A 144,179-nucleotide genomic window follows, 5' to 3' on the forward strand; every position below is an offset into this window, starting at 1 on the left:
ACCTGATTCTCATTTACAGGAAGACCTCTTTAAACTCCTGTGGAACAGTTCACTCCCACTTTAAGGCTCTTTTACACTTCCAGTGTACTGGAGAATCATGTCCTAATAATCTACTGTCCTTGTGACAGGGACCACCTCATCAGCTTTTGCTTTTGCAGTGCTAATCACATTTGGCACTTGATACTGAGCAAGTATTAGAATATGGCTGGGAATACTGATTACCAAAGCTGCATGATGACCTTTTTGATTATATCACAGCCATGCCCAACTCTCAGTTGTGCACAGCTGGGACCCCATCACTTAAACAAACAGAGAAAATCTCTACACCAATTATGTTCAATGGGGAAAAATTAACAGGTTGGACAATGTTAATGTTCCTTATAGGAAAGCAACTGCTGGAGGGGAGGAAGAGAGTGAGGACCTTAAGGAGAATAAAATGAGTTTCAGCTGCTCCCTCCTCAAAAGTGCCCAAGCTTCTTTTATAGCTGCAGTTTATCAATGGGTTCCCTGTAGCATAGGGGTCTGACTGCTCAGAGCTCATAGCAGAATCAGAATCTTAGTTTGTATTTAGGAACTTTTATTTAAAACATAAACAAAACTGGTTCAGTCTAAATTACTTTGACCAATTGGTTGGTCATTGGTTGGCACAGCACACTACAAAATGCGTAACAGAGACCAAAGGCTGTGGATGAACAAAAGTAGACATAGCAATACGTCTTTTCCATCTCTAACTTCTATGATTTCACAGTAATTTAATAATGAGTGCTCTGCCAGACAAGACATTTTTTGGTATGCAATGCAATATAAAATGTACACCACCAAAAAGTAGACACAGCAAGTTTATTTACAAGCATTACCTGCTATAAATAACAATTACCTCCACTTCTCATAAGAGGACTGTACCTGGTTCAAACAAAATTGGGAAAGTCTGGGACAGTGCTAAATTACTGCAGTTTAGCTACTCTTTACATAGGTAAAGTATCCGACACAGCAAAATGACTTTGTCATGGTACAAGGCAGCTGTTCTGGAAGAAAAATGATATTTTAATAAAGTCACTGTTTAAAAGTATAATTGGATTAACGTGAAGCGAAGCATCCTAAATAGCCATGATATAGTTAACTATGTGTCTTACAGCTTGAAGCAATAAAAACAACTTTTATTGACCACATGTTAGTTAACCATGTTTTTTTACCATACCCATGTCAGTAAAAATGTAATTGACTACCAGCTGGTATTTTCATGAGTTAGAGGAAAGCAGAAAATAGCGAGTAGATTGTGTTATATCTACCTTTACCAATTTGAATGAAAAAACAGAGGATCAAGCTTTTTCCCCAGCACTATATTCTGACATGTTGATGAGTAACAAGATGTGAAATTTTAATTTTCAGGACACAACACACACATCTTTCAGTACAAGGACTCTCTAACAAAGCATTCTGTGCTGCTAGAAGAGAATGCTTTTTTCCTCTTGATGACCCAAAAGCCTTATCACTATAAATGACCCCCACAAGCTCATTCAGAAGGATCTCAAGGCCAGTTCTATAAAATGAAGCATCTTTCTTAGCAAAAAATCAAAACATCCAAGGTTTCCATATCATTTTCAATGAGTTTGTGATGTTAATTCCTATTCCGCTCACTCCACATGGAAAATTTAAGTTAAATAAATTTTCAACATTTATTGTAGGGTTTATTTCTACAAAACAGCAAGAAGCTGAATTTAACCATCTCCCAAAGATCAAACATCTTCAAATATTTGCTGGGAGTGAGAGGGAGGAATTGGAAAGCTCTCACACCAGCTATAAAGCCGATAGAGGTTATATGGGATTGAATACATGTTGTGTAGCCTTATAGAAAACCTAGGGTTGTTTAGTCAACATGTCACAGATGCTATAAACATTCAGACAATCCTAAAGGATGTAACGATTGCCTTGTGGGGTATGTCTACACTTAAACTGCTGCAGCTGTGCTGCCGGAGCACTTCAGTGTAGACACTGCTGATGCAGATAGGAGGGGTTCTTTCATCAGCATGGGTGATCCATTTCCCCAAGAGGCAGTGGCTAAATTGGTGGAAAAATTATTTCATTGATCTAGCACTGTCTACACCAGGGATTAGGTCAGCATAGCTAAATCTCTCATGTGTATGGAGATTTCACACCCCTAAGAGATGTAGCTATGCTTATGTAAATTCCCAGTGTGGACCAGCCCACGGTTAAGCACTGGATTGGACTGCCGAAGATCTGGGTTTTGCTCATGATTCAGTTAGACTCCTTGTACATCTTTAATGAAGCCACTTAATCTCTTTGTCCCTCAGTTTGCTATCTGTAAAACAGGGATAATCCTTCTTCAGAGGGGTGTTGTCAGTGAGTTATTTGCATATTACAGTGGTGGGTGTGTGACTCTAGGCATCCCTATATTCATACCCTACACACTACTGCAATGATATTTGTTCAAAATATGTCTTATGAGGTATCATATGAAAGCTAATAACTCACAGATTATTAATATAATTGTAAAGTGCATGTGTTAACATTATTTGTGAAGTTATGAATTGCCTCTGTATGATGTTACTAGAACATGTTTAAGTCAAGACAGCCCAGCCTAGGTAATGGTGTTGAACAGGTCTGTCCTAGACAAAGGAATGTGGAATTTTACATATTAGCAGTTAATGAACCTATTAAGTTAAACCAGCAGGGGTTATCCTGTTTCTAAACTGGAGAGACAGAGAATTAAAATGGCTCCTGAACCCCAGAGAGACACAGGAGGCCCTCCTGACTTTTATGACACAGCCATCCCTAGGGACATAAGAAACAGAGACTCCATCTTTATCCTTCACCTTTGGAGACAAAGCAACCAAGCGATTTGAACTCTGTGATGGATCCTGGCCAGGCTGGTCAGTAAACAGCTGGCAAGGAGACTGGGGATAAAAGAAACCATCTTGAACAAATACTGTATCTTGCTAGATTTAGACTTTTAGATGTGTTTTCACTTTTATTTTCCTGTATCCATCTCTACCTTTATCTCTCTCTCTCTTTTTTTTTTTTTTTTTTTAATTTTTGGTATCACTTAATCCATACTCTTTTGTTAATAAACTTGTTTTACTTTTACTATATACCAATTCAGGGCTATATTTGAACGGACTGGTTTATTTATCCCCAATTAAATTAATAAGATGTGATGTACTGACTCTTTAACAGAGAAGTGAACTTAATATCTTCTGTGAATGCATAGTGGTAAGATCTGTGAATTGCAAAGAAACATCTCTGAGGAGCTTGGGGACTGGAGTCCACTGATTGTTACCTGCTAGGCAAGGGAGAGACTTGAAGATTTTGCTAGTGAGGAAGACAGACTGGCATGGCAGATTGCTGATAGTCTCATAGCCAGCAAAACTCACTTTTGCTGAGGAAGAGAGGTAACACAGGTGGCTCACAGCTCTGGGTACCCCCAGCATCATGTTACAGGGTGGCATCTTAGTAGATAATTAAAAATGTGGGTATAATATAGACCCCCACCTCAAGTTACCCTTCATAATTTTGATGCATTGGTTCATACTGGGAGTGGCTAGCAACAGCTGTTATGTGTTAAGTGTACCATTACAAAATACTGGAAAAATCAATTCAACATTTTGCATATGAACAAGACCCACCACATTTTTTCTAGACCCATGAATGCCCTGCCAAGCAATTCATGAATGAACTATTAAAAGAGGGAGTATGGGAGGGATATAGGCATCTCTTATAAGGAAGGGGAAAAATCAAATTGTGAGCTTTACAAAGTTGCTCAGGAAATTCTTAGCATCAAATTCCTAGATCTTTTTAAGAACAGTTTAGCAATGAAATTCTTCAGAAAACTACAATAGTCAGTGGTACAGCTGGAGGAAGGGTTTGTGGATGAGAACTCATTAATAGGGCTCTACCAAATTCACGGCCATGAAAAACACATCACAGACTGTGAAATCTGGTCTCCTCCAGTGAAATCTGGTCTTTTGTGTGCTTTTATCCTATATTATACAGATTTCACCGGGGAAGACAAGCATTTCTCAAATTGGGAGACCTGACCCAAAAAGGAGTTGCAGAGGGGTCACAAGGTTATTTTAGGGGGTCACAGTATTGCCACCCTTACTTCTATGCTGACTTCAGAGCTGGGTGGCAATACCATACCATGCTACCCTCACTTCTGCGCTGCTGCTTGCAGCGGCTCTGCTTTCAGAGCTTGGTTCCCAGTCGCAGCAACCACTCTCCAGCTGCTCAGCTCTGAAGGCACCGTTGCCGCCAGCAGCAGTGCAGAAGTAAGAGTAGCAGTACCGCAACCCCCCCTACAATAACCTTGTGACCCTCCCACAACTCCTTTTTGGGTCAGGATCCCTACAATTACAACACTGAGATTTCAGATTTAAATCATGAAATTTACTATTTTTAAAGTCCTATGACCATGAAATTGACCAAAATGGTCACTGAATTTGGTAGGGGCCTGTACATTAGTGATCAACTGCCACATGAAGAAATTGATCAAGAGATAATATCTTTTTGTGAAGAGATATAATCTGATAACACGTCTTTGCCCTAGACTCTTCTGTGCACATGCATGAGGCTGATATTGGAATGGAGGTCCTTAATGCAGATTTACTGGAGGAAAAAAAGACCTACGTGAAGCTGACATAGTTGAGAAGTCTGATGTGCCACAGCAGCAAACTGATGTGCCACTTGGCAAAGGATAGCTCTCAATTTTAGTTGACCCATTTCCATTTTAGGAAAGGAAGGTAGAACAATACTTAAGAGACCTACAAAAATCTACACCTTGGGAAATCTTAACTCCACTTAAATTAGTGGCAAAACTCCCATATTTTCTTGAAAAGAAAGCCATTTCATGGTTAACTGAAGGGTAGGAACTGGAGTCATTTTTTCCCATCTGCTTTCTAACATCTTTAGCGTAGAACAGCTGCAAAATCAAGCATCACTAATTAGTGATTCAACTGTAGAGTGCTGTAGTGTCCTCTGACCCCATATTGCTACTATCATTATCACTTCTGAAAGGGTGTCATTTTTCTTTATAACTTTTAGGTTTAATGTCTTTGGTTCGTGCAATTTCCCAAAAAATGAGAGCGAAGTCATGCCAAACACCTCTATGGGTGTTTCTGTATGATTAGGTGATGGTGTCATTTACAGTCTTTTCACAACACATTTGCCACCTTTACCTTCTGAGGGGAATTGGTATCAGTTTAAAACTCTCAGTGATCAAACTTAAAATTCACAGGTGATAACTGTAAAGCTAAAGCATGAGCATTCTGCTTGAGTTATCATATCAGCTTCTTGTTTGCTGTCTCACAGAAAGTTAGTACCGTGGTGATATCGATAGATTACTTTATAAAATGCAGATGTCCAAAAGGCTGCCCAGCACTGGGAGGTGTTACTTTACTTTCTATCCAGAGGCTGGACTGGCCACTCACACAGCTCTGGCTCTTTGCAGACAGTCCACCAGCCTTGCTCAGCAGCAAAAGTAGCAATTTTCCTTTCAAATATCTGCTGCGTGCTTCATCAGCACACCTTGATATGGAATCTGTACTCGTGCCATACACACAACCACTTTCATGTCCCTAGTATATCCCTGTTCTACTCTGTACATAAGCAGCTGGGTGAAGCTGGAGTTCCCAACTCACCAATCTGAGTGTGGTATGGAATTCTATGCATCATACGGATGCAATGCTAATGCACTTGGGGCCTGATCTGAAGTCAATGGAAAGATTTCCATTGACTTCAAATGGCTTGCTGAGCGTGTAAGTGTATATGAATACACCTCAGCAGATACACTATTTCCCTTCCTCACCATGCAATGGCTCCTAGGAACAAGTTCTTGTTTACTAAACTAGATCACACTCTTCTATGACACTGGATTCACTAACTTTGTGCTTTAGTGGTGTGGCAATACACAAATCAAGATGTACAGATAGTGACATACTTACTATTTTAAGATAGAATCATAGAATATCAGGGTTAGAAGGGACCTCAGGAGGTCATCTAGTCCAACCCCCTGCTCAAAGCAGGACCAATCCCCAACTATATCATCCCAGCCAGGGCTTTGTCAAGCCTGACCTTAAAAATATCTAAGGAAGGAGATTCCTCCACCTCCCTAGGTAACGCATTCCAGTGTTTCACCACCCTCCTAGTGAAAAAGTTTTTCCTAATATCCAACCTAAACCTCCCCCACTGCAACTTGAGACCATTACTCCTTGTTCTGTCATCAGCTACCACTGAGAACAGTCTAGATCCATCCTCTTTGGAACCCCCTTTCAGGTAGTTGAAAGCAGCTATCAAATCCCCCCTCATTCTTCTCTTCCGCAGATTAAACAATCCCAGTTCCCTCAGCCTCTCCTCATAACTCATGTGTTCCAATCCCCTAATCATTTTTCTTGCCCTCCACTGGACTCTTTCCAATTTTTCTACATCCTTCTTGTAGTGTGGGGCCCAAAACTGGACACAGTACTCCAGATGAGGCCTCACCAATGTCGAATAGAGGGGAACGATCACGTCCCTCGATCTGCTGGCAATGCCCCTAAGTATACATCCCAAAATGCCATTGGCCTTCTTGACAACAAGGGCACACTGTTGACTCATATCCAGCTTCCTGTCCACTGTAACCCCAAGGTCCTTTTCTGCGGAACTGTTGCCGAGCCATTCGGTCCGTAGTCTGTAGCGGTGCATTGGGTTCTTCCGTCCTAAGTGCAGGTCTCTGCACTTGTCCTTGTTGAACCTCATCAGATTTCTTTTGGCCCAATCCTCTAATTTGTCTACGATAGCTGTTGGGAATAATAACCTCTGCTTATGTTTCACAAATACTTTACCAGCTACGCTGATATGGCATAATTAAAATTTAATCATAAAAATCCAAATATAACCACTAAAATTTCAGCATCCTATTTTCAAGTTAGATAGTTTCTTTGAATTCCAAAAGTATCTAATTTAAATCTGTTATGGCAAATGTTTGTGTTACAAACTTTAAGTAGACATGATGAACCACCAGCTGCTGATTTGAGTATCGTCATCTACATCATCTGCATGCAGTACAGCATTTTACAGTACAGTACAGTACAGCTACCTTTAATAGTGTGTATCTATTTTCTTACCCACAAGGCTTTTTGTGAATTTGTGAAATTTGTACACCCAGGCAACTATTTTGGGTTATGTGACATCGGCGTATGCTGTGTCACACGATGAACTGACTAACCTGACATAATCCAGGACAGCACACTTTTACACATTAAGGAAACTAGACTAGGTATTTATAATTCATCAAGACTTATCTCCAAAATTGGCCTGCATGCTGAACTGTTATTTCCCAGTATTAGCTACAAGAAAGAAGTACTTTGGCAAATGATTATTCAGTTCAAAAGCTGAAAGCAAGCAAATAGTGGAGTAATTCAAAAATAAGATCCGGATATATTAAAATGCACTCAAACTGAGGCCCAATCCTACTGCTATTTAATGGTCAAACTCACATTGACTTCAAATGGACAGATGCTAGTCATGTCACTTAATGCAGAACTGGAAGACATTCAGATACTGTGATGATGAGGTTGGTACAAGAGCCTATAAAGAACAGAAAAGGATCAGGACTTTGATTAATACCTAAGGTGAAATCCAGGCCCATTGAAGTCATTGGGAGTTTTCCACTGACTACAGTGGAGTCAGGATATCACCCCTAGTGTATAGTAAAGTGTTTTTCTAAATGATCTACTTCCCAGGGATGTGGTGAGTTTTAATTAACTAACGCTCTCAAGATGTTAAAGAGTTAAATATTACTATTTCCAGCCACTGCAAATAATTCTGAAGAACATTTTGATACTGCATTCCATTTTTAAAAATAGTGTCACCTAAATTCAAAAGGCATGTTGCAATCGATATTCTATATTTGAGTTTTTTACATTATTGTAAACCTTAATTTGAATACAACACAATAAAAGAAGACCAAGTATTTTTTTCCCTGCAGGATGAGTCATCATGTCATCTTCTCAGAGTCTCTTTTAATATATTTGGAGTTCAGCACATTTCAGTTTCATCTTTTTAACTGCATTTAAATACACTGACTTGTTCCAAGCCATCAAGCAATCAAAATAAAGGTGTTTACAGAAAAAGGAGGGGAGGTTCATTTACATAAACATGGCATAGAAAGATATAAAAACTCTTTCTAAACACATGTAAATTTGCATCCAACCAAAACTTCCCTTGAAATTGCACATAAATTTAATTAAAGCACTATCTACTTAATGTAAATTTGTTTATTTCTGTGGTTATCATTGGAAGTGTCAGAAGCTCCTGTCTTTCAAAACTACAGGTGAAAAATATGAGTTGGTTGAAAAAATTAAAATAATATTTTTACAGTTTAAGGAACCTAAAATTAGTCCACTTGAGCTTTCTATAGCACCATTTCTAGATAGGCACTGTACTATGGAAAACAAAATAGGTGACATATTCATATGAAATCAAACATAGCATGGTATAACACATATGCGAGAAACATTTAATCTTGGTATTGTTATAATTAGAGTATTCAAATTCTCCAGCCTACAACATTTCAGGGATTTTATAGATGACAGTCAATGGCTCTTGAGCTCTATATACAATTGTGTTTGGTTATACTCAAGAATAATCATACTTTTAACTTGTACAAGTCAGAGGTCAATACACACTGGATTTTTATCTTTTCCTCAAAATGAACCCTAACAAAACTCCTGAGTTTAAGTAAAATAATAAGACAACTAGGGCCAAATTCATCCCTTTATAACCCCACTGAAGTCACTAGCATCCCTATTACAAATTTAGTCCTGAGTTCTCCTCATAATATATGCTGTGAAGCTCTTGGGGTTATACCAATTTTGTCTGGGAAAAAAAAAATCTAGCAGTCTGAACAGTTCTATTCCTCTTTAATTTTAAAAATTAGTCATATCTTGATAGTTTAATATGATAAAAACTGTAGGAATTTTATATTAACAAATAGCCTGTATAAAACAAATAGCCTGTACAAAAATTAAACTAAACAATATGTGCAATGTGTTACAGAAAATAAACCTAAACTATATATTTTTCTACCTAAAAACTACCTAGGAAGTTCGGGGACCCTGTTATCAAAACCTCTGTCAGATGGCATGATGCTGATAATATTCTAATTAAATGCTAATCTCTCTATAATACAAATGGCTGCTTCCCATCATTTCAAAGACCTCATATCACTTGAGGGCACTTTTGCAAAGAATTCTCTTTGCACAGAAGGTCAGTCTTCTGAGAAGTTCACAAAACTGAGAGATGCAGCTATTATTTATGTTTGGCATTCAGCTTTCTATGAAAACATAATGATTCTAGCTCTTTGGGCTTCTCATTTTAAAGCTTTTAGAAACTTCATTCTGTATAACTAAAAAGTTTAATAACTAGGCCCCAATTCATCAAAGCATTTTAGCATATGCCTAAAGTCAAATATGAAGCACTTGGAGGAGAGGAAGGTGATCAGGAACAGTCAACATGTATTCACCAAGGGCAAGTCATGCCTGACCAACCTGATTCCCTTTTCTGATGAGATAACTGGCTCTGTGGATGTGGGGGAAGCGGTGGACATGATATATCTTGACTTTACCAAAGCTTTTGATACGGTCTCCCACAGTATTTTTGCCAGCAAGTTAAAAAAGTATGGATTGGATGAACGGATTATCAGGTGGATAGAAAGCTGGCTAGATTGGCAGGTTCAACAGGTAGTGATCAACGGCTCAATGTCTAGTTGGCAGCCGGTATCAAGCAGAATGCCCCAGCAGTCAATCCTGGGGCCGGTTTTGTTCAATATCTTCATTAATGATCTGGATGATGGGATGGATTGCACACTCAGCAAGTTTGTGGCTGACACTAAGCTGGGGGAAGAGATAGATACGCTGGAGGGTAGGGATAGGGTCCAGAGCGACCTAAACAAATTGGAGGATCGGGCCAAAAGAAATCTGATGAGGTTCAACAAGGACAAGTGCAGAGTCCTGCACTTAAGATGGAAGAATCCCATGCACTCATACAGGCTTCAGAGTAGCAGCCCTGTTAGTCTGTATTCGCAAAAAGAAAAGGAGTACTAGTGGCACCTTAGAGACTAACCAATTTATTTGAGCATAAGCTTTCGTGAGCTACAGCTCACTTCATCGGATGCATTCAGTGAAAAATACAGTGAGGAGATTTATATACATTCTGTTAACTGGATGGAAATCGCCCATCTTGATTATCACTACAAAAGGTTTTCTCCCCCACGCCCCCGCTGGTAATAGCTCATCTTAAGTGATCACTCTCCTTACAGTGTGTATGATCACACCCATTTTTTCATGTTCTGTGTGTATATAAATCTCCTCACTGTATTTTCCACAGAATGCATCCGATGAAGTGAGCTGTAGCTCATGAAAGCTTATGTTCAAATAAATGTGTTAGTCTCTAAAGTGGAACTAGTACTCCTTTTCTTCGTACAGGCTGGGGATTGACTGGCTAAGTGGCAGTTCTGCAGAAAAGGGCCTGGGGATTACAGTGGATGAGAAGCTGAATATGAGTCAACAGTGTGCCTTTGTTGCCAATAAGGCTAATGGCAGATTGGGCTGCATTAGTAGGAGCACTGGTAGCAGATCGAGGGAAGTGATTATTCCCCTCTATTCGACATTGGTGAGGCCACAGCTGGAGTACTGTGTCCTGTTTTGGGCCCCCCACTACAGAAAGGATGTGGACAAATTAGAGAGAATCCAGTGGAGGGCAACAAAAATGATTAGGAGGCTGGAGCACATGACTTATGAGGAGAGGCTGAGGGAACTGGGCTTATTTAGTCTGCAGAAGAGAAGAGTGTGTGGGGGGATTTGATAGCAGCCTTCAACTACCTGAAGGTGGTGGATGGAGGATGGAGCTAGGCTGTTCTCAGTGGTGGCAGATGACAGAACAAGAGTAATGGTCTCAAGTTGCAGTGGGGAAAGTTTAGGTTGGATATTAAGAAAAACTATGTCACTAGGAGGATGGTGAAGCACTGGAATGGATTACCTAGGGAAGTGGTGGAATCTCCATTCTTAGAGGTTTTTAAGGCTCGGCTTAACAAAGCCCTGGCTGGGATGATTTAGTTGGGGTTGGTCCTGCTTTGAGCAGGGGGTTGAACTAAATGACCTCCTGAGGTCCCTTCCAACCCTAATCTTCTATGATTCTATGTGCTTAAATGCTTTGCTAAATAGAGACAGATTTCTGAATCAGAATCTAGATGCAAAGGAAGCATTTGGCAGAAGTGGCTGTATCTGTTTGCCTTATTATACCACATTGAAAATATATTAATCTGCCTATATATACTAAGACCTTCAAAGACCTTTCTTATAAAGTCCAAGCAAACATCTTAAAATCATCACTCTTCAAATTTGACAAGACACCAGAGAAGGCTGATAATAGCTGGTCGGGAATTTTCCACTGGCATGAGTTTCCTGTGGAAAAATGCATTTTCCTATTGAAGCACATTGCCTCACAGTGTTGTACTGCAGGTTGGTTGGTTGGTTGATGGCCCATTCTCTCCATGGGCTGGGCATCCTGGCTGCAGTACATCTCTTATAATGCAACACATCTGACAAAGTGACATGGGGCATTGTAAAAGTCACAATGATTATTCCTGCTATTTACCTTAGCAATGAATCTCTGAATACCAGAATACATAATAATAACACCCTGCCCCTCCACCTTCTGACATAGGCCTGGGATTTTCAAAGGAGCCTAAGGGAGTTAGGCATTCAACTCCCATTCAGGAGTCTTTGAAATAATGGCCTTCCATTGAGACTAGAATGATCAAAACAAACTTTCAAAGCAATATATCTGTATATTTATACCTCATTCAAAAGAATGGGGGAGAAATCCTAGCCCCATTGAAGTCAATTGTAAAATTCCCTTTGATTTCACTGGGGCCAGGGTTTCAACATGTGACTTTATTTTCACTTTCCCCCCCTCTCTTATTCCACTTCTAGTTCCTGCAAAAGAAAAGATCAAGTGTGCCTCAATCACAGATAAAGTCTCTCAATCAGATTCTGGTGGCTCTCACTAATAAGAAAAGGAAAAGATCTACAAAAATCTTTCCTTCAGAAGTTCAGTCTGTATTAAAATAACTTGCTTTTAAGATAATGGAAAGATTTGTTTGGGAAGAGATGGGAGCAAAGGACCAAGAACATGAAATAGTTCCACTTCTGGAGCATCCTTTAAATCCTGCTTCAAAGTAGCTATCTATTTATTTCACCTTTCAGTCCTCATTCAGCAAAGCACTTAAGACCCATTGAAGTAAAAATTCTTAAGCACCTGCTGTGCTGAACTGTTGCCTAAGTCTCCATTTATCCTGGAGACAATAATAGATACAAGGTAATAATATATACATAAGAGAGATTCCATCTAAGAGCTCTATCTACAACTTCACAAAATCACTTAAGTTGCATGAGTTTCAAAGAAGATCTGAAAATCTCTTGAAAATCATTGTCTCACTTGGGAGAGAGAATCAACATGGCTGTCTCAAAGATATAGCTAATTGAAACAGATTTGGCAAAAGATAAGAGATAAAGAATATTTTCTTCTATTTTAGGAATGTCAGATATCAAGATTTATCTAGTCACAATGCAGTATAATGTTCTTGGTAAAGACATCTTATAGGACACATTTTAGCACATTCTTATTGATAATCAGAAACCTAAATCATGAAAAGAAGTACTTGTGGCACCTTAGAGACTAACCAATTTATTTGAGCATGAGCTTTCGTGAGCTACAGCTCACTTCATCGGATGCATACCGTGGAAACTGCAGCAGACTTTATATACACACAGAGAATAAGAAACAATACCTCCTCCCACCCCACTGTCCTGCTGGTAATAGCTTATCTAAAGTGATCATCAAGTTGGGCCATTTCCAGCACAAATCCAGGTTTTCTCACCCTCCACCCCCCCACACAAATTCACTCTCCTGCTGGTGATAGCCCATCCAAAGTGACAACTCTCTACACAATGTGCATGATAATCAAGTTGGGCCATTTCCTGCACAAATCCAGGTTCTCTCACCCCCTCACCCCCCTCCCAAAAACCACACACACAAACTCACTCTCCTGCTGGTAATAGCTCATCCAAAGTGACCACTCTCCCTACAATGTGCATGATAATCAAGGTGGGCCATTTCCAGCACAAATCCAGGTTTTCTCACCCCCCCCCACCCCCATACACACACAAACTCACTCTCCTGCTGGTAATAGCTCATCCAAACTGACCACTCTCCAAGTTTAAATCCAAGTTAAACCAGAACATCTTGGGGGGGGGGGTAGGAAAAAACAAGGGGAAATAGGCTACCTTGCATAATGACTTAGCCACTCCCAGTCTCTATTTAAGCCTAAATTAATAGTATCCAATTTGCAAATGAATTCCAATTCAGCAGTTTCTCGCTGGAGTCTGGATTTGAAGTTTTTTTGTTTTAAGATAGCGACCTTCATGTCTGTGATTGCGTGACCAGAGAGATTGAAGTGTTCTACGACTGGTTTATGAATGTTATAATTCTTGACATCTGATTTGTGTCCATTTATTTGTGTCATTTATTCGACGTCTCCGACTCAAGGAATATTTCCAAAATACCTCTGAACAACATACTAATCCACAGAGGTCTCCCTACCAACACTACAGAAAGAGGGATTCTAGGTGGACTCCTCCTGAAGGTCGAAACAGCAGACTGGACTTCTACATAGAGTGCTTCCGCCGACGTGCACGGGCTGAAATTGTGGAAAAGCAGCATCACTTGCCCCATAACCTCAGCCATGCGGAACGCAATGCCATCCACAGCCTCAGAAACAACTCTGACATCATAATCAAAAAGGCTGACAAAGGAGGTGCTGTTGTCATCATGAATAGGTCGGAATATGAACAAGAGGCTGCTCGGCAGCTCTCCAACACGAGTTTCTACAAGCCATTACCCTATGATCCCACTGAGAGTTACCAAAAGCAACTACAGCATTTGCTCAAGAAACTTCCTGAAAAAGCACAAGATCAAATCCGCACAGACACACCCCTGGAACCCCGACCTGGGATATTCTATCTACTACCCAAGATCCATAAACCTGGAAATCCTGGGCGCCCCATCATCTCAGGCATTGGCACCCTGACAGCAGGATTGTCTGGCTATGTAGACTCCCTCCTCAGGCCCTACGCTGCCAGCACTCCCAGCTACCTTCGAGACACCACTGACTTCCTGGGGAAACTTCAATCCATCGGTGATCTTCCTGATAACACCATCCTGGCCACTATGGATGTAGAAGCCCTCTACACCAATATTCCACACAAAGATGGACTACAAGCCGTCAAAAACACTATCCCCGATAATGTCACGGCTAACCTGGTGGCTGAACTTTGTGACTTTGTCCTTACCCATAACTATTTTACATTTGGGGACAATGTATACCTTCAGATCAGCGGCACTGCTATGGGTACCCGCATGGCCCCACAGTATGCCAGCATTTTTATGGCTGATTTAGAACAACGCTTCCTCAGCTCTCGTCCCCTAAAGCCCCTACTCTACTTGCGCTATATTGATGACATCTTCATCATCTGGACCCATGGTAAAGAAGCCCTTGAGGAATTCCACCATGATTTCAACAATTTCCATCCCACCATCAACTTCAGCCTGGTCCAGTCCACACAAGAGATCCACTTCCTGGACACTACAGTGCTCATAAACAATGGTCACATAAACACCACCCTATACCGGAAACCTACTGACCGCTATTCCTACCTGCATGCCTCCAGCTTTCACCCTGACCACACCACACGATCCATCATCTACAGCCAAGCTCTGCGATACAACCGCATTTGCTCCAACCCCTCAGACAGAGACAAACACCTACAAGATCTCTGTCAAGCTTTCTTACAACTACAATACCCACCTGCGGAAGTAAAGAAACAGATTGATAGAGCCAGAAGAGTTCCCAGAAGTTACCTACTACAGGACAGGCCTAACAAAGAAAATAACAGAACGCCACTAGCCGTCACCTTCAGCCCCCAACTAAAACCCCTCCAACGCATTATCAAGGATCTACAACCTATCCTAAAGGACGACCCAACACTCTCACAAATCTTGGGAGATAGGCCAGTCCTTGCCTACAGACAGCCCCGCAACCTGAAGCAAATACTCACCAACAACCACATACCACACAACAGAACCACTAACCCAGGAACTTATCCTTGCAACAAAGCCCGTTGCCAACTGTGCCCACATATCTATTCAGGGGACACCATCACAGGGCCTAGTAACATCAGCCACACTATCAGAGGCTCGTTCACCTGCACATCCACCAATGTGATATATGCCATCATGTGCCAGCAATGCCCCTCTGCCATGTACATTGGTCAAACTGGACAGTCTCTACGTAAAAGAATAAATGGACACAAATCAGATGTCAAGAATTATAACATTCATAAACCAGTCGGAGAACACTTCAATCTCTCTGGTCACGCAATCACAGACATGAAGGTCGCTATCTTAAAACAAAAAAACTTCAAATCCAGACTCCAGCGAGAAACTGCTGAATTGGAATTCATTTGCAAATTGGATACTATTAATTTAGGCTTAAATAGAGACTGGGAGTGGCTAAGTCATTATGCAAGGTAGCCTATTTCCCCTTGTTTTTTCCTACCCCCCCCCCCCCAAGATGTTCTGGTTTAACTTGGATTTAAACTTGGAGAGTGGTCAGTTTGGATGAGCTATTACCAGCAGGAGAGTGAGTTTGTGTGTGTATGGGGGTGGGGGGGGGGGGTTAGAAAACCTGGATTTGTGCTGGAAATGGCCCACCTTGATTATCATGCACATTGTAGGGAGAGTGGTCACTTTGGATGAGCTATTACCAGCAGGAGAGTGAGTTTGTGTGTGTGGTTTTTGGGAGGGGGGTGAGGGGGTGAGAGAACCTGGATTTGTGCAGGAAATGGCCCAACTTGATTATCATGCACATTGTGTAGAGAGTTGTCACTTTGGATGGGCTATCACCAGCAGGAGAGTGAATTTGTGTGGGGGGGTGGAGGGTGAGAAAACCTGGATTTGTGCTGGAAATGGCCCAACTTGATGATCACTTTAGATAAGCTATTACCAGCAGGACAGTGGGGTGGGAGGAGGTATTGTTTCTTATTCTCTGTGTGTATATAAAGTCTGCTGCAGTTTCCACGGTATGCATCCGATGAAGAGAGCTGTAGCTCACGAAAGCTCATGCTCAAATAAATTGGTTAGTCTCTAAGGTGCCACAAGTACTCCTTTTCTTTTTGCGAATACAGACTAACACGGCTGTTACTCTGAAACTAAATCATGAAATTATTTTCAGAAGGCACATTCCCTCCACTGTCACAAAATTGGTCATATCTTCAAAATGATAGACCTTTAAGAACAAATTAATGGCTATGGTTCTCATCCCTTATCCATTACTTAGAGCTTGATCCTGCAGAGCACTCTGGCCTTGATCCAGCAAAGCACTTTCAGGACATGCTTAAATTCTAAGCATGAAAGTAGCCCAGCTGGCTTCACTGAAGTATGAATAGCTCTAACAAGGCTAATGAAATTAATGGCACTACTCACATGGTAAAAGTTAAGCATGTGCTTAAACACTTTGCTGTACCGGAGACACAGTGATCAGCACTGTGAAGGACTGAGTCCTTAGTGAGTAGTAGTCCTGAAAGATGCAATCCTAGTGGAAAGGGAGAGTTAATCAGGAAACTTCAGAAATTCAAGCCCAGTTGTTCAAACAGAAGCTTGTATTGTTTGAAATGGCACAGACAAAGGAGTTCAAAAATAAGCATATATTCAGCCTTACACCATGTGCATACAATCTCTAGCTAAAACCACTTCAGCTCTTTACCCATACAGCCCTGTTGTCTAAAGTGACAAGTTCATCTTCTATGCACACAACAAAATTCATTTGGCTGAAAGCTAAGGCTTAGTCACAAGACATTTGATCCCAGTGAAATTAGACAGCTGCACAGCTGTAACTGTAGCACCAGTGTTCATAAAGAGATTCATCAAAAGGACTCAGAATTCTTGTTTCAAGGGGTTAGTTCAATTCCTGTGGCCACAAGAAAAAATTACTGCCTGGGCAAAGTGACTGAATCAGCTACCTTGAGAGCCAGATAGTGCTCACTGTAGATAGTGCTGTTGAATTGCAACATCTGCCATTCTACTACCCACATGTTGCTCTCTTTTCAGAGATCCCAGCTCTCCCATAAGAGGTGGTCTGTCACATTCATGGCCACTCTATCTTAAAGTGTAAGCCTCAAGATTGATATTTTTAAGGGAAAATAATTTTTTATGGTTCAATTTTAAATCACCATTTGTTGCTTAGAATGGGAGATTAGTCCTAAGCTCTCTTTGAAGTCCAGCTTTGAACATATAAATAGATGTTTTATGCTATACTATAATAAAGAGAATATTGCAAAGCACAGCATGCTAATATGCACTATAGTAAGGTATGATGATATATCATAAAGCTGTGGTGGGAGGCTCAGTGGGTTTTTTGTGTAGTATCCTGTATGGGGCTGAAGGACGTAGTTAGGCGCGGGAATAGTATGGACTCTATTAAACTCCATGCTCTACAAGTGCATCTGTATCAAAGGTGATATTCCTTCTTTCTCCTTCTCTTCATCTTCCTGCTTCTCAGCCTCCCATGCTGCTGGAGCTAAACTGCTCTTAGGATCTTGGGGATCCCTTGAACTATTTCCTTCATCTAGAACAGAGGTGGTCAAACTACGGCCTGTGGGCCACATCCAACCCACGGGACCCTCCTACCTGGCCCCTGAGCTCCTGGCCCGGGAGGCTAGCCCCCGGCCCTTCCCCTGCTGTCCCCACAGCCTCAGCTCACTGCACTGCCGTGGCTGTGGCTGGCTCCAGCTGGGCGGTGTGGCTGTAGTGCTGCCAGCCACTTGCGCTCCAGGTAGCGCGGTAAGGGGGAACCGGGGGGCTGGATAGAGGTCAGGGAATTCGGGGTGGTGGTCAGGGGGTGGGTGTGTGGATAGGGCTTGGGGTGGTCAGAGAGCGGGGAACAGGGGTGTTGAATGGGGGCAGGGGTTCCCAGGGGGCAGTCAGGAAGGAGGAGGGGTTGGATGGGGCAGTGGGGGGCAGTCGGGGCAGGGAGGGTGGATGGGGCAGGACTCCCAGGGGAGGGGGGGCAGTCAGGGAACAGGAGGGTTGGATGGGGCAGCAGGGGACAGTCAGGGGTGGAGGTCCCTGGGGGCCGTCAGGGAACAGGGGGGGTTGGATGGGGCAGGAGTCCCGGGGGGGCTGTTAGGAGGTGAGAAGCGGGGCGGGGGGCAGATAGGAGGCAGGGGCTGGGCCATGGCTGGCTGTTTGGGGAGGGACAGCCCCCCCAACCGGCCCTCCATACAATTTCCGAAACCTGATGCAGCCCTCAGGCCAAAAATTTTGCCTGCCCCCGATCTAGAACAAACCTGCCTCATCAATTATTTTATATTTTCATTTTGTCATCTGAGCTTTGACGATACTTGATCCAGATACATAATGTTCCAAAAATAGACAACGAAAAAATATATCTTTCTGTCAAAAGTTAGGGCTTCCAATCCAGTCTTTGGACCAGATCACCATCCGGGAGGAAAATTCTGTGAGAGCTTCTCCCAGATTGATCCCTGGTAGGGCAATTTACCTTCCAGCAGACTAGACAGAGAACTATGATTCCATAGTCTGTTGCTGCCCTGGAACTGCTCTTCACTGAAGTAGTGACTCCACAACGTAGAGGGGTTCCGCAGAAGAGTTAACACAACCTTAGCTTGTATTAATTTTTTCAGTGGATTTCCTGTTTATTTTTAGTGGGTGATGATGAACATGGCACATACATCTCCAGGCCCCATCCTTGCTTTTCCCCTTCCTGCCTTCAAGCATTTGTGTGCTTTAGAGATTTGTTGGCTCAAAGTTCTTGTACAAACTCAAGCCTTATGCATGGTTCTTTATGGGATACTCTAGATAGGATATTGACCTGGAGATGATATTCCTTCCATACAAGCAAGGAAGGTTCACGTGCATATCCTCTCAGGAAGATCTGGTCTTGCAGAATATCAGGGTTGGAAGGGACCTCAGGAGGTCATCTAGTCCAACCCCCTGCTCAAAGCAGGACCAATCCCCAATTTTTGCCCCAGATCCCGAAATGGCCCCCTCAAGGATTGAACTCACAACTTTAGGTTTAGGGGCCAATGCTCAAACCACTGAGCTATCCCTCCCCCCCTCTTATGTTATTCATTTTAATTTTAAATTTATTTATGTGCAGGGTTCTTACCAACATCTACAGCTTGAGCCTTTCCACACTACAGTTAGCGAGTGTTAGCACTAACTTCAATGGAACTAAGACCTGGACCCAAGTATTTATTATACAATAGATCCTGTATTATTTCTTATTATATGAATTTCCATTGCACTAAAGCAATGTGAATGTATATAATCCATATAAAAGATATGATATTATATCTCATCAGACCATCCCACTGTGGAAATTATTTAAACATAAAAATCATATCTAGTATGTAATCTATACCAAAACACCCTTTTAAACGAAACAAAGTATTCTTTGCTTATCTAGCCCAGAATGTGAAGGTTAGCACGAGCAGCACTATCACATGTATCACATTTGTAATACTTTGTGTTTTTCTCTGAAAAATGAATTAATGGTGTTTTGTTTCCATAGCACCCAAAGTGTGCTAGATGCTTTACAGACATAAAATAAGCCAGGTCACTGATGCAAAATCTTTACACATTAAATGGATTAAAAACAAACAGAGATGCAGAGGAGGAATGTAATATACAAAGGCCCTTATCTTGCAAATACCTGCTCAAGTAAATTTATGCATGTGGGTAGTTCCACTATAAACAATAGGACTACCCACCTGTGTGTTTTCAGGAATGGGGCAATGAGTTGATAGCAGGCATATGTCTTGTTAGTGCCAAGATTTTTTTTTGTTGATAGATTATTATTATAATCAGTACTGAAACAGTTCCTAGAGGCCCCAGTCAGGACTGAGGCCCCAGTTTGTGAGATGCTGTAAAACCACACAGTAAGAAACCTGCCCTGTCCCAAATGGCTTACAATCTAGTACTAGATTATAAAGCTATTGGTTTCTTTAAACTGCTTTCCTTAAATGCACAGGAAATGCCTTGTATGAAGCATCCCTTTAGAGTTGTGCCTCTGGATCTAAACTTCGAATTGCTGTATAACACCTGAAGTAGATGGATTTCCCACCCCCATCCCCCATGGCCCTGATAGGCTGCCACAAGGTGGTTGGTTGGGAAATGACAAATGAAAGCATCTGACCCTTAGTTTAATCAATACTAATCTGCTTGGAACTCTAACAAGATGGCAATGGCAGTGTTTGTCTAGGATACACCAGCCTATTAGCACATGCTGATCCTGCTGGGAAAGGATTAAGTGGGTTCTGCTGATCCACTGAAGCAAGTTTTTCACCCCACTTGAATATAAAGGAAATGGGAGTGGCTTACTCTCTCTCTCTCTAAGGAGAGAGGCTATGGGTAGAGAACTCCTGAGGTAGGATCCTAACCAGCAGCCAAGCTTGGAGAGAAGGTTTGGGCTGAACTTTGTTATATTATTGTTTCATTCTTTCTCAATAAAGTGAAATAGCAGGGAGAGGAAAAGTTTGAACTCTTCATAGTGTGTGGACTTTGTTTGCAGAGCAGATTGGGAAATGTTGCCCTGCTCACAAAAACTTACAGAATAATGTAGGGGAAGTTGGAAGCCCTACTTGATTTGATAAATGTAAATTAATTCATTTACTTGTCAAAATGCTATCAAGACCCTAGTGAAAGGAACAGACTATTACTGTTTTTTTAAATAAACGAGACAGATTGTTTTTCATTTCAAATCAAAGCCAACAACAACAACAAAAGGATAGGTTTTCATTATTTTGGAGACCTTGGCATTCTTGTGGATGTATTCATAAATTAATCATTAAAAAAATCTTAAGCACAAAATAAATCCATGCAGTTTTCAATGCCAATGCACAATAAAGAATATTGCAAATGGTTATGAAAACAGTGGAACCGCATTCTCACAACTCCTAGTGTGATAGGTCATTCCTGTGATCCTGCAAAGCTAAAGATTGGCTGCAGGTGCTAACTATGTCAACACATATTAGCAGTATTTAAAATCTGCTAATGAAACAGCTACAGGTATAGTAAACAGTAGGAGCTTTAGAATGCCATGTAACTTTTGAAATTATTAGCACTAATTAGCCAAATGAAAAAAGACCAGAGAACACATTAGAAATGAGGTAAAGACAAGTGTACCTGCATTGCTATGTCAAGATTAAGTTTCCAAACAACCAATTAGTAAAGACGACCTTTCAGCCCAGTAAGCCACATGCAAAAGTGGACGGCTTCATTACAGTGACTGCCTAATTAACATGTAAAAGCTGCTGATCACTGCATAATTAAACAATGTGGCATGTGGTTTCATCTGACTATTGCAAAGCAGCTAGACCTAAAATCATGAATGCCTTCGATGGTGCCTAAATGAGTCCAGAGACTGCAGAACAACATCCTGTCAGAATGCAGAGCATCTTATGGTCATTATGGAGATAATATCCTCCAAAGGGGCTGTTATGTATAAAATGTTAAGTTTTTTTTTTCTCTTGAAATGACTCCAGCTTTCTTTAATCCAGTTTTCTTCCTAATTAGCTAGAAAGATAAAGGCTAGCAAGGCTAATTAACTTCCAGCTACTGTAATCTAAATATAAAGCTACAGAAGCAAAAATTTCCCTGTGGATATTCTTAATTTTTCCATGAGTAAAAGCTCTGTTATTGAGAAATCATTTGTTAGCTAACCTCATGTCTTGATTGCGAATCCCTTATGTGGTCTCTCATTTGGATTCTTTACAGCATGCACAAGGGGTAAAAAAAATTGCAGTAGTGGTTCTCAAACAGATCTGTGGACTACAAGCAGTCTGTAGAGTCCTTCCCAATAATCCACAGAAACACTAAGAACCAAACAGTGAGAGTGTTGGGGATTTAAGAGATTTTCTTCTACAAATTGATCTGCACAATGCTAAAGCCAGAGAAATACTTATTGACATGAAGAGAAACATCTTTATTATTGTGAAAATATCTACATTCCTCCATCTATGGGACAGAAGTAACACTAGTTGAGCTTCCTTTGAAAATCAGTGTAGAAGTGCTCTTTCGTAAGCGGCCAGGAATAGAATCTGTTCTACATCCCAATCAATATCTTACAGTGCATCATCTCCTTTTGCATCTCCCATGTGTATCCTCCACACACCTTTCCTCAGATATTTCTAACTGCAATAGGAATTTCAGATGCTTTCTTCTGAGCACTTTATTTGAGGTTACCATTTGTTAGAGACCTTTGCCATTTGAAAATAAACAAAGCTGGATCTAAGTGAACTAGGAGGAAACCAACTTGGCAGGAAAGCTCATTTTAGAAAAATTAAAAAGCTCTTCACATTTGCCAGGCTTGCAACCTAGGGAGAGCTTAATTAAGTCAGGAGAGATAAACAATGATGCACTGGAAAATGATATATGGAGATAAATACCAGAAGATCAAATTTGGTGATGAATCCTGATCACGTGCCACCTGAGGCACATTGCACATATGTTAAGAATACCTGAAAATCGGAAAATTCCAACAATGTGAAACTGGAGGGTTTATATGGTGAAGATTTTATCTCAGCCCACGCACCTTTTCCCTACTGCCATCCCTTCTCTGAGGCTTGGTGTGTGGAAAGGAGAATCACTGCAAGATCTCCCTTTGAACTTTACTGTTTTCTTTCTTTCTTTCTTTCAGTATTTATAGTTTTATTATTTCAGAGCATTACAAAAAATAAATCAAATCTAAAATATACAATACACTTGAGAGGTAAAGCACATGGAAGTAGGAATTATCCCTCTTTCAGATTCCACATGCATAAGTACTTACAATGCTATTTCCAGCATTTTGAGACTCTGCCTACCCTTCCCACTCCCACACCAATTCTATGGCTTACTTCTCCTCTCACAGTAATGTAAATCAGATCCAACTCCAGTATAATCCATTAAGTTGTATCACTGTTAAACTGGTGTAAGTAAGAGGAGATTCAGGCCCCAGTCTATCTTGCTGATACACCAGTTGTGTCCTGGGCTTGCATCGCGCACAGACTAATTCGCTACAGGGTGCAAATTCTAAACATACTGTACATTTCCTTCTGGAAAACTCTCTTATGTTTGGAGCTGTTAGGGTTGCATACATAAAGGTTGTTACCCTTTCTTTTATATTTATGACAGGAGCATTTTGAATTTTTCATTGGGTCAGTGACATATTCTCAGGATGGTTGTGAGGCTCAGTCTACATCCCCCGAGACCTAATAAATGCATTCAACCTGATACAGTGAAACCACCTGGGTAACAGCAGTAGGCTTGCTCTGTGGCCTTAAACCAAACCAATATTCTCTAGCTAAGGAAAGCACTAAGAACTGTCTTCTTCTTAAGTTTTCTCAAGGACAACTAACTTCTGTATGGGATTACGTCTGTGAGATTTCTCTCTGGTAGCATCACAGCTAAGAAAGTGATTAAAGCAGCAAACAAACATCCAATTCCTTCCTCACTCAGCTTCATATAATACTAATCTTTGGCTTTCTGAGTCTAATGACTTTATTTGTTATAAAAACTGAAGGCCCCATTACAATAATTCAGCTGAATACCACTTTCAAGTGAAAGATGGACCACAGCACTTTTAAATATTCTAACTATTCACAACTTAGCTTATTTGTGTCGTTTCAGTCCTTAGGGCAAATATAGACTCTCTTGAAATAAAGAGTGCATAAGAGAAAAATGTGAGTGGATTTCTTACTAGACTATATAGGCAGCAGCAGCAAGATTTTCTGCCGCTCCATACCCACCTTATTTTTTTGGCAAACCTTTGCTTGTGAACAGGATTTCCATATCACCAATTCTGAGAAATACAGGTAGTGATCAACTTATAAATAATTATTTGTATTTAGAGGTGGGTGAATTATTTTGGTGAACAGTAAATTGGCCAAAAAATGCAGTTACAGCCAAATAAAATATATGGGGAAAATGTTCGAAAAAGTCAAAAAGGTTCATTCTGACATTTGAATAGACATTTAATTTTTGAAATACCAAATGAACCTCAACAAAAAAATGTATTTGCTTTTTATTTTGACAAGAAAAACTAAAAATATTCAGTTTAGGCTCAAAACAAACTGAATATTTTCAGGGAGGAGGGCATCGGTTTGGGCACCAAACCAAAAAAAAACAAAACAAAACAAAACAAAACAAAAACCCACCACAATTATTTGTTCAACTCTGTTTGTATGGTAGCACTCAGGAGCCTTAATTTGAGCCCCACTGTCCTGGGCCAGGGGCACTCTTCAAATATATAGTAAAAGGCAGTCCTTTTCTTGAGGAGGTTAGAGACTAAGTTAAGACAAGATCTAACATGTGGATGTAATAAACAAATAAAAGCAGGAAAGGGAGGAAGGAGGGCCAGGGTAACAGTTACAGGAACAGGGTGTTACACAACTTCCATGTCTCTTCTTTATTTTTTCAATATAAAATCAAATAGATTTTAACAGTGTCAGTAGTCTCTGCTACCAACCTGCTTATGTACTATGCATTGGTATAAACCTATGTCTATGTGTACACTATATACTGCTGTATACACATTTAAGTATTTTTCTACTGGCAATTGTAAGCATAACTATACATCTCACACTATTTACCTTGTCTTGCTCATCCAACCAGAACTGTCTTCCTTGTCATTTTTGCACATTATATAAACTGTACCAGGAGAAAGAAAAGGAGTACTTGTGGCACCTTAGAGACTAACCAATTTATTTGAGCATAACCTCTCATGAGCTACAGCTCACTTCATCGGATGCATACTGTGTGCATCCGATGAAGTGAGCTGTAGCTCACGAAAGCTTATGCTCAAATAAATTGGTTAGTCTCTAAGGTGCCACAAGTACTCCTTTTCTTTTTGCGAATACAGACTAACACGGCTGTTACTCTGAAACCTGTACCAGAAGAGCAACTGCGATTGGCATTATAATATTTTGCCCTTGTATAATAGATCCAGAATTCTTTCCATCCCGGTGATTTCCCCAAGAACTTTCCCGAACAGATACACAAACTCTCAAAGCAAAGGAGAAGATGAGAAAGGAAGAAAGAATGAGAAGGGGGAGAGGTAACTGATGTCTGATGATACAATGCCATTACTCAGCAATAATCTATTCAGAGGGCAGAAAGGGGAAGGAGGAGAAAAAGAAAAGGGAGAGTGAAACATAGACATGGAGAGGTGGAGCACTACATCACAATTTAATGGGTTCCTGCTAGTACATATGTAACTCCCTGGTCAGTGAGTGTTACATTTTCCTCCATCTGTGCCTGATTCATGCTGGATGTCGCTCTCGTAGAGCTCTCAGTTTATGAGCCTAGATCTTTAGCCCATGCTTTTAGCTTTGGAGTCCCTGGTTCAATCCCCAGTGACGAACAAGATGGCAGCCGTTATACCTACACAGGGAAGATTTTTTATAAAATCCAGTTAGTAACACTAACCGACAAATAGCACCAAGTTCACAACTTTAGGGCATGATTAGACAGACTTTCCCTCATCAAATAATTCAGCTCATTAGCTGCTGTTCTGCTTTGCATTTTCCCTGAACTAGGAGTAATCAGGATGCTGGCAATGTTCCCAAGGTCTGCTGGCTTGTAAATTGTCAGACAACACTGTGCTCTTACCATTACATAGTCCTATTCTTTCAGCTTTGAATACATCAGTCCAAAATAGAGCAATGATCACAATTTCTAAAATAATGAGAACATCTCAAAAGCCAGTATGTGTATGTGTGTGTATGTACGCACTCACACACCTTAGTGCATAGTGTATGCAGAATGTGACAACAATAGAATGAAATCAGAATGAGCTTGAATAGTTTACCATACACCTAAATATTCAGAGGACTAAATTAAGATGAGGGGACCCATTAGCCAGAAACAATGCCCAGTTGAAAAGCCAAGCCACCCTCACCCCTAGTCTGCTGCAAAAGCGGTTGGTGCTAGCATTTATGACCAGGCTCTCCAGATTAACACTGGACCTAGTTTGGCAGCTCTATATTTTGTAGCCTTAGCTAGTAAATGTCTAACACATTTGAAACCCCTTAACTCCCTCCCCTCTCCAAAAATTGTCTGGTTTATAGAAAGGAGATTTTTATTTTCTGTCTCTCCCTCCTACCCCAACTTTTCCCACAACAGAACCTCTTGGCAAGTGCAGAAGTGCTGCGGAGAGGTCTCTCCTAATCTTCCCTCCACCAGCCGGGGTTTGTCCTCCTCTTCCATTAATAGCTCCAAAATCTACTTCTGTTGCTGGTCACAGTTGACCTGATTCTTATAACTGTTTGCAGTGTTGTTGTAGCTGTGTTGGTCCCAATATATGAGAAAGACAAGCTGAGTAAGATATATCTTTTATTGGACCAGCTTCTGTTGATGGAGACACGCTCTCAAGCTCCACAGAGCTGTTCCTCATCACTTAAAGAATAGCTCTATGGAGCTCAAAAGGGTCTTTTTCACCAAAAGAAGTTGTTCCAATAAAAGATATACCTCACCCACCTTGTCTCTCTGATTCTTTTAAGTTTCGCTGCTACCACCAGTGTGCCAAATAGCAACAGAAAAAATAACCTGACCAGTTTTCCCTCTGACACAGTTTGGCAAAGATCTAAGACATGACAGCAGAGGCTCTGCAGATGTAGGCCTGGTCTACATACCATTTTTGTTCTGATATCATAGAAATATAGGACTGGAAGGGAACTCAAGAGGTCATTAAATCCAGTCCCTAGCACTGAGGTAGGGCTAAGTAAACCTAGACCATCCCTGGCAGGTGTTTAGCATGTTCTTAAAAACCCACAATAATGGGGATTTCACAATCTCCCTTGGAAGCCTTTTCCAGAGCTTAACTATCCTTATAGTTAGAAAGCTTTTCCTAGTACCGAACCTAAATCTCTCTTGCTGCAGATTAAGTCCATTCCTTCTTGTCCTACCATCAGTGGACATGAAGTACAACTGATCACACAGCTCTCAACTTTCACACAGTAAATAAGCACCCCGACTTTCACAATAAGCCAAAAATCAAGTTAATCCCATTTCAAAACAAGGCCAAAACAAGCCAATCCCTAAGAACCCTAACACTCTGTGTGACTAGATCCCCCCCATCATGCAGTCTGGGACTGTGGTGGGCCCTCTGTGCACCCCTGACTCTCTCTTCCCCTTGCGCCTGCTTGGTCCTCCTTGCCCCTGCTTGCCGGAAACTGATTTTAAAAAAAAAAAAAAAGAAAGAAGCAGCAGCAACAAGCTACAAGCCAAAAATTAGCCAACAAGCAACTCACAAGCCAATTAAGCCAAAAACAAGCCCAATTTCTACATTTTTTTCACGGGTTTGGCATGTCTGCTGATCACCATCCTCTTTATAACAGCCCTTACTATATTTGAAGACTATGATTAGGTCCTCTCTCAGTCTTCTTTTCTCATGACTAAGCAGTCCCAGTTTTTTTAACCTTTCCTGATAAGTCAGGTTTTCTAAACATTTTATTATTTTTGTTGCTATCCTCTGGACGCTCTCCCATTTATCCACGTCTTTCCCAAAGTGTGGTGCCCAGAACCGGACACAGCCTCACAAGTAGAGATATACAGTTACCTCCCATATCTTACATATGACACTGCTGTTAATATACGCCAGTGTTATATTAGCCTTCTTTGCAACTGCATCACGTTGTTGACTGATACTCAGTTTGTGATCCACTATAACCCCCAGATACTTTTCAACAGTACAACCACCTATCCTGTTATTCTCCATTATGTGCTTGTGCATTTGATTTTTCCTTCCTAAGTGTAGTACTTTACACTTGTCTTTATTGAATTTCATCTCGTTGATTTTAGACAAATTCTCCAATTTGTCAAGGTAATTGCAAAGTCTAATCCTGTCCTCCAAAGTGCTTACAACTCCTAATAGCCTGGTTTCGTCTTCAAATTTGATAAGCATACTCTCCATTCCATTATCCAAGTGATTAATGAAAATATTGACTAGTACTAGACCCAGGACAGACCCTGCAGGAGCCCTCTGCATACACCCTCTCCGTTTGGCAGCAAACCACAGATAACCGTTCTTTGAGTGGTTTCAGAGTAGCAGCCGAGTTAGTCTGTATTTGCAAAAAGAAAAGGAGTACTTGTGGCACCTTAGAGACTAACACATTTATTTGAGCATAAGCTTTTGTGAGCTACAGCTCATTTCATCGGATACATTCAGTGGAAAATACAGTGGGAAGATTTATATACATAGAGAACATGAAACAATGGGTGTTACCATACAAACTATAACCAGAGTGATCACTTAAGGTGAACTATTACCAGCAGGAGAGCGGGGGGGGGGGGGGGGACCTTTTGCAGTGATAATCAAGGTGGGCCATTTCCAGCAGTTGATAAGAATGTCTGAGGAACAGCGGGGGGTGGGGATAAACATGGGGAAATAGTTTTACTTTGTGTAATGACCCATCCACTCCCAGTCTCTATTCAAGCCTAAGTTAATTGTATCCAGTTTGCAAATTAATTCCAATTCAGCAGTCTCTCGTTGGAGTCTATTTTTGAAGTTTTTTTGTTGAAGTATTGCCACTTTTAGGTCTGTAATCGAGTGACCAGAGTCCTTGCTTACAGACAGCCCCCCAACCACCAGCAATTACTCACCAGCAACCACAAACCACACAACAGAACCACTAACCCAGGAACCTATCCTTGCAACAAAGCCCGTTGCCAACTGTGTCCACATATCTATTCAGGGGACACCATCATAGGGCCTATCACATCAGCCACAATATCAGAGGCTCATTCACCTGCACATCTACCAACGTGATATATGCCATCATGTGCCAGCAATGCCCCTCTGCCATGTACATTGGGCAAACTGGACAGTCTCTACGTAAAAGAATAAATGGACACAAATCAGACGTCAAGAATTATAACATTCAAAAACCAGTTGGAGAACACTTCAATCTCTCTGGTCACTAGATTACAGACCTAAAAGTAGCAATACTTCAACAAAAAAACTTCAAAAATAGACTCCAACGAGAGACTGCTGAATTGGAATTAATTTGCAAACTGGATACAATTAACTTAGGCTTGAATAGAGACTGGGAGTGGATGGGTCATTACACAAAGTAAAACTATTTCCCCATGTTTATCCCCCCTCCCACTCCCCACTGTTTCTCAGACGTTCTTGTCAACTGCTGGAAATGGCCCACCTTGATTATCACTACAAAAGGTTCCTCCCCGCCCCCACTCTCCTGCTGGTAATGGCTCACCTTAAGAGATCACTCTGGTTACAGTGTGTATGGTAACACCCGTTGTTTCATGTTCTCTATGTATATAAATCTCCCCACTGTATTTTCCACTGAATGCATCCGATGAAGTGAGCTGTAGCTCACGAAAGCTTATGCTCAAATAAATTTGTTAGTCTCTAAGGTGCCACAAGTACTCCTTGTTCTTTGAGTATGGTCTTTCAACTAGTTGTGCACCCACCTTATAGTAAATTCATCTAGATCACATTTCTCTAGTTTTCTCATGAGAATGTCATGAGGCACTGTGATCAAAATATATCACGGCTATTTCCTCCCCCATCCACTAGGCTGGTAACCCTGTCAAAGAAGGAAATGAATTTGGTTTGGCATGATTTGTTCTTGAGAAATCCATACAGATTACTCCTTATACCCGGTTTCCTCTGGGTGCTTACTCCTGCTGTGTGCTGCTCTGCTGTTCCCCAGCTGAGCAGCGGGGAACAGCAGAGCAGCACAGAGCAGGAGTTTGCCTGGGAGTTCGTCTAGAGTGAGCCCAGTGAGGCTTACATCTTGCCAACTTCTCTGAGGAAGCTCATAGTAGGAAGGTGATATGGAAGGGGGGGGGGTTTCAGCTGTTGTGACCTGCACTGGATGTGCCATGTTTGTCTTTCTTCCACAGGACAGAAGCGACTTTGTCTGTACAAAGTGCAAGCTGGTCTCCATATTGGAAGAGAAGATTGAAGGTCTGGAGCAAGAGATAACGACCCTGCGTTGCATACGAGAATCTGAGGATTTTCTGGACAAAAATGTCAGGATTTGCTTCTACGGGCTCAAAGCTCTAAAGATTTAGAGCAGGTTGCACAGTGGAGCCAAGAGGCCAGTGAAGAAGTTTGGTAACATGTGACCTCAGGAAGAAGAAGGGGGAATGTCCGGGTACCAACAATGCGGACACAGGTAACTAACCACTTTCATGTTCTCTCCACAGGTACCATTGCGGAGAGTGGACCAGACGATACGTCTGGGGGGAGAAAGCAGAAGGAGACTCCACTCGTTGGAAGGCATGAGATGCACTGTCCTGAGGTTGGGGGTTCCACGACCACCACTCCCAAGAGAATGAGGCGGGTGATGGTGGTCGGGGACTCTCTCCTCCGGGGGAATGAGTCATCTATCTGCCGCCCTGACCGGGAAAACCGAGAAGTCTGCTGCTTGCCAGGGGCTAAGATTCGCAATGTGATGGAGAGACTGCCGAGACTCATCAAGCCCTCGGATTGCTACCCCTCCCTGCTTCTCCACGAGGGCACCAATGATACTGCCAAGAATGACCTTGAGCGGATCACTGCAGACTACGTGGCTCTGGGAAGAAGGATAAAGGAGTTTGAGGCGCAAGTGGTGTTCTCGTCCATCCTCCCCGTGGAAGGAAAAGGCCTGGGTAGGGACCGTCGAATCGTGGAAGTCAACGAATGGCTACGCAAGTGGTGTCGGAGAGAAGGCTTTGGATTCTTTGAACATGGGATGGTGTTCCATGAAGGAGGAGTGCTGGGCAGAGACGGTCTCCACCTTACGAAGAGAGGGAAGAACCTCTTTGCGAGCAGGCTGGCTAACCTAGTGAGGAGGGCTTTAAACTAGGTTCACCAGGGGAAGGAGACCAAAGCCCTGAGGTAAGTGGGAAAGCGGGATACCGAGAGGAAGCACAAGCAGGAATGTCTGTGAGGGGAGGACTCCTGCCTCATACTGAGAATGAGGGGCGATCAGCAGGTTATCTCAAGTGGTTATATACAAATGCACAAAGCCTTGGAAACAAGCAAGGAGAACTGGAGGTCCTGGTGATGTCAAGGAATTATGATGTGATTGGAATAACAGAGACTTGGTGGGATAACTCACATGACTGGAGTACTGTTATGGATGGTTATAAACTGTTCAGGAAGGACAGGCAGGGCAGAAAAGGTGGGGGAGCAGCACTGAATGTAAGGGAGCAGTATGACTGCTCAGAGCTCCGGTACGAAACTGCAGAAAAACCTGAGTGTCTCTGGATTAAGTTTAGAAGTGTGAGCAACAAGAGTGATGTAGTGGTGGAAGTCTGCTATTGACCACCGGACCAGGGGGATGAGGTGGATGAGGCTTCTTCCGGCAACTCGCAGAAGCTACTAAATCGCACACCCTGGTTCTCATGGATGACTTTAATTTTCCTGATATCTGCTGGGAGAGCAATACAGCGGTGCATAGACAATACAGGAAGTTCTTGGAAAACGTAGGGGACAATTTCCTGGTGCAAGTGCTAGAGGAGCCAACTAGGGGGAGAGCTTTTCTTGACCTGCTGCTCACAAACCAGGAAGAATTAGTGGGGGAAGCAAAAGTGGATGGGAATTTGGGAGGCAGCGACCATGAGTTGGTTGAGTTCAGGATCCTGACACAGGGAAGAAAGGTAAGCAGCAGGATACGGACCCTGGACTTCAGGAAAGCAGACTTCGACTCCCTCAGGGAAGGGATGGGTAGGATCCCCGGGGAGACTAACATGAAGGGGAAAGGAGTCCAGGAGAGCTGGCTGTATTTCAAGGAATCCCTGTTGAGGTTACAGGGACAAACCATCCCGATGTGTCGAAAGAATAGTAAATATGGCAGGCGACCAGCTTGGCTTAACGGTGAAATCCTAGCGGATCTTAAACATAAAAAAGAAGCTTACAAGAAGTGGAAGGTTGGACATATGACCAGGGAAGAGTATAAAAATATTGCTCGGGCAAGTAGGAATGAAATCAGGAGGGCCAAATCGCACCTGGAGCTGCAGCTAGCAAGAGGTGTCAAGAGTAACAAGAAGGGTTTCTTCAGGTATGTTGGCAACAAGAAGAAAGCCAAGGAAAGTGTGGGCCCCTTACTGAATGAGGGAGGCAACCTAGTGACAGAGGATGTGGAAAAAGCTAAATGTACTCAATGCTTTTTTTGCCTCTGTCTTCACTAACAAGGTCAGCTCCCAGACTGCTGCGCTGGGCATCACAGTATGGGGAGTAGATGGCCAGCCCTCTGTGGAGAAAAAGGTGGTTAGGGACTATTTAGAAAAGCTGGACGTGCACAAGTCCATGGGGCCGGACGCGTTGCATCCGCTAAAGGAACTGGCGGCTGTGATTGCAGAGCCATTGGCCATTATCTTTGAAAACTCGTGGCGAACGGGCGAAGTCCCAGATGACTGGAAAAAGGCTAATGTAGTGCCAATCTTTAAAAAGGGGAAGAAGGAGGATCCTGGGAACTACAGGCCAGTCAGCCTCACCTCAGTCCCTGGAAAAATCATGGAGCAGGTTCTCAAAGAATCAATCCTGAAGCACTTACATGAGAGGAAAGTGATCAGGAACAGTCAGCATGGATTCACCAAGGGAAGGTCATGCCTGACTAATCTAATCACCTTCTATGATGAGATTACTTGTTCTGTGGATGAAGGGAAAGCAGTGGATGTGTTGTTTCTTGACTTTAGCAAAGCTTTTGACACGTCTCCCACAGTATTCTGGTCAGCAAGTTAAAGAAGTATGGGCTGGATGAATGCACTATAAGGTGGGTAGAAAGTTGGCTAGATTGTCAGGCTCAACGGGTAGTGACCAATGGCTCCATGTCTAGCTGGCAGCCGGTATCAAGTGGAGTGTCCCAGGGGTCGGTCCTGGGGCCGGTTTTGTTCAATGTCTTCATAAATGATCTGGAGGATGATGTGGATTGCACTCTCAGCAAATTTGCGGATGATACTAAACTAGGAGGAGTGGTAGATACGCCAGAGGGCAGGGATAGGATACAGAGGGACCTAGACAAATTGGAGGATTGGGCCAAAAGAAATCTGATGAGGTTCAATAAGGATAAGTGCAGGGTCCTGCACTTAGGACGGAAGAACCCAATGCACCGCTACAGACTAGGAACCGAATGGCTAGGCAGCAGTTCTGCGGAAAAGGACCTAGGGGTGACAGTGGACGAGAAGCTGGATATGAGTCAGCAGTGTGCCCTTGTTGCCAAGAAGGCCAATGGCATTTTGGGATGTATAAGTAGGGGCACAGCGAGCAGATCGAGGGACGTGATCGTCCCCCTCTATTCGACATTGGTGAGGCCTCATCTGGAGTACTGTGTCCAGTTTTGGGCCCCACACTATAAGAAGGATGTGGATAAATTGGAGAGAGTGCAGCGAAGGGCAACAAAAATGATTAGGGGTCTGGAACACATGACTTATGAGGAGAGGCTGAGGGAACTGGGATTCTTTAGTCTGCAGAAGAGAAGAATGAGGGGGGATTTGATAGCTGCTTTCAACTACCTGAGAGGTGGTTCCAGAGAGGATGGTTATAGACTATTCTCAGTAGTAGAAGAGGACAGAACAAGGAGTAATGGTCTCAAGTTGCAGTGGGGGAGGTTTAGGTTGGATATTAGGAAAAACTTTTTCACTGGGAGGGTGGTGAAACACTGGAATGCGTTACCTAGGGAGATGGTAGAATCTCCTTCCTTAGAAGTTTTTAAGGTCAGGCTTGACAAAGCCCTGGCTGGGATGATTTAGTTGGGGATTGGTCCTGCTTTGAGCAGGGGGTTGGACTAGATGACCTCCTGAGGTCCCTTCCAACCCTGATATTCTATGATTCTATGAAATTGATTGTTTAATAATTTTTTCCCGTATCTTTCCAGGTATTGACGTTAAGCTGCCTGAGATATAATTTCCCCTTTTTAAAGCAAGGCATTAGGTTTGTCCTTCTCCAGTTCTCTGGGACCTCACCTGTCATCCATGAGTTTTCAAAGATAATTGTTCACGGCTCTGAGACTGATGCAGCTAGTTCCTTAAGTACTCTAGAATGAATTTCATGAGGCCCTGCTGACTTGAATACATCTAATTTATCTAAATATTTTAATCAGTTTTTTCCCTATTTTAGCTTGCATTCCCTCCCTCTTGTTAATATTGTGTTGAGTATCTAGTCATCATTAACCTTTTTAGTGAAAACTGAAGCAAAAATAGGCATTAGACAGACTGCTCAGACTTCTTGATGTCATCAGTTCTCCTTCCCTGCTAAGCAGAGGACCTACACTTTCCTTTGTCTTTCTCTTGTTCCTAATATATTTAAAGAGGCCCTTCTTATTGCCTTTTATGTCCCTTGCCAGGTGTAACCCATTTTGTGCCTTTCCTTTTCTGATTTTGACCCTACATTCTTGTGCTATTCTTTTGTACTCCTCCTTAGCAATTTGTCTGCTTTTTGTAGGATTCCCTTTTTGATTTTCAGGTCACTAAAAGGCTCCTGATGGTGGTATACTGGTATCTTACTGTACTTCCCATCTTTCCTTCGCATCAGGGTAGTTTGTAGTTATGTCTTTAATACTTTCTCTTTGAGACATTGAGAGCTCTCCTAAACTCTTTTATCCCTTAGATTCTCTTTCCATGAGACCTTACCTACCAGTTCTCTGAGTTTATTAAAGTCTGCATTTTTGAAGTCCAATGTCCTTACTCTGCTGCTCTCACTCCTTCCATTCCTTAGAATCATGAAATCTATCATTCTTGATCACTTTCACCCAAGCTGCCTTCCACCTTCAGCTTCGCTACCAATTCCTCCCTGTTGGTCAGAATTAAGTTTAAAATGGCTGTCCCCCTGGTTACTTCCTCTGCTTTCTGAAACAAAAAGAGGTGTCCCCAATACATTTTGTGAACTTACTAGAAATTTTGAGTTTTGCAGTATTACTTTTCCAACAGATGTCTGGGTAGTTAACAACTCCCATTTACGTCCAGGTCTTGTGTTTTGGATATTTCTATTAGTTGTTCTAGAAATGCCTCATCCACCTCCTTTTCCTGATTTGGTCTTTTACAGTAGACCCCTACCATGACATCACACAATTTTTTCAACTTTTATCTTTATCCAGAGACTTTCAGCTGGTCTGTCTCTAACTTCCTTCAAGACCTCAGATCAAGGTATATATTCTTAATGTAAAATGCAACATCCCCTCCCATTTTTCCCTGCCTGTCCTTCCTGAACAAGCTATACCTCTCTATACCAATATTTCAGTCATAAGATTTATCCTGCAAAATCAGATCTGTGATGCCAATTAAGTCATAATTTAGCTGATGTAGTAATACTTTCAGTTATTCCTATTTATTCCCCATATTATTTGCATTTCTGTATAGATATGTGAGATGTTGAGAGGATTCCCCCACTGCTTTCCCTATTGTTGCTCCTATGACCCTACTGTAATTTTCCACATCCCCCTCTAACACCTAGCCCTCTGTTAAGGTTGCCTTTTTTAATGCTTACCTGTGAGCTTTTGTCATCTGTCCCCTCTGAAATTCGATTAAAACCCCTCCTCACTGGGTCAGTAAGTTGACATGCAAAGATGCTCTTCCCCTTCCTGGTCAGGTGGACCCCATCTTTTCCTAGCTGTCCTTCCTGGAACAGCATCCCATGGTCAAGGAAGCCAAAGCCCTTCTATCAACACCAGGTGCACAGCCATGCACTCATCTCCAGGATGTGCATGTCTTTGCCTCTGCCCTTACCCTCAACTGGGAGGATAGATGAGAAGACTACCTGTGCCTCCAACTCCTTCACCCTCATTTCCAGATCCCTGTAATCACTGTTGGTCTGCTCAAGGTCATGTCTGGAAATATCATTAGTGGCCAGGTGGATGAGTAGCATGGGGTAGTGGTTGGAGAAATGGATGAGCCTCAGCAACTTTTCCATAACATCTTGGATCCAGGCAGGCAGCACACCTCCTGGGACATCATGTCAGGTTGGCAGATGGATGCCTCAGTGCCCCTCAGAAGGGGCACCCTGACCACCAGCACCTTATGCCTCCTCTCCTTAGGTGAGGTGGCTGTAAGCCTCCCATCCCTGGAGGCAGGTGGCTCCTCCTCCTCAGCCACTGGGGGCTGCTCCTGACCTCCTGTTGTCAGTTCTCAAACACAATGGATGGAGGACCTGGGTGGGAAGGTGGAGCACTGTCTACTGCCCAAGGTGGCCAGCAGCCTGTCTCCTCCCCATACAGCAGCTGGTTCCCCTTCCTCCTAGATGCTGCTGAACTCATCTGTGTTTGGCTAGCATCCTCCATCCCAGAAGTTTCCACGTGGATCCTGTCGGTAAAGTACTCATGTTCCTGGATGCTACGTAGATGAGCTACCTCCACCTGCAGCTCTCTGACCTGCTTCCCTGAGGGACTTCACCCCCAGACATTTCTCACACTGGGTGGTTCCCCCTGTCTGGCTTTTGTTGGCAGGCAGGGACATACAGGCTGGATTCCCAGTAAGTCAAGACCAGGACCTCAGTGGAAGTTTCCAGGGTCAGGATGGCTGTCTGGCAGGAGCCCCCCACGGGTGCAGGCAGAGGAAGAGCTGGCAGTAGTGGTTAGCCATACTTGGGTTTCCTCCCCTTGCAGGTTTTTCCTTGTACAGTACCTGCAAATTACTGGGGGGTGGGGTGGGTGGGAACTACCTCCCTGCCTTCCTCTGCTGTCTAGTTCCCTTAGTCTCCCAGCTGCCTTCTCACCAACCATGTGTCTTACCAGCCACTGGAAGCCTGTATACTTTTTCTTATCTTTATCAACATAGTTATAACCTCTATTGTGGATGTAGTTATACCAGTATAAAACTGCCTTATAGCAATATAGCTTATTTCCCTTCCTAGGCAGGAACATGTTATACTTGTATAATTATAAGCATCTTTATATTGATATGACTGTGTCCACACTAGGGAGGTTGTCCCACTTTAACTTTTCTAGTGTGGTTAAACTGTATAACCTTTTTACATAGACAAGGCCTTAGAAAGGTAGCAATCTGTTGGTTTATACCCAATTCATATTTGGAAGGTTTCGGGGGGTGGGGAGCTAAACCCTTTTGTTTTTTAAAAAAAGGAAGGATGAGATTCTGCAGAATTGATGGCATTTGCCAGGAAAGCTTCCTACTTGGTCTAAGCAAACAAATGAATGTTTTTTTCAAGCTCTGGGTATGACAAGTTTCAGAGTAACAGCCGTGTTAGTCTGTATTCGCAAAAAGAAAAGGAGTACTTGTGGCACCTTAGAGACTAACCAGTTTATTTGAGCATGAGCTTTCGTGAGCTACAGCTCATGCTCAAATAAACTGGTTAGTCTCTAAGGTGCCACAAGTACTCCTTTTCTTTTTGGGTATGACAAGGCCACAAAGATTTTCTCATTTACATGCAGTAAAAACAAAAAAAATTGATTTCCTTTGCTATAAAGTTTTTTTGCTTATTTTATCTCTCTGGACTTTTAAGGTTCTCTGGATTAGTTTCAACTGTAGGTTAACATACAGCTAGACAAATTAAAAGTTAATTTACATAAAAGCTCATGAGCTACAATGGCACAGACAGAATCTCTTCTCTATATACTGGATTCTCTGGTGCAGACAAACTACATTATTTCTCATTATCATCATCCAACATACATGGAATAGAAACTAAAAACTCAACTCTTTCTTTACTGAAACATTGTGCTTCTTCACACATTATAGATCCCCTGTCCTTGAAAGCAAATGTGTACTATGAGTCAACATATATAGCGCTTGACGCTTACTATACTCCCTTCCCAATCTCAGTAAGAGAGACTGTTGCATGCCAGTCACCCTTGATACATTTCTATAAGGAAAAGGTATCAGCTGTTTTTCCACTACCCATGTTGAAAGCAGCAAACTACACCATTGGCAGGGCTGCAATACCACACCTGGCATGTGAAAACACTGTGCAGTCTGGGAAGGACTCTTTTTTAGAAGCATCTGAACAAGGGGTAGATTCAACCACATTTCATTCCAAAGAGGCTCATAAGGGCAGCTGTATTTCCATGTTGTTCTTCCGAGTGTCAAATGATTGGAATGGTGCCAAGTGGATTGTTTATTCCCTTTCACAAGGCTCTTGAAAACTGGAAATATGGCATCTACATGATAAATGCTTGAACATCATAAAGGTTAGAACATCCCCACCATCACAGGATTCTAAATATAATCACATAATTATTGGAAGAAGATGCAACAAGCAAGTCATTAATACCAGAGGTTCTGAGAGCTATTTCATAGATACTAAGGTCAGAAGGGACCATTATGATCATTTAGTCTGACCTCCTGCACAACGCAGGCCACAGAATCTCACCCACCCACTCCTGAAAAACCTCACCTATGTCTGAGCTATTGAAGTCCTCAAATCGTGGCTTAAAGACTTCAAGGAGCAGAGAATCCTCCAGCAAGTAACCTGTGCCCCATGCTACAGAGGAAGGTGAAAAACCTCCAGGGCCTCTTCCAATCTGCCCTGGGGAAAAATTCCTTCCCGACCCAAATATGGCGATCAGCTAAATCCTGAGCATATGGGCAAGATTCACCAGCCAGATACTACAGAAAATTCTTTCCTGGGTAACTCAGATCCCACCCCATCTAACATCCCATCACAGGCCATTAGGCCTATTTACCATGAATATTTAAAGATCAATTAATTACCAAAATCATGTTATCCCATCGTACCATCTCCTCCATAAACTTATCGAGTTTAATCTTAAAGCCAGATAGATCTTTTGCCCCCACTGCTTCCCTTGGAAGGCTATTCCAAAACTTCACTCCTCTGATGGTTAGAAAACTTCCTCTAATTTCAAGTCTAAACTGCCTGGTGGCCAGTTTATATCCATTTGTTCTTGTGTCCACATTGGTACTGAGCTTAAATAATTCCTCTCCCTCTCCAGTATTTATCCCTCTGATATATTTATAGAGAGCAATCATATCTCCCCTCAACCTTCTTTTAGTTAGGCTAAACAAGCCAAGCTCCCTTGAGTCTCCTTTCATAAGACATGTTTTCCATTCTCGGATCATCCTAGTAGCCCTTCTCTGTACCTGTTCCAGTTTGAATTCATCCTTCTTAAACATGGGAGACCAGATCTGCACACAGTATTCCAAGGTGAGGTCTCACCAGTGCCTTGTATAATGGTACTAAAACCTCCTTATCCCTACTGGAAATACCTCTCCTGATGCATCCCAAGACCGCATTAGCTTTTTTCACAGATATTTCCTTATAACTTTGTTTTGTATTTATCTTTGTATTATGTTTTTTAACTTTTATCTATATATAATGGTTTAGTTTGAGAGAAAAGTCTTATCTTCAATATTTTGACATTACTGAAAAGTTACTTTAAGATTTAAACAACAAACATTACAGTGGCTAATTCTACTTTCCAATGACAAAGCTGAAAAAAAGTTGACTGATTATAGAAAAAAGGTCAATAGGTAAATGTGGTGGTTCAAATACAAGACAGCACAGAGCTTTTAGCAAGCAAGCGAGCTGGTCTGCCAACCGACTTCTGCCTGTCAGCATTCCACCTTCCCCTTTATTCTTTCTCTCCCCCCGCGCATTACATTCACCAACAGATAAAAGGAATACACTGGCTTTGTTTAACATTCTTATTTACCAGTTTCTATCTACCGCATTCCTTGCTCTCGGGCCTTGAGCCCAGTCCTGGGAGGCTTCCCACGGTTCATGTCATCTGGGCGAGATTCCAAGGTTCGTGCCCTTGAGAAGAGCTGTGTGTGCACAGCTCCTATACAACACTCCAGGTGTGCCCTGAATGTTGCCAAGCACATGAACCTTGTATGAATCCTATATCCCCTCCTTTTTTGTTTATTTGTGCTCGGCCATCTCATGGTAGCCATCAATTTGCTTTTGCAAGCCAATTAACTCCCAGACAGACGAGGTCATAACTCGTGGAGCCTGCTAGGGCGGGTCTCGACAAAGCCTTGACAAAAAGGAAATACACTGCACATAGCAACAGCAAAAAATAAGTTTAAGAAGGTAAAGTGTAATTGGCCAGGCCCCAATTAGCCATGCTAGAGTACTGGAAAGAGAGGTTCGCGTAAGCAGCGAGCATCATCTCATTCCCAATCTCCTCAGGGTGATGACATACTGGAATAAGGCACGTACCTAACAATTCTTCAGCTGCTACAAAATCAAATAAACAAAAGTGGGTAACATTTGCTATTGAAGCCAATATTTCCCATAGGTTATATATCATTCGGGCCCGTAACGGAGAAAGCGCTTCCGAGCAGGCACAAAAGGCATACAATCAATACAGAATTAGCAGTAATTTGGGCAAGAATTGCCACAGAGTCTCAGAAGTCTCTGGCTGTTGGTTTGCTGCCAGTCTTTGTTGAGCCACGGCGACCAATGCTTTTACTGCTCCCCATGTCACAGGCTGGCTTGGGACGCTACGCCTCCTCCGTTTCCGTCCCGCCGTTGTCGACCCGGGAGGCACCACGTTCTCCTCCAAGGTCAGCTGAAACTCCGGTATGGCGTTCGACAGCCCCTGGTGCCACGTCATGCTGTTTCAGTGCCGGTCGCACACACCGGGCCGGAACCCACAACGGTCCTGCAGGGAGAGACACAGCAGCATATCCCCGACCCCAAGTGATTAGAGGTACTGGGCCCAGCCATTGCGGATCGGGCAGCTGATGGTAATAGACATGCGGTCTTTCCAGTACCTCGGATTTGTGAAAATGCCGATCCGCGGGGGTCTCCTGATCTGCGTTCAGCATTAAATTATTTAAAATAAACAAAAGGATACGCAATTGTTGCTGAATGTCTCCTAAGGTTGAGAGACGCAGCTCCCCTTGTTTTAATTGTTTGTCGAGCAAGGTTTTTAGCGTGCAATTTGCACGTTCAACAATAGCTTGGCCTGTGGAATTATAAGGGATCCCGTGTTTGAGACAGACGTCCCATTGGGCACAAAAGATGGAGAGGGCTGTGGAGCAATAGGCTGGGGCATTATCTGTTTTTATCTGGCTTGGGCGACCCATAACAGCAAAACAGGCTAGCAAATGGTGAATAACTTTGGGAGTAGCTTCCCCACGCCGTGGGGTCGCCCAGAGGAATCCGGAATAGGTATCAATGGAAACATGTAAAAACGAATAGGGACGGAATTGTGGCACGTGAGTGACATCCATTTGCCACAGCTGATTCGCTGGGGTTAATGGCATAAAAAAAGGTAGGGGCAGCAGCGGCACGGTGGGGGCAGGAACGAACAATAGAACGTGCATGATCAGCAGGAATGTGAAACTGTCGGGCCAAAACAGAGGCAGACTGATGAAAAAAGAAATGGCTTTCAATGGGGTCAGAAAAAAGGGAATTTACCTGACCACGTAACGCGCGATCAGCGCGCGCATTGCCTTCAGTAAGTAGCCCAGGCAGAGGGGTATGACTGCGAATATGAGCAACAAAATAAGGGAAATTACGAGTGGTGATGAGATACTGTAAGGACAAAAACAGGCGAAGAAGGTCCGCATCGACCTGAGGGGTAATAAGGGCAAGGGGTAAATGATCAATTACCTGATAAACATAATGCATGTCCATGATCAAATTAAAGGGACAATCAGCAAAAATTTGAAAGGCCAAAATAACAGCAGCTAGTTCCAAGGACTAGTAAAGCTCTCCAAGTGCTGTGCATGCAAATATTGTTGTACAAGTGAATGAAGAGCTTTCAGCTTTTCTAGGGGGAGGGGCCACTGGTCAATCCATACGGGCTCTAAGGATTGCCATACCAGTGGTAATGCGGATGGCAAGGTGGGTGAGGGAGGATTTCAGGCCATTATATATTAATATCGAGGGTGGTGTCCAGCTTTACAAGTAAGTCACGGCCCCAAATATTGAGGTGGACAGGGAGTACAAAAGGGCGGATTGTAGCAAGGGCACAGCCTCCTGGTTTAGAGACCGTAACCCAAGACAAACTTTGGCGCCCGGGTTTGCTACCCCCGATCCCCCATAACTCTTTAGAAGGAACTGTTGGCCAACCGACCGGCCACTCCGGATCACGAATCACTGTAATGTCAGCTCCAGTGTCTACCAGCCCTGTAAAAGGAACATTATTTAAGAGAAGTGTTAACTGAGGTTTCGAGGGGCAGACCGACATTGTTAGAGCAACAAGTGGAGAGGACGTGTTGTGAGACGGCAACTTAGACAGCGTCGATCCAAAGCCGTTCCCGCCCCGGGCTCGATCCTCTGCGGCTGGCACCTGATAGGGGACTAAAATCAATTGCGCAATTGACCGTCCACGTGGGAGCGACTGAGGAAGATGGGTCCATACCTGAACCTTAATAACGCCGGTGTAATCGGCGTCAGTGACCCCTGGGATGACAAAAAAACCCTGTTTCCCAGCGTGTGAGCGAGGGAGAACCAGACCCACAAATCCGGCAGGGAGAGGTCCCATCACCTGGGTAGATATGGCGCAAACCTCCCCCGGCAACTGAAAATCAGCATCCTCCTGCATAATCAAATCAAGCCCTGCACTTCCGGCAGTCACCGCCCTCATGAAATCTATGGATTTTAAGGCAGAGGAACATTGTCTGAGTGGGAAACACCCCCATTTGGCCCTGGGTTCGGGGGGAACCCGTCGTACGGTTTCCCAACCCGCTACGACACTGATTAGCCCAGTGATAGCCCTTCCGACACTTGGGGCACTTCTTTGAGGGGCGGGCGGGCGCCGTCAATGAGTGACACTCCCGCTGAAAGTGAGCCTCCTTACCACAGCGGTAACAACGTTTCCCGTCCAAAAGCGGCGGCCAGAACTCCAGCTTTATGTGCTTGGGTTCCAATGTTTTGGCACGCCCGCAGCATGTCTGACAGCTCTAGAATTCCAGAGGCTTGTGCTGCCTGGAGAGCACGGCGGCAATCCTCGTTCGCATTTTCAACCGCCATTTTTAACAGGATCTCCTGAGCTGCCGCAGAGATATCCACCTGTCGGAGGATAGCCTCCTGCAATCTGTTGGTAAAATCCATAAAGGACTGTGATGCACCCTGACGGATAATGGCAAAGCTTTTGGTAGGCTTGCCTGACTCCGGGACCTTCCGGAAAGCATGCTAGGCGCAGGTGGAAATAATGGGGAAGACGGCCTGAGGGAGTTGAGACTGCATCTGAACGATAGCAAACTGGCCCTCCCCTGCCAAATGCTCATAAATGATACCTTGCTCTCTATATACCTGGGCTTGGCGTTCCGCCATCTGCCGATACTCACTAAGTCAAATAATGTACTGACTGGGCGTCAGCATCATGCACAATAGCGCCTTCCAATCTTCAGGGATCAGGGTGTACCCAGTACCTAGCCCTTCAATGAGACCACTTACATACGTGCTAGTGAGGCCGAACTCGCGAATCGCTTTCTTTACGTCTCTGATCATCGAGTAGGGCAAACTGACCCAGTTTGCAACCTGGTTGCCCTGGCCATCATCCTGCCAGGTCACCGGACAAACTGAGACCAGATCAGCCAGCTCCTCCGCTGTAATATCTGAGCGAGTCTTCGCTGCGTGAACCATTTGTTGCACCAGCGAAAGCCCCTGAGCAGACGCGGACGACCCCCCGGGGGGCCCCGGATCATGGGGCCCCACGGGGGGATGGTGATCACACACTGGCTCCAGTGGGGAAGGCCAGGGAGGCGGTGGTAATAGAGGCACTGGAGGCAAAGCAGGGGGAGGGATGGCTGCAGGAGCGGACGGGAGTGGCCGGATCGGCAGCCCCTCTGTTGGCGCGGGAGAGGGCCTTTCCGAGGCGACACGCTGTGTCGCATCGCCAGGAGGGGGGATGGCTGCAGGAGCGGACGGGAGTGGCGAGAGCACCAGCCTCGCGAGGGAGGGCCTGTCCGAGGCGACACGCTGTATCGCGTCGCGGCAGAGATGCCAGGCATGTAGAGCCTGCACGGGCGCCCGAGGCTCTTTGTGCAATGTCTGGCCCAACCGCTCCCAGTCCGCTAGCTTAAGGGTTCCGGCTTCAGGGTACCACGGGCATTGGGCACTCACCTCCTGTAGCAGGAGAGTGAGTTCTCGAGTGGAGCAGTCATGCTGAGCCTTACGCAGCAAATACTGTAGCTCATTGCGGTGTTGCACTTGCAAAGCAGAGAGGGAGCTTCCCATACTTACCACAATGAAAAATACTCACCGGGATCCGCGAAGCGGATGAGTGACGCGTCTGAAACCCTTGCTGGGCGAGGTGAGTGCTGAGGGCCCCACGTTTGGGCACCAGTTGTGGCGGTTCAAATACAAGACAGCACAGAGCTTTTAGCAAGCAAGCAAGCTGGTCTGCCAACCGACTTCTGCTTGTGAGCATTCCACCTTCCCCTTTATTCTTTCTCTCCCCTCGCGCATTACATTCTCCAACAGATAAAAGGAATACACTGGCTTTGTTTAACATTCTTATTTACCAGTTTCTATCTACCGCATTCCTTGCTCTCGGGCCTTGAGCCCAGTCCTGGGAGGCTTCCCACGGTTCATGTCATCTGGGCGAGATTCCAAGGTTCGTGCCCTTGAGAAGAGCTGTGTGTGCACAGCTCCTATACAACGCTCCAGGTGTGCCCTGAATGTTGCCAAGCACATGAACCTTGTATGAATCCTACAGGTAAAATCATTAGAGCTGTAGCTAGGTCCCAGAAATTCAAGTTTGTCTTAAAGAACTGAAATATGGTGAGGTAGTGACAAAATTCCCTTCTTTTAAATCTACAGTTCTCTTTCATGTGAGATCATTTTAGTGGTTGATGAAGATTCCATCTTAAATGTGGATTCTAGACCCGGGGTTCTCAAACTGGTGGTCGGGACTCCTCAGGGGGTTGCGAGGTTATGACCTGGAGGGTCACTAGCTGTCAGCCTCCACTACAAACCCTGCTTCACCTCCAGCATTTATAATAGTATTAAATATTTTTAAAAGTGTTTTTAATTTATAAGGGGGGAGGTCACACTCAGAGACTTGCTATGTGAAAGGGGCTCACCAGTATAAAAGTTTGAGAACCACTGTTTTCGACTATGTACTCTGGTTAAATGCCCAAAGCACTCCTTTGCCTCTTTCATTCACTTTCTATAAACACCTATTGAAAACAAAAAATGTCTTATTATAAAGTAGTGTACAATCAAAGTAGGGAACCTAGATGGTTCAGTAAGTATGTACTTTACATACAACAAATACATTCTTGACAATGAACTTTCTGAAATCAAGGACATGAAGTGTACAGTTGCCAACTCTTGATAATTTATAGATGCTCTGATTCAGTGGCCTCTTTCTAGGGAGAATAAACATGGAACATGCTGAATTTTTTTACAATGTGCTTAACTAGCATCCACATTATTCCAGGAGCATATAAATAAATGACAAGCATGAGTTAAGTGTACAAATTTGCACCAGCTGTAGTGTTTTAAATGAAACATCCCTGAAGGAAGAGGAGTGTGAATGGCAGTAGGTCCCCATTCTTACAGGCAAATCTTTACCACACCAATTAAATCCTGGATGTTAGCTGGAAATAGAGCTATGTATTTAATCATGATTCATCAATATGAGGAACACTAGCTAGGAATGTACATACAACACTGTGAACACTTAAACATAGTAAAAATAGTGATGTGGATTCTGCCCTCAGTTACATTGCTGTTACACTGCTGCAACCCCACTGACTTCAGGGGACTTCTTGGGAATTTGCAGATGTGAGGATTATCCCCAATTATAATAAATATCAGCCAATAATTTTATATGGCTTTTGTAATAGTCATATGCTGGTTTAATTATTTGGAAGGACAGTGAAAATTCCCAAGTTTATCTAGAGGGAATGGATATTCTCTCCCCTAGAAAATCAAAGTAAACATGTTTATAATTAAATATATACACAATAAAATCCAGTGAAAACACCAGTTTATATTGTGACAATAGTGTTCCTTTTCCTACCAGACCAGCATAGTTACCTGCTTCTTCCTTTTGATTCTTAGATTTAAGTATCTAGCACAATGTTGCATTGACAGTGGCAGATGCATAAACAATAGAATGATGCCCACCAATTTGGCAATGAACAGTGTTTTAAAAAAAGTGAATAGCACCACTTCAGGGGATAGAAGAGAATAGAATTTGGTTTTATGTAGTGTCTTTCATGCACATAGTGTCCCAAAGCACTTTACAAAGCAATTACTTAAGTACTGATAGCACCATGACTGTGTAGGAAAATGTGGCAGCTATTAGACACTCAGCAAAAGCTCACACAAAGCTTTAGACACTGGAACTTATTAAAAGGACAATTGGCCAGCAGAGTGGGGTTTATTCCTTTTCCCCTCATGAAAAAGATCTGAGTATAGTTTTCATTCACAAGAGAGGCAGGCAGGACTCTCATGTCCTCCCACAATATAGGCTGTATTACTGGGGTTTCATCATTGATTTGGGATACAAAGAGGTGTCCTTTCCTTTCCCATAACATAATGCTGTATGGGTAAACCTGAAACAAACAGTGGGACAACAGTACTACACCAGATGGGACCTAAGTGACAGATGCAGCCTTGCAGGAGCCCTAGACATAACCAAAGACTGTGAACCACAGTAAACCTGGCTGTGGCAAAATAGCAACACTCTAGGTATTAGCTAACCCAGCAAGCATATTCCTGACCTGAGAGGATGGTACAGAAATACCTAAGTAAGTGAGTCAGGGGAGGGTTATGGTGCATTGTAAACCATGGCAAAGAAGTTTGAGTGGTTTGAAGAACCTCTCAATGGAATTATAACTCCAGAATTTGTATACATTAAAAGTACATTTTTAAAGTTCTTGTTATACATAACATTCAACTGATTAGTTGTGGAACCCGCAAACCCCAGTGCTGCTTTCAGTTCCCTCTGCTTCCTCGTTTTCCTCTGTGTCCGTCCTACCCACCCATCCACTTGCATAGGCCACTTTCCCTACTATCTTTTCCACTTTGCACTCCACTTGGAGTGTTTCCTCTGTCTCCTGCTCCAGTGACCCCTGGAGAGACTTTGCTTGCAAACCTCAGCAGTCTCTCCTCCACTGCAGTTGGGGAGGCAATGGCTTCGTACTGTTGGCTGAAATTCCAAGTGAATTACAAGAATTCTGTTGCTCAGACTGCAGTAGGCTTAACATTGTGATCTCTGTGTATGTATGTCTGACTCCAGCGTTCAATGAAATTAACATTACTTTACACAGTGCATCCAGTGAAGTTATTTCAGAGAGCCTTATTATAAGGTGGAGTGGGAGCCTTTCAAGTTATTTTAATGCTGGCCAAATCATAGCAGTTTTTTTAATCAGTTAATAGATAACTTCATTTAGAAGTGGCCACTAAACGTAATTACTTAGTGTTCCCTGAGGCTTTAAACTGAGGGCAGCTTCAAAATGAGGGTGGTGTCTATTAAATATATTTTAATTACTGTCTCCTGCATCTTCAGCATTAAAGGTGGTGCTTCTGATCAAGGACACAATACTTCTCCATAGAAGTCAGCGGTAAATCACCTGTGGACTTGTATTCAAAGATATTTGGTATTCACACTTCACAATTATTATTTTTTACAAGCAATTAGTTACTTTTTTGAAAGTAAAGAAAAGGCAGGTGAAAGTGGTGTGTCTGGCATCTACATTTTAAGCTATCTCCATCTCTGTGGCATTATTATTACAAAATGAAGGCAGATAATCTATCAGTGACTATCCTGATCCCCAGTTATTTAAACTTCTGTGCAGCAGATTGATCCTCATGCTGGAGAAAAGAGGATACGGATATTCTCTCAGGTGTGATTTTTTTACGCCAGTTTGCACGTTCACCTAAATCCCTCCAATGTGCCTCTAGACACACCAATAATTTTCCTTACTCTGGCTGCAGAACTGCAGAAAAATCCCAGAATGCACATTTACCGTAAATCTTGTTTTATCTGAATGGAGCCCATCAAGCCTGATTTCAAAATTCATCCCCAGAGACTGTCTCAATAACAACATAATTTCCTACATACCAATTTCAAATCTTTGAGCTAAAAGACAAATCAAAGAGACTTCAGTAACATCAGGCAGGAAGAGAACTATGTACAAAAATCTCTCAGGTCCAGGACTCTTTAAACAGAGCTGTTTACCAAGAAGCATGACAGTAGCAAAGAAGATTGAGACAGAGGTTCCACTGGTCACTCTTCAAATGCTTTGGGCTAGAGATGAGCAAAGCAGATCTTCACTCTGTTCAGTTTAGTTGTTTAACATGCGGAAACAGGACTTTAACTTCAGTCATCAGTTTGAGTCTGAATTTTCACACCTCCCATTGGTGGAAGAAAGAAAGATCTAGTCTGAGGTGCTCAGGCTCTTTAAATATAATTGGTTAAATAAAAGGAGCTATCTGCAGCCTTTACATATGCAGGTGTCAGTAGCTCTACCAGCATACCACAATCCCAACCTGTAACACTACATTCCAGCCTTGGACTTCTCCTGAGCAAAGACTACCAATGTCACTGAATGTAGCTGAAACCATTCTCATTTTCACTGATGATTCAAGACACATTCTTTGAATCCCAGTTTCTAGAAAGCAGCATGAAGCAACAGTTCTGTTAATTTGTTCTTGGGTTTAAAAGGTCTGATTCTTTTTGTCTGAAATAAATAGCAACATGTAGAGGACAGTGACAAAGTCGGAGTGAAATACACCCAGAAGAAAAATCACCCAACCGGGAGGAAGGTAAAGGAGAGGAGCAAAGGAGGATAGAGTAATAAAAGGAGGATAGGGAAACACTTGATACTTTTATTACCAGTAAAGATCCCAACCCTGCCAACAAAGAAAGGGAGGGGATTTTGTAAAAGGGAAAGGAGTTCTAGAGACAAGTGCAGATACAGTATAAAATCTCCTGTTTCACCACTTTGTAGAATTTCTAAAGCCACTGCTGCAAATTGGGAAAAGTAAAAGGGATGAGCCAAGCTGAGAAATAGGTTAAAAATAAACTCAAACTTGAGTCTGTGATGTACTGCATGTAGCTATAAAGCTGAGTTACCTTTGTTTTTAAGGTAGTACACCCTTACATTTCTAAGAACTCTCCTTTTTTCCAGAGATGGCAGCCATTTTGTTCTCAGTGCAAACTCGGTTTGATGAGAGCAATACTTTAAAAGAAAAAAAAAATCAGACCACTTATTGAAGGCACTAAAAATAAGTTTTTCAAAAGTACCTAAGAGACTTAGAGCTTGTCTACACTGTGCAGCAATGCGCACTATGGGAGCGTGATTGCTAAGGTGCACTAACTTGTCCATGTAGACCCTGCTGTGCTCTCTAAAGGTTACCTAGTGAGCTTTAATAGAGTGCTGTCTGAAACAGAGCTCCCATAAAGCGCAGTAGGGAACTTTTAGTGTGCACCAGCAGGGTCTATATTGACCAACTAATTTGCAACACCTTAGTGTGCTTTAGAAAGCACATGCACATAGTATGCATTACCACAGCATGTGGACAAGACCTTAAAAGCACAAGCCTTAAATTCAAAAGTGACTTAGGAGCATAAGTTTCATTGATAGTCAACATTATCTATATTCCTAAGTGCCTAAGTCACTTTTGAAAATGGAACTTGGGTTCCTAACTCAATTAAGTGCTTTTGAAAGTTTTAACCTCAGTAAAACTTAACAACCTTTAGGCTTTGTTTTTATTTTAAAACTTGGCCTTAAACTGTATACAATTTTAAAAATAATTTGGACAGTGACAATTTTCAAACTGTTCCAGATGTGGTTGATGTCTTTTTATGATCCTATTATTATATAGATATATAATTTGGAATTCTGAAACTCCCACTTCAGTGGGAGTCTGATCAGACCCAAAAGTATGAAATACCTTCTGATGCTAAAAGAAAAGGAGTACTTGTGGCACCTTAGAGACTAACCAATTTATTTGAGCATGAACTTTCGTGAGCTACAGCTCACTTCATCGGATGCATACCGTGGAAACTGCAGAAGACATTATATACACACAGAGACCATGAAACAATACCTCCTCCCACCCCACTGTCCTGCTGGTAATAGCTTATCTAAAGTGATCATCAAGTTGGGCCATTTCCAGCACAAATCCAGGTTTTCTCACCCTCCGCCCCCACCCCCCAAACTCACTCTCCTGCTCGTAATAGCCCATCCAAAGTGACCACTCTCCTCACAATGTGTATGCTAATCAAGGTGGGTCATTTCCTGCACAAATCCAGGTTCTCTCACTCCCTCACCCCCCTCCAAAAACCACACACACAAACTCACTCTCCTGCTGGTAATAGCTTATCCAAAGTGACCACTCTCCCTACAATGTGCATGATAATCAAGGTGGGCCATTTCCAGCACAAATCCAGGTTTTCTCACCCCCACACCCCCACTCTCCTGCTGGTAATAGCTTATCTAAAGTGATCATCAAGTTGGGCCATTTGCTAAGTGACCAAATACCTACAGCCTCATTCAAAGCCCACTACAATCAATGGGAGTCCTAATGCTACAATATTAGCCATGATGCTCTTCAGGAACTTATTTAGAAAGGTACAATGAGCTAAAATTTTAAACCAGTATAATCAAACCACAAGAATAGGAGCCAAACCCTGCAACCTTTATTTATAAGTGATTGCTACCTATCCATCAATGCTATTTCTAAGGCACATACCAGCACATTCACTGAACATTTACAGTTCATTCCTCTGGTTAGTTATGAGCAGCCTGAATGTTTCAAAGAATCTCACAGAGATGCATGGAGACTGACAGCTGCTCAGATATCATTAGAACAAGATTAAACTTTGACATACTTTAAATATCACCATTAAGAAAACTATACTGAACTCAGTGGCTAATTAGATTCTATGAGTACTGACTATCTTTAAACTATAAAGAACCTTGGATATGCAGTCATACTAGAATTACCAAGAAGAGACCTAAAATAAACAAACACACATACCATAGCACTACTGTTGCCCTGCACAACCTGATTAGAGGTCTCTATGCAGGAGTGCAAGTAGGGTGGTACCCGCCAGTACGCAGTACCAGCAAGAGATTTTTAGCAGGTACGGAGTACCAGAAAGATTTGGGGCTAGCCCCCTCCCCCCTCCAGAGGGGGGGACGGGGCTGCGCTCTGCTCCTTAAAGGAGCAGAACGTGGCTAGGGAGGGCATTCCTTCTTTAAAGGGCTTTAACAGCACAATACATATGCTAACAAATTTAAACAAAGCAGCATATGTATTATGCTGTTACGTTGGTCAGGAGTCCTCAAAAGGGGAGGGGTGGGGGGATGGAAGGTGCTTAAACAGTGTTTTTGATTCTGTTTCTCCCCATTGGTCTGAATTATCCATGACATCCATACTGCATCACATCAAGTCCAAATCATTTGAGGAATGTCTCTGCTTGCACTGACCAAAGTATGTTTGGATTCTGATGTCAGTTCTGCAGCCTTACAGGAATCAGATGTTGTCCCCAGTGTACACAGAATTCTTCTTTGCAGCCAAACTCGTCTTACGGGCATTTTGTTAACTGGAACTGGAGCAGCAAAACAAAGAAAACAAATGCCTCATTTTCCAGCTTTGTGGGTGAGAGAACTATAAGTGAAGATTATAATGCCGGACATCGACAGCCTTAAACCAGCTGCCTAAAGAATCTGCCACAAACTTTGCTGAAAATATGTTCCTCATTTTAGCAACGGAGCTAAGACTTATCATACATTTGCCCACCTTTATTCAAATGAAGCTGCTTCTGATCTGACAGCTCGGGCATTGTCAGTTTCATCCAGAACAATTTACAAACTTGGAACCTAATCCTGTAAACCCTTAATCGTTTGACCAATCCCACTGAATACAAATGGGATTGTTTGCATGACTATGGACCACTTTTGTGGACTGGTAAAAGTTTCAGGAGTCTGTTCCTATAAAGGAAGTTGGATCCCCCATTGAAATGCAATGTTTGAGTACAATACCATAAAGCAGTTTAGGATACAGTTCTACTTAAAATTTGTCTTTTAATAAGTCATACATATGCTGAAATGGCTCCTCAACCAACTCTGATATTCCATATAAACAGACTGAATACTACATGTGTGGGGGGAAAGTGAGTAGTTAAGCATGTTGATGTTTGTATATACAAAGAGGGGTGTCAGAGGGGATGGGTCGTGTAGGAGTCACATGGAGGGTCATGTGGCGAAGTCACATGGCCCCCCTTGCGTCCCTCCCATTAGTGCAGTACCGGCAAGAAATGATTTCTACTTGCACCATTGTCTCTACACAGCATCTGGCAATAGAGAACTTTGCCTTAAGGAGAAAAGCTGCTGAGCTATGACAACGGCAGGTACTGTAGCCTATTATATGTCTAATAAGCCACCAATTCTCTCTCAAACACATCCCTTTGTAGCCTGTATGGTAACTTCAGAACACCTGAGAGAGTAAAAACGTTGCATTAATAATTCATTCCCAGTAGTCTACGTTTTCATGCAGTGTGTATCAAGGTGATATTATGTTTAATATAAACTTAAAATGTCAGCTTTAAAAAAAAGCAAGCAAAAGCTGATTTTGTTTTAGGTGTGAGACCTTGAAAAATTTATTCATGATACCACAATAAGCTGTCAGCTATACTGACAGCTGAAAATGAAGTGTGCTGCGCATCTTGGAAATACCCAGAAAATTTTTTATGCTTTAAAAAAAAAAACAAAAGCGTGCATGGGGAGGTGAAGACAACGCACTGAAACCCGCTGCCAGACTCTGGATGTGGACGTAGAAACTTCATTTGGATGCTACTGTATCAGAGTCTGTGGAACTCTCTAAGTCATAACAACCTATTAGGAAAAATAACCTGAAGTGATCTCAGCATAACCAAAAATGTTCAACTGTCCTTCTGAAGCAGTAATTCAAGTATTTAAGCTCAGAGAAATTTCTTGATGGAAGATACCAGGGAAAGAGCATGTTAGTGGAAAAGAAGCTGCTTTAATTGTGCGGTTAAGAGTAGTTGATAGGATAATAAAAAGGCAGAACTGTCAGAGTGCAATTCTTCCCTTGGCTTCTGGCCAAACCAATGAAGGCTTTTAGAGGGGGAAAATAAATAACCAAAATGAGAACAGCAGCCTCACATGCAAGTCTGAAAATAGTTCTCAGTATTTCAGCTTCATTTGCATGATAGCTAGTTTTTCACTTACTTAACTGCTTTTCTTTAGCCCTTATGCTCCCTAAGCAGGATGTTTGCTCCAGTTACAGCCATTGGTGGACAGCTACTCCAGTGCAAAACCCTAGCGGACATGCAGAACTACCATTTGCACCAATACATTTTACCCTGTTTCAAATCAAGATAAATTCTATCTTGAAATCAGGATACATTCCACCAATGCAGCACCAGCTTTGCCTTAGGAACTGCACCAGTTCAACTACACCACTGGTTCACCTGTAATAAGGGCTAATTCCCAGCACAGAGACAACCCTAGAATGAATAAGTGTGACGGGTCAGCTCCTGCTGCAAGCCTTTTAGGCAGCTTTACCCATCAAAGTTCTTCTTTTCCCCTTTGAACCATAACTTTGTCTCTTCTCCACCATAATTCATGATATTTAAAGACAAATAATTTCCCTGAGCTGCAAATGCTTGGTATAAGCTAGGGAGTACACTAAGCAGTCAGGGAAGATAGAATGTACCTCCTAACTCCATTCAGTCCAAACCCCTTTTTTCAGGGCTGGCTTTATTTTCAAACAAGAGTTCCAAAACAAGAGGAAATAAACTCACAAAGCTGAGTTGGAGCCATCCAAAGCTGTCCCAGCTTCCATCAGCTCAGCAGGGAGAGGACACCCTTTCCCCTTTTAGGAGCCTTTCTTAGCTATTGTGGAGAAAGCCGTATGAACTTCCCTGATCTTGTGATGCTCATGTCTGTTACCCCTCCCAAGGAGACAGGATGCCTTGTATCTGACTTCCTGTAGGTCAGATGCTCACTACTAGCTATGTGCCCGGCTACTGCAGCTGTCCTATAGGCACAAAGGACATAATAGGAGCACTAGGATGTGTGCATGCATCCCACATGCCAGTGTCATATTTTAGACTTTAAATGGTTTGCATATTTTAAAAGGTCTTATTTTTAAAATCTCAAACCTGTTTTGCCTGTAACTTTGATACACGGCCTTATCCCAAATGGACTTCAAATACCACCCAAAAAATTTGCTCATCACAAACGCTAAACATTTTTAAGACTGATGGAAAAGCAAGCATTTGAATGGAGTAGTTTGAAGAGAGGAGGAGAAAGTCCAAGGGGATCCAGGATGATATTTTAGATAATATCTGCCACTTACAGTATAGAACTCTGTTGTTTTAAAGATCGAGGATTGATCTTGTTATATCCCATGCTCCAGTATACATCCAAGAGAGGCTAGCAAACCCTTGACATCAGCCCAAGCAAAGGGGCTGGAATGTAAGTATAACTGACAGAAGAACAAAAACTTTTTTTATTTTTTACCAGCGTTCAGCATTTGTACTTTTCCTTCTTGTCACTATCATCCAGTTTGTACACAGAAAACACATAGAACTTGTGTACTTATTTACATTATCTGCTCTCCAATTCATATATTGATAACCTGCACACTTTCAGCAACTTTATTTTTAAGCCACTGAACCACAGCTTTTTAACCTGTTACTAAACCAGCATTACAAAAGTGGCAAACCACTATGAATTAAAGCATTTTCCTAGGATATGTAGGAATGGAAGCAGTGGAAGCCAAAAAGCCACATGCACCCCTTTTATCCTTGAATGGACACTTCTCTTCCAAATTCCTTCCCTCCTCATGCCAATATAACTGGCAATAAGTGAGAGATGGGGAAGATCCAGTGAGGGGGAAGGAGTGGCCGCCATATTATCAATATTTCTGGTGGGTCCACTCGGACATTTTCCTTTAAGCTGCTAAAATATTATATAATGCATTTCAGTATCCTCTTGATCCTTTAGGTCAGGGCAGTTGAGTTTTCATTAAATTGGGACTGTCCAAGTCAGACATTTCAGGCCAAACCATCTTTGCCTTATGCAAAGGTCCCAGGATTTGGTCCCACATTATTTTCACAAATGTACAATATTAATACCTCTGAAATGAGAGCTATAGAAAGTAAAAAAGGCTGCTGACTGACGATGGGACACATCCTGAGAGGTTCTAAGCTTTTTCAGGACAGTTGCAGGCACTTATACAAATGTTCTTGTAAAATACATCATGTCCTCCTCTAGTAGCAGATCCACACAGAGAACCTATAGTACGTTGAGGTATGAAAGATGGTTTAGCGCAATCTCTCTTCCTTTGTCCACCACCAACCAATACGGTCTTCATTTCTCAACAGCCCTTCTGTTATCTTGTGATCTATTAAAAAAATTAAAGTTTTTTTCTTGAACATATGCGACTTTTTAAAAAAAGAGCACTTCCTTTCTTCTTTCCTTTCCCATAAGGATCAATAGGATAATTTGCTCCTTCTCAACTCACATGTAAACACATTCTGCTCAGCACATCTGTGGAATATGAAAATTGCCTAAATGATTATATCCTCAACTCTTGTAATTACTCCTTCATTACCAAAAAATTAAAAACCTAAAGAAAACTCCAAATTATAGCTACATGTAGACTTCAGCAGGAGCATAAAATTTCACTTACAAGCACACTTACTATCATCCCTATGGACTAGCATTGACTAATGTGTGGCAAGAGGGCCAAATGGTGCCCTTGGAATCCTAATATTGTGCCCATATCTTCGCTTTGCCTACAGCCCTCCAGCAAGGCAAAGCTGATCAATCACATGTTTTTTTTGTTTTGGACAAACTTAGCCACCATCCAACTTCTATTCTACCAAGAAAGACCCTAGTGCAAGTCACTATTGTGGATACAGGCATTTAGTTAGTTAACTGTTCCCAAATAATATTACAAGGAAATATATTGTAGGGCTGAGACTACCAGCAAGCTGCCAAAGTTGCCTGTAGTGCTAACAAAGATTGGGTACCTGTGTCTGTAACAACCACTTGCTTGAGCCCCATACATCAATCTTCATGTCTATGCAATGAGCAAGGGATGTCATTCCCCTGCTTGTGTACACATACTTGCGCTAACTCTCATCAAGTTAGCATGAGTATAAACGGTAGTGTGGCCTTGCTAACATGGGTAGCTGCAGCGGAGGCACGGCTGAACCATGCCAAGTAAATACCCATCACTTTCAGGTGGGTTCATACTTGGCCTGGCTCAGCTTTGCCTCCGCTGCGACTACCCATACTGTCATGACTACACTTCTATTTATTGAGCTAGCATGAGTATATGTACATGTGCAGAGAATTCACACCCCTAGCTTGCAGGGTAGACATAGCCTTAATGTGCACAGAATTACACACACACTTCCTGTTTAAATTTGCATTCTGAAGGCCTATGAATGGGCCAATGCCCAGATCCACAAAGGAACTTAGCTGTTGCAATGCTCAATGTTGCAACACCTACCTTTTCGTAATCTACAAAATCATAGGAACAACATTGTGATCCACAAAGCCTGAATTAGATGTCTAGGCTCCTACACAATGGGGAGAGATAGGTGCCTAAGACTGTGATCCACAAAAGTAAACATGCTAGACAGAGAGCTGCCTAAACTAGCCAATGGGAGATGCCAATGAGAAAGGCAAGTCCTAAGCCCTGACCCTCACAGAGATAGGCACCTAAATCCAGGCTGCAGGGACATGCCTATCTCGGATAGCAATCCACAACCAGGAATCTGGAAATTCTTTAGCCATTGAAATAAAAAGAAAACAAGGGAAGAAGAAGTTGGACTATTAAACACTGAGGATGGGGTTGAAATTAAAGATAAACTAGGCATGGCCCAACACCTAAATGAATGCTTCGCCTGAGTTTTTAGGGTAATAAGGAGCTTAGGGGTGGTTAACGGAAATGAGGATATGGAAGTACAAATTACCACATTCGAGATGGAAGTTAAATTCAAACAGCTTAACGGGACCAAGTCAGGGGGCCCACATAATTCCATCCAAAAATATTATAGTAACTGCGACGTGAAATTGCAAGCCCAGTAGCAAGGATTTTTAATAAATCCATAAATTTAGGGGTCGTACCCTATAACTTGAGAATTACTTATATAGTACCTATTTTAAGAAAGGAAAAAAAGTGATCCAGGAAACTACAAGCCCATTAGTTTGGCCTCAGTTGCATGCAAAGTCTTAGAATAAATTTTGAAAGAGAAATTAGTTAAAGATATAGAGGTAAACAGAAATTGGGATAAAATATAACATGGTTGTACAAAAGATAGATAGATCACGCCAGACCAACCTTACCTCTTTCTTTTAGAAGATAACTGATTTTTTTAGACAACAGATCTAACCTACATGGATTTCAATAAAACTCCATATGGGAAATGAATAGTTAAATAGGAGAAGATGGTGTGACAAAGTTCCTGCTCTACCTTGGTGGGTCTTACGCTTTTTGGCGGATTTGCTCGCCTTGGAGATTCACGGCAGCCCTCAGCTTGGCCGTTTTTCTGAATTCACAGTCCAGGTCGACGACTCCTGTGTCTGACCAGGAGTTGGTCGGATTTGGGGGGAACCCAGGCCTGCCCTCTACTCTGGGTTCTAGCCCAGGGCCCTGTGGAATGCAGCTGTCTAGAGTGCCTCCTGGAACAGCTGTGTGACAGCTACAACTCCCTGGGCTACTTCCCCATGGCCTCCTCCCAACACCTTTTTTATCCTCACCACAGGACCTTCCTCCTGGTGTCTGATAATGCTTGTACACCTCAGTCCTCCAACAGTCCACGTTCTTACTCTCAGCTCCTAGTGCCTCTTGCTCCCAGCTCCTCACACGCACACCACAAACTGAAGTGAGCTCCTTTTTAAAACCCAGGTGCCCTGACTAGCCTACCTTAATTGATTCTAGCAGCTTCTTGATTGGCTGCAGGTGCTCTAATCAGCCTGTCTTAATTGTCTCCAGAAGGTTCCTGATTGTTCTGGAACCTTCCCTGTTACCTTACCCAGGGAAAAGGGACCTGCTTAGCCTGGGGCTTATATATCTGCCTTCTATTACTCTCCTGTAGCCATCTGGCCCAACCCTGTCACAATGGGGATTAATACAAGAATTGAAAGGTAAGGACCTGGTTAAAGGGGAGAATATAATGAAAGGTGACCTGTCAGGCTGGAGGAAAGTTACTGGTAGAGTACCTCAGGGATCGGTCTTCAGACCAACCATATTTAATATTTTCATTAATGGCCTTGCACAAAAAGTAAGTGTGCACAAATAAAATTTGCATGACACAAAATTGGGAGGTATTGCCAATATAGTGGAGGACAGGATCATCATACAAGAAGTTCTGGATGATCTTGAAGACTGGAGTAATAGAAATGAGATAAAATTTAATAGTGCAAAGTCATGCATGTAGGGAAAAACAACAGGAATATTTGCTATAAACTGGGGACAAACCAGTTGGAAGCAACAAAGGAGGAGAAAGACCTGGGTATATTAGTTGATCAGAGGATGACTATGAACCATTAATGTAATCCTTGGATGCATCAGGCAAGGAATTTCCACTAGAGGTAGGGAAGTATTATTAACATTATACAATGCACTGGTGAGACCGCAACTGGAATACTGTGTGCAATTCTGATCTCCAATGTTTAAGAATTCAAACTGGAGTAAATGCAGAGAAGGGCTACTAGGATGATCACAGGAATGGAAAACCTACCTTACCAGAGCTGATTCAAGGAGCTAGGCTTGTTTACCCTAACAAAAATAAGGCTGAGGGGAGATGTAATTGCTCTCTATAAAAATATATCAGATGGATAAATACCAGGGTAGCAGAGGAGTTATTTAAGTTAAGCACCAATGTTGGCACAAAAACAAATGGATATAAACTGGCCATCGGCAAGTTTAGGCTTGAAATGAGATGAAGGTTTCTAATGGTCAGAGGAGTGAAGTTCTGGAACAGCCTTCAAAGGGAAACAGTGGAGGCAAAAAACCTATTTGGTTTCAAGACCGAGTCTGATAAATTTATGGAAAGGATAGTATGATGGAGTTCCCTCTTTTTAACTCCTTCTCCACTCCTGGCATGATTGGGAGGGGAGGTGGGTGGGGCTTTTCAACCCCAAAGCAGCTCCTTAATGCCCCCAACCCCCGCCCCGCTTCCATGCCAGTGGGAGGTTTATATACCCCATCGCACTACTTTATAAAACTTTTAGCCTGGTTAGAGCAGCCAGCTGGGATGTGGGAGAGCCATCTTCAATTGCCCCCTCTGCATCCTGGAGAGAAAGGCTTTGAACAGGGAGGGATCTCCTACCTCTCAGAGCTGTGGTCTAAGCATGAGCTATGGGATAGTCCGATGTGGGGCTCCCAGTCTCTTCTGCTGAAGCAATTCCTCTGTGCATAAATAATCAAAGAGTCATTAGAGCAGGGGGACAAGTCCCTGGATCTCCCACCTCCCTGGTGGATGTCTGAACCACCAACATACACAGTCATTATCTCTCTCTCTTTCTCTGCACCAGTTAATCACAGTGTAAGGCAAAGAACTGTGCAGCCTTAAAAATTCCCCAGTCGGAAGGGAGTGGGACAAGGTTCCCTGCCAAGAGACAGGTGTCGGCAGGAGACCTGAGACCTGACTGGGAACTCCTGAAGTGGACTACAGAAGGGGAGATACAGGTACAGTTATCCTGAAACTGGGATGCTGTGTATATCCAGGATGAGGTCATCCACCAGAACAAGTATTGTCTCAATACTATTCCTCAGCCTGAAATCTGACTGAGAAGGACGTAGGATACTGGTAGCCAACCGCTGATATTGGATATTGTATTCTGCTTGCTTAAAACAGGAAGGTTAGACATTGGACAGTAACTAATAAGTCAGGCACCTAAGCCACTTCTTAGATCACCACCAGCATCAAGTGAAAGACTCTTTAGTACTGGTTGGATAACTGCATGCTTAGAGTAGCAGGTAGGAATCATTCTTTAGAATACTGTTGACAGTATCTCAGCTATTCTCTACTCTTTTACTAGTCAGGAAGGGTGGGGGTCAGAGTCACATGTGATCACTCTAAATGCTGTTAGTACTTCCGTGGCTGCTTCTTGTGCAAATGGGCCATATTCTTGGAAGGAGGCTACTGTGTTTTCAGTTCTGTGCTCAACTTCTTTTTCATGGTGTCCCATGAAGTCATCCCAGATGCAAGAGATCTTCTCAGTAAAATGAGATGACAATTCCTTTCAGCAGGAGACACTAGATTCTGGGGTTGAATGAGGGCATTCTGGGTTTAAGGGAAATCCAATCAGAAAGGGATATTACTTGGCTCTACTACCAGTGGCCAGGCTATAGTATAGATAGGTTATAACCAAATTTGTCCTTTAAATCCACAGTGATACTATAGTCAAACAGGGAAGTGCAGAAAAATTTACAGCTGTCAAAGAAATTATATTTAACAAGCTGCAAGAAAAAAACCCAAGGAGATGATGCATAAAGACAGTACACAGATACTTTACAAATGAATAACCACAGTTACAATAATACATTTAAAGTCAATTGAACAATTGTCTTTAAATTTGTATAAATTGTTGAGTCTGTTTTTAAACATTAATTTGAAAAAACACTTTTCCACTCATAAGTTACACAGCAAGTAAATTATTACAAATGCATGGCTACTTCCCGTGCTATAATGTGCTTCTATTTCCTTGAAGATATTAGGATTATCCTTTTTTAATGAAAAGTTTTCCAAATATTGAAATGCCAGAAGGGGTTATATTTATTTGCTTGAAATCTATTTAAAGGACAGAATGCTTTGCACAGTACAAAAGCTGACTTACAGTTTAAGAGTTCTTTAAGCATATGTGTTAGATTTTTAATATACATTCAGAGAATAAAGAACTAAGAATCTAATTTACTTATTTTCTTTATGTTTTGCATGTGCAGATCACTGATATCAAGTGTTCACTTATCTCAATTTATCTTAAACAGAAGTGAGGGTAATGGGACTTACAAAAGAGTCTAGAAATGATAAATTACATCTTATTGTATGAAGTCAAAGGTTAAACTTATTATTGCTCACCACAGGCCAACCTTAACCTCAGGATTAATGCCATAAACAAAAAAGAAAATTCAGTTTGCACACACAATGCTCTGGGATAATGTCTCAGAAGAATTACAAAAGTGAAATGATGCCCCCTACTGTTTTTAGAAATGTTCTTGGATAAATAGCATCTTTTGGATCTAAGGAAATCATCATGTAAAAATCAATAAACATGTATTTTCAAACTAGTATTCATTAGCATGAGATATAGCAAAGATGATACATTTCTTTTCCTCGTTTTAATTAAAATACATGAGGAACAGTATCTTGCAGAGGAAATTACCTGAAATGTATACAGCTAGAGTGAATGTGAAACCTTTATATTTCTCAGAAGAGTTTGGACAAAGAAACCATGCAATTTAGCAAGTAATTTTTCATTTAAAATTTAATACATCGAGTATTAAATCAGTCTTTATCTGGTAATTATGTTTTTCAAATAGTACAAATGACAGGATTGATTTGTCTATCAGTAGTTACCAAGGTGATACAATTCACTAATAAATAACAGAGAGCATCTAATGCCTTTGAGTTCTGGACGACCACAGTTCAATTCCCAGCTCTGTTATTTAGGTCTCGGATCACAGCTACTGTTGTAATGAGTTTCTTGATAGGCAGGTAAGGAAGAAGGGTTATTGTTTGAAATACTCTTCCGAAAAAAGAGAAAATGAAATATTGTCAAGCTAGAGCCTGATTCTCTTCTCACCTATACCAGTTTTATAGCAGGGTAGCTCCATTGACATCACTAGAGATAACTCCTGATTTACACATGCTAAATGAAAGAAGAATCAGGATGTTTGTCTTAGTGACTTAGCACTGTTGAAACAGAGGTTGGAATAATGATTAGAAAGGACATTTTGGAAAAATCTGAAAGTTGCTGCCCCCTTCCCCGCTCGAAGGAGTTACAAAGGGATGTGGCACAAAGAGACCCCAGCCTAAAAGTGTTTATGGGACAGCAAAAACAAAATGAAAACACAATACATACACCATCACTAAAATCAGGCCAGATACTGTTTAGGTAGCATGAACTATTTAATATAAAGCTTTAAAGCTTCACTTGTTCTGGTGGTATTTTAAAAAAAAATATATATTTCACTACTATCTCGTATCTCTAGCTTTTCAACCCAAAGGATCCTGAAGCACATACCAGACTTCACAACTGTAGGGCCAGATTCTTTCTGGACCTTATATGGCCCCTTATGCAGTGGGAAGGGAGGACATAAGGAGTCTTCCCCATATACTTATGCAGCATAAGGCCAGTTGCAGCACTTGTACTCTGAAAAACACAAGGATTGCACCATTTCTGCTCCCCTGTGGGGGCATAGTTCCTCCAAAAGTGCAGGGAGAGGTCAAGCTCTCCTCCAACCCCATACACTGGCCAACTACATGGGGCAGAGGGAGTAAACTGCATACAACAAAAGGTGTTGAGTAGCAGCTGCTGCCTCTGGAATTGAATGCATCAGTTATTTAATGATGCACAGAACCACCACACATCTTAAAGCAGGAGAAAGTCTGAAGAACAATACCATAACCTGTTGATGCTGCAGGAGGAATGTAGATGCTGACAAGCAGAATGTAATTGCCCAAGTACAACATGTAGAAGCATGCATCAGGTGTCCTATAAATGGATTAAATAAAAGCAAGCCTGAATTTGGCAAGACACTTTCTCTAATGGAGAACTCCCTTACTCTTGTGAAAAAGGCCAGAAGATCTTTAATGAACACAAGCACTCAGAACTTGTAATCTTGGAGAGGTCACCTCTAACAGCACAGTATCCCCTCCCACCACGCTAGGGTTTCATACTGACTTAGGCCCCAGTGGTGAAATCAATACCGTCTACACAAATATAGGACCAGGAGCTTAGAAATCTGGCTTTCATGATTCAGTAGATGACATTTCTTCTAGTAACTGGGGTTTCCTTCATGGTTTCCTTTTCAAATATTGACCAGACCAATCCTGCCCGGTTTATGAGATTTTACAAGATGTCACCTCTGTTAATATTATGTTAAAAGCCTAAAAATCAATAATGTTATTGATTATCTCTCATAGTCACACACATTGTGTTTTTCAAAAGGCCCAATATATGGCATAGGATAAAATTAGATTTCTAGTCTTAACTTGAAATATTCTGACTTCTGACATATTGCTCCACTATATTAGGTCATGACCTTGCAAGCCAATCTTACAGATGTAAATGTCCACCGACGTGGATCAATTTGGAAGATTTGGTCTTAATGGGCTAAATTCTGCCCATTTGACTACTTTGAGATTATCTGATGATAATCATTCAGCTAGATCCTCAGGTAGTGTAAATGAGTGTGGCTCCACTGAAGTCAAAGGTGCTATGCTGATTTAAACAAGCTGAGGACTAGCCTACTATTAGTAATACAAAAAGGTAAGCTATATTTTTTTTAAATCACAGCATAAGTTGATTTGTTAAAAACCATCATAACAGTAGGTACTGGATGAATAAATAATTCTGATTATCCACATTTTCATGTAATTCCTCAATAACATTTAACTGTGTTCAAATATTAACAGATAGATATAGTTGTAGAAATAATTTCTGAGTTCCTGGCATCTGTACATTCATAATGATCCAACTGTGCTAAGATTTTAGGATGCTCCATTATTTTCTATTTAACAGATTGTAAATAACCACTAGGAATTAATATTCATTAGTATGGGAGAGCAGATTAAATAACAATTGGAAGTGGAAATGTCATCTCTTTAGTAAACCAGTATAAAATAAATTACCTCCAAGTTATCTCTTTCTTGAATCTGGTCAGGGGATTCTTCAGTTCCAAAACACACTCCTTAATGTGGACTGTCTTCCTAGTATTCCTACTAGAAGAGACGGAAATGGGATCATAGCATCCTTGGGATTTTTTCTTCTGTTTTTACTTTTGTTAAAACAAGCATACATAGCAAGGCACTCTAGTTCTATAAATATGCTTCTCTAAATGTTAAAGGGTTAGAGCAATTTCCAAAAGGTCTCTGCCTAGAAAGAGCCTTCATCTGATATCTAATTGCATGGCTTTTGCTTCAAGGCATGCAGGAAAATATAGCGTAGTCAGTGTAAATGCCTCTTTGGTTTCTATGTAAAAATCCAGAGCTTAATTCACTTTTCATTCGTTCCAGTTTTACACCAGTGCAGCTTGAACCAGATCTTCAGCTGGTATAAATTAGCAAAACTCAACTGAAGTCAGTAGAAGTATGATGATTTATACCAGCTGAGGATCTAGCCTATTGACTTCAGTAGGGTCCTCTTGATCAAGACCTCTGTCTGCTACTTTGATTGAAACCCTGTGAGCCTGATTCTCCACTGCCTTGGTCCATGTGTTATCATATACACCTGTGCATAGTGGGTGCAAACCACTACTAAATCAGGATGGAAGCATTTTGTACTTACTTTGTGCAGTTGTAAATGACTATACAAGGTGAAATGCAGGGGATTGTCTGTTAAAATAAAGTACACATAACATGAAAGAACAAAGGGGATACTAGAACACAGCATACTCATCCGATAGAAACTGTCTTCACTAATTTAAAAAAATTCTTCCTGTTTCTTAACTAAAGAATATAAATGGAATGGTATCACTCTCCTTTAGCAGCTGAAATAAAATGCAAATTTAGGGCCAAATCCCACAAAATCGTTCTCCTGAAAGTAATCAGTAGTCATGCCTACAGTCCCACTGGCAGCAATGACATTACTCACAAAAATAAGACACTGCATGATTACGTAATTATTTCTTTTATACTTCTTATGCTAATACATTATCTCAAAACTTGAAATGATTAATTCAGTAACTTTTTTCCTTCTCACTTTGTTACTACTGAGATTTCTGTATTTAAATTACAACAGAACTATTTACCTGGCCCTTTAGAGAGTTCTTACTGCTTGTTCACATCAATGTTTATACATGGCCCCAAAACGTGCAGTCAAATTCTGCAACCCTTTATTCATGCAGAATAATATTTATTTACTCATGTCAGCAGTCCAATTGAATCCAATGAGACTACTCATAAGAGTTAATAATACTCAATGAGACTAAATCTCCGCTCCCTTGAACCTTGTGTAGTAATTTGCTCCTGGGCAAAGTGGGGGCAAACTGCTACAGTTCTGATTTGGCAGTGTTTACACCTATTTTGTGATCATTTAGTACAAGTGTTAACAACAGCACAAGATGTAAAGGAGCAGAAAATCTGGGCCAATGTCAGAGTTACAGAATCTTGCCCTTTATTCTGTCCTTGTCCATCATGCCTTTGATCAAGGTCTTGTCAATCTTTCATTGTGTAAAATCTGGTCAGAGGCTTTTCTGAATCAGCAGTTGTTTTCTATAGAATTAGAATTTCCACCTTTTAACCTATATTAAAGATGCTTGTTCTTTCCTCACAGATAACTACCATCTTATGTGGTCGAGTGCTTGGAATTTGAGAAAGGAAGGAATGAGACTCCTCTTTAAACTTTATATCTGCATATTGATATATCATTTGCATCAATTTTCAGTTGCCTACTTAAATAATTCCAGTTCCAGCATACACATGGAAGATGGATAATTATTCCTTGCTATGGTCCAACCAATGAAATATCTGATGAAGAGAAGGACAGAATTCTACAATCAGCTCAGCTCTAACAAAGAAGATGATTGATTACATTATAATCTCTTGTCGCTGAAAATTATCCATCAGCAACTGCAGGACTTACTGATCCACGGAGCTTGGTAACACTGAACATAAATTAGTCTCTGCAAATTTCCATCTTAGATTAAAAAGCACAAACAAAGTAATAATTGGGTTAACAAAATTTGAACTATCTATGCTACAAATCAATAGCATTTGAAACTGCTATGCAGTTGAAATCTCAAACAGCTTTGAGACCTTGCAATAACATATTGAATCCACCTGGACAAACTTCAGATCCCAAATAACCAATGCTGCTATGACCATCATCGGTCCTAAACAAAGAACCAAGAAATCCTGGATCTCCGTTAATACCCTAACCATCATTGGACAGCATCACATGACTTGTTTAAGAGGTGATATGGTCATGTACCATAAAGTAAATGGCACTCATTATAAAGCGATACACATTGACCACAAAGCTTTTATGGAAGCTAAAGCCATCACACTTGAGGAAACTTCTGCCAGAAACTACATCACCTCCTTGTATAAACATTTGAATGACCTCACTGATGAGAAATCATTCACTTGGCGTGTTCTACTCCAGTTCTGATCAGCTAACCAATACAGAAATGGAGTGAACATTTCAGCCAGTTGCTTATCACACCCGCTGTTTCTTTGGACCCTGGCATTAAGGCCACCACCAAATTCACCTGTCCTACACAAAACGATCCTGACGCATTTACAAACAAAATTCACAGAGATGTAAAATAAGGCAGCAGGAATCTGTGGCATTCCTGAGGAACTGTTAAAAAGTGCTGGACCAGCTATTGTTTTGTGACTGCAGATGATGTTTTTTATCATGTGGAGAACAGAGTTGGTTCTGTCTGACTGGGAAAAAAAGGCACTATTTTACTGCTTTGGAAACATAAGACAGCAAAATAGTTGGGACGATTGCAGCATTGCTCTTCTATCCATCCAGGAGAAGTTTTTGCTTTTTGTCTTGCTCACCTGAGCTGCTGATGTCTTAAGAAGCAAGAGAAGACCACAACAAATCAGCCATTCCATGATGGAGCAAATCTTCACAGCATGCCAGCTTATTAAGAATGCATAAGAATTCAAGTGCCCTGCTCACATTGCATTTACGGATACCATGGCTACATTTGACTCTGTTGACAGGGAATCACTTTGGCTGATTGTGAAACTCACACGCCTCCCTTGCAAGCTCTGTAGAATTTTCCATCTCCCACATGATGCCTCCTCAAACTGAGTTCTTGTAAACAGGAAACGAACCATCTTCTTCTGAACTGAGAGGCATTTGACAAGGATATCTTGCTACCCCAGAACTCTTCAATGCTGCCATAGACTATATACTTGATAGACACTAAGGCCTGGTCTACTTCCCTGGGCACCATAGTTAAGATGACCTCACCCCTGGTGTAGGTGTGTCTATATCAACAGAATAATTCTTCTATCGACCTAGCTACTGCTGCTCAGGGTGGTGGATCAACTACATTGGTTAATGTACATTGATGAAAAAAGGCCCTTCCATCACTGTGGCAAGTATCTACAGTATGGCATAACAGAGGCATAGCCGTAGCACCGTAGCTCTGCTGTTGTAGCGCTCATTGTGTAGACGTAGCCTAAGCCAGCAGTTCTCAAACTTTAGCAACCCAAGGATCCCCGTTTTGATTTAAAAAAATTTGCAGACCCCCAAACTCCCGTTCATCCCCAGGCCCTGCCGTGACTCTACCCCTTCCCCCAACGCCCACCCCCACCCCACCTCTACCCCATCTCTTTCTGCCTCCTCCCCCAAGTACGCCACAGCCCCGCTCCTCCCTCTCCCTCCCAGCACCTCCTGCACACCACTGAACAGCTGTTCCCCGGCATGCAGGAGACACTGGGAGGGACGAGGAGGAGTTGATCAGAGGGGCCCGCAGACCCCCTGGACTACCCTCATGGACCCCCAGGGGTCTGCAGACCCCAGTTGGAGAAACGCTAGCCTAAGCAAATGAATTTTAGACAAATGCCTTGGTGATAAGAATCTCACCAATGTTGATTTTGCTGATAATATAGAACTAGTTGGTGAATCAATGGATGAGCTTGTTGTGGCACTTAAAGTCCTGGAAAGCTAAATGGCAAATGTTGGCCTGAAAATTAATTGGGGTAAAACCAAAATTCTTCCAGTCAGTGATTTTGAACACACTGAGGGATCTAGCATGTTAGTCAGCAAACACGCAGGGTGGATTCTCTTGCCTTAGCTCTGTTGTTGATAGCATGGGCAGCATCGAGAATGAACTTTAAGCCCGCACTGCAAAAGTGTTGTCAGTCATGGAGCACCTCATTGAGAATATCTTTCACCAACCAAACACCCTGATAAGTAGAGACACAAAACCTAGGATATATAATGTTTTATCAATATTGTGACCTAGAGGACTGAAACATGGCCCCTCACTGTCGAGACTGAAAAGCAGTTGGACACCATTCAGATAAAGCATCTCCAACTGATCAAAACCATCAAATTCAAGTTGAATGAAGAGATCCATTTTCTAACCAAAAATATCCCTCTCTCTCAATCAGTTGCCCAATGCTTTCTAAGGTAGTATGGTCTTCTGCTTGGAATGCCTATCAACTTCCCTACAAGAATGATCTTTGACTTTGACCCAATGAAAGCAGGATGCAAAAGACCTGCTGTGATAATGGGCCTACAAATTTACCCTAATTATGAGCTCAACTGTAAAAAGTGAGTGGAAGTTTATAAAAGGTCACAATAACCTTTAACAAAAGTTGCTGGGAAAAGGTTACAAAAGGGAGGAAGAAAAACTGAACAAAAAAGGTGTATTATATAATTCAAGAATTGTATTACAATCAAGCTGAGTAAACAAGAATAGTGAAAGACTAAAAAAAAAAAAATCAATAAATCAAAATTGGTATGTCAGATATTAGGCCTACTTGGTGACTAGAATAACGAGGAGATGGTCTATGCTCTTGCCAGCCAGGATTTGAGCTGATAGGCTAGTGAAAGGGAAGAGGGCATTCATCTGACCTGAGCTCGGCCCTGCAGGGAGCCAAGAAAGTAGAGTTAAAAACAAAAATCCACTAGCCAGACCCCTTCCCCCTGTTTCCAGGTCAAGCTAGGGGAAGGAGTAAAGGGGAGCCAAAAATCAAGCTAGCTCCACCTTTGAGCCTGTAGTAATATGGTTGCCAACCCTCCAGGATTAACCTGGAGTCTCCCGGAATCAGCATCAATCTCCCAGTGACTATTGAAAGCAATCCAGGAGATTTTAATAGGAAATTTTCAGAAAATGACATTATGTCATGTTAGAAAAAAAAAAAAAATCTCGGAATAGCTTCAGTCAGAGTTGGCAACCCTATTCAGGGCTTCCTCCATGGAGGCACAGTGCCCTCCACCCCATTAGGGCACTGGGCCCTTTCTCATCCCACCCCAACTTCCATCCTTGCGGCTCTCCTTGCTGACTAACCTGCCTCCCGCACCCTGCCCTCTTCATTAGCCATCTTTCCCTGCATCACAGGATGTGCTACCTACTACATAGAAGCGAGAAATAACACATTCGGTTAAAAAACAAGCCCTGGTTAATGTGCTGCTTTCCCCAAAATGCACCGGGCTTTAGCAAAATATTTCATTAGCCTCAACAAATTTCTTTTCCTCACCAGCAGATTATAATGATCTCAGCTCAAGAAGCCCTGGAATAGGATTCCTTCCAGGACATGCTCAATTGAGACGTAATGATATTGACTTGGTGTCCAGCAGAATGTAGTAAGAAGAACATAGCATGGATTTTTTTAACACTGTTGAGCTGCTTGTGAATGATTTTGTGACTACACTCGCCTAGTCGTGTGTGTGTGTGTTTGTGTTTAGCGAATTTTTCACTCCTTTTGAGTGCCTGAACAACTACATCTAGCAACTTTTCAAGGTTTGTCCGGTGACTTCCTGCTGTGTGGAGTTGGCAACACTTTGGTGTTCTTAAAGAAAGGGACTTTGGGAGAAAAAAAATTGCTACTGGAGTGAGCTTCACTATCATGGCTGCTACCTCCACTGTTTCCTAGGACCCTGGGTCTTTGTCATCTTGATCCTGAGAAATGTCTTGACCAGACCAGGCCAGAGGGAGGGATGCAGATGACACTGCCACCTCTGAGTCCTGAATACCATCTAACATGTGAGACTTTGTCCCTCTCTAGCCCTACGTGTCCTTTTATTTCTCCACTTTATTTCATCTCTTTCCTATCCTTCTCCTTTTTCTTTCTGTCTGGCTTAGCCAGCCAAGACTGCATTTTTTGAAACACTGCTGTAAGCCGGTGACCAGAAAGAGGCAGCTAAAAGCAGTGCCCTGAACAGCCCGATGCTGGTGTCACCGTGCCTCAGTGTGTCACAACTGAGAATATCAGATTCAGGACAAAATGCTGAGAAATAGGGCAGACTCACCCCTGAACTGACGGTTATTCTATCATAAAATATGCCAAGTCAGTAACAAAAGTAAACTTCTGCCTTACCACACTGGTTAACAAGAAGTGAAAAATGCAGACTCCTTAGGCATTCCAGCACTCATTTTATCACCCAGACACTAGACTAAGATGAGTGGTTATTTAAAACCAATTTCATCAAACAAAGGGTCCTTCTAATCCCAAAAGATCAGCCACAGCCAGGTCAATATCTAACACAGGTCTTACCCAATAATCACGCTATTGGCAATCCTTTAGTAACTAATATCTAACAGTTTATTTATGAGAGAAAAAAAAAGGAGAACACTAAAATGGTCAAAGAAATCATATACCATACAATCATTGCAAAGTTCTTGGATCAGGTTTGTAGCAGTGATGTTACAGACTGATGGCTTGTAAAGTCTCTGGTAACTTCAAAAAGATTGGAAATTTTCCAAAAGGAAAATGAAGGAAGGAAATGAACAAAGGAAGGAAAATGTTGGTAAAATGAAGGCCTTATTTAATACTTTACATTTCAAATGCTTTAACTGTTTTTCCTTCTTTTCTTCATCTTTAATACATGGTTAAAAAATTAATACCATCTTTGCTACAGTACAAAGCAGGCTGAAGTTTCTGTATATCAAACCCCAGATCTTGTTGACCTCTGTTTAATGTTAAACCATGACTGGTTTATGTTAACACTTTTAGCCCATATATTCCATCTAAATTAATACAACACACCTGACCTCCCGCCCCTTCCAAAGACCTGAAACATGATCTCTAGATGGTGTTAACAGGCACCTGTTCCTCAGAGGGATCCTACTCCATAACGAACCAGATGTAGCTCCATGATGTTCTGTCCTGAGCCAAATTATGTGTTTGGTGGCCTCTATGCTGTCCAGTTATCTTTTAACTGGTTAAAAACTGAGCTGAAGCAACATCCCAGCTCCTCCTATTCAACCATATTTTTTTATTTGGAGATATGTACTTCCTCCCTAGCTACTGTCATGGAGGTAGGGGTCAGTCAGCCCTCTTTCCCCTCCTGGACACTATATTTAATTCGTAAGAATTATATAAGTTGTGTTGACACAATACTTCCACATAATGATGATGTGGTCCAGCTGAACTGCACACACTTCGGATCAAGGGTAAGTAGATGAAAGAGCAGTATCAAGCTCATCTTGGGATTCCTCTGACCAGGGAGTTGCTGCATGTTGGGCCAGTACATAGACCCTAACTGCTTCTCATGGCCAGCGATCAGTGTAGCATATAGACTTCTGGAACAAAGCCCCCTTTCTTTCAAGCATGCCCCCCCACGTCAGCTTGCCCATACTGGAATGATCCTCCTAGGGCAGGATACGGAGGACCTAAGGTCAGATTCCATCAACAATACACTACTAAGTGGACATAGTACATCCAAGTATCTGGACCAATAACTGCAGCCCAGTTATTGGGCCAGATACTTGGATAATTCCTGTTTAGAAAGTAATTCCTGACCTCAGCCTATTTGAGAAAAAAATCCCATTTGAGCTGCAAGTGGAAAAACAAGTGTTTACTATGCTAAGTCTAGATTTGAATAAACTATAAGCACAATAATATTTAAAAGTTTTTAACTTCCCACATTACAACTTCGGCAAGAATATTTCCTTCACTGACATTTTCTGAAACTGCAACAAAGTGTAGTCCTTTTAAACTCATTTATAGTGTAGTAATTAAGTTCATAACATTTGCGTGCAACATTTCAGCTAAATTTGGGGCAGCTACTCCTAAAAGCCAAGAGATTTGTATTACAGTGACAACCCAAGAACATCACTTGTCATTCTTGCAAGTAATTAATAGTGTTTAATTCCCTCATAATGAAGGTTATATTCCTCCATTATCATTTATTTGTTAACCATTCAAATGAAGCCAGAATATTTTAAAACACCACTCTGCATAGACCAAATAGCGTTGAAAACTTTAAAATGACTCATAATCATACAGCTAAATATTTACATTAAAAAACTCTCTTCTGGAATACTTCCCAGTCTCACTAATAGTCTTTGCCAGCACACCTGCAGCTTTTTGTAACTAATTAAGGAACTCCAGCACACACATTCAAAAATGCCTCAAAAACAGATGCAGACTCCATTAATTAAAAAAAAGCTAACACCAGCTTCAGCAATTGCTGAGTCTATAACTGGAAAATGTGCTTTTCCCCCCCCTTTTTAAAAATTCAGTGATTTTCAAAAAAAATATCAGCTTTTGTGGGGCAGGGAGAGGTAATAAATCAACTGCTTTTGAAACAGAAGGGACAAAAGAACTTCTAGCTTAGTCAAAAGAACTGTCCTAATTACTAAACCTACACTTTATGTTTAATTATTTATATAAACTTGTGCTCTTGGAATCAAAGAAGTAACATCACTGTCTAAAGCAGAGCATATTATACACTAGGGTCACTACAGTCTAGCTCTAGCCATAAGCTCCATGCAGGCAACATCTCCTTGCCTACAAACCAACCAGCTCCACATGAGCATACAGGTCAGCAGTGAGCTCAGTGTGGACACGATTGGAAACTTGAACAATTCAGGCTTCTTCATGCAGCTCTGTGAATCTACCTCAGTCTTTTTTTTTCTTTTTAATCTATTTTTGCTTTTAGCTTTTTTTATTTCTAAAATCTGGAGACCTTCAATGAATACAAGTCCTCAGAACCTCCCAAGGAGGACTTGACAGAGCCATTGGAGGGGTAGGGAGAGAGGTAGCAGATAATCAGGATTGGAGTGTGTTAGAAAAGTCTAAATCTTTTCATTTCTGGGCCACATGGGTCATCATGCCTGATGTATCATTCACAGAAAAATTGGGCAACCATAAAATTTATTGGATTGGTGCAGATTTAATCTTAGTTTCCTCTCAGCACAGTCACACCAAGTAATTGGGTACATATTTGTGTTTTAGGCCCTGATCCTGCAAACATTCACATATCTGTTTAACTTTATGCATGTGAGTAGTCCTATTGGACTCAGTGACACTATCCACATGCATAAAGTTATATGCTCGTGTGTAAGTGTTCGCCAGGATCAGGGCAGTATTTGTTAAGGGTATCATCAAATCTTGACTGGCTTGTTGAACAGCTTTTCTGTCAAGACTCTAAAGGGGGATTTTGGAAGTGAGTCTCCACTCCATGCTGTGTCAAGCAACAGCCCATCCTCCATCAAGTATCTCTCTCAGGTGTAAATATTTCAGGCTGGGAGCCTAAAGTTCATTTTCCGTGATCATTTGTGCAGCCAAAACTCAGTTGCTGGAATGCCCATGGAAAGCACACAGGCGTGTAGCATGGTTGAAGCTAGTTAATTTTTTCAGTTTCAGAAAATGTATGTCAAAAATGTTTTGTGGTATTTTCCCAGCTCTAATATAAATAACTGATAACTTGGCATTCATCTCACATATATTCCTGCTTTTGGATAATTCCTAAAATGTCCTAGCGGTACGAGCTCCTTCTGGTTCTCCATGTGGAAATCCAGGAGCAGGAGAAGGATATGGTTGGTGTCCTCTACTAACTGGAGACAGATAATAAATAGAGGGCTCCCTCCCTCAAACCTATGGGATGCAGCTACAGAGACAGGGAAGCTCTCCTCTTGCTAACAGCCCCCTCAATGATGAGAGTTTACTGTGGAAATTCTTTGTAATGCATTCTTTACTTTTTCAACAAATGGTCATTGTTAATAAAGTATATGATAAAATAATACAAGAATTTGCTCAGATTCTGAATCTGGTTCAAGTACAGTTCTGGGCCTGAGATAGGAAGTTAAGATCTCAGTTCAAACTTCTCTGTCATGGTAGGGGTGTACTACAGACCACCTAACCTGGAAGAAGAGGTGGATGAGGCTTTTTTTAAAAAATTCACAAAATCATCCAAAGCACAGGACTTGGTGGTGATGTGGGACTTCAACGACACAGACATCCGTTGGGAAAACAACACAGCAGGGCACAAATTATCCAACAATTTTTTTATTTCAGAAGGTGGAGAAAGCTAGTAGGGAAGAGGCTGTTCTAGATTTGATTTTGACAAATAGGGAGGAACTGGTTGAGAATTTGAAAGTGGAAGGCAGCTTGGGTGAAAGTGATTATGAAATGATAGTGTTCATGATTCTAAGGAGTGGTAGGAGGGAGAACGGGCAAAATAAAGACAATGGATTTCAACAAGGCAGACTTTATCAAACTTAAGGAGTTGGTAGGTAAGATGACATGGGAAGCAAGTCTAAGGGGAAAAAACAATTGAAGACAGTTGGCAGTTTTTCAAAGAGACATTATTAATGGCACAAAAGCAAACTATTCCACTGCGTAGGAAAGATAGGAAATATGGCAAGAGACCACCTTCGCTTAACCAGGAGACCTTCAGTGATCTAAAAATCAAAAAAGAGGCCTACAAAAAGTGGAAACTAGGTCAAATTACGAAGGATGAATATAAACAAAAGTATGTAGGGACAAAATTAGAAAGGCCAAGGCACAAAATGAGATCGAACTAGCTACAGACATAAAGGGTAACAAGAAAACATTCTACAAATACATTAGAAGCAAGAGAAAGACCAAGGACAGGGTAGGCCCATTACTCAATGAGTGGGGGGAAATAATCACAGAAAATGCAGAAATGGCAGAGGTGCTTAATGACTTCTTTGTTTCAGTTTTCACCAAGAAGGTCAGTGGTGATTGAATGTCTAACATAGTGAATGTCAATGAAAATGAGGTAAGATCAGAGGCTAAAATAGGGAAAGAACAAGTCAAAAATTACTTAGACAAGTTAGATGTCTTCAAGTCACCACGGCCTAACGAAATGCATCCTAGAATACTCAAGGAGCTGACTGAGGAGACAGCTGAGCCATTAGCGATTATCTGTGAAAAGTCATGGAAGACAGGAGTGATTCCAGAAGACTGGAAAAGGGCAGATATAATGCCATCTATAAAAAGGGAAATAAGGACACCCTGGGAAATTACAGACCAGTCAGCTTAACTTCAGTACCTGGAAAGATAATGGAGCAAATAATTAAGCAATCAATTTGCAAACATCTAGAAGATAAATACGATAAGTAACAGTCAACATGGATTTGTCAAGAAAAAATCGTGTCAAACCAACCTGGTAGCTTTTTTTGACAGGGTAACAAGCCTTGTGGATAATGGGGAAGCAGTAGACATGGCATATCTTGACTTTAGTAAAGTTTTTGATACTGTCTCACATGACTATCTCATAAACAAACTAGGGCAATACAACCTAGATGAAGCTACTATAAGGTGGGTGCAAAACTGGTTGGAAAACCATTCCCAAAGAGTAGTTATCAGTGGGTCACAGTCATGCTGAAAGGACATAACAAGTGGGGTCCCACAGGGATCAGTTCAGGGTCCGGTTCTATTCAATATCTTTATCAATGATTTAGATAATGGCATAGAGAGTACACTTATAAAGTTTGCAGATGATACCAAGCTGGGAGGGGTTGCAAGTGCTTTGGAGGATAGGATTAAAATTCAAAATGATCTGGACAAAGTGGAGAAATAGTCTGAAATAAATAGGATGAAATTCAATAAGGACAAATGCAAAGTACTCTATTTAGGAAGGAACAATCAGTTGCACACATACAAAATGGGAAATGACTGCCTAGGAAGAACAATGAGGAGTCCTTGTGGCACCTTAGAGACTAACAAATTTATCTGAGCATAAGCTTTTGTGGGCTAAAACCCACTTCATCAGATGCATGGAGTGAAAAATACAGTAAGCAGTATATATATACACAGCACATGAAAAGATGGGAGTTGCCTTACCAAGTGGGGAGTGAATGCTAATGAGGCCAATTCAATTAAGGTGGAAGTCGCCCATTCTCAGCAATTGACAAGAAGGGGTGAAGATCAAGAGAGGGAAAATTACTTTTTTCGTGCTAATGAGGCCAATGCAATCAAAGTGGATGTCATCCATTTCCAACAGTTGACAAGAAGGTGTGAGTATCAGCAGAGGGAAAATTACTTTTTGTAGTGAGTACCGCGAAAGGGATCTTGGGGTCATAGTGGAATATAAGCTAAATATGAGTCAACAGTGTAACACTTTTGCAAAAAAAAGCTAACATCATTCTGGGATGTATTAGCAGGAGTGTTGTAAGCAAGAAACAAGAAGTAATTCTTCCACTCTACTCTGCACTGATTAGGCCTCAACTGGAGTATTGTGTCCAGTTCTGGGAGCCACATTTCAGGAAAGATGTGGACAAATTGGAAAGTCCAGAGAAGAGCAAGAAAAATGATTAAAGGTCTAGAAAGCACGACCAATGAGGGAAAATTGAAAAAAACTGGGTTTGTTTAGTCTGGAAAAGAAAAGACAGAGAGGGGACATGATAACAGTCAACAAATACATAAAAAGTTATTACAAGGAGGAGGGAGAAAAATGGTTCTTCTTCACCTCTGTGGATAGGACAAGAAGCAATGGGCTTAAATTGCAGCAAGGGTGGTTTATGTTGGACTTTAGGAAAAACTTCGTAACTGTTAGGGCGGTTAAGCACTGAAATAAATTGCCTATGGAGGCTGTAGAATCTCCATCATTGGAGATTTTTAAGGTCAGGAATGCTAAAGATAATACTTATTCCTGCCATGAGTGCAGGGGACTGGACTAGATGGCCTCTCAAGTTACCCTCCAGTCCTATGATTCTATGAATCTCCATATTACAAGGGAGATCAGTTGTGAGCTATAATTTCAAGTGAATACAAAATAAATCTCTGCTGTAACCTACAGGTTTTATCGAGCTTTGAGTTACAGCCATGTGAAAAAAAGTTCCTTTAGGTTCCATCTGAAGCCATAAATCAACCCAGATTTGCCTCACACTAGACACATGTTTGCAAACCTCAGCAGACCTTTTGACAAAACTAGCTTTCATTTCAATTTGTGATGGCCCCTGAAACTAAATCTCTGCTCCTTCAGACACTTAGGGTATGTCTACATTGCAAACAACAAACCTGTGGCACCAAGTCTCAGAGCCCAGATCAACTGACTGGGCTCAGGCTGTGGGGCTAAAAATAGCAATGTAGATGTTCAGGCTTGGGCTGGAGCCTGGGCTGACAGACCCTCCACGTTTTCTGGGTTTCAGAGCCCAGGCCCAAAGGTCTACACTGCTATCTTTAGCCCAACAGTCCAAACCCTGCAAGCCCAAGTCTATTTGACCCTGGCTCTGATACTCAGCGCCATGGGTTTTTCTTTACAGTGTAACCATACCCTTACACATCTGTGTAAAATTAAGTATATGCATAACTGTTTGCAGGATCACAGCCTAAGAGTCCATACAATGCTGTTTTTTTCTACCTCTAATTTCATATGCTATTTTAGACTAGAAATTAAAAACAAACAAAAGAAATTTCTGCTTGTACTGAGCATTATAATCTCACATGCTACTTAATTTTTAATGAACAGGGCCATGTTCTCTGAGAACTTTATTACAAGCTTGCATTGGCTTCAGTAAGAAGGCTCACATCATTGTATGCTACAAACCACATTTAATATAATATTAACTGTTTTAATGTATTGTCCATTCAACCCTTGGATCAAAACTTTTAAATGCAAAGCACTGAGAAACACAGTATGACAAAATATACCACAAAGAAATAAATTAATAAAGTCTCAAGAAGGGACCTCTTTGTTTATGAAACAATTAAGCCTTTGGTTGTGTTGAGTCATCTACAAAATGTACAGCAGACTGCACAGCTAGATCTCAAAACATTTGCTTTTGGACTTTGTAATGATATTCTTCTTTATTTCAGGTTTCAGAGTAGCAGCCGTGTTAGTCTGTATCCGCAAAAAGAAAAGGAGAACTTGTGGCACTTTAGAGACTAACCAATTTATTTGAACATAAGCTTTCATGAGCTACAGCTCACTTCATCGGATGCATATCTCAGCTGCTTGTAAATTCGTGGGGAGAAAACCTGGATTTGTGCTGGAAATGGCCCAGCTTGATTATCATACACATTGTAAGGAGAGTGATCACTTTAGATAAGCTATTACCAGCAGGAGAGGGGGGGGGGGGGAGAGAAAACCTTTTGTAGTGGTAAACACCCATTTTTTCATGGTTTGTGTGTATAAAAAGATCTTCTGTACTTTCCACAATATGCATCCAACGAAGTGAGCTGTAGCTCAAGAAAGCTTATGCTCAAATAAATTGGTTAGTCTCTAAGGTGCCACAAGTACTCCTTTTCTTTTTGATAATAAAACTTCCTACTTTCCATTCATGATTACCAGAGCTTGCACTAGCTGCATTTGAACAACAGATGGCACCAAATCATTTCAGGAAATCAGCCAGAGATGTAATAGGTATAGTCTAGGTTTGTTTGTTACAAAACGTAGCATCACGAAATAAAAACAAAATGCAGCTATGCGAGCTAAAGGAAAGAAGAGTCCCCCTGGAAATAGTCTGTGTTCAGGAGCCTAGAATTTCATCTTTAGCAGGGTCTGTTTGTGCTAGGAATTACCTCCTTTATCTGCTCAAAGTCTGACACCATACACCTGGTTTCACACACTTTTTTTTTTTTTTTTTGCCAAACCACAGGCTGTTGTTGGTCAATGAGGCAAGCTTTGGAGCTGACAGAGAGCTCTTCTGAAAAAGCTTCTCTCTCTCTCTCTCTCTCACCAACAGAAGTTTGGTCCAATAAAAAAACATTACCTCACCCACCATGTCTCAAAAAAATCACAAGAGCTGATTTAAAAGCTACAAGCATTTCTCTGTAACTATGAGGGGCAGGAACTTACTTTTCTCTTAAATGAAAGCTGAGATTCTGAAGTAATCACATGACTCCAAGAACTGGGACTTTAAAGGGCGGGAGGAAACCCACCAAATATGGTGAGTCTCAGAATAAACTATGGGAGCTGAGGCCACTGTTTACTTTTCCAGAAAAGGCTCCCCTGCGCTCACACACAAACACTGCTGCTTCATCGTTCTCCTTCACAAGGCAATTTCCATGCCCCTCTCACCAGCCTGCCTTGGAGCTCGGCAACCCGAGCCAGCGTCGAACTATTCGCAGCCCAAGTGCAAGGCAAGGCGGTTTGTCATCTGCCCCAGGAAGGATTTTTTTTTCCCCAGTCACTCTGGGCAGGTGCCGAAGGGAGAGCCTGCGGCAGGGCTGAGCTTCCACTGAAAGGAGCAGGGGAATTTTTGAGGACGTTACCGGTGACGTTCCTGTTTTGCGTTCCCCTGAAGGGCGGGGAAAGGGCGTTTCTCTCAGTAAACATGGCTCGTATCGATACAGCGTAGGGCAGGGCGCTCGTTTTGCCCTCAGTAAAGATGGCAGAGAGACGTCTCGCCCATAACAAAGATGATCGCCACGCGTCGTTTTCTCGGAGGGGTAGCGGGCGGCCCCTGCCTCACAAAGTGGACGGCGATTGAGTGATTGGTCGGAGTCAGGCGCCCCGCGCGGAGCTTGCGTCGCAGACGGATGACGTGTCTGTCCCGCCGTGATGAGGGCAGCAGGGGTTTCCCCGCTGGTGTTGTTGTCCCTGGGGTGCGGAACTATGGGAGGCAATAGCGCAGGGTTCCCTGGCCGGCTCTGATGGCGGCGCCCGGAGCGGCCGACGGCCCCGTGCCGGTGCTAGACGAGTTCACGGCTCCGGCGGAGAAGAGCCGCTTCCTGGAGAAGAGTCGAGGCCGCATTCAGAGCCTGTTCGGGGTGCGGCTCGCCGTGCTGGGGGCGCCGGGAGGCTGGTGCCCCTCGGGACAGACCCCTGGCTCGGGCCCGGCCACTGACAGGATCTGGCTGCGGCTCTCTGGGGACAAGGAGACCGTGCGCAGCGCCAAGGTAACGAGGGGTGGGGTCGGCGCCTCAGGTACATCGGCCCCTTGGATGCTCCTAGCGAGGGGTCCGCCCGCGCTCCCGGAACTCCCCTCACCTGTCTTCCTCCCCTCCTCCCGGCTTCCCCTCTCTTAATCCACCCCCTCCCCCGGCTCCTGACCGGGCTCCCTGCAGTGTTGGACCCCTTGTGAGAGCAAGGCTGGCTCACAGCCACGCTCTGGCTGGCGGGGAGACGGGCCCTGTACAGCGCTGAGCACGTTGTCAGCGTCAGAATGATGATGCTTTTGTTGAGTCTCTGCTGGCCACACAGGAAGGAGGGGGGTGGGGGGGACACTTCAGCACAGACTAGGGCCGGTTATGTTTTACACGTGGTTGCCTGAGCTTAGTTATTTTTTAAATAGTCCCGGAGAGAAGGTGGTGGTTGAGGTGTAATGTGGGCTGTATACAGGGAGTGGGAGCATGAGGTTCAGACATTGGGGCATATTCCAATAGTTGAGAACCTCTGCCACTCTTATGGAGGATAAAACTGATTCTTGATCTATGGCCTGGTCTACATTTGAAATGTAGGTCAACATAGCTATGTTTCTCAGGGGTGTGAAAAAATCCACACCCTGAACTCTGTAGTTATGCTGACCTAACCCCAAGTGTAGATGCAGCTAGGTTGAATGCTTCTATCCACCTAATGACCATTGTTCAGGCAGGTGGTGATCCTAAAGCCATAAAAAATCTCTTCCATCCCTGTAAGCTGGATCTAAACTATGAGTAAGGCCAAGGATGAGCTGCCAAAATCTTAACAACCGGTTCCCTCCTCAGCCCCCCCGGGACTTCTGCCCCATCCAACCCCCCCGTGTTCCTTGATGCCCCCCTGGGACCCCTGCCCCATCCATCCCCTTCCTCTGTCCCCTGACTGCCCCCAAAACCGAGCAGGAGGGTCTCTTGGGCTACCATAGTGGGTGCCCACCCTGCCCCTAAGAGACAGAGGGACCTGCCGGGGGACGAGGTGGGGAGTCCCAGCGGTGCTTACCTGGGGCAGCTCCCAGGAAGCATCTAGCAGGTCCCTCTGGCTCCTAGGGGCGGGGTAGCGTAGCAGTCGCTCCCCTCATCGATCACATAACAAGTCGCGCCTTAGGCGCCAACTCAATGGGTGCTCCGGGGCTGGAGCACCCACGGGGAAAATTTGGTGGGTGCAGAGCCCCCACCGGCAGCTCCCCGCTCCCGGCCCCAGCTCACCTCCACTCGCCTCCTCCCCTGAACATGTGGCCCCACTCTGCTTCTCCACTGCCCCCCAGCTTCCCGCAAATCAGCGGTTCATGTGGGAAGCCTGGGAGGGCTGAGAAGCAGGCGGTGGCTCACTCAGGCCCAGGGAGGTGGAGGTGAGCTGGGGAGGGGAGCAGTTCCCCTGCGTGCCCACCCCCCCCCCCCCGGGTTACCTGCTGCGGTGCAGGCAGCAGAGCGGGGCCATACGTTCAGGGGAGGAGGCGGAGCGGAGGTGAGCTGGGGCCAGGTACGGGGTGGGGAGCTGCCGGTGGCTGCTCTGCACCCACCAAATTTTCTCCTTGGATGCTCCAACCCCGGAGCACCCATGGAGTCTGCGACTAAGGCGCCACTTTTCACAGGGACAACCGGTTCTAAAACGGCTTCTAAATTTAACAACCGGATAACTGGCTCCATCTCACCACTGGGTAAGGCCCTCAATTTACAGTTTTTATGATGTTTCCTGGGAATTTAAAAAACGGATGTAATTCAGTACAAAAAATTAAGTTTTCTGGGTGAAATATTGGGGATAGGAGGATAGAAAAAAGCAACAGAGTAAGAGTATTAAAAGTAAAAGAAGTTTAATGCTGTCACTTAGTTAACTGTACATTGACAGTATATACATATATGTGCAGGTGTATGTTGCCTTACTTTAACAGATTCATGTTGCATCTAGACTAATTTATTAACATAAACACATCTACCCAATGCAGTGTATTGGATTTTCTTAACATAATCAGTATTTTCATGTACTTATGTTGTCAAAATTCAGATGAAAATCAGTAAATAATAATAACTTAATAATAGCTTTTATAAAACCTGGGAATTTTTCAGTAAAAACTAAAAATGAAGTTAACTATTGAGTTATGCTGGCATATAGCTATGGCGCCTTAGCTATGCTACTATAGTTCCAGTAGTATAGACGTGGCCTTAGTGTATGTTTGTATTGATGTAACATAAACAGCTATGGATCAGCCGTACCTTACCTCAGATAGCTTTAGATTGAGTATTTGTGCATGAAGGAGGAGGTGGAAGATACAGAAATAAAATACATCCGTATAAAAAGAACTCCAACTCAGACACTGACCTGTCCTAACAAGTTGGTGTGTTCAGATTGCCAGTGTATTGTTTTTTGTGCCACTGTTTATAAGCGTGAGAAATAAGGAATCAAACATTATAAGGCTCTGTCAACACGAAAGTGTAGCCCTGCTGTCACACAATTGTGAAAAATGGCTGTGTCCTAAGTATTTTATCAGTTTTATCATTTATCAGTTTCTTCTAGACTGTGCAGGCAGGAAAAAAAAAAAAACAAGAACCATATTCTAATCATGTTAAGAAATGTTTTAGTCAGCATGGTTTTTACCATGCACGCAACTTGATTTCTCCTTGAGAGCTATCTTACAGTCAGGCTGCAACCATAATAATTTAGTTTCTTCTTGGGGGCTATGTGGATGGTAAAAAATATGTTGACTAAAACATGTTTTCTTAATGTGATTAGAATATAGTTCTTGTTTTGTTTTCCTGCCTGCACAGTCTAGAAAAATCTGTTATGAAGTGGTTTGCTCCAGCCATGTTATACAGTTGTTTTAAACATGTCTATTTTCATGGCATTTTTGTAGCCTAAGGCCCTGTTTATCATTGCATTGAATGGTGTTAACACAATTCTTCCTAGAAGAATGCTAACAGTTTGACACTGCTAATACCTCTTCAGCATCAGAGCAGACAGAGCCTATGTGATTTCATCAGTTTAGTTTTTGGAATAGATGGCAACTTATCCAATTAAAAAGCAAAAAAATGAGTTATGCTAAGCCAGGAAAAGGCTAGCTAGTCTTTCCTGTTCATACATTCTCTGATATTTTGGAGTGTTGGGTATGACACTAACTGATGTGAAACAATCTCCTAAGACAGGTTTCAGAGTAACAGCCGTGTTAGTCTGTATGCGCAAAAAGAAAAGGAGTACTTGTGGCACCTTAGAGACTAACCAATTTATTTGAGCATAAGCTTTCGTGAGCTACAGCTCACTTCATTGGATGCATACTGTGGAAAATACAGAAAATGTTTTTATACACACACATCATGAAAAAAATGGGTGTTTATCACTACAAAAGGTTTTCTCTCCCCCCACCCCACTCTCCTGCTGGTAATAGCTTATCTAAAGTGATCACTCTCCTTACAATGTGTATGATAATCAAGGTGGGCCATTTCCAGCAGAAATCCAGGTTTTCTCCTCCACCCTCACCCCACCCCACTCTCCTGTTGGTAATAGCTTTTTTTCATGGTCTGTGTGTATAAAAACATCTTCTGTATTTTCCACAGTATGCATCCAATGAAGTGAGCTGTAGCTCACGAAAGCTTATGCTCAAATAAATCTCCTAAGAGTGGTTTTGTAATCAAATTTCTTTGGCGAACTTTTCGGGGGTGCAACTACAATGTTGCAATTGGCATTACTCCAATAGTTAATGACATGAACCTGACAACGGTAGCCCATTTGAGGCATGTGAGGAGAATGGCAGATTGAGCATCATACTTTTTGCAGACTGGTTCCAAAACAAATTAATTCATGTTGTGTTTCTCCTCCTCGTATTAATAGAGATTCTTAGCACCTATTCCTAGGTCTAATTCAAATAATTTTAGCTTTACATTTTAGTTCTTAAAGTTTAATTCTTTAGCGGTGGAACTGCAGAATAATTTATTTCAATTAAGTCTATGAATGATTTATAGATTGAAAAAGCCACCAACTCTCAGAAGCTTAATGTTTTTACTATTTTTTATATAACAGGAACCCTAACAGGATCAGCATCGCATTGTCCCATGTGTTTTCAGAAAAATTGAGTTTTCTTTGAACATTGTGGATGAGCTAGTCATTCTGTAAAAACTGCTTTCAAGAAAAAAATAATTTGTTGTGCTTGTAAATGTGCTAGTCATAACACTAGAAATTTAACTGCTCTAGCTACTTATTCTGTAAATAAAACACATGCAGGGGAAAAGCCAACGGTCCTCTAATGTGCCTTCACTTTGAGCATGATAATTATCCACTACTTTATACCTCAAAAGTAGTGATACTCGGACCTCAGTGGTTCAGGAACCAAATTAGCCATCAACATTACCCAAATGAATTGGGTAGTGTGAATTCTTCCTTTCATTTACTATAGTATTATATATTCATATTTAAACAGTATGACAGGGAAATATTTAGTTTATATTATTCTCACAGCAAAATGACTGATCATGTATTATTATTTTATCAACTATAACTGGTTAATAACATAGTAAAAGCATCCTGATTGGTTAATAACTTAGGTTAATAATTAAATCACGCTGTGTTTTAATATGTACTGCAAAGAGCCATTTGTGACTCTCAAACCTCAGTCTGAATATCACTGCTCCAAATAAATCCTTGGCTTCTCTATGGAAACTACCAAAAAAAGTGCCAGTTGAGGTTCTGGGTGTTATATGACCTTTTAATTCTTTCTTTAACTGAGGCAACAAATTGTCAGCATTTTAACCACAAAGTTGCCTAGATCTGCTCTAGGCAGGGTTAGATGACACAGTGGTTAAAACTCTGTCATCTGGTGGACACTGATATGCCTGGACCCGACAATGAGAAGCATCATGGAGGAAGCCATACAGGATGAGGCCAGAAAACGCATCACCAGGGCCCCCTCCAAGCATGATGTCGCCACTTACCTCAGTGGCTCCCTGGGCTCCCACGACCAGGGCGTGGATCTGGACCTCATAGCCCTGGGCGCATGGGACCCCCACAACAAGCCGGTACTGAGAGCGTGCGGAGTCGGTCGCCGCTACGCCTGGCTCTTGAGACAGTTCATTGTGTCCGACACCATCAGGTGGTCCAGAGACATCTACACGGAACACATCACAGGACATTGCCAGTACCAGGTTGAGTAACTGAGAACACCGACCAGGGAAATAACCCACTTCCTTCCCTGATGAACTGAGGGACGCACCCCACCCATGTACTTATTCTCTACACCAATACTGACTTGGACTCTTAATACATTCCATGGGTGGCGTACCCGAACCCACTTATCCAGTGATGCTTTAAAAACTCCTACACCCCAGTCTGGATCTGTGCTGGTTAATGGGATATGTATGTACCTCGTGAAACTTGTAACCAATACTTGCAATCCCCCATAACCCAAACCCGACCCCAAATGTACAGTACCTTCCCTCTTAACTTGTGTAAATTTGATTTTAAACATTAACTTTAATAAAAAAAATTTCTTGGAAAAACTTGACATGTTAGTATAGACGCAGCCACAGAGGTGATGGTATTGATTTTCAATTATTATTAGCTGTAACTATTGAAAATTAATTTGTACCTCCTAGTTCATGGAGTCCATGTAAAGAATCTGCCATTTATATTTAAAAGAGAGAGCACTTTAGTTTGTTTTGGAAGAATTTGACCAGCTTATTATAGGTGGAAGTGTCTAGTGTTAAGAACTGTATTCATGACTAATTGATATGTTGCTGAGATTTATAGGTATAGTAACAGAAATACTTTTGGTTAAGGGAAGCTGAGCTGCAATGAAAACCCATTAAATGTTTTGCTCAATTCTGAGTAACATATATTGCAAAAAATGATAGAGGAAGGACTCTTCTCAACCCAAATGCTGAATTTACCCATTGATCATGAACCTTATGAGTAGACTATACATAGATACTGTGCACACAAAGTGAGTAATGCATAGAGTTTTAGCTCTGATACACTGCCTGACTACTAGGTAATGTAAGTTTGAATATGTCTGCTCATTTTAGTTTCATGGTAAAACGAATCAGGGAATAAAATGTTAAGAGTTCAACTATGATAGTCTTCTGCAACAACTTGGGTAGAGCAAAAATGTAGAATAAAACAATGATTATTAAATACTTTAAATTGTAAACCCAACCACAGTTGGCTAGTATAATCAGAAATGACTTACATTTTGCATAATATTTACAGTATCCATTAAATAACTGACCTGAAAATTGTTATTTATTTGATCAGATGACTTAAAAATTGGAAATGGATAATAAAACGTAGCCCAGGTGGGTGATAACAAAAGTTACTGTTTGATGGCATCCAATGAAGTGAGCTGTAGCTCACGAAAGCTTATGCTCAAATAAATTTGTTAGTCTCTGAGGTGCCAAAAAGTACTCGTTTTCTTTTTGCGGATACAGACTAACACAGCTGCTACTCTGAAACATGTGTGGAATGACTTAGTGGTTATAATCAACACAGATGTTGACAGTCTCAGTGAGAAGCCAAGTATCTGAGTGAGCCTTGTAGATCCCTCCAAGTCAAGATTTGAAAGGATATTGGCTGGGCAGTGTGCGTAACTGTGCATTGCCATTGCCTTACTAAAAACAAAGAACTTCAGGCTCCAGGTCTGTCAATCACAAGCAGTAAAGTCACTTCAGAAAGCATTTTCTCTACTTTATATGACTTTTAAGAATCTTTCCAGATACTGAATATCTCACTTTCATTACCATTTTATTAATATTTTTATGTGGGGGGGACTCTTTTTTTTTTTTTGTGCAGGCCAGAAAAACTACTTGCCTCCTTCAGCTTATGTTACAGCAGCAGTTTGTACTACTGTGTAGTCTTACAACATCCAATCCTTAAAACTGTGTTGATGAGAATCAAAGATGGCACAAGGCAGTTACACTGTTCATCACATAATACTTATTTTCCGTTCCATTCAAAAGACAGTTTTTTCCAAAGTGGAGATAGAGAACAAAATTGGTTGGGTGTTTGCTCTTTTTATTTGTTTCTTGTTTTGTTGTAAGAGTGTTGCAAACCAATAAATCATAAGTGGCCTTTAAAATTACCAATGCTAATGCTGCTGCAGACTGAATTGCCAATATATTTTGTTCCAGTTACATGATGTAGCTTTAAAGCTGGAAGTTGTTGATTTGAATCTTGGTGGAATATCATTAATCATGTTAATGTGTAGAGTTAATACATGATGTTTCGAAGCCTGCAGGTATGCTGACTTCAGTAGTTTAGAAACTGGCTTCATGGCATGATAGAACGTTAACTGTAGAAACAGAAGGCTTTCCTTGGTGGCTTTTACATATTTAGAACAAGGTTGTCTAAATTCTTGTCCAGACTTTCCAAGCTACGCAAGAATTGTAGCAAGTAGGAAGAGATGCGAAAAATCATTTATCTCCAGCAATAGATGCAACTGTGGTGTTTACTATGACTATCTGGATACTAAAACTAATTTTGTACATGAGCACTTTCACTTTTATTTTGAAAGCTGTGATAAGTTGAAAATTAGACGTGCTTTTCTGAAGATGTCAGTGGACATGCTCACCTCCTCTGGCTCTCTATTAAGCACTATTTTACAGGTTATCATCCGTAACCACAGCTCTAATTATGGATGTTTAAGAAAATGGCTTGAACGCCAATTCTCTAAAACTGATCCTCACTTTTCTTAGTGGTCTGCAATATTAAATGTTTTGAAAAATCAGGCAATTATAGTTTGGGTGTTATACTGATAAAATAAAAACCAGCAGGATCTTATTAAAGGGGAAAAGGCAAAATGCCACATTTATTGTGAATACAGAAAAAATCATAGTAAGCAGTTAGTTATAGCTATAACATGCCATTCAGTTTCATATTTATTCAGACATTCATTCACACACACACACACAGGTTCTGCAAGGTTGTTATCATAGTTACCAGCCTTAGAGTTGCTCATGCCAAGCCACTGGCCAGGTGGCCTGGACATGAAGAGGGAGCAGGGCCTTGTCAGATGCTCATCTCATGCTCCTGGAAGTTGGTTTGCAGAATCAGACCCCAAAGTTCTCAGGTTCTAGAGTCCATTTTTATAGGAATTTCTTCCTATGCCAGTCTATGGGAATTGCTTCATCATGCTGTTGCTGAATCAATCAGCAGATGGCACATTCCTGACGGCTCCGTGCTGCCAGATGTTATCTTGTTCTTTGGTTCTCCCATTCTTGAGGCTGTTGGGTGGATTCCAGTCTGTCCTCCAGGGGATCCTCTGGTTATTTCCACTTGACGCCTTCTTCGGCCGATGGACACTGGATTCTTAGGCTGGCACCTCCTTGATCATTCGGTTATTATCCACACCAAGCATCCATCCACATACATCCTCTATCTCTATTTTAATCACAATTGTTAACAAAGCGAGATGAATACAACAAAAGGGCGGGGAGTCTCTGGGTACTGTTTCTGTTGTTAGAGTATTGCTTTGAGTCTCTCTCTGTGTGAGTAGTTGTTGTTACAAAGAATTGCTTTGAGAACAGACTCTGTCTTAGAATGTACTAACACAATTAGCAGCTTGCAAGTTTCACACATAGAGGGAGAGAAACAGTACCAAAAACCAAGAGACTTCTTAATTAGTAATACCCTGGAATTTAAACTATGGGGAATCAAACTCATTTGTGATTTTAATACAGAACTTCTTTAATATGATCCAACATGGGAGGTTAAAAGAGGTGGTCTGTGGAAAATGGAAGGGTAAGGCTTTTCTTATTAAATGGTTTGAGAACCACTGCTGTGAAATAAGATAAATGTCTATCTTTAGTGCTAATTATTAGCATGAAATATAGCTCAAGACTAGGTAGGGATCCACAAAAGCCAAGATCAGTATAGTAGAGGCCTGGGTTGTGCACTGGCTGAAAAAAGGAAAGATAACTATGTACAAGAAAGAAACAAATACATAGAAATTATATTTAAACACCTCTGTGGAAGATAGAGAATTAATTAGACATGTCACCACTTTGATTCATACCCTTATTGTCTGAAGAGAAAAGAGAAATGCAAAAATTTACTGTATTGCTTCATTCTTTAAAACCGACATTGCAAAACACCCAGCTACGCTGGGAAGGTTAATGCAAGGTACTTTTTTGTTTTAAGCAATACAAAAATAAAGGTTTGTCAGTCCATTGTGAGACTTGCTTTATTGCCACTGTAAGATTTAAAACTAACTTTAATGGCTGTCATTTGCAGAGGTGTTGTAGCCATGTTGGTCCCAGGCTATGAGAGACACAAGGGTGGGTGAGGTAATATCTTTTATTGGACCAACTTTTGTTGGTGAAAGAGACAAGCTTTTGAGAGCTCTTTGTAGCTCTTCTCTCCCCCATTGCCTCTTTAATGGATGTCATTCGTTTTTCTGAAACAGAATTATATCCAGAAAAACCTGTGAAAAAACCATTAAAGTTTTGTGTTCAGCACTCTGTGCTTAGATTCCTCTGCCCTGTCCCCTCTTGCCCATTCTACCACCCTGTGCCTGACTTTTGCCCTGTCCTTCCCCTGTCCCCATCTCCCTCCCTCAGCTTCTGCCTGTGTCCCTTTATCTTAACTGTTTCCCTTTTCCTCTCCCTGGTCTTCATCCTGATACCTTCTCCTGTCTCTTTTTTTTTCTCCATCCCATCCCCCCTACCCTCCCCCCCCCCCCCCCGCATTCTTCAATCCCTCTGTATTCAAGTCAAGCTGCTCTCCTCCTTCACCTTGCTGTCTGAGTGAGAGCATTGAGAGATGTTCTGATTGCTCTTGGTTCCATTGTCTGCCATAGCAATAGCCCCTGGCATAGGGGAGGAGTATTTACAGGGAAAATCCTGCTCTGCCCCTACAGCCCTGGAATGGAGTATTCAGTTGCTGTGTAGGACAAGCACAAATCTTTTCAGGTCTGTATCTAGGAACTGAGGATGAAGCCTGCTCAGTGCACATGGACTTCAGAGAACTTAGCTGCCAGTTCTAACAGGTTTCTACTGAGCATGTGCAAACCGGGTTTTGGGGTGGTTTTTTTTGTGTGTGTTTTTGAAATGTATAGCTTGGCCAGATTTGGGTGAATTTTCATGAAAATTACATCCCTGATATCAGAACAATCCTCTCTCCAAATTTCAAGTCCCTACTCCAAAATATGGAGGCACTAGATCATCTCAGTGAAATAATTATAGGATTTTTTTTTAAATAGCCAAAATATAATTTTCCCTAACCTCATTCTCAGAGATGGCTGAACTACGTTAGCTGAAACTTTCCAAAAAAAATTAATCTAGAGACAGACAGCTGGTATGGAAAACTTCAGCCCAAATTATTAGTTTGGCAAAGTTATAAGCAACTGAAAACAAAGCTTTGGAAAGTGTTTGCCTATCTATAGTGTTACTAGTTGTGCCACCTATATTGTGATGACAACAGAAACATGTCTGTAAAGAAACAAACATACTTGGAAAAACTTTTCTTGTTTTCCCTGTTTAGATATAGAAATTATTTGATTCTGGAATTCTGTCATTCAATCACTCTTCCATTTCCTACCAGAATCTGTCCTTTTAGAATCTTATTCTTTAAAACTGAATTATAAAAAGTGTGGATGATTTTTTGTGTGTGTGTGGCTTTCTTTGAGTATAACTACCTGTTTTAAATACGTGACTGACTAATGGAGTTGCAGTTTAAAATAATATAATGAATACTTTATGCAGGTAACGGAAGAATCTATAATTGTTGGCATCTGGATACCAGGATGGGGTGTATTTGGTTGGTTTCTTAAAGGAAATAACTACCTTTATTAGGATTGGTACTGAAACTAGCTTTATGTTAAAAATGTTTTTGTAGCTTGATGAATGCATTCTGATGTTTAAATACTGATCGTGAGTGAATAATTAACCAGTGCTAGGATTAAATATAACTGTAACAAATTCCTAATATTACTAGTTATACCTATTACAATATTTTTAAATCAATTGTTAATTTTCTTCAATTTTGGTGTTGGAACACGGTAATCTTTTAAACAGAGATAAATTTGTAGGCTAAACCTCACCCCTCCAGTAAAAACGTGCATCATTTCAGCATCAATTTTCTGCAGAATATCTTTATAGCTGACACTGGGACATATTAGTTATATCAGACCACCTTGCAGGACTGCATGTCACAGATGTACTTGATTTATTATTCATAACTATAGGGAAATTGCCGTAAGAACAACCCTTGAAAATAGTCTTGTGCAAACCATTTTGTTTTTTTGTTCCAGCATTTTCTTTGTGAACCAGAATTACCTTATGACATTGTTTGAGTCAACTTCAGAAGAGCACGTCTCTTCTCTGACTAATATTGGTAAAATACATCCTTATATTGTCTTTTTTTTTTTTTTTTTTTTTTTTTAGAGAATCATTAAATGATCATGTCAACTTCAGCTCAATGGTAGTTCAGGAGTGCTCAGCAACTCTGAAAATCAGGCCATTAATTTTATCAGATATAATAGTTTTGTCCTGGCTTACAAAACATAAGAAATCAATGTTTGTTTCAAATGAGTTAGCTGATAGCACAGCCAAGCATAATAAATCAAAACTGTTTCTGTTCTTACAATGTATACATTCAGCAATCTGTATCCCAAAAGAAAATAAAAACTAATTACGTATTGTATGAATATTGGGAATAACTATTTTAACTTGGCATAGATTTCAGGGTTTTGAGGCAGGTCTAGAAACATTGATAGCCGCACTTTCTATGCATGTAAATGCTTCTGTGCAAAGCTTATCACTTTGATAAACCTTAGACCAGTGATACCCAAACTTTTAAGGGTCGCGCACCTCCTTACCCCTGTCCATCCCCTCCCCCCCTGCAGCCAGGGCTGGGAGCAGGGCTGCTGAGGGGTTGGTCTGGGTCCAGGAGTGGGGCTGAGGATGGAGCCATGGCCAGGGCTGGCCTGGGCCCCTCTGTCACCCCCACCCCCCCGAACATTCCTCCTGGGGGCACACCCCACAGTTTGGGAACTATAGTCTCCTGGGAAACCAATAACAGACATTTGAAATGCAATGTTTACACTTATCTTGGATATCTTCCTCTAGTTAATAACTTCATACATCATAGTAAACTGGCTTCACTGTCTATTATAGTGGCTTATCATTGGCCTAAACAAAAATTATTGACATTGTATAGACACTTCTGATTTGTAAAAAGTTGTTCATTATGCTCTCTCTCTCTCTTCTCTCCTCCTCCCCCCTGCCCCCACCCCTTTATAGGAGTATATTAAGGGACTCTGTGAACCTGAACTAGAAGAAAAGGAACATTATCCAAAGGACATGCACTGCATTTTTGTTGGAGCACAGAGCCTGTTTCTTAACTGTCTTATTCAGGATACCTGTGCTGATATAACAGTGCAGGAAATAGGATTACTTAGTATTAAGGGTGGTGCAGAGGCTGTTGTGATGGCTAGAAGTCATATTCAGCAGTTTGTGATGCTCTTTGAAAACAATGAAGGCTTGTTAAGTGACAAGGAATCAAACATAAAAAAGCAGTTTAAACAATTTGTGGAAGCACATGCAGATAAATATACAATGGACTTGTTGATCTTGCCTAGCTCGCTTAAAAGAGAACTTCTGAATCTTACACAAAGTGATTGTTGTGAAACAGATGGCAATATTATAGATCTTACTGCAGATTCTGAAAGCACACCAGAGTTTTCACAGGACAAAACCCCAAAACTAACTGTAATGAGTGGAGATGGAAAAACAATTGGGGAGGAAGCAAGAAAACAAGCTGGAACCCCTGTAACAGAGCTTACAAAACAAATGGACACGGTGTTTTCCAATGCACCAGGAAGGTGTTTTGTTCCTATAAATGGTGTGACTCCACTTGAGGCATCCGTTTCCAAAGAGAGACAGTCATGTAAAAGGAGGTGTTCTGATGCTGAGGAAAGGCTTCCTAAGAAACAGTTTTCATTAGAAAGTGATCAGGAGGTCAGGCCTACACCATGCAGTAAAGATCCAGATAGGGGTGCAGTTATTGATCTGATTTCTGATAGCTGCAGTGAGTCGGATGATCCACGCTTCTCTATTACAGACTGTGATGAAATTAGTGAGGAAATGGAATACAAGATTCTTGTAAACTTTTTCAGGACCATGGGATATTCCCAAAAAATTGTAGAGAAAGTTATTAGTGAACTGGGACAATCAATGGAACCATTAATGCTCCTGGAAGCAATAGAAAAGGAAAGTACAAAGCTTCAGAAGGAAAAGGAACAGTCAGCGCAGATATCTCGAACCGTAAGTGTGCATTCAGGTGGTAATGCAGATCTTTCACCGACTCTGAAAGATAGAGGTTCTATCAGTAAAAATCAACTTAAACCCAGTCAAACTTTAAAGGAGACAAAAAATGTAAAACAAAAAAGATCGAATTCACCACGTGCACAGCTCCGGGCAGAAGACAAAATGCATGTGACAGACTATAAAAATAAAACTGCTCTTCCTTCCACTAAAAAGTCAACAGAGCATTGTAAACAAGTACATTTGAATTCTTCTGATCAGAGTCACAGTTCCAGGACAAATGATGTAGAAACTGATGGTCTCATACTGTCTTTTAACACTGCACAAGAATTAAAGAAATATGGAGCACTAAAAGATGTTGACTTTGTAGCAAGAGGGAGCTCAGACCAAGAGCATGCATCAGTTCAGACTGAAACTGTAGTTCAGCAAAAATCTGCAGGGCCCTCGAATACACAAAATAATGAACCTGTTCATGTGGAGAGACTAAGACATTGCAATCCTTCCCAGTGTAAACTCCTCCACCAACCGTCTGTTGATATCCCAAAACCTACTGAACGTCCTCTTCCAACTTCTGTGTTTCCGTCCCAACTGCATGCTCCAAATCTAGAGAGGAGGACAGTGGGACCATACAGTCATCATACAGATGCCTCAGTTACTGGGGTTCAAAGGTTTATGGATTCTCTGAAAAAGCCGTACAATCTGGAGTTGAAAAATGAACCTGGGAGAGCATATTTAAAACACATCATTATAGATGGAAGCAACGTTGCAATTTCGTAAGTATTGCTAGTTTGCGCTACTTTTTATTAAGTGTCAGTGAATTTCAGAGTGAAACTGGGAAGAGCAAGCACAGCCTGGGTATAAAAGCTTTTCTTGTCAAAAATTCTTGTTAACTGGCCTCCATATGACCAGCTATTAATTTACTACTCCAACACAGTTCCCCACCAATCTTGTAGTAATGGGCTAATTTGGTAGGGTGTATAGTGGTGACTTCTGTCCATTGAAAGCTAGATGAGCAACATGAACCTCATTTAATTGCCTATTTAAACTGTAGAAGAAATCCTAGTTTAATACCTGCATTCTCCAGTTTCTGTTAAAAACATGTATGGTGTTACTGTTAAATGGTTGCCATGTTCCACTTAGGTGCTTTAGAAATTCTTCTAGATACATACCTGGGAGATGATGCTCAAATACTGTGCTGATGTGGGTGGTATAAGAATAGCAGTCCCATTTCTGTAATGGGTGAAGCAATTCCCAGAGAAGAATGTGTGGGTTTGGGGAGGAGGGGAGGACTTTGACCTTATGCTAAATAGAGCTACCTTCTATTTACTAAAGCTTAATGTTTTTAGTATTTGATAAAATAGGTGTGAGTTTTTAACTATAAGTTTTAATATTTGTAAGTCAATTGAAAAATTAAGTAGTACATACTAATAGTTGAGAAACTATATTTAGCCTAATTGTCCCAATTCTAAGTTCATATATTTTAAATGTTATTCTGTGATACCCTTAAAGATTTGACTTCTACATCTTGGCAAGAACTGAGGAGAGTCCTGAAAACATACAACAGGTGTCCCGTGATTTAATTTCTTAAATTTCATATTTGTGCACAAACACATTAATAGACATGATTGTAAACGATCAAATACACACTTCATATTTTTACATAAGAATATATATATATTAATATGATATGGAATTCTTTTTAACATTGTTTTGTAATATAGAAAACTAAAATCGGATAGGGCAAGGGAGAGAAGAGATCCTTTCTGAAGGTAATTCAGTTTGCATTTATTAAATCACCAGGGTTTTTTATTAAGCAACTGTCAAACACAGTCTAATATGTGCACTTTTTAAATCAACTGCTTTAATTTATCAGTATGCAATCTTTGAAGCGCATCCCCACTTAAATTCAGAAAGAGAATTCAGCAGTGAGCTGTAACCTAATATTATAGCATAATAAAATTGTATGATCGAAACTTACAAATAAAGAGTAACCTGACATTTAGTGTTCTGGCAGACAACTAATGAGCATCTTCTTAACAGATGAAAACAAAAATAATTACAGTAAGAATGTAATGTTTGAACAGCGAGAATATTTTATAAATTATCAATGAAGTTAAGGATAAGCATCACGTTAAAATCTAATTATTAAAAAAAATTGAGTAAAAAAGGGTTGGCTTTTTACATTTGCCTGAAGTTGTCTTGCCAATTTTTGCTTTGTTTTTTTAGTAACATTTTCCTGTCTCTAAAAGTATTTATAGTGCATTGGTACCCCCATGTGACCAAGGATCAGGGCCCCACTTTGCTAGACGCTGTGCAAGCATGCAATAAAAGTAGTCTCTGCCCCCAAAAAAGTTGACAAACTAAGGGGGGTTGTGTATTTTGTTTGACATCTACTGGGTGCTGTGAAAGACTAACAAACAGAGAAAACAGTGAAAGACACAGTAAACAAAATAAACTTACTGAAAATAGACTGTTACCTTTCAGTTATACTAATTTTATGTGTTCGCAATTTTTACCTATACTTGTTAAGAGAGAGACTGAGGGCTGGTCTACACTAAAGCTGTAAGTCAGCCTAAGTTACGCTACTTCGTTATGTAAGTTACGTAACTGAAGTCGACATAACTTAGGTCAGTTTACATCAGTGCCTGTACCACAGTGTGTTGACAGGAGATGCTCTTCAGCTAACTTACCTTCCGCCTCTCACGGAGGTGGAGTACAGACGTTGACAGGACAGCGCTGTCCCATCAACTTAGCTTGTCTTCCATTACAGCAGTTCTGATTTAGCTGTAAGTATAGACGAGCCCTGAATATAGACTTCTGAATTGACCTCTCCTTTACTTGATCTCCTGCACCTCAAACTATGGAGTTTGCAAGCAAATGAGTAGTAGAGTGAATACTTGCTTTAGAATTCTTCACAACAATGGAATGTGAAAGTGTGATATCTAGGAACATTTCATTTCTTTTTTGGGAGAAGTGCTGTTTTCCAGGAATAGACCAATTGAGCTTCCTGTTGCTCCACTGGCTAATGCTAAGATAAGAAGTAAACCTGTAGTGCTTTGAGTTCCTCTGCAATGAGAACAGAGAAACTGTCTAATATGAAAATAAGTGTGTCTCATCTTAAAACTCACAAGCAAAAAGTACAAGTTGATTACTTACAGCAAAAATAAAACCAAACCAACCAAACAAAACCCTCTCTGGATTAATTTACTCCTTATAGCTAGACTTCATGTCCTCCTTTAAAACAGACCAGGTATTTTAAATATATTGCTTTAAAAGCAGGAAATACTAACTGAAGTGATATTAAAGCCATGAAACTTCAGGTGGTGATTGAGGTCAGTGTTTGAATGGGACACTTCAGAGAGTAGGCCAGAGTGCTGCGTATCATACGCTGCAGGAAATGCTCTCAGCTGGATAAGAAATACAGCAGGTCTTATTCACTTGTAGCCATTAGATACAAGATGCTGTTGATTAGAATTATTTTAAATCTGTGTCCTAAACAAATGAACTTTAGTTTAATATTTCTCAGAATATGTAGATTTTCCCTGCAATATCAATTTACAGCATTCTTTATTTCCTGCCCGAAACATTTAGTGTTTCTTTGTGCTGTTACAAAGCTGGAATATAGTTTCCTATCAGTATCTGTAAATATGTATGTATTTGTACATATATACATGCATACGTAAATTATTGTTTTAAAAAAAAACTGCAAATTTTTGGCTAGATGAGGATAGAAAAATGGACTCTTAACTACTACATCTTGTATATCTAGAAGCAGCCATGGATTTAACCACCCAACCCATAATTCACTAAATTGTGAATCTTGTTAACAAACAGTGGACAAATTCCCTTAATTGTTAGGGAGGACATAACTTCCACAGATTCCTCCAGCTCCTTACCCAACCCAACATCATCACCCTCCAAGCCTCAGTTTCATTCCGACTCTAGAAGAGGCTGATAGATATCAACGTCTAGATCCAGTGAAAAGGATGAAGGACTTGAAAAGAGGCTTGCTCAGTCATAAAAAATGTGAGGGTGCAGAGGATACACCCTGCTTCTATACAACAGAATAATATTTAGCACAAAACTATCTTTGGTAAAACAAAGTACTTATGACTTTATATATATTCTTATGGAACTCTTAACTGTGGATTATTTTGTAGTGCATCATGCTTCTGGTTTTGAAATCTCCTCTCAGTTACCTTTATACTGGCTTATAAAAAGTCAAAATTTATTGTAGTGTATTGTAAATTGAATATTTCAAGTTTAGATATTTGAGGTTATGCAGATTGTCACCTTATTTTCTGCTGTTCAGATGCAGATCATGGTTGTTTCTGAAGTCTCTTGTTAAACTGCACAATTAGTCTAGGTATTCCCACTTCCAATCATATCTTCAGAGTGTACTTACCTACTGTAAAGGTAGCTTTTCCCTTATTTTTCTGGGAATAGGAGATTTGAACTTTATTTCACTCCTTCAAGGCTTTAAGAAAGATACCTTTCTTGCATTGGATATTTTAGCAACAGCTTGGCCTAGATCCTTCATATCCCTTTTGAGCTGGACGTTTTTGTTTTGTTGAATGTGAATAAACATTCATGTACTAAAGTTCCATTATTCAGGAAGAACTTTATGGCATAGATGTTAAAGAGCCAAGAAAGAAATTCAAAATTAAAAACAAAAAAATCTGCATCTCTAGATGTTGAGTTGAAATTTCATGATGTTAAATCAGTTAGGGCTTTCGGCAGAAATTTGATCTCAACAGGTGCTGGTCTCATCAGATGTTCCTTGGACTCCTACAGATCATCCTAAAGCCTGATAGCTTCTCAGAAGAAAGATTAATAAAAAGCAATTTGTCTTAAAACAGCAGCACCTGTTAATACTATAGTTAGGGGTATGTGTCAGATTCCCAACAAAGTATGTTACTTTAGGAGTTCATATTGTAGCTCTTAACTGTATTTCAGTTTGGAGTGAAATCTAGAATACAAAACATTAATAAAGAGTGACTGATTCTTTAGCCTTCAGTAGGATTAAAATAGGTTACTAACATAAATATTATGGACTAATTTGTTCGGCGTCTGAGAGATGTTACCTTGGGGGGTGCAGTATTTTCTAGTTAGGACATCCTATTAGTCTATTGACAGTATTTTAAAAATAGTTTAAAAAATGGTCTAACTAGTGATAAAAAACAGTGAAGTACAGGTACGTTCCCAAAAGTGTAAGTTCTTTCAAGGTGGCTCAGACATCACAGTACTAAGTGCGTTACAAAAACTCTCAGATCTTTTTCCTTCACCCTTTTATTCCATCTACTTTGTGACAGATTTCTTTTTTTCTTTTTCCCCTAGTTCTAGCCTGATGACTTCTTTTTCAGGCCACTTATATTTTCCGATAGTTGAGCAGGCCTGGGAGTGTTTCCAGAACTGGCTGCTATCCTCATATCTCATCTCTTGGAACCTTACCTGGCGCCAGAGTTTCAGTGCTTTCTGGTATATCTCTGAGTATTCTTGAGGTTTCTTATTGTACCTTATCTCAAAAAGGTATTTGTGACCTCCAGCACCATAATGTCTGAGCACCTACTTCACTGACAAGCTTTAAATTCACAGGTGTAAAGTATTCATGCTGGAAGTAGTTGCACACTCTTGCAGTCAGAGAACAAATCTTACTTTCACTGGCCAAATACAACTAATGCATTTTGAAGAGCAAAGATTGACTAATGCTCTCGTGGACCTCTTTGTAATCAGTCCAGAAAGATTATTTTCAAAAAAGGGGGAAGGAGTCAGAAAAGCAAGTTTTTGAGTAAATGAATCTGAGGAAATCGGCCTCTTTTTTGCTTGTGGAATATCATGAATGGTCAATGAAGTGAGTTAACCATTTGTTCCAAATAAATAATTTACCCAGTCTATTGTTAGATAATGTAGGAAGCTTTCAAATACAGTGTGTTACCTTCCTTAAAGTATGATGGTTATTAACTAAAGGAGATAATTTGGTAGCTATTATTCTAACTTCAGTTTAAGGACCCGTAGGTATATCCTCTGAAGCAGTGGTTCCCAAACTTGTTCCGCCACTTGTGCAGGGAAAGCCCCTGGTGGGCCGGGCCGGTTTGTTTACCTGCCGCGTCCACAGGTTCGGCCGATTGCGGCTCCCAGTGGCCGCGGTTCGCTGCTCCAGGCCAATGGGAGCTGCTGGAAGTGGCAGCCAGTACGTCCCTCGGCTCACACCGCTTCCAGCAGCTCCCATTCGCCTGGAGCAGCAAACCGTGGCCACTGGGAGCCGCGATCTGCCGAACCTGCGGACGCGGCAGGTAAACAAACCGGCCCAGCTCGCCAGGGGCTTTCCCTGCACAAGCGGCTGAACAAGTTTGGGAACCACTGCTCTGAAGAATTAATTTGGATACCAGTCTTGAAAAAGCCAGCATTATAAGGATTAACTGAAGTACCTGATTAACACTTCCTGTCACTTGACTGTTGCAGTCCTGGTAGCTCTTACAGGGAAATTCTCTATGACCCACAACTGTATGACATTACTTGAATAAAAGTACAGTGCTTTTATTACAGTAAATAACTTTACAAATGAACTATTTCCTCATTGTTCAGATTTTGTTCTTTAGCAAATAGGCAAACTGCAAGTCATAATTATGAGTCATAATTTATCTTAACCTTTTTAGACTGATTTCCCAAACTTGTATTAATGGAAAAGAAATGCAAATTGATGGGGTTATGTAGAAAGTAACAAGTCCACCACATCCTCTTTAATCTCTGCTTTTTAGAGAAGGAGCATTTTTCTGGAGAAAGAGAATAGGGTTTTATGTAATGGTATGAACTCAAAATTCTCTCAGAAGATATAATACATTGTTCTTCCTAGCACTTATGAAGTTATTGGACACGTCAAAAAATAAATGTCTGAATGCATTATGCTTGGTGTAAAAACTCTGAAATGACCACTCAGCTAACAGACAGTGAATTAAAAAGAAAATATCTTAAAGCGTTCTTAAGCCATTGCCTAAAGTTTCAGTTCCATAACTACCCTTACTCTTAGGGCTTGTTTTTGTTACATTGTTAGAGGTAAAACTCAGGTTATAACCCAACTTGAGCTAACCCAACTCCCATCCACACAAACAGCTCTCTAGCTTGAGCTAAGCGATCCTTTAAGCTCAAGCTAGCTGGCTGGTCGAGGGAGCGGTATAGGTTGAAGCCTGTGTGCTTTCTGATGCTCAAGTTTAGGCTATGTCTACACTAGAGAGCTTACAATGGCACAGCTGTACCAAAGCAGCTGTGCCATTGTAAGTTCTCTCGTCTGGCCACTCTATGCCGATGGGAGAGAGCTTTTCCCTTCAACATAATTAAACCACCCCCAATGAGCGGCAATAGCTATGTCGGCAGAAGAAGCTCTTCCGCCAACATAGCACTGTGCACACTACCACTTATGCCAGCGAAACTCACTCAGGGGTGTGTTTTTTCACCCTCCTGAGTGACCTAAGTTTTGCTGACATAAGTGGTAGTGTAGACATGGCCTTAGTAATGGTGTGGGGATGCAGCAGCTGTAATTACAATTTATCAGCTATTAATCAAATCACTCTGTGCTACTTATCCGATTGCTCTGGGCAGCTTTTGTTTTTGTTTTGAGTGTTTTGCAGTATGGTTGCTTTCACTAGAGCTAGACTAGCTCAAGTAGAGTAACAAGATAACGGTTGCAGTGAAGACAAACCCCTACAGAATGTCTACACTGTCTCTGGGAGCAAGCCTCCCAACTGTGGTGAACAGACTTGTGGTGGTGGGGCTTGTGCTAGCATGCAAAAAATAGCTATGTAGACATTGTGGCTCAGGTTCTCAAGCATAAATCAAAGCAACACAGCTATTTTTAGTGCACTAGTCTGAGCCTCATCACTGCAAGTCTGTGGATCCTGGGTGGGAAGCTCGCTCCCAGTTGCAATGTAGACTAGCAGTTCTCAAACTGTGGGTTGGAACCCCATTGTAATGGGGTCGCCAGGGCTGGCGTTAGACTTGCTGGGGCCCGGGGCCAAAGCCAAAGCTCGCACCGCACTGCCTGGGGCCAAAACTTAAGGGCTTCAGCCCTGGGTGACAGGGCTTGGGTTTTGGCTTTGGCCTCCCTGCCCAGGGCTATGGGTCTTGGGTGGGCTCAGGCTTCGGTCTCCCCTCCTGGGGTTATGTAGTCACTTTTGTGCTCAGAAAGGGGTCGCGGTGCAGTGAAGTTTGAGAACTCCTGTTAACATACCCTGTAGTGTGCTCTCCCTAAACCTATTCACAATGACACCTGCCTCCATGTTCAGTCAGCTGAAAACTTTGATTACAAACCATGAGGGCGAGGAAAGTTAACTAGAAGTAACAGAATCAAGTGGTTTAAATGCTTTACTGAGTAACCACCTGATCTTTTGTCAAGGTTGTGCTCTTGATTTGTTTATTGCAGCATTGTTGAGTATGGGAAAGGCCTGAGGTTTTTTGGTTTTCTTTAAATCTGCATCTTTCTATGTACTTTAAAGTGGGTTTTTTGAGACTGTCATTTGCACCTCTGCCAAATCATGCCTCCTCCATATGTCATTTTGGCTTCTACCCTAAGATGCACCCACACCCCTTCTCCCCCAATCCAACACACCTCTTTGGGAGGGAAAATCTCTGTCCATGCCTGTTAAACTGAAACTAAGTGGGCATCAGGCTCTAGACACACCTTTTGCCTTTTGTACCCCTCCTGGGAGGTTGAAGAACTTTATTCTTTTAGGTTATGTCTATATGGGGGAAAAGAGGTGTGTGTCTGACATGTTAATGTGCTAAAATCCTGGTTTAGGCAAGCTGTAGTTTTAACATTTGTTACTGGGTTCGGGTGAACCCTATGGGAGTGTTACTTCAATCAGCCTAGAGTTTACCTTTACCAGCTAATTTGTGTTTAAAACATACCTTTTTTTCTTAGTGAAGAGAAAGCCTTTCAGGTAGACTGTGGGAAACATCCATGCAACAGTAGCTCCCTTAAAACAATATTTATTAAAATAAGAGAAAAATCAGAGCAGCATAAAAAATAACACCTCATCTGGATTCTTTGGAAAAGCCCAGCCAAGCTGGCTTCTCTTAGCTTAGTTATAGAAAAGAAAAAACCTTACATGTTCTAGAAAGCAAGTGCTATCTCTGACATTGTGCTGCTGCTGTGTTATGCTGCTTATTATCTTCTCTACCTTGCCTTGCTATGGCCCCACCCCAGTTGTAAATATAGACCAAGTTGGGGAACAGATGCATTCCACAGGAGGTGAGCAACTGAGAATAAGGGCTTGGCTATACTTGCAAGTTAGAGCGCATTAAAGTAGCACCGGGCATTCTAACTCCTTATGCGTCCACACTGGCAAGGGACATAGAGCGCTCTGACTCCACAGTGCCGTAAGAGCTGCTAATGTGGCCACGCCAGTGCGTTTGCAGCTGACAGTGTAAACACAGGGCAGGGTTTTCCCTGTTGTGGTCTCCGAAGGGCATGGCAACGCTTGCAGATGTAGAGCGCTTTGAGTTAAACCAGCCTGCATAGAGTGCAGTAGGGAAAGCGCTGCAGTCTGTCCACACTGACAGCTACAAGCGAACTGGCGTGGCCACATTAGCATCTCTTGTATAGGCCACAGAAAGCAGTGCACTGTGGTAGCTGTCCCAGCATGCAAGTGGCTGCAACATGCTTTTCAAATGGGGGGTGGGGTGGGGTGGAGTGTGACAGGGAGTGTGTTGTGTGTATGTGGGGGGGGCAGAGTGGGTTTGGAGGGGCTGAGAGCATGTCAGTATGCTGTCTTGTAAGTTCAGAAAGCAGCAGACCCCCACTCCTCCCTGGTTCGTTTGTTCGTTCTCTCTCTCTCTGTCTCACGCAGCATTCCACAGTAATGGTTGCTTTGTCTCGGAGCAGATAAGCATGCCGGCTGTCAGGAACGGAGCTTTCAAAGGGCATATCCACATTCCTGCAGCGATTCCAAAACAATGAGAAGAGTTGCCACTTGACTTAAGGGGATTATGAGACTTTCCGGAGGCTGATCAGAGCTCAGTAATGCAACACCTTGTTCACACTGACGCCTGGCATTTCAGCCAAGGCGCACCAAGCGTTAATCTTCTCACCGAGGTGGAGTACCAGGAGTGCTCTAGCCGTGGAGTCAGAGTGCGTTACATGCCTTGCCAGTGTGGACGGGTAGTGAGCTAGGGTGCCCGGAACTGGTTTAATGCGCTCTAACTCGCAAGTGTAGCCAAGTCCGAAGGCTGGTTTAACTCCCAGCGCGCTACATCTGCAAGTGTACTCATGCCCTAAGATGATCCATTAACAACAATTACTTGCTGTCTTTTAAAGGCCTACCTAGCTCAAGGACCACATTTCACAGTTCAGCTTGTTTAGCAGTGCCCCATTTACCCAGGCTTCATTATTTCATTATTATTATTTATTACAGTAGTGCCTAAGGCCCAACTAAGAGTGGGTACATGAAGGGGGAGAGACAGGAGCATTGTGCGAGGCATCATACAAATCCAGTGCTCAACTGTCCCTGCCTCGAAGAGCAGTCTCAACAGCCAAGACAGATGCAAGGTGGGGCAAGGGGTAGAACACAAGCCGTTTAAATTCTTTATCAGTTTTCTCTTGCCATGAATTATAAATTGATAACCTTAGACCCTCTGCCCCAATCCTACTTTATTTATACATAATAAAGCAACAAAAATGCACCTCCCCTCTTTTTGCCCATACAGATCACCTTTAAGAAAGACGCACTCTTTATCACTGCACATTTTGCCTACCCGCCAGGTCCATGAGTCTTGTGGGTCAAGCGCTGCTGCTCTAAGACTTCTGCCTGCATAGTTTGATTGCATGAGAGAGATTGTAAGTCTGTTGTTCAAATGCAGGTGGCAAAATCACTCATTTGTGTCACTTTTTTTTTTTTTTAAAGCCTTGCAATAAGAGAGACTGCAGAAAAGGCATAACTTACAGTTTTAGGAGTCACTGCCAGTTCTGCTGCTTTCTCTGTGTCCTCCAAATTATAACTCTTCTAAACAAAAATTGCCCTCTTACAAAAATACAGTCATAATGTGAACTAATGTGTTTTTTGATGGCAGAGTTTTCTGCTAAACAAGCATCAGTAGCAAAGATCTGAATGTCAGAAGCCATCTAAGACTATTCAAGTGCTAAAATTATCAAGCATAGCTGTTTGTTTCTTTAAAAAAAAAAAAAAGGTTGCACATTAGGGTGTAGAAGGTAAGGGTTTTCTATGAGGGTTAACTCTCTATGACAATTACATTACTTTATTTAAATATTGATGTTCGTTGTGTGAAGCATACACAGTACTATTTCTATCAGGAAAAAGTGCTGCACAAACATGTTCTGTTACATAAATGGAGCCACATTGTTTCTCGTTTACAGTTCAAATATAATTAGTGGTCTGTCTCTCCTTCCCCTCCCCCTCCAGCCCCACTCAGAGAATCTGATCTCAGATTGAAGTAGGTGGCATCAAAAATATAAAGCAAGGAAGAAATTTAGAAAAAAGAGGCGTTAAATATTACTGGGGATTAAAGTGTGGTATAGACATTTAAATTAGGATGTCTGCTAGCAGATCGTATTTTAGAAGTTGGTTATTTAGTTGATCTAAAGTCTCTAAAGTAGCTGTTCGAGGAATAAGTGTGGACTTCAAAACATTTAGGGTATGTCCATGCTGCAGCTGGGAGGTGTGATTACAGTATACACACAAGCATACCCAAGGTAGCTTTGATCTAGCTAGCTTGCCAAAAATAGCAATGAAGCCATGGAAGTGTGCAGTGTTGCCAACTCCACATAGCAGGAAGTCCCCAGACAAACCCTGAAAAGACACTAGATGGAGCTGTTTAAGCACTCAAAAGGAGTCAAGAATACACACACACACACACACACTCTCACACACGCGAATATAGTCACAAAATCATTCACAAGCAGCTCAATAGTGTTAATAAAATCCATTCCATGCTCTTTTTACTACGTTGTGTTGCACACCAGAAGCAACTACAACAGTACACTGTCATCATCAGGAGGGCGCCCTCTGCTCATTGAGAAGGAAACTGCAACCCTCTGCTCATTGGGAAGATTGCTCTGTACACTGCAGTCCTGGTTAGGTGGGGTTGGTTAATTTCAGCTGAGCCTCCCTTTCTTGGAGGAGGATTAGAGTCGACAGGTTAATGAAAGGGAGAGACCAGAACCAGGGGGAAGAGGGCATTCCTCTGACCTGAGCTCAGTGCTGCAGGGAGCCAAGAAAGTAGACTTAAAAACAAAAATCCGCACGCTGGACCCCTTCCCCCTGCTTCCAGGGTTTCATTTCTGAAAACAGCTAGGCAGCTAATCCCAGGCCAAGCCAGGGAAAGAAGTAAAGGGGAACCTAAATCATGCTAGCTCCACCTTTGATCCTGTAGTAAGGGCTTTATCACTGGAGGTATGGTGCCTCTCCTTCCCCCGCGCTGTTGGGGCACATGTCCCTGTCCCACCCCACCATCCATCCTTGCAGCTCTCCTCACTGGCTAACCTTCCTCCTCCACCCAGTATACTGCTTCATTAGTCATATTTCTCTGCATCACAAGGTGTACTACCTATTACAGAGCAGCAAGAAAGAACACATTTGGGTAAAAATAAGCCCTGGCAAATGTGCTGCTTTGTCCAAAATGTGCCTGGCTTTAGCAAAGTATTTAATTAGCGTCCACAAACTTCTTTTCCTCACCTGCAGATTATAGTGATCTCAGCCCAAGAAGCCCTGGAATGTGATTTCTTCTGAGAACATGCTCAATTGAGACATAATGCTGTTAACCTGGTGTGCAACAGAATGTAGTAAGAACAGCATGGAATGGATTTTATTAACACTGTTGAGCTGCTTGTGAATGATTTTGTGACTATACATATTGATGACTTCTTTCTGTGAATGTCACTGTAATTGGCAGTGAAAGTCGCTAGATTTGTCACTGGTCACTTTGACACTTGTTTTCTCACTAGGGAAACCAAAAAGTCACTAAATCTAGTGACAAATTAGCTAAGTTGGCACTAGCTACTTGTGTGAAGCTCCTCTGGGACTTTCAGTATATATTCGGGCAGCTACTCCATGTCATCGCCCATGCTGCCATGGCTTTGCTGGTATTTTTAGTGAGATAACTAGATCAAAGCTAGCTCAGGTGTGCCTACCTGTGCTGCATCACACCTCCCAATTGCAGTGTAGACATATCCTAAAGTACTGAATAATGCAGGCCTACTGCCTTATTTCTGAGCTCCCTGATCTGAAATGCATATATGATCTACAGTGTGTTTAGTTCTTGCATTATGCAGATCACTTTACATTCTCTTGGTATCTACCTGATATGAAAACATGAAATGTGTGTTGAAACCTGCTGCCCTCCTTTCTATTCAGATTTCAGAGTAACAGCCGTGTTAGTCTGTATTCGCAAAAAGAAAAGGAGTACTTGTGGCACCTTAGAGACTAACCAATTTATTTGAGCATAAGCTTTCGTGAGCTACAGCTCACTTCATCGGATGCATACTGTGGAAAATACAGAAGATGTTTTTATACACACAAACCATGAAAAAATGGGTGTTTATCACTACAAAAGGTTTTTTCTCCCCCCACCCTACTCTCCTGCTGGTAATAGCTTATCTAAAGTGATCACTCTCCTTACAATGTGTATGATAATCAAGGTGGGCCCTTTCCAGCACAAATCCAGATTTTCTCCTCCCCCCCCCCCCCCAACCCAATCTCCTGTTGGTAATAGCTTACCTAAAGTGATCACTCTCCTTACAAAGTGTATGATAATCAAGGCGGGCCATTTCCATCACAAATCCAGGGTTTAACAAGAACGTCTGAGGAACAGTGGGGGGGGGGGGGAGGGGGCGAAATAATAAACAAGGGGAAATAGGTTACTTTTTATAATGACTCAACCATTCCCAGTTTCTATTCAACCCTAAGTTAATTGTATCCAATTTGCAAATTAATTCCAATTCAGCAGTCTCTCGTTGGAGTCTGTTTTCGAAGTTTTTTTGTTGAAGGATAGTCACTTTGAGATCAGAAATCGAGTGACCAGAGAGATTGAAGTGTTCTCCGACTGGTTTATGAATGTTATAATTCTTGACATCTGATTTGTGTCCATTTATTCTTTTACGTAGAGACTGTCCAGTTTGCCCAATGTACATGGCAGAGGGGCATTGCTGGCACATATCACATTGGTGGATGTGCAGGTGAATGAGCCTTTGATAGTGTGGCTGATGTTATTAGGCCCTTTGATGGTGTCCCCTGAATAGATATGTGGGCACAGTTGGCAACGGGCTTTGTTGCAAGGATAGGTTCCTGGGTTAGTGGTTCTGTTGTGTGGTATGTGGTTGCTGGTGAGTATTCGCTTCAGGTTGGGGGGTGGGGAGAAAACCTGGATTTGTGCTGGAAATGGCCCACTTTGATTATCATACACATTGTAAGGAGAGTGATCACTTTAGATAAGCTATTACCAGCAGGAGAGTAGGGTGGGGGGAGAGAAAACCTTTTGTAGTGATAAACACCCATTTTTTCATGGTTTGTGTGTATAAAAACATCTTCTGTATTTTCCACAGTTTGCATCCGATGAAGTGAGCTGTAGCTCACGAAAGCTTATGCTCAAATAAATTGGTTAGTCTCTAAGTGCCACAAGTACTCCTTTTTCTTTTTTCTATTCAGAGTGATGTTTCATTAAGTTGCTTCAGTCAGTTTAAATTCTGTTGAACCTGTTATAATCTAACCTGCTGTCTCTACTCTGTGTGTGGCTGTTCCTATAAATCTGACTTCTGATCTGTAGAAGGATATGAAACCAAGTGATTTGTAAAATTTAAACTGGTGTTAGTCTTGTTTAATCTATTTCACAAACTTTCAGTGAGATTTTGTTTTGTTATGTAAGGAGATCTCTCTCTACCTGCTGCTAATTAAGTCTTCCCTTTGCTCAATTCTCTTACCTAGGTCAATTCTTGAAATTGGGTGGACTGCTAATTGGCCCATGCAGCTTTTTCATTTGGGAAGTTGGATACTGGAAATCATGGTTTCTAGAATAAAAACTTAAATTCTGTTCAATATTTGCCAATTTAATTGCACTGGATACTGTTCCATTCATTTTTGCTGAACTGCATTAGTTTATTTTGCATATAAAAGCATTATTATTCTTATCTATATACATCCCATCCCTAGTTGGAATTTTTTGAACACCTGAGTCTAATAATTTTCAAAAGTAACTTTTTAGTAGGAAATAAAAATTGAAGTATTGGGCTATTACGCTTAGGGCTCAATATTTACTTTAATTGTAGCCACTTTTATAATCCACACTGTAATTGCTGTGTGTTATCACTATCCCTTGTTAAAGTCTGTAATAAATAATATTCCTCAGGACTATAATCATACAGTTATTAAATATTTTAAACATTTGTAGTTGAAGGATTTACCCACTGACTTGGGAATCAAATTCTTACCCGCCTATTTTCATTTCTAACTTCCATCAAGTCTTTCTGTGTAACAAGACATCTTAACTTCTGGTAAACGGACCTGGATCTTCCACATTAGGCTAGTTCCATGCTTTCTTGGTTTGCTCTTCTTTATTAGAGCCACTCGGCGGGATCACAAAAATAGAAAGGCGTTACCACTTTATTCCTGTTGTAGTTTATCTGAAGTGCAAAAAATTCAGGAAGCTTCACCTCAGAGGTATTACATCATCCATTGATCTTGCTAAAAATTACTAGCCCAATATAATGGGTCGGAAAGGAGCGAAGGGCCTTCTGTTTCCCAAACTCAATATCCACTATTCAAAGGAATCTAACAAGGCATGTCCTCACATCTGGCCCACCTGGTGAAATATGTTTTGGTGCCAACTGGAGAGAAGGTGGGTCTGGTGTTTTGCAGCACAATACTTATTTTCATTATAATTCATTGTATATGGATCATTTTAATCTGTAATTGATAGCTAATCATAAAACTAGAATATGCTTCAACTTCGGAAATTCTCAGCTGGTGGGCTCTTCAGAAGGGCCTGGTCCCTGCCCATGACTGATGGCTGTAGTTCTGCCCACAAAACTTGAAGTGGGCTAATCTGTGTATCTGCCTTGCTTTGAGAGGGAGGAGTCTGGTAATATGGCTGAAGAGACACTTCTCCCTTTTTTGCGCTTAAACTCTCTTCCTTGTATGGAGCACCTTGTATGTAACTAGAGCAATAAGCATCCCCTACCTTTATTTTTTAATGGTATTGTACTTATAGTGCAAGATATCACTTCACCGCAACACTTTGAATTTCTTCAACATTCATAGTTGTACAACTCAACATGAACTAATCTTGCTTGTTTTTTATAGTCATGGTCTACAGAAGTTCTTCTCCTGTCGAGGAATTGCAATAGCTGTTGATTACTTTTGGAAACGTGGCCACAGAAATATTACTGTGTTTGTTCCACAGTGGAGAACAAAACGTGATCCTAACATCAAAGGTGAGGCGAATAATGTCCTGCTTTCTTTTCTTTTGGATTCAATCTAATTAACTCTCTTTCCAAGTTCAGCTCTTGATATTTGGGACCTGTCACAAAAGTGTAATTGATAAATAACCTAATTTTGAATTGCTAAGTAAGTTTTTTACATTTCTCTGAATTTTATTGAATCACTTGACAATATCCAGTTAGGTGTTATATACTTTATTTTGTAATATGGTATAGAAATTAGCTGCTCATAAATATCAAAATATCTCTTGAATTATTGCAATTCAAAAGTAGTCAGTTATCACTGTTCAGCATCTTAACGTTTGGGTATTTAGAGAAACCTTCCAGGTTTGCTCAACAGTGTTGCAGACCATTCTCTGAAGAGCTGATATTTATTTCACTATCATGAAGACACTGAGGATGCATCTTTATCAGAAAAAATGTATTCTTACCTTGAGTTAGCTAACATAAGGTAAACCCCTAGGCAGTTTGTAGGCTCATATGAGTTAGCAGGTTGAATTAAACCTTAGGTGCTCCCGTAGTTTTTAACTTGGCCTAACTTGTGTGAAAACTACAAACTGCCTTGTTTTCACTAGGTTTTTAAGTCATGGTAGCTAACGTGAGTTAACACATCTTTTTCTTAGTAAGGACAAGGCCTTAATACTTACAAGTCCTTAAACTCACAGCTTTACCTTTCCTCCATTAGTCTCAGCCTTTTAAAATCATTCTCACCTCTTCAATAACTTTAAATTTTTTAAGTTATTTATAAGACTGAGCTAGTTCATCCTTGAGACAGTTCTATGAAGTAAAGAAGCAGTAGCTTCACTTTAATTAGGAAAATTAAAACATGCAGTTAATGGGACTTTTGGGTGCTCACCATCACTGAAAATCAAGCTACCTGTTTAGGTGCCTAACTTTAAACACTCCAGTTTTAAATGTTTTTAGTCTAACTGACCTGCCACGGATGGAGATGGGTTTTAGAGACAGGTTAGAATTTAGGAATTTATGGGCCACTTGCTCCATCCACATCAGACTTACCAGCAGTAGTCTATTTCTAAGATGCAGTGTGCCATCCGTGCGGATCAGTAGGTACTGCTCTCAGAGAAGATAAACTGTTTTGCATGTTATGTAGACTAGATGTAAATTCTGTAAATAATCACTTTAAAGAAGAAAGCCTTGCCTTTAAAACGAATGTTTGTTTTACCCTTTTAACAGAGCAGCATTTCTTAACACAGCTCCAGGATGTTGGAATATTGTCTCTAACTCCTGCAAGGATGGTATTGGGAGCAAGAATTGCTGCTCATGATGACAGGTATGAAAGATGGGAGTTAAACCCTTTTAAAAGATACACAATGACTGTCATACCTCATGACTGATATTGTGAGGTAAACATTAACCTGGAGAGCCAAGCACCAATTTCATGTCTAAGAGGTGTTCCATATATTTGTGTGCAACTGTGGTGTATCTGTCCTATCAAGGATCATTATTTAAATGACCTTCACTCCCTTGTACACATTCTGCTTTCAGAATGTCATTAAGGCCAGTATTTTTAATGGCATTATATGCAGCCAAAATCTTAGCAACTTTAAACTGTCATCATTCATCCTTGGATGACCTGGATATTTTGTATAATTTGGTAGCTTCCCTCATTAAAACTTGTCATGGATTTTAGTCCTCATTGAGGAAAAGTGTCTTTGACAAGTTTTGTATAAATCACTTGCTGAGGTTTACTAACTTATAACCCATCGAGTTGTGGAGATTGAACACACACGTGTGTCTGGATCTGTGCCCATTGAAATAACATATAAACTACTAAAGAGGGAGGAGTTTTTGCATGACCCTTTTTCTACCTTCCAGCCTCTAAGATGGTGTGGAAGAGACAAGAGATTGTTACCTTGTGCTTGAGTTGCATAGGTTGCAAATGTTCAAATGTTGACTCTGTAAAACTTGCTGCACTCGAGGTGATCGTAGCCCTAGTGTGCCGTATGGCAGTAAACGATACACAAAGGCAGTTAATGTCAAACTTGCATCCTGGTTTTATTTAGAAACACATCAACAAAATACCATGTTTATTTTAAACACCACCTCCAACCTTGAAGTTCTGGGGAAGTCTTTCAACCAGATGTGTCTCGCTCATTGCAAGTGGGAGTTTCTTTCCACAGTCAGTTAGCTTTCTTAATCATTGAATGATTTCTACTAAAGTTTCCCAATGCCAGGCTGCTAGTTAGAAGAGCATGCTAGAAACGTTTCTTTTATCAGCTAACCCTTTAAAATTTGGCAAAGACAAGCAGCTGCAGCTCTGAGCTAGCCATCTGGAAGTTAGCTTTTTTGCTGCATCTCCCTCTGTCCCAGCTGATAAGCAATCCACCTTTTTGTTTTTCTACTGACTAAGGAGATGGTATGTTCTTGTACATAGACCATGCCTGATGTCATTGAATATGCAGTCTAACCATCATGTACTCATTGAACGTGAAAATAAAATTAAATGCACCAGTACATTTTAGTAGTTCTTAAAAATAAATAACCAAAAACCCCTCCATTAACGCAATGTTATGTCAGAAAATTAAAAGGTACAAAAAGTAGGCAATCCATAGTTGTTCCCACTGTAGGTCTTTTGGGCTCAGTGTTATATCATCTCACATACTTTTAAATTTATGCCTTAAAATAGAACAGCTTTTATTATAATACAAAATGCTGTATACTTTCAATGGAAAGACTTCTGATTGCTGTGGAAATCAGAGTATCACATTGTGTTTACATTGAATCTGTGTTCAAGGTACGTGTAAGCAAAACTCTCTGAGAATAATTTATTCTTTTTAAACTCTGTACATCCTAAATGGTTCATAATTGGTGTTTTTAAATAGGAAAAAGTGGGATAGTTTATTTCCAGAGGAATAAACAACTTGTGTACTTTCAAGGTAGTCCCTGTATTTCTTGTATTAATATATCAATAATGAAAACTTGCATTAATTTTAATCATATAATTTTGAAAAGGATATATTACTCATTGATAAAAGAGCTGATGAAACAGGCAAGCATAGAGGTAGTAATGCAATGGGGCTGAAGTATTATCCTGCTGCACAAGGGGACACAGCAGATTAGCCAAAAGAGAATGTCTGGCAATGGACTTAGGTTGAATTGTGTAATGAAGTTTCAACTTTACTGATTTATGTTAGACATGCAGCTTTATTTACCTCTACATACACTTTTTGTAAACCTGTAATTCAGCATACTCAGTTAGCATTTCTATGATAACCACTAGTACCAAAATCTTACCTTAAAAACTTGCCTGAGTAAGCAGTGCTGCTTGCAGTCAGCTGAGACTTGAGATTCATTTTTTGGTTGGTTGAGGTCAACCAGTCCAACTTTATAAAAACTTTAAAACAAGTGTTTTCATTAGTAGATCTAATCTACACTGTCTAATTAGGGAAGGCTCCTCCTATATGAGTGTGATGCTTGTTTTCTACCTGATGTGAATGGCTTTGGCCAGAACTAAACTGAAAAAATATTTTAACTGTCTTTGAAATAATTGTTGTAGATTTTTGCTGCATCTTGCTGATAAAACTGGAGGCATTATTGTTACCAATGATAATTTCAGAGAATTTGTGACGGAATCATATTCTTGGAGAGAGATTATTCAAAAAAGGTAATTTTACAGATTTATACAAACCCTAAAAGGGAGTCCTATTCTTATGCTCTAGATGCCCTTAATATAATTTTTAAAATAATGCTGTGACCTAAACTTTAGCAATACCATACAACATAACCGCTCACCTGACATCCTGCTCCAACAACTCACCCCCATTTTCAAATGTCTGGGGGGCAAAAAGGCACATCTGAAAGTAATCCTTATTTGGGCTGTTTTAGACTGAGGTGGGAACAAAATTTAAAGCTCTGCCTCCCCCCCTCTCTTCCCAAACATCCTGTCAGTAGCCCCTCTCATTGAAGATGCATGGTTACATAAGTTTGAGAACCTTTGCTAATCTCAGCTATGATACTTTGATACAGGGAGCAAGGCACTTTGTCAGATAGGTAAGTAGGTCCTAAGCATTTAAGACTTTGCTGGTCAACGCTTGGTTTCTGGATGTAATTTCACAGAGCACTGACCTCAAATTCTGGTAGTGAAATACTCCATTTATCAGCAGGGTCATTGCATGCTGCAGAATCTTCAGTTTATGGGTGGTTTTAAGGAGTAACCCTTTGTAGGGTCCACTGCAGTATTTTAATCATGAAGTGACAAAGGCATATTGCAAATACCCATTTTGGTGCTTCTGAGTTGTACCTTTCTCATTTTAATGAAAAAATACAATGACCAATGCCATCTGGGTGGGTATTTATTAATTCCAACACTTCATTGATGATTTTTCCCATAGACTTTTTGCAGTGGCTTTCTATTCTGAACATCTTGTTGATTTTTGTCAAACTGTCCCAATTAATGACGTGGAGAAAAGCCATATTGCAGGTACAATACACCTGCATGTTTACCTGTAAACAACCTCCTTCAACAATTAACTTTTAGTTTTTTAAAGTTATCTAAACAAAGTCTAAAATCTAAATGTAAATCTTAAAAATTGGGTGTCTCATATTAAATTTAAATGACATATCAGTTATTCCATTTTCATTCAGGGTCTAATCCCAAATCAATGGAAAGAATCCAACTGGCTTCAGTAGACTTTGAAACGGGCCTTATTCTCTAGTCAGAAGACAAAATACTAAGTAGTTTTTATTAAAAGATTTAAATAGGAAGAAGGTGCTTAAATGGTACAGAAATAATCTCTTCCATTATTGTATTTCAAGTTTGTATTTAGTATATATAAACACAGGAACTTCTGATTACTTTAATGTTAAGGATTTGCAGTCAACTAACTTAAATAAAAAAATCTTCACACAAGACTAGTCAGCATCTAGTGCCTGTCCCCTGGAGACACTCTGTTATGTTTTGGTCACAGATCCCAATCAGTTGTGTGGCTTGCAATGATGCAGGAGTCTTGAGCTAATCATTTTGAATATACGGATAAGGAAGTATAATATAAATAATAAAATCTTATGTAGTCCTTTCTCTCTCTCACTTGTTTTGCAGTGGCCCAGACCTTCCAGTTTAAGAACCCACTGTAGTCAGGAATAGTGGCGGGATTTTCGTTTCCATATAATCACCCATTAATTCATGATTTTGGAAGGGAATGTCATTTTTAGCTATAGCGGAATAAAAGTTCATTGATCAGACTGTACTGATTCTAGCTGTGAAATTAGGTGGTTAATTCTACATATTGGGAGTGGGAGGTTGAAAAAACTAATTGTATTGGTAGAGCTATTTCATTACTATTTACTGTTGCAGGTTGCTCCAATACACATTTGTTGGGGACATATTCATGGTTCCTGATGATCCTTTGGGAAGAAATGGACCTAGATTAGAGGACTTCCTTCGGAGTGAAGGCTGTTTTAGGTATAGCAGTCTCTTCATTCTGCTTTGAGAGCCAAGGCTTACAAGGGGCAATAAATGCTTTAACTGAAACCTGAAGTAATTTACTTTAAATAAACAAAGTCACAGTGTACAGTATGAAAAATATATTAAGAGCATGAGCTCTAAAGATGTAATAGCTTTACAGGAAAAAATGTGTTCTTTTTTGTTACTTTAGTCTGTTCAGAAAGTGGTGGTGACGTTACATGCATCTAACCAGGATCTCACAATAAGCAAGGCAAGTGCCTCAGTAACTTCCTCTGAGGTTTGATTGTGGTGGCATTCACATAAATGTGGTGGTCCACATAGCATGCTGGTATTACACAAACCTATGATGCATAACTAGTGACTCTGTTTCATAAGAAATAGAATGAGTTCATCTAAATATATCCTTGATTACCCCTTACTGATGATCAGCATTTGGATGATAGGAGCACTATAGAAAAACCTAAGATAAATAGACATATTAACGGTATATTCTGCACATGGGAGACACACAACTTTTTTCCTATTTTCATTTTCCAAGCTACCCTCAGGTTACTACATCATACTATTAACAATGCCTGCCAAGACATCTGGAACTAAATGACTTTTTAATCTATTTCATTTTTAATCTTAATTTGTTTTAAAATGTGTAGATTTAAATTTACTACCATAATTTAGAAATATATTTAAAAATCAGATCTTCCTTTTATTCCTACAAAGACAGGAGTTCAAACTTTTGATTTTTCCATTGCACCACATAATGACTTTCCTAGTCTCTACATCAGTGAAATGAATGCAGCTTCTTGAACAGATAAGTAGTGGCAGTATTGTCAGCATTTGGAATAGAAAGAGCCCTGATCTGGGGGTTCTTGACACTTAACCTTAAAGTTTTAATGAAAATACTTTAGTGTTTTCATTTCATAATAATGATGATAAACACGTAACTCTTTAAAAAGTGACTATTTCATTAGAGATATCAAGAAAAAAATAGTTGTTGGCTGATTTTCAGCCATCATGTATGACAGTTTATGTAATGAATTGGTTGACTTAATAGTTTTTTTTTATCCATCTCTACTATAAGTAATACTGAAGTTAGTACATGGCATTTTGTAAAAATGGAAAACTGATTACTTGAATGTTTTGCTAATTGAGCACTTGAATGTTGAACACTCTTTACCTGTCTAAAACGTGCATCATAGCCAGTCATATCTAATGCTAATCTCTGTTACTATCTCTTAGGCTTCAGATTTGAAGTCCCTTAGGTAGATTGTAGTACTTACTGTTTTGTATCACTTTTGCATCACTTTGATGGAATCAAGTGAACTGCATCTTTATTCCAAAACAATCTGAAGAATACTAGAATGTAGGGGTTCAGAGGCTCTATTTTGCCTACACTTTTTATACTCAATACCACTTCTTCCTTAATTTACCAGAAATTTCACTTTTGTTCTATAGAGATTTTCCACCAGCACAAGTAACTCTACCGACTGGGAGACTGCATTCTTCTGGGACCTCACACTTCATGCCAATACCCAAGTCATGCAGTAATAATAGACAACCTATGAACCAAGTACATGGTAGTCCTCCATCTGCCAGGCTTCCATTTGAACCAAACTTGCCTAACGTACAGACTGGTCTAACAATTCCACCACAAAGATCTACGACAGAAACAATACAACTAAGGGAAGCATTGATAAAAATATTTCCTGATTCTGAGCAAAGACAGAAGATTGATCGAATACTAGCTGAACATCCATTCATGAGAGACCTTAATGCACTGTCTGCCATGGTGCTTGACTGAGTATGATACGGGGGTCTTACATTGCAACTGATCCACCTAAACTTTGAATGTCAATGTGAAGAAACATGTTGCTCAGTGTCATGTCACTTTATGAATATTCAAAAAATAATACTTTTATTTGTATAAAAAGATATGAACTATTTTTTGTGCATATTCCTACAGCTTTCAAACATCAACCTTTTTTGGTAAATTAAGTTATGCTGCTATTACAGATTTGTAGAAACATTTTCTGTGAAAGGAAACAAAACTTTGATTCTGCCTCCTTGGAATTGTGTATTAAAGTAGTAGCAGTTCACTTTAGAATAGTGTTTTTGCACTTATTTCTTAATTATACTTAAGTGGGGAAAAGGTCATGTTTGACACATACTAGATTAGAATATTTATTTTAAAATATAAGATGAAAATGGCACCTTTAAAACGGTTTACCATTGGGGGATGTATTTGCCAGATGTATGCACATACTTTCATTAGCATTAAGTACACACCTTTAGGTAATTGTTTTTTGCCACTGGGTTGGAATTGCTTGTACTGTTACAGAATATTACATTTTCTCTGTATTGTAGAAGTAATGCCACTAGGTGGCATCTTGTAACCATTAGTTTGTAATGACCAAGAAAAAGGTTTTTAACTTTAAATTCAAAAATGCCAATTCATACACTCAAAAGAGCATACAAGCAAAGAGAACTAAACTGAGACAGTGCTACTGTGGCACCATTTAGGGAATAAATAGTGAGAAGGCTGTTGAACATAATTTAAACAATATAATCTTGTTACATAATTCACATAAAAACCTTATAGGGAAGTAGTCTGCTATTGCAGGAGGCAATAAACATTAGTCTGTACTAATCCCAGGGATGGGATTTTGGTCCTGGGGTAGCTCTAAAATAACTTCATTCTTAAACTGAAATTACTCACCCTGCTAATCCAGATTGGGTGTTAATACCTTACCACAAAGGACTGTTAAAACAGAAATGTGCATCCTCAAGCCACTATAACAGAAATTCCGAATGCTTTTAAAGAACCACCACTGTTTGAAGGTGTCAAGTAACTGATTTTTTTATTTTTTTTTTTTAATGGTCAGAAAGGGTCTCTTTGCCCCCCCCAAAACAAAAAAAAAAAAAAGCTTTACACTATTTTGTCCAATGCTTGTCATGTAAAACTTGCTATTTATAAGTTACCTGTTCAGTTCTAGTTGCCAGTACTGTGATCTCAATTTAGTTACTGAAAATGAAGCTGTATTCTTCTGTCCTATACATAATTACCAGTCATCTTAACTCCTTCTTGACTTTTCTCACGAACTGTATTAATTGCTGGGTTGTTGGTGACTAGAACTTCCCACAGCTAAGAGAGTCTGTTCATAAAATCTTGGCCCTCAAGTATCTGAGGCTGATTTGCATTGATGTGCTGCTCCCAGAGGAGCTGCACAAGGTGCATAACACTGGAGCCCCACCAGGTGGTGTCAAAGGGGACACTGAGCCTCAAAGCATTGTTGGAACCAGTAGCTCTAATTACTCACCACAGCAGCAGCTTGGTTTAAGCTGAAGAAAAGGAGTTTGCTTACATAACTTTTTTCTTGGCTTTTTAAAATTTACATGAATCAACTGAAGGAAAATTGTGCAATGATTTATTAAAAATTATACCTTTTGGCAGTCTAGAGGGAGGTAGTGTTGCCAAATCTTGTGATTTTTTTTTTTTAATTTTTTATGAGTGATATGGAAACTCCAGCCCTCTGACTGGTTGCCTGCCCCACTTGCCCAGCTCCTGGGCCAGAATAATCAATCAGAGCTTCTGCAGGCAGAGCTCTCTTTTCCCTCCCCATAGCAACCCAAAGCCATTCTTGAGAGAGGTGGGGCTGGAATGGAGAGTTAAAGAGCCCACAAAAAAAAAAAACCCACTCCGGATGAGGCTGCTCCCTCCTGTGAGCAGCGAGGACAGAGTGACTCCTCCCCTCTCTCTCACTACCGCACCTGGCCTGGGAAAGGTGTGGGGAGGGGTGAAGAATTGTTGGGGCTGCACCCCCAGCCTGGAAGGGGGAGAGAAGAATGAAGAATCCTAGGAGGAGCAGAAGTGAAGCTGGAGTGCCAGAACTGCTGGGGGAGCTGAACTACTGAGTGTTGGCACTGAGGAAAGCTGAACTAATGCGGGGCTTGGGGGACAGATTTAACCACCGGCGAGGACATGGACAGATGTTGTGGTGAGAGATTATTCAGCAGGGGCCAGAATCACCTTACCCAATACATCTGGGAGAGTGGGTAACATTAAATGTGTCTCACGTGGGGGGAATGGGTGTGGGAGTTCAAAATTCAACAGATGGACTCTCTCTCTCTCCCTCCCCCCCCCATATCTATCTATCTATATATAATATATAAGCATGATTTTTGATCTCTTGAGGCTGGCAATACTGTAAGCCTGTGTGAGCAAAGTGGTGGATGCTTTTTGAGACTGTACAACCCTTTATACCATTTCTAGTCCATTGATGGTATTTTTACTGAAATGGAAAGATTCAGAAAGCATCCCGCCTGAACCTAGCCAGGGTTTTCTTGTTGACCTTGATAAATCCCAGCCATAAAATGCACATACCACCTGCTTACAGCTACAGGATTAGCTGATGTGCTCATATGCTCCAAGAATACAGATCTAAGAATTATAAATATGTAGATAAAGTCACAGTCCTTAGTAGCTCCAAGCAAAGTCTACTGAGCAAGTCAGGATAAAACATTCCTAAAAGTGAGTAAATTCAGAAGCGTAATGAGAAACATTTTTAAATAACATTTTTATGTGCAAATTCTCAAAAAATCTCGCTATGGCTGCCATGTGAATTGTAACTCATTCCACTTGAACATATGTAGTAGTCTTGGTCTAATGTGTGGTAACTAATGCTGAAGGGGTGTGCAATTTGGCCATGTTATGGTTCCCATAGCAACCATAGTGAAATTCTTGCCTGTATTGCATGTAAAATCTCAGCCCTAACAGGTCAGTGTAGACCGCATTTCATTTCTTCTTCATAATGAGGCCCATGGATCCTTGACAGTGGGGCTCTCCTCTATGCAGCCTTGGAGGAAGACCACAGGTGTCAGTCAGAGGCAGAGGTGGTGTGACTCCACCTCAGAAACCTCCTGCTTAGGTCTGGCTCTCCAGCTGCAAATAGGGAGACCAGCTACACCCTGCTGCAGAGCAAATTTAAGAAGAAAAAGCTTAACATTTCTAGGCCATGAGGATCTGCCTTTAGTGTCGGAGAGGATTACCTAGTCACAGGGATGCCCTATGCTACCGCACAAGGAGCGCAGAATGGCAGAGAAGGTGAAGAAGAGAGGGAAAGCCAGACACCATGGCTCCTGCACCTCCCCCTCTGACTGAGGGCCTGCATGGAGATCTGTCTATGCTGTTCTGTGGAGACTCAGGCCCCTCTCGAGTGCTCAGGAAGAGGCAGGGTTTCCTGTAGCCTCCCTCCCAGGACTTCCCTGGGAAGTGCTCTCAGGAAGCAGTGGCAGCTCCTCAGCAGCGAAATCCCCTCAGGCCTGGCAGAGGGAGAAGCAGTGGCCTTGGGATTAGTACAAGTGGCAGTTCCCCCATTCCCCTCATGTGGCGGGACAGGGGAACACAGGTTGAAACCCAAAATCAAAAGTCCAAGGAATCTTCCTGTTCCCAACCAGCCACTGGAGCCTGCACTTGCAGCCATGAGTGACCATGAAGCAGTTGCCCAGCCCTTCTCCCTGCTGCAGTGAGGGAGCTACTGACAGGGATCTGGAGACACCAACGAGAGCCTGGTAAGAGGCCCTCAGGCCCACCCCCTCCATCTGTTCCACACTGAGTCTTAGTGCAGCATCTGAGCCAAGGACTCCCTTTGAACCACCCTTGTTGGAGCCTAAAGCTCCTTGGGTGGGGTCAGCCTATGTCCAGGCCGTATCCACGAATCTCCCTTGAACAAAACATGGGATGCTGCAAACCTCCCCTCCCCACCTTCTGGACCTACTCTAGCACAGCCTTCCCAAGCCACTCCCCCTTTTCTCAGAGCAAGAAAGCTGCTCTAAAGAGCAACCACAAGGTCCACCCCTCCCTACCCCCCACACTGCAGTATTGCCAGCTCTTGCAAATTAATGGCAAGTTACAGGATTTTGGAGCCTGCAGGAGAAGCCCTGGGAAGCCGCAAGGGGGGTGCACAGCCCCCTGCTGCAGCCACCGGTAAGGGGTACATGGCCCCAGCTGCAGGGGAATAGGGGGGTGTGCAGCACCTGCTCCAGAGCTGGCTGTAGCTGCGGGACAGGGGTGCATGGCTCTGGCCACAGCTAGGGGGGGAGAGGGGGCGGCCCCCTCTGCAGCCCCTGCCACGGAACAGGGTGCACAGCCCGAGCTTCAGCACCCGGCTGGGCTGCAGCCCTCTCCACAAGCCTCAGAGCAGAGGCTGCAGGGCCCTGGTTCCATCCTCAGTTGCAGGGCAGGGGTGCACAGTCCCGCCTCCTGCCCCAGCTTCAGGCCCTGACAGCTGAAGCGGAAGAAGTCACGGAGATCCGGTAAAGTCAGGGAATCTGTGACTACAGTGACCTCTGGCTAAATCGTAGCCTTACTAATAGGAAATGGATGGCAGCTCCCCTGTTTCAGGGGTGAGGAGAAGGTAAGTGGAGTCTCCATCTGAGCAGTCGGGCAGAGAAGTGCATTTTGTGTGCATTAAGGGTTTTCCACCTGAAATTATCTCACACACGTTGGTGGAGGAGTAGAGGGGAGTTCAAAAGACAGACTATAAAGCATTATACAATTTTTTTTTTTAGTCTCATGATTTTGGGGGTTCTGACTGCTGATTTTTGATCTCGAAGTTAGCAGTACTGGTACTCTCAGTCTGAAATTTCTCTTTCTCCACCAGAGGAGGATCGAGGGGAGGCATAAGAAAGACTCAGTTGTTCAAATCCCTCTAGCGACCCTAACCTAAAGCACTGGGGGAAGAGAGAGTCCCCCTGATTTCCTTCATCTTCTGAAGAGTCTTACTTAGGGGATTCTCCAAGTAGGTGTTCTAAAGGCTTGTCTACACTGTACCTCTCTTCACATTAGCTGGGGTGTAAGTTAATGTGCACCAATGTGTCACACACTAACTGGCCCTGCTGGTGTCCACTAAAAGTTCCCTAGTGCATGTTAATGTAGACACATTTCAAACAGCATTATATTAATGTGCACTCGGAACTTTTAGCACATGTCGGCAGGGTCCACACAGACCAGTTAGTGCATGTCATGCTGCTGCATGTTACAGTTTACTCCCCAGCTAGTGACGACTAAGGCACCAGGTAGACAAGCCCTAAAATGAAATCTTTCCCTCAAACCGCATACGTCTGCAAAGTGCAGTAAGTCCTCAGCTCCTGGTTTCCCTGCTGCTCTGCATGGAGTGCAGCACAGGGATAATCATCAGTGCTGGGTTCCTCTGCTTATCCTCACACATGACAAATCAATGCAGAAAAGGCCATGCCATAGAGGTGCTGTTTCTTCTAGGTGTGCATGCACAACCAGACAGAGGGAATTTTCCAGAAATACACAGAGGATAGACTTTGAGGCAAGAGTTTACTGAGAGTTGTAAACGGCTCTGAGGTTTGCAGATTCCCTAGACAAGCTATAGCTACATATCCCTCCTCATGCAGCCTGTGAGGATGTAATAGTGGGATAAGGGTATCCTAACTCACCTTAAAAACTGAGGGTTTTTGTCCTCGGCTGTGGCAGCAGGTCATCATGGCCTAATCATTCCTAGCTGTTGCTGTGGGTCATCAGGCCCTAATGTCCTGGTTGTTGCTTCCAGCTCTTGTTGAAGGTTCCCAAGCCTCACTACCACCTCTACCTCCTTCCCCCAGCAGATAACTATGTAGTGATTAGAGGGACAGCACCTCAGATGTGCAAGAAATGGCAGGCATTGAAGGGCTTCTTGGCCTGTTATTTCTTTCCACCCCATGCTCCCTCCCCACTCCTCTATTCTATAAGGTCAGAATATTCCTCAGTGTGCACCAGTCAAAATTTATCCCAGTATCACTATGGAAGATGGAAGGGCTGATTTCCTTCATGGTCAGGAACTCGTCATTCTAACTGGGAGAGATTTTCACCTGTGCATGAGTTTCTATTGCTTGAGCTGAAGGACAGGTCTCTTAGCCAAAGCTATAGCAGGCTCAGCAATCTCTAGGCGGCCTAGCCACCACTAGAGGGACAGAGCGCCACTCCGAGCAAGCAGAGGTTACATACTCCTCATGGGCAGAGAAGCATGTCCCTGAGCTTCAGAGACTTTCCCAGTTGAATTGCCTGAATTCCCTGTACGGGCCACCACTTGTAACACCAACCCATGCAGGGTCATTGGCAGTAGGGATCAAACATGGGACCTCCTCGCTATATAGCCTTTGACAAGTAGCCAGTTCCAAGCAAGCATATCTCAGCCCGCTCATTCACACATGAAAATAAATATGGGGGTCGTCAGGCCAAAAAGAACAAACAAAGAAGAATTGTTATCTGACACCCTATTGCCCCATATGCCTTCACAAGCAATGCTAACGGATGGCCAAACTGCAGCTCGCGGAGTTTGTGGCTCTTTTACAATTAAAGTGCAGCTCACGGAGCCCCCCCCCCCAAAACCCACCATTCTCCACCTACCAGATGAGGGGGAGCTCAGGGCTTCTGCTCTGTGGGAGGGTAGTGGGGCTAGTGGCTTCTGCCTAGCAGAGAGGGGGATCTTGGGGCTTCAGCCCCACAGGGCACCCCTGCCAGGGCTTCAGCCTCGAGAACCCCTCACCAAAGGGCTGAAGCCCTGAGCCTTGGCAGGTGCCTCCTGAGGGGCTGAAGCCCTGAGACCTTTCTCCCCTGGGGGCAGAAGCCCCTAGCCTCACCACGCCACTACAGGGCTGAAGCCCAGAGCTCTGGCTGGTGTGCTCCAGCTCTCGCACTTTTGAAGATTGTCGTATGCAGCTCGGAGGGTCAGTAAGTTTGGCCACCCCTGAATGCTAACATGGGTGGATGGCATTTCAAGGATGGTCCCTCTTAATTTCTTTAAAAAAAATTTTTTTTTTAATTGCATGGCCTAATGGCCTCTCCCTGACGAAGAAGATGAGTCATGACAAGTGCTTTCTTTGTGCTTTATTCTCCAGCATCAAAGGAACTTCGAAAATTCCATTTCCATGTGGCTGAGATGTTGTATCTCAGAAGCATACCAGTCAAAAATGTAAACTCTGTCTTGCAATATTAGAGCTCACTCCCTCAGAGCTGTGGCAGCTTCATGGACAGAAATATCACATTCCTCATACAAGGACATGAGTAAAGTAATCAGCTGGCCATTTATTCATACCACCTTCAGATTCTACAAGCTGGACATCCAGTCATCATCTGATGAAGCCTTCAGTAGGTGGGTGCTCCTCCCTGTAATATCCCTGTAAAATTAGGAAAGGGTTATATTCTTTTGCATCTGTACATAAGTGTGTATACAGTACGCTCCCATTTATCTGAACAGCCTGGGGGACATCTGAAACTTTCAGATAATTGGGTGTTTGGATAAACAGTAGTGCTATTTTGAACTGCATTTTCACCTGGGGGTCTTACTGTGGATCTGGATAGCTAGGGATTTTGGATAAAGCAAATTCAGGTACCTGTAATTATACTGCAGTTCCCACCACCCCAAGTGGACACTGCTATGAAAATCCCAATGTCATGCACCTGTGGAACTCATTATGAATAAAAATAGAAAAAAACTATCTGTGCCTTACCTGAAAATGTCCTTTCTTGGAGTGATGAGGTCCATGGATCCAACCCACACCCAAAGGGCTGTTAATTGGAAAAATATATGGTATTATTATTTGGTACTCAGTTTGTTACTCCTCAAATTCCTTGCTCTGCCGTAGAATTATTTTATTTAGTCTTAATGTTTTATTTTCCTTGTCAATATAGAGTGGTTCGTTTTCCTAGGTATGGAAAATGTCTCAACTGGCAGTTTCTCAGAGGTGGAGCCACACCTCCCTGCCCCCAGTGGACAGATGTTGTCTGTCTCCAAGGCTCCACAGAGCAGTGAGACAGTGTCATGGAACTGTGTGGTCCTCATTACTCCTAGAAAGGAATAATGAGGACCACATGAGGGGAGGCATGGATAGATTTCCCTGTTCCCTTTCTGATGAAGGAAAAAGACTCCAGTGTTCAAGTATCAGGGTAGCAGCCGTGTTAGTCTGTATCTGCAAAAAGAACAGGAGTACTTGTGGCACCTTAGAGACTAACAAATTTATTAGAGCATAAGCTTTCATGAGCTACAGCTCACTTCATCAGATGTGAGTAGTAAGTAGTAAGACTCTCATTCAGTTAAGCTGCTCTGTAGTCTTGCACAAAACGTATTTAACTTGGAACTGGTGGCGTGGCATGGCAGGCTACTATATCTGTGACCTTCTCTCTCTTGCTGTAAAGTTGGGGAGAGGAACACACTCCCATTTCTCAACCACTATTTAAAATCTCATTGGTTTTCTTATTTCCATTAACTTCAATGAGCCTATGACAATCTGTATCAGTTAAGGATCCTCCCCCTAGCGTCCAATGTCCTAGTGCCATAGAATGTAGCATGTAGAGTTCTCAGAAGTTAAATTGAGCCTGCTTTCTAATATAGATACAGTCTGGGATTGTAAAGGGTAATCAGAGTTAGCTGTCAAGGTAAGTGAAGGGTGTGCATTTTTAAGAAATAAACTCCTGAAGAGAGTCTTATCATTTAAATTACTTAACATAGGTTGCATCCGATGAAGTGAGCTGTAGCTCACGAAAGCTTATGCTCAAATAAATTTGTTAGTCTCTAAGGTGCCACAAGTACTCCTTTTCTTTTAACTATAACCATTAATTATACCTGAATATTGATATTGTGCCAGAATTCAACATCTAGAATAAAACAGTTCTGGGTTCAGTTTCTTTGGCACAACAAATGGCCAGATCTTCAGTTGCTGTAAAATGGTTTAATTCTGTTGAAGTCAAGGTGCTTTGTTTCTGTAGCTTCAGTAATAGCTATCGCACTTTAAATTCACACCCTACGTTAATTCGAAACAACTTTCAAGTGCAGACAAGCCCAAAGTAGTTTTCTAGCTCACTTGACATCAAAGCCAATGCACTCTTTCCCTAACTGGCAACACTCATTTTGATAACTTAATGCAGGCAATAGCCGATACTGTTGGTGAACATCTGTGTGTGTCTGATCTCGTCTCTTGCAGAATCTGTCAATCTTAAAACACACTGCATACACATGCCCACTTTCATGTGCATACTGGCTTCATTAACTTCCATCTTTGGAGTGCTGAGAAGAGTCCAGCACCTTTATATGTATACATTGTGGTCTTTGTCCTTTTGTCCCAATTTCATACTTGCCAACATTTGAAAGCCGAAACATGGACATCAACATCTCAACTGTATTAGAAAACTTTTGGGGAAGAAGGTAAGGTTCTCTGCTGCACCTCAGAGGTGAGTAAGGCTTTAAGCCACCTTTGTGCTCTTCTGATTCTGGGCTGTTTGGGTCAAAGTGGCCCCTAGTATAACTTAATCCTGCAGGGGCTTTTCATGGTCTCCACAGAACTACATTTCATTCCCCACTCCAGCACACTCCATATGCCAGAGCTGGGAACAGAGTCCTTTGGAATACAGTCTCTGGCTGCATTCCTCACGTCCTCTGCTAAGTATTTCTCTCCTGAGTCAGTGCTTTGAGTGGGAAACAATAGAGACAGTCCTGTCTAAATAGTGGATGATAGTGAGTATTATATATTCTGCTTCACCATGTTTAGGGTCGTATACCATGCCCGTCTTCATGGTAGCTGAATGCCTTGGCGTTTTGTATCCTGTCTTTTTTGTTCTTGCTGAGAAGTACAAATTTGTGTAATATTGTGTGTAACAGACAAGAAAACATGGTACTTGCCCTGCAGAGTTTACGATCAAAGAGTTAGATTATGTAGTACCCAGCATAAGCAATGGGGTCACAATCTGGCTCTAAATCTCTGCCTCTCATTCAATGCCTTACTCGGGCTGTTGGAATCTGTCTCTAGCTAGTTTTTGGAAGAGCGCTTCTGAGTGGTAATGGCATAAGTTTCTGAGCAGATCTTCTGGGGAAGGACATTGGCTCATACAGTGCTTTTATTGACTCTGACATGGTATCCTTCTGGTTCACAAGCTCACGGGCTGCATTTTATATGAACGCCTCTCTCTCACTGATGCTTTTCTGCACTGTGTGCTATTTCTAGGTGAAGGCTTGATTATGTTCTGAGTGGTTCTCCCCCGTGGAAGGCTTGTGGTTCCCTCTACTGTGATGTATGCAGTATGACATGCTCTTTTAATAAAAAAGCTATTTGATTCTTCAAGATTTTAAGACCTCCTAATGTGCTGTCAACTGAGTAAGTTGTCATATTCTATTACTAGAGGGGTTCTGATTTGTGGAAGAATCTGCTTATAAAACTATGCACATATCTGATATGTTCCCATTTCCACCTGCTGGCAGAGGGCATAAACCCAGCAGGCCTGTGCCTGTACAGCAGAGCTCTCAAGGATATTTGACCTATTATTCAGTGCAATCTCAACCAGACCTCCAGGTCTGTGTGTGCATAATTTTGTGCATATGCATTTTGGTATGCTAATATCTGTACGCACAGTTGAAAGACTGTAATGCCTGGGCATAGTTGATAAGCTGTTCACGCACAAATGGGTTTTGTGCATGCAAATTCTTTCACATACATGTGCATACTTATGCTCAAAACATGTGGTTACATCTTACTCCTGAAACAGTGCGGCTATGTAGACTACATTCCTCGTGACTTCTCAGGGAAACCAACCAGTTTTACTACCTTAATTACAACTGATTAAACCCCATAACATTTCATTATATCTAAAATGATTGCATCATCACTACAAAAATAAGACACTGTCTCCCCCTTTTAAAAAAAAAACATTCCAAAGAATGAGGAACAGTCAGTATAAAATTGAGACAGTTTAACTCTGTAAAATATTGCTAATTCTTTAAGACTTGTATTGAATTTCTGAATATAAAACATTTTAAAACCCCAAATTCTAAGCAAGTATGTTCTAAGAGCAAGCTCTTTTAGAGCCAAGAGGGCCCAAAATTTTCTGAAAACAGACTCCGTTTCGGTACATGTGACATTTTACAGATTCTCAGGAGCAAATAACTGGCACATTTTGAAAGAAAAGCAATTATTTATACAGGTGAGTCGCATCATATGTGCATTTAATTTACGCAAATTCAACTATACGTGCTCGGCAAAAAAAAAGAAAAATAACAAGATATCTGTAAATAGTTTGGGCGATTCCACCCACCATTCCACTTAATTAACATATGCCCCGGAGTGAGCGTGAGATGGGAGACGTGAATTTGCTGTTCCCTCAGTCGGTCTCAGTTCCTGCGTGCCTCTCATAGTGTGAGCATCTCGTCATGCTGAGTGTGATTCTAGTGTTTAAAGATACGTATTTTTCGTACAACATGACCCCTAAACACAAGCCAACTACTTCATCTGGTGCTCAACCGAAGAAACAGCGATCTGTTCCAACGCTGGAGGAAAAACTGGATGTGTTGGACTTACTGAGAGATGGTATGTCAGTCTCCAACGTGGCGTATAAATATGGCTGCAACTAATCTAGCATCTGTGCCATCAAGATTTGAGAGAAATTCATCAAGCTGTGGCATCAAGTGCTGCAATAACTGCTACAGTGACGAGCCAGGTGCATGATAAGACTAGTGAAGACTGAAAAGGCATTAAACTTACGTCTGGAAGACATGAACTGTAAATGTGTGCCTATCGATGGCAACACATTGCGAGAAAAGGCTCTTAGCCTCTATGCACTGTTCAAACCTCCCGCTGAAGAGTGACAGCCTTCTGATGAGAAGGAATGCAAAGCCAGCCAAGGTTGGCTTAACAGTTTTAGGAACCGCTTCTACCTCAAAAACGTGCAGACTACTGGTGACATTGCATCTGCCAATGAAGAACTATTTAATTTCTGAATACGATCCCTCTATGGAACGAAGCCTCAAAATCACGCGTAGTATTATGGACAATTTGAGACCATATCAAGAAATGTTTGAGCAGCTCAAGAGACAACAGCGACAGTTGCCGATCACCATGTTTTTCAAGGAAAAACAACCAGCAGCAGATGAGCCTACTCAATCAACTTCTCGAGCTAAACCAGAGCCAACCACTTAGTCTACGACTCGCTCTCTGTCACCCAAGCTCTCTATCACCTTTGTCTCCTGGATCGACATCAAGCCCTGATGACCCCCTGTAATTACCTCTGTGTAATTACCCCCTGTAATTAAAAATACAGTACTGTAAAATTATATTTTGCATATGTACTCTTATTAAATACTGTACATTACTGTATACATTATACATGTATACATATTACTGTACAGGGTTGTATACACAAAACCATGTACAGAATACTGTATGAGTGATTTAAGGGATTTTCAAGGGTAATTTTGACTATATGAGATTTTAGCCTTACGCACTGACTTTAGAATCTAACCCCCGCGTAAGATGCGACTCCACTGTATCATGATCAAAATCTGGAAAGTATGTTCTAATGACTGCATTGTAACTGTGCCAATTTACACCATTTGAGCATCTGGCCTTATTTCTTTTTCTCAACCACAAATGACAGAATAGGTGAGCCAGTCCTTTGAGTATCAGACTACTGTGACCTGTTGTTCCACTGTCTAGTTTATAAATGGAAGTACATTATTAAAGGTGATGGGTCTTTTTATTCCTGGTATTGCAGATTTTAATCATCATTAGGGCCCTACCAAATTCACAGCCATGAAAAACATGTTGTGGACCGTGAAATCTGGTCTCCCCTTGTGAAATCTGGCCTTTTGTGTGTTTTTACTCTATACTATACAGATTTCATAGGGGAGACCAGCATTTCTCAAATTGGGGGGCCTGACCCAAAAGAGAGTTGTGGGCAGGGGGGTCACAAGGTTATTTTAGGGAGGTCACGGTATTGCCATCCTTACTTCTGAGCTGCCTTCAGAACTGGGCAGGCGGAGAGCGGAGACTGTTGGTCGGGTGCTCAGCTCTTGAAGGCAACACCCCGCCAGCAGCAGTGCAGAAGTAAGGGTGGCAATACCATGCCATGCCACCCTTACTTCTGCACTGCTGCCTTCAGAGGTGGGTGGCCCGAGAGCGGTGGCTGCTGACTGAGGGCCCAGTTCTGCAGGCAGTAGCACAGAAGTAAGGGTGGCAATACCATACCATACCAGCCTTTCTTCTGTGCTGCCGTTTGGCGGCAGCTCTGCCTTCAGAGCAGGGCTCCCGGCTGGCAGCCGCCGCTCTCCAGCTGGCTAGCTCTGAAGACAGCACTGCCGCCAACAGCAGCACAGAAGTAAGGGTAGCAGTACCACAATCCCCCCAACAATAACCTTGCCACCTCTCCAGAACTCCTTTTTGGTCAGGACCCCTCCAATTACAACACCATGAAATTTCAGATATAAATAGCTAAAATCATGAAATATACGATTTTAAAAATCCTGTGACCATGAAATTGACCAAAATGAACCTTGAATTTGGTAGGGCCCTACTGATAATGAAATATGTTGTAAGAGAAAACACGGTCCAGCAAGGTTACCAGCAAGAAAATAAAATGAGGTTTTCATGTGAATAAAAACAAAAACAGACTAGTCGGCACGGCGGCAGCATGTTCTAATAGATGAAGAACCAGTTGTCACTATTAAAGCCAATATCCATACACTCCAGGTCAAAAGAAAAAAAAAGAGCATGTTATTAAAATGATTAGCTGACAGAAAACAGTCCATAGTACCTTTAAAACATCCCCTACTAGGAAATATGTGTGTTGATGGCACTAAAGTAACTGCAGGGGGAGCCAGTAGCCAGTTCTTTCAAAAGGAGATGAAACAATTTCTCAGCCATTACGAAAAAAGGAGTGTACTTATATGGGGATGTGTGATCATAGCAAACATTTGCACAGTTACTCAGACTTAACACAGAAGTTTGTTTCTTTGTCCCCTCGTTTCTTTGTGCTCCCCCATTGCACTGTCAGTATTCATTGGATGTCTCTTGCCCTTATATTTAAATTGTAAACTATTGAGGGCAGGGACCATCTTTTTGTTCTCTGTTGGTACAGTGATTAGCACAATGGGGTCTTGGTCCATGATCAGTGTGAAATTGCAAAGAGCCTGAAAAAACCGGAAGAGCACGAAGGTCAGATCCTAGCCTGGCAGGACTTTGAGGGGGAAGGAGGAGGAGGATATGCAGTGGAGGTTTATAAATCGGTTTCCACAGGAAATGTTTACAACAGAGGGCTTTGAATTAGAAGTGTTTCCCAAGTGGTGGGTCCCAGGAAGGGTCTAGGTGGGTCACGCATGCCCCAGAGGCACTCTCACCCCACAACTTCCCCTGGGAAGCAGCAGACAGTGATATCTGGGCAGTGGCGGCAGCAGCAGCAGTGCAGAGGAAGCAGCAGGAGCCAGAAGGAAGACAGTCAGTGAGTGCCCTGGTAGCAATTATGGTGTACACACACACACACACAAAACCAGGTTTTTATTAAAATATATAACCTACAAAGATGGCCTTGCTTATAATAACCTTTCTCCAAAAACACTTTAAAAGAAAGCAAAGGTGTGTCCCATCTAGTTCCTTTCAATGTAAGGTACTTTCTCCATAAATGAATTCCCTAGATAACATTTTATATCATCTAGACACACAGTTCTACAATCTAATATCAGAATAAGAAAAGCAGTTCAATGTTTTCTTTAGCATTGCTATGAGCATCAAAGAATAAACTAGCATATTAAGTAAGAGATAGGTCCCCATCTTACTCCAGCTGAAGTCAATAGTAAAACAGGGTGGGAGGAAAAGAAAAAGATGGTCATAACCTTCTACCATTGATTATACTGGGTCCTGATTCCTCACAAAGATCCTCTCTGCAGAGGAGCATGAGGAAGTACTAGTATTGATGAAGCTCCATAATGAATTAAAAGAAAAACGGTTCATGTTTCCTTTAGGAAAAGCCAATTAAAAATGAGGTAAATGATGGCATTTCTTTGTACTTTGTTCCTCTGAAAAAAAAGACTCTCTAGACATGCCATGAGGTTCAATAGCAATTATTTCCCTATCAAATCAGCTCCATTTATGACAGAAAAGATATTTTATTTTCCCCTCCCTAATTATCAACCCTGCAAACTCACCTTGCGATCTAAGATTCAAGGTGGGCTACAAAAAGAAAAGGAGTACTTGTGGCACCTTAGAAACTAACCAATTTATTTGAGCATAAGCTTTCGTGAGCTACAGCTCACTTCATCGGATGCATACTGTGGAAAGTACAGAAGATCTTTTTATACACACAAACCATGAAAAAATGGGTGTTTACCACTACAAAAGGTTTTCTCTCCCCCCCACCCCACTCTCCTGTTGGTAATAGCTTATCTAAAGTGATCACTCTCCTTACAATGTGTATGATAATCAAGGTGGGCTACTTATTTCTGCTTCTGCACCAGTAAGAAAGGTTCTGCAGTTGGTGCCCTCAGCAACACTTGTGCAATCCTATGTCCCTCAGTAGGTTTGACCAGGTGTACAGTATTGGAATTTGTGAACAATCCTGCTGATAAAACACAGGCTCACCCTCACCAGCACACACTGTCTGATCTATGGTGGCTGTGTAGGGATTGTAGGAGTAAAAGGCAAAAACATAGGCCCACCGAGCTATCATAGGCCAGAAAAGACTTACCCATGTGCTTAACTTCAAACACCATGAGTAGACCCTCTTGAACATTTATGCATATAATAAATGGAACTCAACGGTACTTAATGTGCATTGTTTCTGTTCCATTGGAAACACAGGAAAACTAACACATGCTTAATCAGGGGCTTAATGTTAAGTACCTGCATAAGTCTTTGCAGGATTAGGACACTAGGCAGCAATTCTGCAGACCAACTTGTGGGATCAAAGCCATGTTTCTGTCACTAAAATGAACAGATAGGACATTGAGTATACCCAGGGCACATCTTTGAGTAAAAAGGTGCTATTTTTACAAAGGTCTTGTCTACATGATGCCTGAGTCTGCACCAGCTGGGGTGTAAATTCCAAGGCACACCAGTGTGTTATGCACTAACTGTCCCATCTGAACCCTATTGGTGTGCAGTAAAAGTTCCCTAGTATGGGTTAATGTAGTCCTACGTTAAACAGTACTACCTTAACCCACACTAAGGAACATTTATCACGCACTAGCAGAGTCTACACTGGTGCACATTGGAGTTTACACCCCCATCATTCCAATTCTTTCCATTATAAACTGCCATAGATTCACTCCCTTGTCCCCCACCATCCGTGGTGAATAGAGTATAAAGAGCTGAGGGGAAACAATGTCTGTCTCAAATAAATAAATAAATGGGACACTGTCCCTCTCTAATGATTCCCTGGCTGAATTCTGGTTGAATATAATGAAAATAGAATTGGTAATTAAGACAATTGTGAAAACCAACCAACCTTTGAACTGTCTTTATTTCAGTCATTGCATCCCCTCTGGGTAATCAGATATAGGGTGACCAGATAGCAACTGTGAAAAAACGGGACGGGGGTGGGGGGGTGATAGGCGCCTATATAAGAAAAAGTCCCAAAAAACAGGACTGTCCCTCTAAAAACGGGACATCTGGTCACCCTAATCAGATATGGAGATATAAGACTTGGTTTTCCACTCAGATTTTTCCATCCAAGCTCTTTTTTGATCCATTCCTATTTTTCCCCTTCAATGTTTTTTTTTAAAATGTCATAATCAAGGCTCTGAATCACCAAAGCCCTTTAGCAGGTACATAAGTGCTTTGCTGAATTAGGGCCAAAGAAAGCAAAAATACATCACAACCATCAGGGACTCACTGAACATTCACACAAGGATATTATAATAGGAATGTGGAATCATTGGGACTTGCTTCTTCAGCCCTTTAGACAAGTGCATAGACCCATTAAGGTTAATTGAGTAAAGTCTGCAGGTTGGGCTCCTGCTGAGCTGTATGACAATCAAATACTATATTGTGTACTAGACATCTTTAAGGAGTCTCTATTTAGAAGTCTGTGCCATGGTTCATGGATAGCTATTTCAATTGTATTTGAATTACTTCCAGAGACTGCTTTCTCTTACCTAGGTTTTTACTTATTTTCTGACCCATTCTAAAAAGAAAACAATTTCAGTGTATAGATTTCAGTTTGATCTGAGTGAGTTGGCTCAAGCATGGACACTTTATATTGATCCTCCAGGCAGACATGCAGTCTTCCTCAATGAACTCTCAGGCTTACTCAACAGATAAGCCAGCTGGGGAGGGTTCAGCAGCTAAAACAAATGCCCTTCCCCAGACCATATGCTCTCCCCTTGACCATATGCCCTCTGTGACAGTTCTGGATTAACCCAGTGTGTGTGAACCCATATTCAGCAGATGGCATCTTTGCAGACCATTGGAATAACTAATGGAACCTCTGGTATTTAAAAAAAAACAAAAAACAGACTCTGCTAGCCAGCAAAAGGACGAGTTAGCTGGGAGTTTTTCCATATCTTTTTTCTATATTGTCTATATTGTCACAGTGCTTTGATTTCTTCGCCAGAAGCAGTAGAAATCTGTAGGCAGGAGAAACATCTGGCATAGGCTTAGAAGATTTGTTTTATATGATTTTTAAAATAACATAAAAATCCAGGTAAGGACACATCACAGATATAACTGATGAGGTAAGTGGAACAAATTGCCTGACCATAATCTAGTAATCTTGCAAAATCTGGCATAAGAGATGTGGCACCTCCAAACTTCACAGGGTGTTACACTAGTTCACAGATTGGCTCTCTGTAGTTTTTTGTCCATTAATAATTTCATTTAATGAATTATAAGAACTGATGTGTTCCATATTCTGATTGCAAGTTTGTCAGTCACAGCAACTTAATTAATTGACTCAATAACTTTAAAGAGGCTAGTATCTCTGCATAATCACTTTGTATATGACTCTCCACAGGACAAGGAAGATTTAACAAGACACTTGTGTAATCTGGGAGTAATGCCACCATATTGTAAATTTTCGTTCAGTGGAGGCTGAGCTAATCAATACAGAGGCAGCTGCTCAGAAGTCTCTGTGGTTAAACAGACCAGTCATCTCTTCATCACTATTTAAATACAGAGGAATTCCTAAGGAGACAAACACTTGTAAGAGGTTTCAGTGTAGCAGCCGTGTTAGTCTGTGTTCGCAAAAAGAAAAGGAGTACTTGTGGCACCTTAGAGATTAACTAATTTATTTACTCCTTTTCTTTTTACTTGTAAGAGGCTTACCTCACAACTGTCAGTGCACACAGATTACTGGCATGGCAATTATACCAAAAATGTTGTGATCGTTATTTCACTTTTAAGTAAGGCTTTCATTGCCTGCTGTATACGTTTTCTTAAAACCACAAACAGTTTCTTTTTTGAAAAATAGCTTGTGTACATAAGTTTTAAGTAAATACTTATAGGGCAATATTCAAAACAGGAGTTTTGGTGGAGGATAAACTAAGGCCTGAGAACAACTGCGAAAGCAAAAACCATGAAATATTTTGGAAGTATGTCAAGAGCTCTTTTGGGCCATTAGGCTTTGATTTCATATCAACATACAATCAAACCTTCACATGTTATGGGGCAAATCAGCTCGGCTGCAGCAGGCAGGCATCCAAACATCCATTTGGTGTATCATGCACGTAGCCATTGTGCTGCAGGAGAATGTCAGTCATTTCAGAATGATTTTTAATAATTTCTAGCAAAACAATTATGCCTTTTGCCAAGTTACTACAACAGATACTACTTTATCAACACATGAGCATTCATGCGATCACTACTTCGTTATAGCAGTTATTGGCAAGATAAGAACCCTATCATGTTCCCAAGTGTAATTAATACCTTAGACATGCAGGCAAACTCAGTGATTACCAGCATGGGAATTACACAGACATAAATTTACCTGGTTCAATGTTTCATTGCTTTCAATTTCATTAAAAGAAGGGTTTGCTGCAATGTCCTCAGTCACCATTCTCCTTGCTCCATAAGAGGATTGTTGTGGAATAGTTTGTAGCCACCTTCCATCCCAGAGGTACCTGAAGTTCAGTGATGGTGAAGGGATACAGAATAAAATTTTTAAAGGTCATGACTTAGGAGCCTGAGTCCCATTTAAAAAGGGGATTTAGGCACTTAGGCCCAGATCAGTAAAGGTATTTAGGCTCCTAACTTCTGTTGGTTTCAATGGGAGTTAGGTGCCTAAATACATTTGAGAAGCTGGGCCCTAGGAGCCTCATTGCTAGTCAGTGGGAGTTAGATGCCTACAGATGCAGATAGATGTCTACAGGATATTCAGAAGTGCCTGGATGATTACCACCTACTGAAGTCCTTTCTGTTCTAAAATCAGTTTTATTCTGGAATAGTGTCCTCACCTGGGGAGTTATACCAGCAGAGTTGTCATGGAACAATTATAAAAATAGTTATGTCAGTTAATTTCCCCATGTAGACAAGTCTTTAGTTTTAACTATCTTGCTTCTCTGAATAAAATATCAAGGTATTAAAATTTTAGTAATATTTTATTGAAGATGCAATATAGATATGTATATCATATTGTATGTCATAATGCTGGAGGGGATTTTGGTGCTTATAAATGAGGAGTAATTTCTCTTTTTTTCAGAATCTGAGTTCAAAGTTTTGGTTTTTCAGTGTAGCTTTTTATTGAAGTCTTGTCAATACATCAGAATCAGATACAAAATATACTGTGAGTAAACATTCTTAGAATAATCACACCTGTACATTGACTTGAGATTTCAACCTTTCCTCCTTTGAGCTGGAGGTGGTGTGGGATATCATTCCGGGAGGATCATCAAGGCCCTTCAGTCTGTGATAGTCAGAAAGCCCCCCAGAGCTCTCTAGTGCATGGGGGAGCATGGACACTGCTACACCACATGTAGAAGTGCAGCATAGTTACCTCCCCACAACTCTGTTGGTAGGCACAGGAGGTAGTGGTCTACTCCTGGTGGGGAACAACTTGCATGCAGTTCTGTCCTCCCTCAAGTGCAAGGGCTGCAAATCTTGTTGATGATTCAAGGACTGAGGAAGGTTTCTTGCTCCCTCCCCTTCTTTCTCCCTATACCTGCATAACAGCAGGTCATGATCTATCTAGGTCTATATACATTTGAAAGTTAATATCTGCATACCATAATAGTTGTACACCATACTCCGGTGACACAGGGGAACTGGAAAATCTCTGATACTTCACAAAGGCTGAGTTGGGTCTGTCCAATTTCAGTTTAAATTGTCCTTTTGTCTCTGTCTCCTGTGCTGCGACACCTAAGGATGTTCTGTCATGTCACTTAAAAAAGGAGACCAAGCAGCTTTTCATTTCTTCAGTTTGTTTTGAAACAAATACGTGTGGCGTTCCATTTCCACTTGTTGCCACTCTTAACCACTTTATATAAGAAGGCAGAAGTGCTAACCTCCATGTTCTGACTGTAGTGTGTTTCTCCGCCAAAAGCTTTGTACATTCTTCTGTGTTCTGGCATCTGTTATTTCTGGATTATATTTTGCTCATTATTTCCAGCAGGGAGATCTCAATACCTTTCATTTTGGGTGACAGTTGCTGTTTCTGGCAATATGTCTATATATTTTGGGACAGTACTATATAATTTGGTCCAAGCTCCCTTCTCCATTGCAGTTTCTCCAATAATGTAATTTCCATAGCCCATTATCTGGAAGCAGGGGAACAGAATCTATGTACAAGTGATATGGTGTTCCCATCAAATTATAGGCAGTAGCACGACATCCTGTATTATCTGATTACATTCTTCTTATATTTAGAAGTCAAATGCTTTCCCCCATTCTTTAAGGCTTATTTTGTTCACTTTGTTCTACCTGTTTTTCCTTTCCATGGAGAATCCTGGAATAAAACTGTCTTCAATTCAGTTATGTCTTGAGTTATTTGTGCGTCATTTTTTTTTCTGTTGAAACACTACACAGCTGGAAACAGTTACAAAAGGAACTTACAAAAATCCCTTCTATTCCTGATGTTCCTCAGTGGTATAAACTCTGAAATAAAGTAGTGTATAATATTTTCTGATAAGCTACTTTCTCAATTATTAGGCTTTCTAGTAGTTGAGGTAACTATTGTTAACTTGTTTATTATTCCAAGGGTTTTTTAATCAGATCCAGTACTCTATTGTAGTCATACTTAAAGATGCTTCTTAACGCAGTTTTCTTCTATATAGTAAAGATTCAAAGCTGTATTAAGTCAATGTTTAATTGTAAAGTTTTGAAAGAACAACCATAACATTTTGTTCAGAGTTAGGACCATTTCAGAGTTACAAACAACCTCTATTCCTGAGGTGTTGGTAACTCTGAGGTTCTACTGTAACTGAACTGCTCAGTAATAGTGACAAAAATGTAATTAAATTTAACATCCTTGTAGGGGGGAAAATATCAAAGAAATCCACAAGAGTACCATTTAACTTCAAAAAGGGTAATTACACAAAAATGAGGAAGCTAGTTAAATGGAAATTAAAAGGAACAGTACAAAGGTGGAATGCCTGTAAACTGCAATCAAACTATTTAAAATCATAACAGAGGCTCAGATTAAATGTATACCCCAAATAATAATAGTAATAATAATAATGAATAACAACAATAGTAAATAATATAATTAATAATTTTAAAAAACCATAGGATCAAAAAATGTGACCATGGCTAAACAGCAGAGAAAAAGAGGCAGTAAAGGCATCCTTTAAAAATTGGAAGTCAAATGCCAGTGAGGAAAATAGAAAGGAGCATAAACTCTGGCAAGTCAAGTGAAAACATATAATAAGGCAGGTCAAGAAACAATGTAAAGAGAAACTAGCTAAAGACACAAAAGCTAACAGCAAAATTATTTTGAAGAACACTAGAGGTAGGAAGCCTGCCAAACAGTCAGTGAGGCCACTGTACAACACAGGTGCTAAAGGAGCACTGAGGGAAGACAAAGCCATTGCGGAGAAGCTAAATGAATTCTTTGCATCTGCCTTCACTGCAGAGGATGTGGGAGAGATCCTCTCACCTGAGCCATTCTTTTTAGGTGACAAATCTGAGGAATTGTCCCACATCGAGGTGACAAGGTGGGCGAGGTAATGTCCCTTTGCTCTGGAAGTCCCTAAGCCTCCAACTGCCAGAAGCTGGGACTGGATGATAGGAAATGGATCACTCAAAATTGCCCTGTTCTGTTCATTCCCTCTAAAGCATCTGGCACTAGCCACGGTCAGAAGACAGGATAAGGGGCTAGATGGACCATTAGTCTGACCCAATATAGCTGTTCTTACGTGCTGTTATGCAGAGCCTCCAGTCTTTCTTTTTCTTCCTCAAGTAAGGCAGTTCTTCCCCATCATTTTTTTCTTTACATTGCTAGCCATTCCAAGGAATTTCCCTCCAATTACGATGTTTGCTGCATCCCACAGAGTACCATAACTGGTAACTCCTGTATCATTTAATATTACATATTCCAGCATTTTAATCTGTGACACTTGTGTTCTGATGTAGAGAATAATTTCATATTCCATGCTTTCCTTGTTTTTCCCATGTGTACAGTTTATACAGCAGCTCATATTGGGGCCTGATCTGAAAAAATAATATTGTCTATACCAGTTTTATAGACTCTATACAAAGGTTTACAATTGACAAACATAAACATTCTATTCTGGAATATGAACACTGGCTCTTCCAGTATATTTTCTAGTCTTTTTTTCCAGAATGTGATTATTTCCACATATCAACCAATTGCATTTCAGAGACTGATTTTGGATATTGCTTATTATATTTTCCTTCTTTCCACATATTAATGTTTTATCAGACTTTCTGCTTAGCTCTAAGTCTGACTTCCCTAAACATAAATAAGATATACTTCACTTAAGGAATAAGGTCTAAAAGAATACTATTAATAAATCATTTACGTGTTTCATTAGGGTACAAAGATTTATTAAGATAGTTCCTCATCCGTTTATATTTCCAGATACAGGTATATCTCTACTCTCTTTGTCAGATAAGGATGGCATAATTTAGAATGAAGAGTTTTCTATTTAAAATAGCATCTTCTCTTTGCTTTTTCCTTTGATAGGATGCAAAGTATACTTCTTCAATCCAAACTTTATTTTAATTTAGCTGATTCATCAACTGTGAGATGAGTCTTTTGTATGCCTACAGATTCAGGAGGTAGCTTCTTAAGATGATTAAGGACCTTATTTTTCTTTAGGAGGTTATTATGGCCATTAACATTCCAGGAGACTATTTTATAAGTACTGGTGGTCCCCTTTACGTAGGAGAGTAGATAAAATAGAATTTCATACACACACACACACACACACAGTACTTGCCTAAGGTGTGTGCTATGGAAGAGAAATAATCTTCCTCATATGCTGCATTTAACTTAGATTTGGCATTTTTAGAATTGCCAAAGCGCGTAAATCAGAGATCTCTCTCCCTCTATCTGTGTGTGTGTGTGTGATCCCTTCAGCATTCCAGCAGTAAATCCTGCCAATGAAAACTAGCCAGCTACCTAAATAGAACAAATCAACAGGAAATCTCCTGAAAAAAATTCCACCAAAAAGCTAGATTCCCCTATCTTCCCAACCATACACACTTTGTGAGTATAAATTTCCCGTATTATATGCTTGGGTAGTCAACAAGGTGAATCTGAGAAAGAGAAGATTTTTAAAGGGAAAACAATTAGCAAATTGTATGCAATTGGTATTCCACATACGAAGTTCTGCTTTCAGTTTGTACTTTTTCGGGACTTTCTTTACTGGCCTGGTATGCTGCATTTGTTAATTAACTCCATCTGCTGAAAGACTGGTCTGGCACTTTAATACTATGAAGAGTTCCTTTATTTAAGAGTCATGCTATATGGTAAGCTTAGAGATTCTACTTGCCTTGCAAGAGCTACTGTAGAGTAGTAACAAAAGTAACAGAGTCAATATGGATTTGTATTACAGATGTCCAATTTTTGCTGATGTTGATGCACTGTAGAAAATCCTGGCCTAAGAATGTAATCTTGTCTCTAGGTGTAAGTTTTGCATAGTACAATCCACCAAGCACATTCCCATACAACATGGGACATTTAAGTGGGTAATCTTAGCTGGATGATTATGGTAAATCAATTACAGTACTGGAAAGTGAATATTATAAAGAAGATGACATTTAGAGTGTGCTGAAATGAACTGAAAGAGTAAATGGACCTTGAATATTGGACCTTCTGAGTTGCAAGTGATTAAAGTAAGCTACGCATACCCTTAGTTGGCAACATGTTGGGGAATTTTGTTTAAATGTGAAACAAATATAAAACCGGGAAAATGTTATTGTATTTATTATTTATGTAGTTTAGGGCCTTATATTGCACCGCTGAAGTCAATGGGATATTGACTTCAAAGATCAAACACTTAAATAATGAAGGAAAGAAAGGGCTGTAATGTCCATGGAAAGTGATCACATTGGTGTTGGATACATATCTGTTCAGTTGGTTTTGTGTTTGTGTAGCCCTAACAGCATGCCAGGCACTCATTCTAGAACAGAAACCATGCTCTTCCACATTAGTTTAACCATTCTCATTGTGTACTAAAGTTAGCAATTCTGTATATCTTTGTAATTTACTTCTTTATTATATGTAATGCATAGGAATTGAGTAGCATCCCTTTAAATAATTTGTGAGCCCTTGAGTGGCCATCCCTGTGTTCTAGGCTTGAGACGACACCAGACATGTGCCAAAGCAGCAGTGCGTATACGTAGCTAGGCCATGCATGCTGTAAATAGTAAACACAGATATTTTAATCCCACTCTGCCTGTGTGGTTTCTTCCTGTTATGCATGTTGTGTAAAGAGCAAGACATATCATCCTTATGCCTTTAATAAAAGGTTGAAGATTTGGGAAGTTGGTTTGGACTGGAGTGATGAGGGAAATTGAGCCTTAGTGGAAGCAGGCGCAGCTGCAACTTCATTCATCTCAGTGGAGATACTAGCTTATAATAGGGCTGAATTTGTCCATGTTTCATTGTGCTCATTAGTAGCCTGGCTTATCCATGATATAGACTACAGCTAACAAGTTGACTTATGTATAGTGTCTACTGACAGTACTTTTAATTTTCTTCTTATTTTTAAGTGCACACCACTTGCTATCGAAAAGCATTTGACTTCTTTCCTAAACAGTATGGCTCAAAAGCAAGGAGGGGGTTCATGCCTGAGAATCTCAGATGGAGGGAAGCATCTCCCTCCAGTCCAGAGTTAGGCACCTAACTCCTTTTGAAGTGTGAGACTTAGGCCACACCCCTCTTCATCTCACTCACATTCTGACTCACTCACTCATATTCTGTAGTGGCTAGCATAGGTGGCTTCCTGCTCAGTGTGCTGGTTTCTGTGAATCCCTAACTATCCCCATGCATTGTACAGGGAACCTGGGCACCCAACTCAGGGTTGTGAATTCCACTAGGTGATAGGGTACCTAAATGTTCACCTTGTGAATCTATCCCTAAGTGCCTTTCTGCATCTGTAAGTGCCTAAGTACCTTTACAAAATCTGTCCCCTAGTAAGGTTGTTACATTATCACATTTTACCTGCTCTATTGAAAGTGTCTTGCCATATGCAAATTTGTCTTGACAAAAGTTTAAAAGATTGCACAATTTGCTTACTGCCTGAAGTTTTAAAGGACACTTAACTAACAGTCTGTGTTCCTTGGCATTGATTCAAATATAGTAACAAATGAAAAGCAGTCTGAGAGCTAGAGTTTAGCGCTCTAAGTAGAAAGACCTTCTTTCACAGAGGTCTGTTTAATCAACCATCTATTATTTAACTTCAATTTTTGAAATAATTTTTAGGGAGCTGTAAAGATACATGACCAAAATGTTCTTTTGATCATCTGGGGAATGCCAACATCCAAAGCAAAACATCAGGTCAGAACTGAGTGTGACGCAGTCATCCTAGTCCACTACCTCTTTCAAAGGAGACTAGAGGAGCCTGACCTCTGTGCTCAAGTTGATAAGTAAAATCCTAAATCAGGTCCAGAGAGATGCAGTAACTTCATTTGCAAAACTTCATCTCTAGCACAGACATTGTGGAGAGGAAGCTGCAAAGAATCCGAGAGTATCTAGGCTGGACCTGTGACCACAGTTGAGAAGGTAGTTGAAAACCTGATTCCAGCTAAACCAGTTTCTACAACAGGGCCAAACTATGTAGAACCACATTTAAGAGTCCTATTATAGACTAGGTAGGGATGGGTTAAAGATCTACACTGTCTCTGCTGGTTTGACCCCATGTATGTGTGTTAGCCAGATATACTCAGAAGCCTTTTTAGCTGGAACCATGTATAACCTAGAATCATAGTATCATAGGGTTAGAACAAGAGACCACAAGGGACAGCTAGCCTAACCCACTGCCAAGATGCAAAATTTGTTGTGTCTAAACCATCCAAGACAGATGTCTATCCAGTATAAGAGCACAGTTTCCAAACTTGGGTAAAACACCAACGTTGATGTAGGGGCCTACAAAGGAGATAATCACTTATAACATGGCACCAAATAATTGTGTCTGGCCCATTGTGTGGATAACTGTGTGAAACAGTGCTGGGATTGAATGTGTCTCTTGTCTTTGTATTTGGTTTTTGTTATTTGTTAATGCTAATAAAATGTAGGATCTGTTAAGACATGGCCAGGATAATTTCATACCTCTCAGAGGTAGCTAGGATATATGGACTAGTCACTCATCGTTTGTCTGTGTAGGAAAGGCTGATGTTTGTGCGGGCATGGTAAACTTTCTTGATTTTAATGTTATAACCATACAATCTTAAAAATCAGAGATTCAAAAAGCCTTCTTCTAGTACACCCCCTCCCAGTGCATACAATTTTAATTACTGAGCCCTGGGTTCAGTACAGCTTCTAATTGCATTCTAGACTCATTTCATCCTCCCTGCCTTGGAGGGCAATCAGCAATACAAATGTTGGGCTAGGTTGTTTTATGGGTATATTAGTACGTCTTGTTATATTGCACAATACTAACAAGATTTTTTTAAGCTAATTGTGATATATATTGGTGTAGAAGAAGTGAATACATTTATCTTGAATGACTATATATATGTCTGCTTCCTCAGTTTCAGGTATTACTTGTGCCTCATTTTACAGAGCTAAAAAGAAATCAGAGTGATTATAACTATTAGATATCAGTGCTTCTCAGAGAACTCAATTCACTGGTTTTCCAGCTTTTATTCTGCTGACAACTTTGCAGGAGAAATATTGACCCACTTCCTCTCCCAATCCCTCACTTTGTGGCTCTCAAAACATTGTGTTCTGTGGACC

At 41.4% G+C, this 144,179-nt stretch overlaps 1 protein-coding gene and 1 long non-coding RNA gene across 3 annotated transcripts; one reads left to right on the plus strand and one right to left on the minus strand.

Annotated features, from left to right (window-relative positions):
* Positions 1 to 50,623: 50,623 nt before the first annotated feature.
* Positions 50,624 to 79,497, minus strand: LOC144272586 (uncharacterized). Its single transcript, XR_013347590.1, has 3 exons — positions 78,907 to 79,497; positions 63,855 to 63,944; positions 50,624 to 51,560 (listed from the first exon to the last, which is right to left on the minus strand). It is a non-coding gene; the product is annotated as an uncharacterized LOC144272586 (long non-coding RNA).
* An 87-nt stretch (positions 79,498 to 79,584) lies between these two features.
* On the plus strand, positions 79,585 to 117,170 carry N4BP1 (NEDD4 binding protein 1). 2 transcript variants are annotated; one of them, XM_077830698.1, is made up of 8 exons: positions 79,585 to 79,949; positions 92,184 to 93,979; positions 109,508 to 109,638; positions 110,839 to 110,935; positions 113,162 to 113,269; positions 114,959 to 115,066; positions 115,260 to 115,319; positions 116,522 to 116,655. In XM_077830698.1, the coding sequence occupies exons 1-7, from the start codon at positions 79,704 to 79,706 to the stop codon at positions 115,279 to 115,281; spliced, it is 2,508 nt and encodes an 835-aa protein (XP_077686824.1). In that variant the 5' UTR covers positions 79,585 to 79,703; the 3' UTR covers positions 115,282 to 115,319; positions 116,522 to 116,655. The 2 variants fall into 2 exon arrangements, with proteins under 2 accessions (XP_077686824.1, XP_077686823.1); XM_077830697.1 differs by lacking the exon at positions 115,260 to 115,319 and having other exon boundaries at positions 116,522 to 117,170.
* The last annotated feature ends 27,009 nt before the right edge of the window (positions 117,171 to 144,179 follow it).

This window comes from Eretmochelys imbricata, chromosome 12, assembly GCF_965152235.1.
Source record: "Eretmochelys imbricata isolate rEreImb1 chromosome 12, rEreImb1.hap1, whole genome shotgun sequence".
NCBI lineage: Eukaryota > Metazoa > Chordata > Testudines > Cheloniidae > Eretmochelys > Eretmochelys imbricata.

Excerpts from the sequence above, each read along its gene's own strand:
- N4BP1 (XM_077830697.1), top strand. The coding sequence starts at position 79,704 with ATGGCGGCGCCCGGAGCGGCCGACGGCCCCGTGCCGGTGCTAGACGAG. Across the intron at positions 93,980-109,507 it reads GGAAGCAACGTTGCAATTTC|TCATGGTCTACAGAAGTTCT; the intron begins GTAAGTATTGCT and ends TGTTTTTTATAG. Across the intron at positions 109,639-110,838 it reads ACGTGATCCTAACATCAAAG|AGCAGCATTTCTTAACACAG; the intron begins GTGAGGCGAATA and ends CCCTTTTAACAG.